We start from the raw sequence: 144,179 nt of genomic DNA, 5'->3' as shown, positions 1-144,179 counted from the left end.
TTGCATTTTACAAGGTTGCTTCAAATTAAAGAGGTACTCAATTATAGATAATGGACTCAGGTAATGCCCTCAGTCAGGTAAAACGCTTGTTACAGATTGTCGTGAAGGAAAATTAACTGCTCAATATGGCCAGAAAGTAAACGCTCTCTATGCACTGTCACATTTCTACCGGTAGAAAAGACTCTTTCACTAGGAACTGAAGTGGCAGGGATCGCCAAGTACTTCCGGGCGAGTGCACTTAAAAGCGGGTACCTGAAGCGGCCAATGGACTGCCACCACTCACAAGGATTCATGCCCCTTTCCAGAAGAGGCTTTTGCGCGTAGTCTGTAAGTTCCCTCTCAGGGGCAGATGCCAAATGTGTCTTCTCTTTGTTTATCACTAGATCGTCAAAAGCATTCCATACACTCGATGCCACCAGTGGACACGAAGTCGACGCTGGCACGGCGGTGTCCCCACGGTGTTCCACGACGGCTTCCTGGAGCTCCCTTGTCACAAGGTTTTTCAGCCAGATCATCTGACCAGATGCCTGATGAACTGTGGCCATAAAGCACGGATCAAGAAACATGCCTAGGCTGGCCACTTCATCAAATTTCCACTCCGCACAAAGAGCCTTGATACATTTTGAATCAATGTTAGCAAACCCTGAGTTGCCTTTGCAACCTTCAAGGCAATGGGGCATTCCAAAATAATTGGAATTATAAAGCTTGGTGATAAAGAAACCGAAACTGATCATGTCTCAAATGCCTGAAGCAGATAGACTGAAACAGAGCATACAGATAATGAGCGGATCATGCGAAGTTCTCAGTTAATAAACATGTACTTGGGAGAATGCGGAGCAAGCATACAATTGGTTAATTGCTCAATTATTCGCAGTCTATCCGAATATTCACCGTTTCCACCGTTATTCGGCCGTCCTCGGATATTCGTGAATTTCCGAACATGCATTTCTCGAATCGAATACGCTTCGAATATGGAAAATATTCGATTCGTATTCGAAATTCCGAATATTCGCACACCCCTTAGTTCCTTTCCTTCGAGCGCTTCCTAACCTTACGTGAAGCCTCCTTACAGCGAAGGACCGATGGAGGAAGCAAGCGTACTCTGAAAGCTCCCTTCACCCGTCCTCACCTAAGGAGCGGTTGCCGCGTGCCTGGGTTCGAGATTATCTCTTCAAATCTTTCCGCGAACACCATTATTCTATTAAAAAATGTTGTATCGTCGCACAATCTTTAAATTGAATAGCGAATATAGAGAAGCGTGGACGCTTTCTTCTAGTTTCGTTTACTAAAGTTTAAAAAAAGTTGCGCATTACAGTGCAAAACTTGATGTGCTCCAGCAACGGTGGCACGCCGGCGTCTTGCAACGCCTAGCAACGCCTAGCAATGCTTGCATGCCGCACGCGTGACTGAAACGAACATGCCTGGCAAGACGTACCGTGCTCGCGCTTCTCCGCAGGTGGGCGACAGTGCGCATGCGCAAGCGAATGCCACGTGGTTAAGCAGTCAGGTGAAGCGCTCGTTCAGGGCCAGGAGCGGCGTAAGGACGCATGAAGGTAGCTTTGGAGCTACCTTATGCTGAGGAAGCACCAAGGAAGCCTTCACCGAGGGCCCCTCAGTAAGGAAGCCTTCACCGAGGGCCCCTCAGTAAGGAATCTTTCAGAGTGACATAAGGTAGCCTCACCCCAATGAAGGCTTCCTTAGTGAGGTAAGGAAGATTTCATTGTTTGGCTTCTTATGCTGAGGAAGTACCAAGGAAGCACCAAGGAAGCCTTCACCGAGGGCGCCTCAGTAAGGTACCTTTCAGAGTGACATAAGGTAGCCTCACTGCAATGAAGGCTTCCTTACTGAGGTAAGGAAGATTTCATTGTCTGGCCCTAAAACACTAATGTTTCTACTGCCAACGTATATTTATGAGCATATTATGGTGTCTGGTAATTGTTGCTCGATTAGTGAACTAAAGGCGAGTAAGGCTACATTTGCTCTCAGCTGAAAGTGGGTTGCGAAGGGAATGTCTAGGGTGATTATGGTCAAGATTACAGAAAAGCAAAATACCACAAATCAGGCCATCAGGCCAGGGAAAAGGCTGAACAGTTAACACGTGGAAAAGTGGATACGCGCCATGCTATTCAGAGCAGGTCGCTATCGTATTTGCTTTTCTTGTGCTCTATCGTACCCACGTCGCTATCGCAAAGTGCAGACAAGCAAGCATAGTATCAGTGCACGCTGCGCGCCGGGTGAGTGAAACATATAAATAGACAGTAGGTACGTACCTAAGCCTTTGTCCTTGCTTATTCATTCCGAGATAGTTCCCTGCATCCTTTTCATAGAGATAGCCATGATTTACCAGTTACTTATCGTGAGCTCATTTAGGCGAATGTAGTGGAAATTGCTTCGCTCAGTGTACTGGAAATCGTCCAGCAGTCCTTCATTCTTCTTTTTTTCAGCACTGCGTAGTAATTAACAGAACATCGTACAAGGAAGCTTTTGGAGCACTCATGTTTTTTGTATGTTTTTAGGGCATACCAAGTTTTAATCTCTTCTGCCATTTATTCCTTTCATTTTGCTTCCTCTTAACATACTGGAAGGAAAGCTTTAGTTACTGGAGAAGATAGGCTACATCGCAGAGTGGTCACGTTACTAGGAGGAAGCCCTCCATAAGCTTCGCTCTTCGCAGACACTTAAGGTAAACGGAGCTTACAGCTGCACGGAACCTAATGGTGAGAAAGACACGCTGACGTACACCTGAAAGTGTGCGGGGGTTTAGCGCAACACAGTAAAAGAAAAACCGCTGAAACTGTGTCTTTGGATGTTCGTTATCGCGTGCCTCCTTCCCACGTGAGACTTCTAATCTGATACTCAGTTGACATGGCATATCATGCGCATGTACTTCTCGATCAAAATCACATTTTCCCTTGCCTTGAAAATAGGCTGGACAGTCTACCTCGCGTCTGCAGGCTTCCCACTTTTCCTTCCCCTTAAAGGCAGAATGATTACAGATACGCACAAGTATTTGAAAGATTCAAATGGGGGCTGGAAAGTTATCCAGGATTAATCATGATGCGGTAAGCTGTCACCACCGGACATCGATGCCGTAGCTCCTACGGTCTTCACTGTCTACTGAGCAATATTTTTCAAGCTGCTTTCGTAATTTTTTTCATGCTATGGTACTAAGGCGGACTCTGACGTCTGAACACCTTGCGAAATTTAGGTTAGCTTCAGGTATCAATGCGTTAGGTTCTGAAAATATCAGAAAAGTACGGCAGCAGATGAGCCTCACTCCAAACAACCTGTGTAAGTCTCTGGCCGTCGTCTGATCATTTTCTTTATATTTAAAGACTTGTCATTAAAGCAGTTTATACGAACAGCTAATAAATGAAATAGAGCACAACTCAACAAAGCCAACTTTCATCTGGGGAACTCAAAATTTTTTTGTGAGTCTGGGCTTTTCAGCAATTTTCACCCTGGAACTTTCCAAGAATTGTCTGAAGCACACCAAACACTTTCAGTTTGTTCATAATATACTTGTAGAAATATGACATGTGGAGTTGAATATACAGGAAGAGGTCCTTTAGTGAGAACACTCCAATGGGACCTGTTGTTATAATCTGCATAATAGAAATATAAAGCAGAGCCGATTGCAAAACATGAAAGTGCTTCTGTCACTTTGTGGTATTTGAACGCAACATGCAAGAATTAGAATTGAAAAAAAACAGAAAAAATGCACAAAACAGTATTATTTGTCATTCGACAGTTAAGAACAAGAGCCGAGGTATTTTTATACGAAACCAAGCGTGTACAATTGTCAAACTCTGTCGCAAGGAGAGGCCTTCGTCCTGCAGTGGACATCAAAGATGATGATGATGATGATGATGGTGGTGATGATGATGATAGTGGTGGTGGTGGTGACTTGTTTATGAAATCTATTAGAGGTACACTTGACAGATCACTAAAAAATACATGACTTAATGGTCCTACGCAGAGAGGATGGGGGAGGGGGAGAGAGGATAACATGATTTGTCAGATGTATAACGAGAAAAGAACATAATTTTAAAAATGGAACACATTATTCGCATGAAAAAGATAATAAACAATCAAATAAAGGATAACTCGAAGTCTACTATATGACACGGGATCATCTGTGTCTACGCATGTTATAATGGCAATAACACATCAATTTCTTTCAATGTAGGATACATTGAGTTACAAGGAGATACAGTGATCATATCGAGAAGCAAAAAAAGAAGTTAGCATGAAGGGAACTGATGGAAATTAACTTTTCAATATTCAACGAACTACGTCTTTAAAAGATAATAATGAGGGCGAGTTCTTAGCCGCCAAGGGCAGAGGGCTCCATATCTTAATGGCAGCGAAAATAAGATTTCTGTCCGTAATTAGTGCGTGGTTTTGGCTGTAAAATGCCATTTTGTAAGGAGAAACGTGTAAGATTTATTCCCGATACGATTTATTTATAATAAAGCGAAGGCTGACGTGATACCGTGCAGTGAGAAATAATACTTAGGTTGTAAGAAATTAATTATGCAAGAGGTAGGATGTTTAGTAGATGAAAGAGTGGATCCGTGTTAGCATTATAAAGGCTTTATGTTATTATACAGAGGGCCTGTTCTTGAACGTGCTTCAGTGGACTCAATTTGCGTACCCTACACACATCGGTGGATATATATATATATATATATATATATATATATATATATCTGTGTGCGCGCGCGTGTGCGTGCGCGCGCGCGCTTTTTCTTCTTTTTCTCGTTTGCTACGTGTGTAGTTTTGAACATAGGCACAGTATACATAAGGTGCATGTGCAATTACTGAAAGCCTATTCTGTTTGACTCTGAAATACGTCTACTTGCTCTATGCCTTGTGCATACATTCCAAATATCTACCCATTTTATTCGGGCCTTCCTCCTTTCTTACTGGAATAACCTTTATTGAATACCAGCAGCACATATTTATTGTTGCGACACAGGGATATCGTAAGTAGTTGCTTAAAACCGCTGTCGTTGTTACAAGATGCGGGCGTTACGACTGTCATACGCTGTACTCAAATATCGCACTTCTCGCGTTCTTTCTTTTCTTGCTCTTGCCATCTGTCGGCGATTGAAGAGACTCAGCGAGGCCATGGCCAGCGAATGGTCCGACCATGGGCGCGCGCAATCATACACGATTGATGTCTGAAATGACAAGAATATGCACCAGTGTAATATCCGCCGCACACGTTGCTAAATTGTTTATTGCGCTAATATCAAAGCACCAAACTTACGTCCCCGCGATCTAATACCATTCAACTTCTTCGCTTAACATCAAGCTGCCACTTTGCTGGCACATCGGCAGTGATCGTACAATTTCTTCTTAGCATACGAAGGAAAAGTTAAATGTTTAGAGAGACATTACTTGTTAACTAAAAAATGTATAGCGTCAGATTACTATTACCGACTAAACGGACGTTGAATATTCGAGATATTAAATGTCAATTCAACACTTACTTTTCTCGATTCGTTGATTTGAGAAATTGATATTATATTTCATCGAATTATTCGGCTATGGATGGCCGAGGATGTCCAATCATACGAAATTATATGCTGTTATTGGAATTTGCCTGTCCGGAGAAGCGGTAATGAATGCGGTGACTCTTGAGAAATGCTGCGTCATCGCGTATTATTCGTCACTTATGTGCCTGGACACGGTAGAAACGGTAGAGTAAACAGCCACGGTAGAGTAAAGCAGTACTGCGTTAATAATTATGCTAGGGCTGTTCTTTCTTCCACCGTATTTTTATGTATTAAAACCGGTTCTACCGCAAGTTAACAGCCATAAAACTAGTTAGCGCACGCGAGAAGGGGGGGGGGGGGCAGTTTGTTTTTATCTACACACTGACAGCTCATGCATGCGACGCTCTCAGAGTCCTTTCAAGTCGCAGAATTATTCCTGAGATCAGGCCCATTTGGGCTCTTTGCACTGTAATTCGGAGATCTTGACAAATCGCACCGAAATGGAACAATGGTATACCTTTCAATTATGACGTGATCACCTGGCTAGCAATGAAACTCACTGACAGCGAAATAACGACCTTTTATGACTCTGCATGATGAAGCACGCATCGCCTATTAGTGACCGCTCCATGCTGTCATCAGCCATTCAAGGTAACACAGTGATTCCTTGAGATATAATCCCTACCTCATCCATAGGTATATGCATGAAATTGATATATCGACGTCGAATTCCGTGTACCTTCCAAAGTCAGGCGCACTCAAGCAAGTTTTTCAGACGGGATGCGCGGCGCGCCCTCATCGCCCGAGTCAACGTCATCGACTGGCCGGGCGTCAGGGCATGAAGGCGGGTGCTCCGGTACATCTAAAACTCTAATGGGCATACTTGGCGTTTGCTTAGCATATGTGCAAAAACGGCAGACAGTGACAGACTTTTTCAAAAAGCACCAGCGGACCACAATTTTTCAATGGTTCCATCGGTGTTATTTGTTAACAGGAACGCTGCAAGCAAACAGAGCCGCGCTGTCATGTAAAATTCGCTAGTATTTCATTGCGTGTAGCCACTTTATTTGATTTGTTCTGGTGGTGTTACAAGAAACCCAGTGGCACACGCTGCAAGACTTTAACAGCAGCGTCCGAAAAGTCGGGAGAAGAGGCACAGAAAGCTTCGCTTTAAAGTAAAATTTGGTGGCGCGTGCTCGAGGCGCAAGCTCGGTATGCGCAGTGTTGCTCTGGAAGCCTGCTACGCTAGTCGCCGCAGCCGCCGCTCCGCTCGCCACCTTCGCCCTTCTGCCGAAATAAACGTAGGGACTATACGGCCCTGCTCGTGGGCCGCCGTCACGACTTCTTACAATCATAATTCGACCACGGGGTGGCATCAACTTCGGAGAAATTTGGAGGACGCTTAAGCTTTGCCTTCGAGAGGGGAACGCGATAGGATTCGAAGATCCCTGACTGGCTTCTCATGCTTCCCGGCAACTGCAGCTTATGTAACCGTAATGTTTTCTGGGAATCACTGGCGGCGAACGCTATGCACGAAGGTGAGCTTTCTGGTAGAAACGCGGCCTTTGCGCGCCACCGCGCGGAAATCTCGGAGGTCATAGCCACTCTATGAATGGTAGAAACACTGGAAAAGGGGTTTGTGTTTCGAGTTTCCGCGTAACCGATTTATGTTTTTACGTATAATCAAATTACAGCCCGACGCTATCATGTTTGTAGGTTGTGTGTAAGTCGTACTTTACGATTTTTCTTACGTATTTTACATTGAGAAATTCAATTGTTTCAGTAACTTCCTTGCGCTACATAGAGGGTCTGCGCGATTGGGTATGCGTGGTTGAGTTTCGTTTCTTACATGTTATCGTCCCGGTGGAATTGTGCCGTGATTATCACTCAGTGTTCGTATCGTCTCTTGTCGAAATAAACTTTTTCTAAACACATCTCAAAACGCATGCACCATGTGCATGCTGTACGAAAAACATATCTGTTATTGATAAAGAGACAAACCCCTTTCTAAATCCTATATATGTGCACGTGTGCAATAAATCAGTGTTCTTTCCCCCAGTGCCCCGGCCCAGCATGTTTGGCTTCCTAGACGCTACGATACATGGTGTAATAAGTGGGATACGTATTGAAGCACAGCTTCAATCGTCGACGCGCAGCACTGCAGGGACTACGTAATGGATTCATCGAGAGCGCCTGGTCCGTTAAACATGACGGAATTGCGAGCGAGCAAGAATTGGCAGACATTCAAGCAGAGATTCGAACTCTTCCTCGCGGCATCAGAACCGGATGACAAGAAGCTATCAGTGTCGTCGAAGACAGCGCTGTTTCTCAGTGTCACAGGTGAGGACGCCATCGAGATATATAATACGTTGAGCTTCGCAGAAGGCGAAGACAAGGCCGACTACGCGATAGTCATCAAGAAATTTGACGATTACTTCAAGCTGCAGACCAACGAAGTACATGAACGCTACATATTTCGGAAGACAGTTCAGAGCCAAGGTGAGCCTTTTAAACACTTCCTGCGGGACCTGAAGCAACCGGCATGGGCGTGCAATTTCGGCACGCTTCAGAATTCTCTGGTCCGAGACCGGATTGTGTACGGAACCAAAGACGACAAGGTGAGAGAAAAGCTCCTCAGGCACTGTGAGTTGACATTGCATGCAGAAGGCTGAGCACGTCTGCAAGGCAGCCGAAACATCGGCTCTCCGCCAAGAAACTTGGGAACGAGGTCAAAAGCAAGTAGACACCATTCGCAATGCATGCTCAAATCCAAAAATGGCGCAAGCCAAGATGTACAAATGCTTCAAGTGCGGACGCACGCATCAGCCTAGAGACTGTCCCGCGTTCGTACGAACGTGTAAAAAATGCCAAAGGAGAAACCGCTTTGCGATTTGCTGCAGAGCCCCCGCGCTGGTCGGCGAAATTCAAGATCACGAAGACTTCAGCGTTTTAGAGGTGTCTGCAAGAGGCGTCATAAGCGAACATGACTGGATGGTTCGAGTGAACGTCAATAACGTTTCGGTCGAACTAAAAGTCGATACAGGGTCTCAGGTCAATTTGATGCCCGTTGGAATATATAATAGGATGCGCCCAAGCCCTGAAATGAAGCAAAGTAGCGTGGTGCTACATTCGTACGGTGGAGACACGATCAAACATCTTGGAGTCGTCCGAACGGAAGTAACGCTGGGTGACCGAACTGTTCCTCTCAAATTTTTTGTGGTGCGCAAAGGTCGCGCAATCCTAGGCCTACAAGCAACCGAACGTCTTGGATTGCTCTCGTGCGTCCACAGCGTATCACAGGACGACTGTGATTTTCACTGGGACAGGCTGCGTGAAAAAGTGTATCACATGGTTCTTCGAGACAACGCCGAGCCAGTCATTCAACCAGTTCGACCCGTACCGTTCGCCCTGACAGAACCATTACGGGGTAAACTCGAGAGGATAGAGCGCTCCGGAATTATCACAAATGCCACCGAGCCTACTGACTGGGTGAGTCCCCTGGTGATTGCTAGAGAAAATAACGGGAAAATTCGTCTCTGCATTGACCCTAGGAAAATCAGTGAGTGCATAAAGAGGGAGCACTACATGATGCCGCGACGAGAGCATATAGAAGCTGAGTTAGCAGGTGCAACTGTATTCTCCCGCTTAGACACTAACTCTGGATTCCACCAAATCTCCTTAGATGACTCGACATCGCGGATTTGTGCGTTTTCTACCCTATGTGGTCGTTACCGCTTTTTACGATTACCCTTCGGCATATCCTACGCCCCTGAGGTGTTCCAAAAAACCCTGAATGAAATTTTCGAAGGCCTTCCCGGCGTGAAAATGTACGTGGACGACATTCTGGTATGGGGCTCGTCGGTAGAAGAACACAATGAACGTCTCAAATCTGTGCTGCTAGCAGCAACACGCGCCGGCTTAACCTTTAATCCTGATAAATGCAGTATCGGCGTCCATGAAATCTAGTTTCTTGAAGATGTAATCAATAAAGCAGGCATCAGGCCGAGCCAGACGCTAATTAATTGTATGCTGCACATGCCGACCCCAAAAGACAAACTCGCGGTGCAAAGGATGCTAGGTGTAGCCAATTATTTGGGAAAGTTTCTTCCATCTTTAGCTCAAATAACAGCTCTTCTGAGGAGCTTGATCAGACAAGATGTTGTCTTTGAACGGACCAATAACCACGAAAAGGAAGGGAGATAGCTATGTAACTACCTCAGCACACAGCTCATGTTGTCGGTATTCGATCCGGCCAAAGCAACAAAAGTGTCATGCGATGCATCCCGAGACGGAATCGGAGGCTTTATTGCAGTGTCACAACGAGACATGGAAGCCCGTGGCATATGCATCGCGGGCGCTTACAGAAACACAACAGCGTTATTCTCGAATTGAAAAAGAAGCTATGGCCGTGGCCTTTCGCTGCGAAAGATTTAATCATTTCATCTATGGTCGCCAATTTACTGCTGAAACAGACCACTGCCCTTTGAGCGCTATCTCCCAGAAGGCGACTGGTGACATGCCTCCGAGGTTGCAACGATTTTTTCTGAGTGCTGCGTTATGACATTCTCAATTAAAATTTGTTCCAGGTAAGCAGCTCCTCCTGGCTGACATGCTGTCCCGTGCCACAACCATGCAAGACAACGGCCTGCGACCTCGACAGCAACGATGTAGAGGTGCATGCCGTGAGTACGGTTTCCTCACTTGTTACTGAGAACACACGGAGGCGGCTGACTGCGGAAACGGCGCGTGACGAACAGCTAAGAAACGTGTTGCGAGATTTAGAAGCTGGAAAATGCTTGGAGGGGCTGTGGAAACGATTTGAAATTGAGTTATCACATGTGAAAGGAGTCTTGCTCAGAGACTGCAAAGTAATTATTCCGGCTAGCATGAAAAGAGACACTGGAAAGAATTCACCAAGGGCACTTGCGAATCAACAAGAGCAAAGTCAAGGCAAGACAGTTAGTTTTTTGGCCGCGAATGAACTCGGACATAGAATCGTTCGTTCAGACATGTTCTATCTGCAAAAAGTAAGCATATAGCCAACTTCGAGAGCCTCTACTGAGGCGCCCTGTGCTGGACCAACCATGGTACCGTGTCGGCATTGACATTTTTTAATACGTTGCGAGGTCGTACCTGTGCGTTTACGACGCCCTGTCAAACTTTCCCGAAGTGGAACTACTCGAAGACACCACGACCGAAACAGCGGTTGACGCAATAAGTTCGATCTTTGCTAGACACGGCATTCCCATAGAAGTTTGTTCTGACAATGGCCCTCAATTTTCATGTCGAGAATTCGCGTTGTTCTCTCAGTTGTACGATTTTAGGCATGTCACGTCTAGCCCGGGATAACCACGTTCTAATGGGTTGGCAGAAAAGTGTTCAGATAACTAAGCGTATCCTCAAGAAAACGACTGAAGCAAAACAAATTTTCTGGTTGGGACTGCTCGCTTTCAGGACCACTCCACTCGAGTGCGGCGCATCGCCCGCTGAGCTGCTGATGGGACGAAGGCTCCGCACAATTCCCGACGTTCAAGGCAACGCCAGTCACGAGGCGTTCCGGCGCCATCAGACAGACCACTCTAGGGGATCAGCCTGAGTCCTAGAGATACGGTCCGAATCAAGAAAGGTGCATGGGACACGAAAGCGAAGGTTCTCAAGCCTGCTGGTTACCTGAGCTCGTATACAGTTGTCACAGAAGACGGCACGGTGTTGAGGCGCAACCGGCAGCACCTGCTACTGACCCGGGAGCCCTTCCGACGCAACGTACAGGAAGACGACGACGATGACTTCGAGGGAAACTCGGGCCAAAGAAATGGGTAGGCACCTAGCTACACAGAATGTACAGCCCCGTTTATTCCCTCTGAGCCCGGTACCCCAATAAGTGTCTCGTGCACACAAGCCCCACGGAGGTCGCTCAGACAACGTCGACCGCCTCAACGTCTGGCCTACGACCAGAATTTCGCGCAAGTGCCTTGAACTAAAGTGCCTAACAATTTTCAATAATGTTCTTTTCCCATTTATTGTTTCGTTTTTCGAACAACGGTATCGTATCTAGGGCGCCGAGCGCCACACGTGTTCCGCGCAAGTGCATCGTATGTCAAAACGCATGCACCATGTGCATGCTGTGCAAACAACTTACCTGTTATTGATAAAAAGACACACCCCTTTCTAAATCCTATATATGTACACGTGTGCAATAAATCAGTGTTCTTTTACCCACTGCCCCGGCCCAGCATGTTTGGCTCCCTAGAGGCTACGATACAGTGTTCTCTGCGGCACGGGGCCCTAAACTCACCCTGAACCTCATCACAACTAACTGCCAGGCCATGGGAGCCCACGCTCGTACCCCTACAGTACGCATTGATGCAAACCAGGACATCGCCACAGCCAGTACTCCTCACGAATAATTTGCCCCGAGAATCCCGCATCTGAAGAACCTCCACTTGGCGGACAACACAAGGTAAATACAGCTGGTAGCGAAGCTTCCATAGGAACCCATACGTTCAAAACATGGCGGTTCATCGGTGGTTCATGGGGCTAAGCACCATCTGTATTTGGAGGGAACACTTCCGGCGGGGAAAAAAATGCGACGCCGTAGCCGTTAAAAACAGAAATGACGCCCTTTTGTTTTCGATGGTGCGAAATTTGTTTTGTTGGCCTACCTTTAGAGCTGTATATTCAAATGCCCCACCATTCGACTTGATGGGCGTTTCGAGCTTTCAGTGCTGAAAGCGATGCAGGAAAAGGCCAGCCGTACGGTTGTCAAAATCACACCCTTGCACAGAACCCTCTCTTTGGAGGATGACGAAAGCTTTAGGTGCACAGTGCTGATCCTATCATGGGATGCCAAGCCCGTCAGCCAGCGCAGTCGAACGAAAACAACTACACAATTATCTGGTTGTCGTAACTCACTACTTTTGAGTAAACAGGTTAAGAAGCATTTCCTGCACAGCAATCATTGTGGCAGGGCTTACGTTCAATAACTTTCTCCTGCATTCTGCCTCTCGAGACATTTCAGGCTCCGGCATTTGCCTGACGTCTTCCTTAGCTGGTGCACTTTCCGCATTATCCTCTATAGGGTTGTCCTGTTTGGTGCTGGTTGACGAATCCTCCGTCAAACCTGTTTCCTCCACCACTGGACATTCGTACACTGCCTTGGCCGCGAACTCCCTTGCCTTGGAATGAGTTAAGGCTTGTACTATCCCTTCACTAAACCCTATTCCCCTCGGTCGTAGCAAATCCTCAGATTTGTTAGAAAACAAATATGGATACTGCAGCGGGAGATGTGCCGAGACGGCGGCTTCAGTGTCCAGTACTCCAAAAGGGCCTTCGATACGAATATTGGCCACAGGGAGACAAACACTGAAGGTTTCCACGGCTTGCCTTATCCAAGCACATTCTCCCGTGCACTGACCTTCCATTACGTACAATGGATGCACCACGTCTATTGCGGCTGCCGAGTCGCAATGCACCCTACATGGTTTGCCTTTACCACGAGGTCTCGAATGTATGGTTCTAGATTTTAGATTTTCCTCGTTACTAGTTAGTGACATCAACACTAGTTTGGGATTTTTGCATCCCACGGAGATATGCCCCGTTTGCTGGCAGTTGTAGCAAACTGTTGGATTCTTGGCCTCGAAAGCTTTTTTTCTTTTGCCTTTCTGCCCTCTGTTCGGGTGACTCCTCCCTTCGCTTGCTGTTCACGTCACTAGCTTTTACTGAATCTGACCTTTCCTTTGATTTATACTGATTCGGCTTCGACCATCACTCTGGCTTGTCGGGTCTGTATTTAGTCACCTCCTTCTTAAGAGCTTCGTAGCCTTCGAACGCATGGCGCAGGTTACGTACTCCTCAGCGAGATTGGCCGCTCTCGTGGTAATGTCTACGCCTGGCCTATCCTGAACCCAATACTTGATGTTTACTGGCAGCCGGTGGTAAAACTGTTCTAAAGCAACGCACTGCATTGGCTTTTCGGCGTCGCCGAGTGCACCATCTTTTCTGAGCCATTCCTTCAGGTTTACCTCCAAGATGTATGCAAAATCTGAATATGACTCACTTTTGGTCTTCTCGACTTCCCTGAATTTTCGCCTGAATGCTTCTGCTGATAATCTATACATTTTAAGCTGATTTGTTTTGACTTCATCGAAGTCATCTGCTTCTTCTTTCCCCACGCGGGCGATGATATCAGCTACCTCACGTGGCAGTAACGTAAGCAAGCGTTGCGGCCATGTTTCTCGCGAATTTCGCCTTCTCACACGTGCGCTCAAACAGTACCAGAAAAATACCTATGTCCCCTCCTACTGCGTAGGGTGCCATCAAGTCTGTTATTCTGCGCTTGCTTTCAGGTCCCTCTGTGCTAGGTCTTTTAGTATTTTGGGCTTTCAGAAGCTCAATCTCTAGGTGCTTCATTTCGACGTCGCGCTCTTCTTTGGCCTCACGTGCTGCGCGCTCGCGCTCCTCAATCTCTAGGCGCTTCATTTCGAGTGCGTCGCGTGCAACACAGTCGCGCTCTTCTTTGGCCTCACGTACTGCCCACTCGTGCTCTTCTTTTTCTTCTAAGCGCTTACGCTCTTCCTCCTTCTCCGCAATGTTCTCTAGGCAATCCTTCAGTTCATCGTCGCCTGCCCCGATCGCTTCGATCGTCTCAATGATCTCCGGCTTTCTCTTTGATTCGGTAATTTGGAGGCCCAACTCTTTGGCCAAGCTCAACAATTCCGGCTTCTTTAGTGCCTTCGAGTTCATGGCTGCCCTTAGTACTGCTAACTCTTCACTCCATAACAACCTCGACGTACTCAAAACTTCCGTCAATGGTTAAAGAAAAATCACTGCACTGTATTTTCCAAAAAAATACGTAAAGCCTAGTGATATATTAGTGAAGAAAAGCTCACCATATGCAGTCATAAATCCAGACACCTTCCTTCCGAACGTTGTCACCAGGACGAAGAGGCTACGATATCGTAGTCCTCGTCCAAGTTGGGGTCTCCAGGCTTGCGTATCCCAATCGCTGCCAGCCAATTTGTTGCGTACTCCAGGGTAGCGTTTCGTACTGCTGCCGAGTTCTAGCGACGCCTAGCTGCCTATCGAAGCTCGACCGACGTTACTATTGGGTAGCGTGGCGTTGTCGGCAAGCTGCAGGCATCCGGTAGACCATGGCGACCAAGCAAGGACGAGACGATTTCTAGTGTGAAACTTGCAAGGTTTATTCAAAGGTTGGTGAAAGATGAAGAGAAGAGAATGAAGTGTAAAAAGGGTACGTTACGGAGCCCCTTAATTAGGCTCTCTACAATCGTGGGAGGGATCTTGCTTCCGGCGGCGTCATGGGATAGGCACAGAGTCTGATTCGCGGAAAGAGGGCACCGCCTCCGGGAATTGTGGGCGCTTGTCCTTCTCTTTTGCGCGTTGCTGGTTCGTGGAACTTCTCCTGTAGAGTTTGACAGTTCGAGGAAAGGGTCCCTCTAAAGTCGCACACACACACAAAAGAGGCCTGTACACAGGGCGGGGCTTCCGCCAGACCGGCAGACACTTGAGATGACCATGGCGAATTAGGAAGTCAGGCTTCGTTTCGACGAGGCATGGTGGGCGAAAATCCTTTTTGCACGGCGTGCTAGATGCCAACCGTAACACCACGCGCACCGCCGTGCTCACATGGCAAGCGGGATCGACGTCGACTTCCATGGAGTGGTGTCGGCCTCCTTCACCTGCACAAGCATCACAGTCATCACAGACATCTCAAGCTTCCTGACGCAACTTTGCGAAAGGACAGATCTCCGCTGGAGCCCACCGTATCAGCCCACCCGCTCGGGGCAGTTTGTATGGATCCCTGGCCGCGAACGTCTTCGCGTACACCAGCAAGCTCACGCTTTCGCCCGGGCATACGCCACCCGAGCACCGCAACATGAAGATCATGATTTACAGGTGGACTGTGTACCTCCTCAGCACAACATCAACCTCCAACACTATCGCCCCTCCCGCCACATCTATCCCACTCCACACAAATCCCTCACCCGCGAAGACGCATTAGCAAAGCGTCAACTTCAGACTAACACTTTCGCATACCTCAGTTTATATCACGCTATGCCACCCACCCTGTATCCCTATAAATGCCTCCGCTGCGAGGTGCACGCGTCACAGTACCATACTACCTGGACACGCCCCAACATACTGACACTGCACCCCATCATCAACCCCACACCCGAAAAGTGGGAGGCCGTGCTGTCCAGTTCGGACCCGCATGGCCAGCAAAAGCTGGTGCCGTGGGCACGGCAGGCAGCCAAAGCCACCGGAGTCCTGGAATGAGCCACCCCCCACTGGGACGCAGGCTACAAGATAGAAGAAACAAGCAAGCCTGTTTTTTTTTTCATTTTTCTTGGATACATATTTATACCTCCGCCTCTTCAATGAACCTCTTTCAGGCCAACTTAGGTCCCTGTCTATGTGTCACTGGTTATGTGCCGCTCTGCAACGCCAAAAAAAAAATATCCTTTAACATTTTTCAGATGCTGGGCGGTATCAAACCCGCGTCATATATTCAGAGAATATTGTCTCTATATATATATATATATATATATATATATATATATATATATATATATATATATATATATATACCGTTACAAGCACGGGGGAAAGGGGTTTATTTAGGCGTGCGAGAGCAGGAACGGCAGGCTACGAACAACAGGAATGGCCGCTGCACAGTCTTCGTTATCCTCTTCCCCTCTCTTCTTGATCCCCGCGTCCCTTTTACGCGCTTGGACGTAACGATATATATATATATATATATATATATATATATATATATATATAGTTAGCTAAATGGGGGTTTAATGGCGCAAAAGTGGCTAAGGCTATGCTGCGCCAAACACGAGGTGTTTTAGAATCCAGTTTATGAAGGAAAAGGCGGTGTTAATAATCTATATTTTCGGTAAAAATCTAGTGTCGTCTAGAAATTTGCGGACGTCACATAATGGGACTAGCAGATCATCAATTAGAGCAGGGTGTAAAGGTATGTGTAGTTGATATAATTTGTTCAAAAGTGTTCGTCTGTGTGTTTCAATCTGCGTACATGTGAGTAATATGTGCATAACTGTTAGTGGCTGTTGACATTTCTCGCATGTTGGTGTGTCTTCTTTCGTAAGTAAGTAATTTTGTGTGAGGTGTGTGTGCCCAATGCGTAGTCGGCATAAAACTACTTCGATGAACCGCTCCTGATGATAGCGTGACTTCCACTCGCCAACTATTGGTTTCGTGAGATGTAGCTTGTTGTCGGCAGAGCGGTCCCACTCGCGTTCCCATTTTACCGTTAAGGATTTTCTAATTGCACGGATGCTATCTTTATATGGGTGTGTTGTGTTTGTAATGTCTTTGTGCGCTGCCATCAATGCATATATATCAGCTGCTTCGTTACCCAGTATCCCAACATGGCTTGGGACCCAGCAGAAACGAATTGACCTCCCGTATTTGTCAAAAGCCACCATGTTTAAGATGTCTCCAATCAGGGATTCACACTCAGATTTCAGATGTAGAGCCTTCAGTGTGCTTAAAGAATCTGTGTATATGACTGCATTTTTGTGTTTATCAGCGATAATCTTTTTAACAACAACCCATAAAGCGAAAACTTCGGACGTGAAAACAGAGGCGTGTTGTGGCAATTCCCGATTTTCCGTTACGACCCCAACACCTACGTGTTCTTTCGTTTTAGAGCCATCAGTGTAGAATTCCATGTGATTTTGATATTTGTCCTGAAGAGCACGAAATTCTTGTGTAATGTGTTGGCGTGGGGTGTCTTTCTTCTTTAAATGTGTCAATGTCCAGTCACATAACGGTTCAAAATCCTACCACGGGGGCAAAAGCTGTGGCTGTCTGGCAACCTGGAGGACTTCGCAAGGAATGTCATAATCCCGAACATATTCCTCATATCGCAGGACAAGCGGTTTAATCATGTTCGGTTTATTTGTATAGTGTAGGCGTGAGTTGCATTGCGTGAGGATGTTGTAGCATATGTGTTGCGGTGATGACTGCATTCTGAGTACGTATAGAAAAGGTGAGTAATGCTCTGCGCTGCTGTAAGGAGGGTTCATTACACTCGACGTATAAGCTTTTAATAGGTGAGGTTCTATAGGCACCACTTGCCAATCGCAGTCCAAGGTTATGTACTGGATCAAGTCGTTGGATGTAGGACTGTCTGGCTGAGCCGTAAACAATGGAGCCGTAGTTTAAAAGGCTACAAACAAGAGCCCGATATATACGTAGACACGTTCGGTCGGAACCCCAGTGCTTATGAGATAAAACTTTCAGGATATTCAATGCTTTATTTGCCTTAATCTTTAGTGTTTTAATGTGGGCTAGAAAGTTTAGTTTTTTTGTCAATTACTTCCAAGAATTATATTCTTGTTTTACCGGCAGCACGACATCATTCAATTTTGCATCCGAGTCTAAGTACAACCCTCGTTTTTGCGAAAAAAATCACTGTAACAGTTTTCTGAGTAGAGAAGCGGAAGCCATTTTTGTCAGCCCACTCCATTAGTCTATTTATTGTTATCTGGCGCTGTCTTTCCCATGTTCGTAAGTTGGAGGCGCGGCACGCTATTTGAAGATCATCGACGTATATGGAGTGCATAACAGAGGTGGGAATGACTTTGTTGACGGAGTTCATTTTTACTATAAAGAGTGTTGCGCTAAGTACGCAACCTTGTGGCACGCCGTTTTCTTGGATAAATGTGCGCGAGAGCACAGTGCCGAGACGGATTTGGAATGTTCTGTTGGACATAAAATCAGAGAGACAGTTTAGCATTTTGCCACGAATTCCTAACGCGGCGAGGTCACGTAAGATTCCAAATCTCCACGTGGTGTCGTACGCTTTTTCTAGGTCGAAGAACAGTGCCAGGCAGTGCTGTTTGTGCAAAAATGCTTCACGTATTTCGTGTTCAAGTCGGACGAGGTGATCTGTCGTTGAACACCCTTTTTTATATCCGCACTGCTGAAAATCAATAAAGTATCGTGTATCAAGCGTGAAAGTTAATCTCGCATTTACGACAATTTCGTATGATTTCGCCAAACAGCTTGTCAGGGCAATGGGTCGAAAGCTGCCTGGGGATGGGGGGGATTTACCTGTTTTTAAAAAAGGCACAACTATGGCCTTTTTCCAACTCTTTGGCATGCTTCCAGATTCAAATACCTTGTTAAAAATTTAAGGAGAGCATCTACGGAAGCTTGGGACAGGTGTGCAAGCATGGAATAATGGATCCGGTCAGGACCTACTGCCGTTTTTTTGCTAGCACAGAGGACCCTGTTAAGTTCTTGTACCGTGAATGGAGCGTTGTATTCATCCCTTGACATACAAGCAGTTGGTAGCTTCTCCTTTTCTGCTGACAGTTTGTATTTTAAAAACGTGTTTGAATAATTAGCCGAGCTAGAGATGTTATAAAAATGTTCCCCAAGTATATTCGCTTGTTCTTGTAGTATTGTCTGAGTGCCTGAAGGTGTAATTATGGGTATCGTGTATGATGAGTAGTCCCCCTTAAACTTCCTGACCAGTTCCCACATCTTTTTGGATGAGACGGTGCTATTAATTGAAGATATATATTTCTGCCAAGACAATTTTTCCACCTGTCTTCGAATGTATCGAGCTTCCGCTTTGGCTTGTTTGAAATTTAGAAAGTTGTTATGTGTTGGGTATCCGCGTAAGATTCCCCAGGACTTATTTTGCTGCTTTTTCTCTACGGTGCATTCATGTGTCCACCAAGGATTCAGCTTTTTCCGAACAATACCAGAAGATTGTGGAATGGCCTTTTCAGCTGCAGAAATAATACAGTTAGTAAATTTTTCATTAATTTCATCAATGCCTAAGTCTGTTAAAGTAAGCTCCTCCAGCCTGGCACTTTCTGTGAAAACAGACCAACCTGCCATTTGTAGTTTCCAATGGCGCGGTTTCTGAGATATAATGGGTAGCGTTGAGGTGAGGTTGATTATAGCAGGTAGATGATCACTGCCATATGAAGTTTCCAGTGCATCCCATTTAAAATCGGTAAAAATTTCGGGAGAGCAAAATGCTAAATCAATGCAGCTAAAAGTACGTGAACTCGGTGAAAAATGAGTTGGCGCACCTGAATTTAAAAGACAGATGTTATTTGTCAAAATAAAATCTTCGAGAAGTTGTCCTCTTTGTTCATTCTTATCGCTGCCCCAAAGAGTGCAGTGAGCATAAAGTCTCCGACTAAAACAAAAGGCTCCGGCAGCTGGCCAATTAAATTTTCCATGTCTCGAATTGTGAAATGGGTATGGGGAGGGATGTACAACGAACATATGGTGGCAGTCCTTAAAGATAAAACGGTGACAGCTACTGCCTCAAACGCAGTATATAATAAAATTTTCCGTGTAGGGATGCCGCCTTGGACGACAATAGCGACACCTCCTGATAGACGGCTGGAGTGCTCGCGGTTCTTTCTTAGGACAGTAAAACCTTTAAGAAAATGTGCATGTTTGAGTCCCAGGTTCGTTTCTTGAAGGCAGAATGCAACTGGTGAGAACTTATTTATGATGTCTTTGACGTCACCTAGATTGTGAATTAGTCCTCTGCAATTCCAATGAATGATGAAAGCCATCTTATTGGAATTGAAAAAAAAATACTTATGTGTGGGAGTTTACAAATTATAGGTGGCATGTATTTAATAGCTGATTACTCTTATGAAGGGTGGTAACCGTTCAGGCTACCTTTCCCTTTCTCAGCGAAGGTATAATATGCTTCTCCTTCTGTGAGCGCTCCAAGGAGCGCGGTTCTTTTGGCGTCAATGACGCCGGGCTTTTAGGATCGACCTCCATCGCCTTTTCCGAGGCACGGGATGATCGAGAACCAGGCGCCGAGACGCGCGTCTCAGGCCGTGGGGTACGCTTCAACTTCGGGCCCTGCGGCACTGTTGTCTGCGGGGCCGTCTTCGTTGCTGATGGAGCAGCGCTGGCTGCAGCCACCAAGGGGGCGGTAGGGATTTCTATAGGAGTACCGGACGTGGACCCTGTAGATTCCTGAGACCGGTGTGGCGCTGCCCCCTGCCGGGTCACACTGGCATAGCTTACTTGAGGTAAGTGCGCTAGCCTTTTCCTCGCTTCATAAAATGAAATCTTTTCCTTTACACTTATTGCAATTATTTCTTTTTCTCTTTTCCAGCAAGGGCAGCTCCGCGAGTAAGCTGGATGATCGCCCTTGCAATTGACACATTGTGCGGGAGCATTGCAGTTGTCAGATGGATGGTCGTTGGCGCTACACTTCCGCATGTTTCATTTCCTCTGCATGATTGTGATACATGTCCGAACCTCTGGCACTTGAAGCACCGCCTCGGGTTCGGTGTGTATGGTCGGACATTGATTTTTAGGTAGCCTGCGTCGAGTGAGCTTGGCACAGTACTGGAACCAAATGTGAGTACTACGTATTTTGTGGGGATCTGTTGGTCTTTTCGTCGAAGTGGTATCCTTTCTACCTTGATTACATTTTGTTCCTGGAATCCCTCAAGGAGCTCTTCGTCACTGAGGTTCAAGAAATCTTCTGATATTACTCCTCTGCTGGTGTTGAGCGAGGGATGTGGGGAAATTGTGACATTAATGTCACCGATACTTGTCAGTTCACTGGTTTTTTTCGATTTGTTCGTTCTTTGTTAGTTCGAGGAGGAGGTCTCCGCTTGCCATCTTTGATGCTTTGTAGCCTGATCCAATCGTGTTTGATAGGCATTTGGATACTAAGAAAGGCGATAGTTTTCTAATGGTTGTGCTGCCTTCACTATGAAGGACATGGAACTTTGGGAAGGTGTCATGGTTTGGTTTCAATTCGAACTGAAATGTTGCTTCGGTGCGCCCTCGTTTTTGAGGGCGATCTTGGAGAGGGGGGGGGGGGGGAGCGTTTGCCATTAAACATTGGAAAATTCGGCGGCGATGGTAGCCACCAACCCCTGAGCCCAATTAGTGGACGCTACTAGGTTGGGAATGATACCTGCAGACGCCAGCCATGCATCGCCGCTATAACCTTATATATATATATATATATATATATATATATATATATATATATATATATTGTGAGCATTATTCATACGCTTCATATTCTCACCTGTACATACTCATCATCACCGTTTTGGGGCCTGGTGGTGGGGCTCTGTCTCGGGAGAATAAAGAAGAGACTGGCTGCCTAAACCTCGTCTCACAAGTGGTGGAGACGAGGTTGGTCTTTCTCTCTTCGACTACCCGATTTTACGCCAATATTTCAAGCAGAGTTATTGGCAATCATCCTCGCTCTACGCAAACTTCCGACATCTATTTCTTCAGCCGTAATCTTAACCGACTCCTTGTCTGTTTGCTCCGCTTTATCTGTGCCCAATTCAAGTATCATTCTCCAAGAATTTCATTCACTGGTTCCCCAACATTTACGCCTCATCCACCTGGTATGGGTGCCAGGGCACGTGGGGCTCACTTTAAACGAGTCAGCAGACGCACTAGCAGCGGCATCTCTTAAAGGCCCGGTTCTGAGGATCTTAAAACCCTCAGCATACGTCACTTCTGCAAGATTTTAAAAAATTTTCCATCCAAGAAGAACATGCCAAATCATGTGTATTAGATAACGTCGATTTTCAGCACCTTAGATTTCCTTGGCACAGCGGGTGGTGTGCAACAAGAAAATTTGAAGTTTCATTTACGCGTCTGCGTTGCCGAATACCACGGCTTAATTTCTATTCTCACAGGTCTGGTTTGGCACCTTCTCCTAAATGTTTTTACTGCAATGAACCCGAAACTATGGATCATTTTTTTATTGAGTGTCGTAGATTCAACGTGCATAGAAAACGACTTCTAGAAGGTCCCTTCCGCCAACTTGGATTAGCCATCACGCTACCTATCATTCTGTCTCTGGGGGCGTCGGCACTAGGACACTGTAATAGGAACGTATGTGATGCCATATATAATTTTATAATGGAAACAAGGAGACTTCCATGCTAAATTTACGGTTTTATTTTCCAAAACAAGAAACCAAAAATATGAACTTCTAAGTTTAAGAAACTATATCATGAAAATTATCATTAACGATTAGAATTAATTTAATATCACATTTTCAGTAAAAAAAAAATATCCTATTTAGGTATTCATTCTTTTTCAACCCACTGCCGCCCGATTCATGGCCAATCCCCCGTAGTGGGTTGTGCTACATCTACAGGCTCCAAACCAAACCAAACAAGTGGTGGAGTGTGCTGTCCGGTCCCTTCGCCCTCTCGCTCCTGGTCTCTCTCCAGCTTCACCTACGCTACATCCCTGGAGCTCCGCTCGGGTCGCCGCCTCTACCAACTGCACTCGACCATGTCGCAAGACCAGCAGACCAGTACCACGACATCCACCTTGCCGACTCCTGCGGGAACCCCTTCTTGGACAGTCACCACCCCTCAGAAGGATCCACCGGTATTTGCTGGGCTTCCAGGTGACGACGTTGAAGACTGGTTGGAGCTATACGAGCGCGTGAGTGACTTTAACCACTGGAACGAATCAGCAAAACTTGCTCACGTCGCCTTCTACCTAACCGGAGTTGCGAAAACATGGTTTTACAATCATGAGCTCGATTTGGTCAACTGGAGCATCTTTAAAAACCAGCTACGCCAGATTTTCGCAAACTCATCTGTCCGCTCCGATATCGCTAAGAAGAAGCTTGCTGAGCGTGTACAGCACTCAGGCGAGTCCTACACTTCGTACATAGAGGACGTCCTCGCCCTCTGCCGCCGCGTGAACACCTCGATGGCAGAGAGTGACCGTGTACGCCACCTGCTCAAGGGTATTGGGACTGCGGCATTCAATGCCCTTGTAGTGCTGAATCCCACTACCGTCGCCGACATCATCAGTACGTGTCAGCGTCTCGATGACCTTCATATGCTCCGCTTACACCCTGACACATCTGATTTCAAGGCGTCCAACGACAGCGAGCTACGTGCTTTGATCCGCTCCATCATCCGTGAGGAACTGCACGCCCAAGCTTCGTCAAACCCTCCTGAGGTCCATCTGACGCCTCCTGGTGGCGGCCTACGCCATATCGTGAGGGAAGAGCTAGCTGCCGTGACCTGCCCGCAAATCACGAGCCCGCACCCTATCCATACGCCAACGTACGCTCAGGTTGCCTCTATAGCGCCACTCCCCCAGCAGCCACCACAACAGGCACCTGCACCGCACATGTCCCTGAATCCTATCACTGCAAGACCATCGCCTGTTCCGTCTTATAACGCATGGAGCCCACCTCGACCGGTTTGTTACTACTGCGGCATCCGTGGCCACATTTCCAGGTTTTGCCGACGCCGTCAGCAAGATGAAAGACGTGGCTATGACGGCTTTGAAAGGGATCAGTTTTCTGGCCCTGTACCACGACGTCGGCGTTCTGACTACGTTTATTATCCACCACGTTCCCCATCTCCACAGGACTTCAACACTGCCAGTTCATCGCGTTTCCCGCGTCGTCGCTCTCCATCACCGATGCGGCGCTCTTCTTCCCCTCTACGACCGACTACTTCGTCCTCCGATCACCGCCCGGAAAACTAAATGGTGCAGCTTCAGGAGGGAAAGCTGCATCTTTTGGACAACGTGAAACGCCTCCGGAGCGCCCGTCAAATGTACTTTTGGTGTTTGTTGAAGGTGTCCGAATCGAAGCCTTGGTTGACACAGGTGCATCGCTTTCCGTTATTAGTGCTGACTTGTGTTCTCGATTGCGAAAAGTGAAGACACCGTATAATGGCCCTCCCCTTCGTTGTGCTAATGCAGTTCTTGTTCAGCCCTCCAGTGTTTGCACTGCGCGCGTTTTCATTGATGGCATCCTCCACCACATTCAGTTCGTCGTGCTGTCTTCGTGCACTTACGCGATGATTTTGGGATGGGACTTCCTGTCCTCCGCCTCAGCTTTAATCTCTTGCCGTCAGCGAACTATTCATATGACAGACACTGAATCTTCGTCCTCTGTCAATGATCACAGCCTGCGTTTTGTCACGTCTACCGACTGTTTCATTCCCGCGGGCACTGAGCATATTCTGACGCTGGCTTCCGACACTATTATTAATGGTGATGTGTTCCTTGCACCGAGTGGTTACTGCATTTCTGGTGGGCTTAGCCTTGCTCCTAGCCTAGTACGGTTTCAGGACGGTAGAGCCTCAGTCGCTGTTCATAACCCTACTTCTTCCCCAGTTGTGCTCTCCCAGGGCTCTACTGTGACATGCTTCACTGACACCGAACCTCTTTCGCTGGTACCGCTTCACACCGAATCACCACCTTTGTCTACCACAACTGATTATCACACTGCTGCCGCTGCTTTAACGGCCGCGATAAATCCCGATTTGACCACTACGCAGAAAGAAGACCTTCTGGCACTCCTGCACAAACACAGAGCCTTATTTGACGTCCACTCCAAGCTTCTGGGGCGCACTTCCGTCGCAGTACATCGCATCGAAACCGAAGGCAGTTCGGTTGTACGCCGCCGCCCGTATCGCGTGTCTTCCGCAGAACGGAAAATCATTGCGGATAACGTTGATGACATGCTCAAAAGAGACATCATTCGGCCATCCTCCAGTTCTTGGTCGTCTCCTGTCGTGGTGGTTCGCAAGAAAGACGGCTCCGTACGATTCTGCGTCGATTATCGAGCCCTTAATAAGATCACGCGCAAAGACGTATATCCGATGCCAAGAATTGACGATGCCATTGACTCCCTCCAGGGTGCGGAATATTTCTCTAGTCTAGACCTCCGATCCGGATACTGGCAAATCCCCATGCACGAAGCGGACAAGGACAAGACAGCCTTTGCAACGCCAGACGGACTTTACGAGTTCAACGTCATGCCGTTCGGTTTATGTAATGCCCCTGCAACATTTGAACGCATGATCGACACAGTTTTACGTGGCCTTAAGTGGAAGACCTGTCTGTGCTATTTAGATGACATCGTTATTTTTTCTACAACTTTTAGTCAGCACCTTGAGCGCTTGGACGAAGTTTTCACTTGCATTTCCAACGCTGGCCTCCAACTCAACACAAAGAAATGCCATTTTGCCAGAAAGAACATCAAAGTATTGGGCCATCTTATCAGCAAAGATGGCATTCGACCAGATCCCGAAAAGGTTGCTGCCGTGCATCGCTTCCCTCGCCCTGAAAATCAAAAGCAATTAAGAAGTTTCTTAGGCCTGGCATCCTACTTCCGCCGCTTCATCAGTCATTTTGCAGCCATGGCGTCGCCGCTACACAAGTTGCTCACGTCGGGCACTGCTTTCCCTTGGACAGATGAATGCGAACTTTCTTTCCAAGCCCTCAAGCAGGCATTAACCAGCGACCCTGTCCTCTGTCACTTCGATGACAACGCACCAACTTGCTTGCACACCGACGCTAGTGCCATGGGATCGGTGCTGTACTTTTACAGCGGGATACCACCTCACGAGAGAGAGTTGTTGCCTATGCCAGTCGCGCACTAACACCTGCCGAAATGAATTACTCGATCACAGAACAGGAATGTCTCGCAGTAGTTTGGGCGATCCAAAAATTTCGACCATATCTTTACGGACGCCATTTCACGGTCATAACCGACCACCACGCCTTATGCTGGTTGCCGTCAATCAAAAATTTGTCCGGACGACTTGGTCGCTGGGTGGTACGCTTACAAGAGTACGACTTTGACGTTGTCTACAAGTCTGGGAAAAAGCATCAAGATGCCGACGCTCTCTCTCGCTGCCCGCTGCCATTATTAGCTTCGAGTACACCTCTCCATTGCTCGCCACTTGATGATGAGACTAAGTCGTCACTCCCGTTATTACCGTTATTACCTCTCACGGTTACTGACACGTTATCTTCCAATCGCCTCTCTCACCTCGCCTCGTGTCAACGTTCTGACCCCTACTGCGACAGCATCATCCAACGCCTGTGCGGAACTACATCTGCACCAAATGCCAGATTACGTCGACAACTGCGACTATTTAAGCTTGACAACGATGTGCTGTACCGCTACATATACAACTCCGACGGACACAGCTGGGTACCTATTCTTCCACGCTCGATGCGCACACAAGTCCTTGAAGCCTTGCACGACGACCCATCTGCTGGCCATTTGGGATTCCACAAAACATGCCACCGCGTTAGGAGCCGTTTCTTTTGGCCAGGCATGTCTACCTTTGTGGCCAAGTACGTCGCTTCTTGCGTTCAGTGTCAACGGCGGAAACGACCGACTTCGCCTCCTGCTGGGCTTTTACAGCCCATCCCATGTCCCGAGACACCGTTTGCCATCGTTGGGATAGACCTAGTCGGCCCTTTGCCCATAACGCCAGCGAGTCATCGATGGGTCGTGACAGCTGTTGACCAGCTCACACGTTACGCAGAGACCACTCCTCTACGCTCTAGTTCAGCCTCCGACGTCGCCACCTTCTTTCTAGATGCCATTGTGCTGCGCCATGGTGCCCCTCGTGTACTGTTAAGCGACCGCGGCAAGACTTTCATGTCAACAATGCTCGCAGAAGTACTCGGAGCTTGTGGCACAGTTCATAAGACGACATCCGCATATCACCCACAAACAAATGGCTTAACCGAGCGATTTCATCGCACACTAATAGATATGATATCGATGTATATCGGGCCAAACCACGACAATTGGGACAAACTTTTACCTTTCGTGACTTTTGCTCACAACACCGCTATCCAACGAACTACGGGATACTCACCTTTCTACCTAGTTTTCGGCCGTTCACCGACATTCACCATCGACGCCGCTTTCTTCAATGCTCCAACTAACACCTCAGACAGTACACCCGAACAGTTCGTTTCGAGACTTGAGGAATGCCGTCAACGTGCTCGTTTCAACACAGAAGTCAGTCAGCTAGATCGCAAGCAACGTTACGACATCTCTCGTCGCGACGTCTCCTTTCGTCCCGGAGAGGAAGTGCTTCTTTGGACGCCTATTCGTGCACCCGGTTTGTGCGAGAAGTTTGAATCCCGCTTTCTTGGACCCTATATGATTAACGAACAAACATCCCCCGTGAACTATCGCGTTACTCCCGTAGACGTTTCTTCCGACCATCGTTGTCGTGGTTCGGAGATCGTTCACGTTTCGCGCCTAAAACGATTCGTTCGGCGTTCCCCTCCTGGCTAAGTCGCGGCCTGGCTGGCCGCTTGCGCGTGCGGGGAAATTAGTGTGAGCATTATTCATACGCTTCATATTCTCACCTGTACATACTCATCATCACCGTTTTGGGGCCTGGTGGTGGGGCTCTGTCTCGGGAGAATAAAGAAGAGACTGGCTGCCTAAACGTATATATATGGTTATATATATGGCTGCCTAAACGTATATATATATATATATATATATATATATATATATATATATATATATATATATATATATATATAAGGGTTAACCGTGTGTAATATATCCAATCTTGGGTATATATATATATATACCCAAGATTGGATATATTACACACGGTTAACCCTTGCCGCCAGGAAATACGGAAGTAATAAGAAGTGAAGACAGGAAATATGGAAAAGTGGGAGAGGAAGACGAAGATTGGAGAGGAGGACAGGAAAAGGCGACTGCCGATTTGCTCCAGGTGGGTCAGTCTGGAGGTGTCGTCTATGTGAAGCCGAGGCCGAAGAAGTGCGTTGCCTCCGCCGGGGGGCCTTAAAGGTCCAAACACCCAGCATCGGCTCAGCCCCCAGGAACGCCTTTCCCCAGACACGGCTAAGCCACGCACGGCTAGACTTCACCGCGGCCCCGCGAGATGGAGGTCTGAAAAAAAAAACATTCCGGAGTAGAGAGGATGTCGTAAAGGTGAAGTCGACTGGCGGCACGTTACTGAGGTACCGGTTAATGTTAGCATGTGGCGGAGAACAAGGAGCGCCCTCGCTTCCAGCGGCCTTTACACGGCTAATTTGTCATAAAGATGTTTGTCAATCTTTCTGTTTGTCACCGATTTCCTTATGAAACTCCTACGTCTTAGCAACTTGAGCGAGAGATTATGAGATCGTTACTCAACCAACGACAATATTTTATATAGCCCGAAGCAGCAAGTTTTAGTGCGTTAGCATTCTTAGGGTACCTAATGCACTTCCCGGAGGCCAACTATATATCTATGTTTGTATCTTTATATGTTTGTATCTAACCGTTTTCCCACCTACCTGGGTCACTGGGTGGTGCATGGTCGAACGGGTAGCGCATCGGGCTGCTGTGCTGAACGAATAGGGTTCGAAACCAACCAACGGACCTAGTGACTTGGGTCACTGAGTGTGTGGCAATGTGTACGTACGTGCCACTCTTCAACGAACCTCTTTCACGCCGACATGAGTCGCTGTAGATGCCGAGCAGAGTCGGTATATACTGCTTTTGGAAGACACTCTTTGACGCCGACTTGGAGCACTGGGTATGTGGCACTCGGTCTGGTCTTCAATTAACCTCTTTAATGCCAACTTGAGTCACTGGATATGTGCCAGTAGGCGTGTGCCGTTCTTCAATGAACATCTTTGACGTCAGCTTGGCTAACCAGTTATTTGCCATTGGGAATGTGGCGCCCTACGATGACGAAAGGACCCCTTAAACGTATCCAATGCTGAGCGGAACTGAACCCGCGTCACAAGGGTTCCTCAAGGACAGCAACCCGACGCATTGGGAGTCTGCACCCCAGTTGCATTGCGTATGTGCCGCTTTTCAACGAACCCTCTTCACGCCCGCGCTTCATCGAACTGCTCCATGAATACGCTGGGTATGTGCCGGTCTTCAATGAACTTCTCTCCAACTTGGGTCGCTGAGTGTGTGCCACTGAACGTGTCGCAAGCAAAGGAACAATTACCAGTTTTTGCACGCCCCGGCGCGCCACCCTTCTTGTCTCCGAGGCCGCGCGTGGTTTTCTCGAAAGTGTCACTAGATGATGCAGCGTGTCCAGATAGAACAGGGTGCCTCGATGTCAGCGCCGCCTCCCGCCGCACAGGGTGGTGACACCCTTTGGCCAGGCCCGCGCCGTACCTCCGCCATATTGTGTCGCAGATGTTTACGTGGCCGTACATGTGCGGGCGTTAGTCAGTGCGGCGCAGTCGTGTTGCCTGGTGTTTGTAACTTCCACGGTGCTGCGCACTTGTTCGATAAGTTGACTTTTCGGGCTCGCAACGTGAGATGAAAGGTACATGACGAGGTTCATAGCTAAATATACTCTGTCATGCCCGTTTGCTGTGCTCCTTTGTGTACCAGCTCAACGGAAAACTCAATGCCCGTCCACTCTGTGAAGAAGGATGACCAGCGAAGCTTTGTATGTGGGCTCCTTAATTTGCAAACTGCACCTCTACCGAGGGTCGGCCCTGCATTGCACTATCTTCGGGATCGGCCCACGTATGGGGAATGCTTAACGCCTGCTTCACCTCCACCGCAGGTCGGCCCGGCATTGCACAATTTCCGGGATCGGCCCACGTATGGGGAGTGCTTAACACCTGCTTAACACCTTAACACCTGGCCGCGGTGTACGCACATTATCAGTCGCGGTGTGTGTACGTGTTGTGAACTATTTTGCTTATATCGGTTTTAATTCACCAAAGAAAACCGGTGTCTCTGTATTACCAGCATTAAATGATAAATCAGCTCACTGTCTGATCACTTGGCGTAGGGAGTAAAACAAAGCATAAGAGTGCATGCTCGTGCACGGCCAACCTAAGGCAACCACGAAACATCTAAGCGGCAGGCGCTATCAAATATTTGTGATGCACCGGCATTGTTTTCGCGCATTTCAAGTCTAGTAGGCTTGAAATTACTATATGTCTACGCTAGCCTTCCTGCATGAGGCCGATGGCGCTGCTCAACACAGCGATCACTGCGGTTGGTGAACCAGCACGATACAATTGATGTAAGCTGTGCGCTTCGGCATTGCCTTTTTGGCATGTATACAGCCATAATATATGAGAGGGATCGCATAAAAAGAATTGGATGGCTATTTTTGAGGACAAAATTTCCGTAATACGTGTGAGTGCATCGTAGTGAACGGAACGAACACAATCGAAAAAGAATTCGGTTATCATCCTCTTTCTCAAAAAAACAAGAGAAAACGGGCTAACGCCGCAATACGACCTCGCATAGTCACGCCGCTCAACGTTTATAGATATATAACCGCTGATGCCGTATGCTTGGACCATGCGGTATGTAGAACAAAGATAATGTAATCCAGCACCTACCACTGCTTAGGACGCTCGCGCAGTTCGTGAACAGTCCCTTTGCTGGACAAGCTTAACTGAGACTGTAAGGTATGCTGCTATTACATGCCAAAACTATTTTATTCAGGGACGGAAACCTCATCCATAGAACCAAGTAGTCACGCAATGTAACGTGCAGTGAACAGTTTGACGCTTGTCAAAGTATAACATCACAGCTCCTATCGTAGCAGAACGGTACCCACGCTGTTACGATCATCGCGTATGTTTCATGGCTCCTAAACCGCAGCTTAGAAATAGATGATAATACTGCAATAAGGTCACATTTGTGAATAGAACATTCAGAAAAACACAGTTGATCTCCGAGGCTGATTGTAGGCTCAAATATGCGCACACACCTCGTACTGCGTGTTCCGTCCACCTCAATGCTAGCAGAAACTCCGGCCATGACGCCTTAAACCACTCAATCGCGTCTCACAGAACCGTTTACCCCGTACAAGACGCACGTCATACTATACAGGCCGCACGACCGCGAAAACAAACGCCAGAACCTACCGCCGAGCGTATACCTGCCATGCAAAACACCGCTTTCACCCAAGCCAGTATGGCGCTGCTCATAGGCGGCGCCACTGCGTTCACAATATGGCGGCGCCTACGAAAAAAAGGTGTATACAGCTTCGCTGTAAAAACGACACCTATGCCTTAAAGGGCCCCTCACCACGTCTGGCCATTTTGAGCTGACAAGCGCAAAGCATAAAATGCGCGCTAACGATCGTGTTTGCAAAGAATTGCATCGCTCGCCGCGGAAAGGTCTGAAATTTCAATCCGAACGCCGTTTTCCCTTTTCGTCGCGGCGACCGCGCTCCAAGCCGGACGGTAACGTCCTCGTGTCCACAGTGTGACGTCGCTCGTATTGATACGTGACTTCGATAATTATTCTAAGTAACATCTGTTATTTGTGTGATCTGTTGCTTGAATTGACAAATTCAAGTTTAGCGAAATAATGAAACACTCAAACGGAATGTCTGCATATTTTTTGTTTTACTTCGCACCGATGCAAGAGAGATGTACTTCCACTTCATCTGCTTCCTCTGCAGTCACGAGCGCAAGTACCGAAACTATGCCATTTTCTACCGTGTTCCAGCGGGTCATCATGCTCTGCGATCCGCTTGTTCGGCCTCAGTATTCGTGTAGCACTGAATTATACCGCTAGTCGTGTGCCCTTGTGCACAGCGCGCAAAACCATACGCTGCGCGAACGAGACAACAGCTCGCGTGCGACGCCGTCAGCAGTAGTGCGCAGCCCCGAAAAAAAAAAGCGAGGAGAACAAAAATGAAGGCGGGGCCTGTGACGTATGCGTCACGCGATCCTCAAGATCCGGTATGGGAGAACGCAGGGAAGGAATCTCGCTTGCAGAGGCTAGACGGGTCGAGTGGAGAGAGCGTCCAGCTTGGCAGTGGAGCCCGCGTGCTGAAATCATGTGCTTGCGGCACCGAAATATTTCTATCTCGGCTATTAATGAGCCTATTTGAAAAAATTTTGCGGCAGACCACTCCTTAGAGGACGTGTAACAACTTTCAGCGTATAACCAAAATTTGCTATGGGGCCTGGTGAGGGGCCCTTTAAATTTTCCCGTGACCCAGAACATAGCAAAAGTCGACGAGGTGTCAATGTAACGTGAGTATCATCATGTAAAGAACTCACCTTAGTATTCCACTTCATTGCGTAAGTATTTTTCATTCCTGAAACATTTATGTTCATTATTAAAGCACAGGAAATCAAGAATGAGAGCAGGCTGTATCTTTTTGTTACTTGAGGGGGAGTGTGAGAAAAGGTACTATGCAGTCAGGGCGAGGGAAGCAAGGAAAAATTTTTGGTAAGGCAGTGCAACCATGGCCTCAAGATCTGGCGGCGCGCTCAAAGACGCGCGCCGCCCAATTTCGGTGCCCATGGTGCAACATACGCCACCTCTACACATCTCTATATATAGAGAGAGAGATTGTGAATAGGAATATGCGCTATTCACAATCATTCTCTCTCGCTCTCTAGAGAGAGAGAGACTTGTCTAGGTGACGTTGGGTAGACTCGGGATTGCGGATGAGGGAGAAACACAAGAATGACGGCATTTGCCTACCTCTTGTTCTCACGAGAATGGCTAAATGTTTAAACAGCGCTGCGTCTCATAGGTGGTGTCCTAAACCTGACTTCTAGGACCTGTTTTGGGCTCCCAAAATCACTTCCGCCGCATTCGACCAGCAAGAGCATACCCCTTAATACCAGTGTCATACGTACACTTCTGATCGCGATAGGGACCGATCCGGATCGGATTTCTAGATCGCGATCAACAATAATCGCTGCTACATGGTCCAACGATCCGGATCAAGTTATCGTCTGCTAATCGTTAGCAACTCTCTAAACTGCATAATCTATTATAGCTACAAATTCAGATTTGCAAAATATAATTGAATTTGGACATTAGTTCAATTTTACAGCTTATTATTGTTGGTAAAAGATTTTTAAACGTTTTTTATTGAGCTGGCTTCACGTCATGTTTGTGGCGTTTTCAGAATACTGCGCTAGAGGGCGCAGACGTCAGCCTGTGATCGCGGGGCTGATCGCGATTCTCGGATCGCGATCATCGCGGTCGCCCACATTCGGATCCCGCAAGGTCGCGATCGCAGATGACCATGTAGCAACACCCGATTCGGATCAAGCTCGATCCGAATCAAGCTCAAGCTCCGGACCGGCCCCGATCGTGATCAGAAGTGTACGTGTGACGCCGGTATAAGATCCGCATTTTACGTTCAGAGGGTGCCAACCTGATCTGGATATCACTAAACGGCCCCCTCCAGATAGGCTCGTGCAAGAGTAGCACAAAAAAAAGTCGCAATTTCACCGAAAGGCGAAGCATTGAATGCGATAGCAAATTAGTAGACAGCTATACGAAGAAGGAATAGTAAATTTATTGGCCCTATAAACTTGTAAGCATTCGCCTACTAACTAAATTAGCAACACTCTAAGAACAGTTTACACCCTTTGGAGTGCCCCTTCTGCCACACAATGATAATCGTCATTTGCCTTGATGCGTTTCCTTTCTTTAACGGCGCGATCCCGGTACTTTCCAGTAACGAACGGCACGCGCGTTATCAGCATGATAGCATTGCCGACAGGAAATGCTATCATGCTGATAACGCGCATGCCGTTCGTTACTGGAAAGTACCGGGCTCGCAGCGTTAATGAAAGGAAACGCATCAAGGCAGATGACGATTATTTCTGTGTGGCAGAAGGGGCACTCCAAAGGAAACTGTTCTTAGAGTTAAGCATGTTGTCACGCGCGCACAAGTAAACGTGAACACATCTAACTAGATGACCGCAAAAACTCGCTGTCTAAACGCTGGGGTGAGGAAGCGCGGCAGCAGCAGTGAGCGAACTGACTTTCGTGCAACCTCTTGCTTCAACGCGAACTAAGCGGCAAAAATAGCGCGCCCAAAACTATGAGCCCTCGGCGTTCGTAGACTGCTCATCGCAGTTCGCTTTGAAAATAGGGCCCGCGCGGCCGCGCCATGCACAGCGGCATGCCAGAATAGAAACAACACCCCCTAGATCGCCCCCTCCCCTCCCTCCCCTCCGGCTGGTGCCTTGCGCCCGACGGAATTGGCCTCGAGCTCCACCACTGGAAAAGCTGGCGCCACCGTCGGCGTGACGTGCTAGGAGGGATCACGTGGACATAGCGGCCGCGTCGGCTGCTTCGGGCGCGCCGAAGCGAGCTGAAAACGAGTTTAAATTCCCTCGTACGTTGCGGTTTTCATTTAGTGGCGAAATTTTCCCGCTTCGAGTGTCTCCTTTACAACGCTTGAAAGCACTACAATAGGTAGTGGCTGCCTTTGAAGGCGCGCAACATGGTAGGCTACTGCTCGGTGCCGCAGGGCCGGACGCACGTAACGGAGGCCGGTGTCGGCCTTATTCACATGTAGCCGCAGGACAAGAAGCTGTGTGAAGCTTGGCTCGCGAAACATAAAACCGGCAGTCATCGGCTACAACTCGGGTATGCAGCAAGCACAGACGCGAGGAAGATTTCTGCTACGGCGCCCGGTCTGCGATGTTCTGAAAACGCGCACTGAGGCGCTCGCCTGAGTCCGCTGCCCGTCTAATGTCATGACGGTTTGGTCTATGAACTTGTCGATACTATAGATACTGCCAAGTTCAGTGGAGTGGAAAGGCAGCGGTAAGAAGCACATTTAAAGAAAGCATGGCATATGGTCATGTTTGTGTTATGAATTATAGCACTGGATTACAAAAAAGGAGCAGCGGGAAATTGCACGCTGAGAACGCCGATAAACATACAGTGCGACGCAACTCGAGAAATAGTATTGAAAAGTCAAAGAATTTAGAAGAAAAAAAGATTGCATCGTCGCGACGGCACATCACAGTCCCCGTAGGCGTCGAAGTCTCTACAATGAAATTATTTTTGAACAGCTCTGATAGCGCCCACGCAACAATGGTTGCCTGTATACTGTCAAATGCTCATATTCTGCGGCCTAAAGCTCATGGCACGGTGTGAAAACGCGCGCGCGGAGAAAGCGAAACAGTGCGCGGACAAGCATGCAGACGCGCAGTCGGTCGCTGCGAATCTGCGCGATCGCTGCATTGAGGCTTCATTCTATTACGCTCCATTTAGTTATACAAACACTATAAGAACATATTTCACATAGTTTGCTCTCAGCGTTTACCTACCTTTCACGCAAGAAGCCGGTTCGGGAGACTCTATCGCGGCGACCGCGCGCAGAGGCGTTCACTGTACGTATTCGGTAAAGAGATAGCGGCTGTAAACGATTGTGTGCTTTCAGCTTGCCCAAGATTATTATTTAGACAGTAAGAAACTTCTCTCGTTTCGAAAGTACTTACAGAAATGTCCGGGAGAGCTCGCGCGTGGTGTTTTCAGTGAGCGCTGACAGCAAAACCTATGAGGAGCGCGCCACGTGATCCCTCATACTACGGCAGCGAGGCGCTTCCGATAGAGGGCGACTCCGTAACTCCTCGCCGCCAATACTGCGCGCTTCCTACCGCTTTCCTCCCTTGCGCCCGCGAGATTGAGCCACGCAACACCTGAGCCGCCATCGTCGGCTCACCTTCGCACGCTTTCACTCGCACATACAGCAGCATATGGTTCTTTATTCTATGCATACAGCACACGGCGCGCGTCGACGATGTTATCGCCTTTGGGCTTTACACGGAACACCACGACGACGGCAGAAATGCGCCTGGAGTGTCCATATAATTTCTATCACAACAAAATGTTGCTGTATATGGCTCTGTAAAGGGAGCCGAGAATTCAGCCATATACAGTAAACCGCATAACCAGAAGAGGCGTACTGCCCCACGTGCGGCAGCCCGATGTGTGACCGTGTGATCCACGTATCGTTGCATGTTCAAGAACTCAACATAGTGTGAAATGAATGGTGACATGGCAAGCAGAGCTGTTGTAGTCCAGAGTTGTTCGTACTGCAAACCCTTGAGATGACTCTCATCCCAGCATATAGGCAACGTGGCGGCCCTGGCGTATTTTGGGATGCGCAATCATTTTTCGGCGCATGAAGTTAGCCCCGAGAACGAACTACAGGGGCGCTGCGAGCGCCGCTCGCGTGACGTCAAGGCAAGGACTCGCGCCTGTCGTCTGCTACGGTTCGGGCGTTGTCCGGGCGCTTCCTGCGGTGTTTTCGTTTGTTCGCCCTCGTTCTCTCTGCTTGTATACTTGTGGTGGTCGTCTCAAATATATTTTGACGACGTCTTCCTTTGCGAACATTTATTCAAAGAGCTAATTTCTTAGACAACAATACAGCTCTCAAAGGCAACGCTACAGTTCCAGCCGAAGGAGCGCAGACCAGCCCATTGCGGGTTTTTCATGCGCGGATGGACAATCGCAAAAACATAGCACATAGGAATCCAGTTATTATGCCATACCTGCCGCGGTGCAACAAGTATGTCACAAACGCTTCCTATATATGACTTATACAAAAGTTACGTTGATTTTAATCCGCTAAAACAGGTTTGCTCACGACGAGTAGTTCATTGTATAATATCGAATTTTTGCATTTCTTCACAGAAACGCTCGGCAGTAACACGAGGACTTAACTAATACTGGAGTTTAGATTCTACAAGCACCACTTGCTTCTTTAACTGCTTGTCAACATAAGGTTGTTCTTCACGCGTTTACTTTAAGCGGCGGAAATTTGAAGTAAAGTTAATGAAAGCTTACAGTTGTTTACAGAATACAAATAGGAATGTACCAATATATATTCCGTTTCCCGCGCTACACGTTCAACTCGCTTGAGAAATTTACTGGTGCTTGTTGCTTGAGGAATATACATGACGAATCTGTTTAGCGAACTGACACAGGCTGCAGCTCGGCCCAATTTTTTTAGTGAAGTATGCCTGTTGGACCGCATGGCTGCAACCAGAAAGAAGTCGAAGCGTCAATCACTAGTATTATGGGACATATTGAAGATATAGAAATCTCCCCCCCCCCCCGGTGGAGGGTCAGAAATCAAGTGAAAGTATATACAAGGCTTGTGGTGCTTTTTTGATGAATGCTTGCGATTGGATTGGAGCAAACTTTATTACGCCTGCAGTTGGGCAAGGTTCTCTTTTATGTACCGACGAAGCGAATAGTTATCCGTTTGTATAATTAAAGAACGCGGGATCGAGACATGGTGAGACAGAAGGTGCTTGAATTTTCCTTTTCTAGGCAATCTAGGCTGCGCTGCAGTAGCTCGGGAATACTTTAGCCATTCCAGTTGGCGCTGTAAAAAAAAAAAGAATTTTGGTTTCAGTTCGAAGTTGTAGTGAACTGATGGGTTTCGCGAACATAGCGTGCCTCGCCATACGGACAGTCGATTGCTACCGTTACGTGATCAGGGGTGTGCCATATTGTCGATAAAGGCTGCTAAGGGCCACTATGAAACATTTCATCACTTTCAATTGATTGGCTCTCGATCTTAACAACGAAACTTTTCTGTCAGGTGATTTCTACTATGGTGTTTGTGAATTAGCTATGTAAATACTCTACACGACGCGCCGTCGTGTTAGCAGCCATGAGCAATTCGTTTTTTGGAGGCCTGTTTCAAAGGGGGATGAAAGTAGCAGCAAACTTTTTCATAAGAAATGCGCGCCTAACTATTCTTTACGCACTAATGAATGGCCATATTTGAATAGAACAACACACCAGATTAATAAGAATCATGATGACAGCTTCGCTGGGCAGTGTCTTTCTAACATCGGATAACATGCTGACGCCAATTACCAAGATTTTTCTTCCATGTAAAATGCAATGTCTCTCATAGCTAAATACTAAGGGAATGTTAAGTGTTTAGCGAGGCATCATACACAACTTCGCGTGTTGAATTTGCAGACATTCTTTTTACGCAAAATTTAGCGATAGACAGGGCGCATATATGCATTGCAAAGCCAGTAGACCACTTTAACGCTACATAGCTTGCGATATCCAAACCGCAAAGTTTCTCGACTCACGCGCTCTTGACGAAAAAAATGTGTTTAAGGCATGGCAGCTGAAAGAAGCCGACGTATCCTTCAATACGTACGGCTCGAGCCACCCATACCCGAAGCATAAACGAAGGGAACGACCGCGCGCGGCAGCCGAGCGAGCCGGAGCGAGCCGCGTCCTGGCCGTGACGTCACACGCGAGAGGGCTCCACTCCTAGTTCTCGCCGCTAGTAGCCTTCGAGATGTGTTATTGTTATCAGCAGCGCCCATCGCTGAGGCGTGAATTTGGGACATCACCTATTCATTAAAGTGAGTCCAAATTAAGAAATTAGTCTTGAAGTGCAGGAAGTAAACGAACTAAACAGACAAAAAGGATACAAGTGAGTGTGGTTGGAGGAACGGATTAAGAAGCCGCGAATGCATCTGCAGTTGGGAAACAATGGGTTCAATATGGCAGCGTCCATACTGTGTGGACTGGTGTTGACGTTGCAGACCATGGATTGCAGACGGCGTTTTGAGCTGCGATTGCTTTCTGTGGTATGTTTCTGGTGTGCAGCTGCGCTACTATTGGCACTCCGGACTAATGAAATACGTTTTTAGTAACCTCTTCTTCATCGTGTTCTTGCAACATCAGCGGGTTATTTTTCTGCGGCCTCAGCTACAACGCTTCTCTGGTGCGGCCACGTAACGAACATTGGACGACGACGGGTTTGCCCAGTTCTCTGTGTTCTCAGCTTGCTTTACTGGGTCGGTAACGTATTTAAATTGCCATTAAAAATGGCAGAGAAGAACCTTATGGCAAAAGCCACAAAAGCAGCGTCGTACAACATCATTCTGCAGTTGACTCTGCGTGTTTTAACGTTCGTGCTGAATGCATACATCTTGCGACACATCACCAAAGACCTGTTGGGGGTTATCAATGTGCGGTTGATGCTTCTGTACACAACTGTGCAATTCCTGAGCAGGGAGCCTTTCCGTCGATCCTGTTTGAGTGATACGGACAACCAAAACTGGCCTGCCATCATCAATGTAACCTGGCTGTGCCTTCCCGTTTGTATCTTTATTGGTGGCATTATGAGCTTTGTATGGTTGTTCGTTCTGGAGCGGCCTGAACCCTTGGTGGCGAGTGGCTACACGATGGGCGTACACTGTGTGGTCATCTCTGTTGTTATCGAAGTGCTTGCTGAACCTCTGTACGTTATAAGTCAAGCGTTCCACTACATAAAGTTCAAAATATTTTTCGTGGGGAGTGGCATTACCTTACGGTGTGTCATAATGGCAGTACTCGTTGCCTTCGACCCACGGAATGCGATTTGGGCTTACAGCGTGGCACAACTAATATCATCTGCCTATTATACTGTTGTTCTTTATGCTTACTTCACGTTTGAATCAAGGCGATTGCGCCACGGCGGTGAAGATAAATCAGAAGACTCCAGCCGCAAATGTAATGAACACGCACTACCTTTCACCAGTGCATTTGATATCATTCCTTTCATTGGCAGTAATGGTACACAGCTTGACCGAAACATCACAAAACTTACTTGGAGTTTTATGAAGCAAACAGTGTTCAAGCAGCTCTTGACTGAAGGTGAACGTTATATCATGACTGTTTTCAGCATTCTGTCTTTTGCTGAACAGGGTGTGTATGACATTGTCAACAACCTTGGATCCCTAACAGCCCGTCTTGTCTTTCAGCCAATTGAAGAAAGCAGCTATGTGTTCTTTGCTCAGGTAGTACAGCGTGATGTGCCACCCAGCCAGCAAAATGTGGACAGTGTCATGTTAAGTGTATTAACATTGAAACAGCTTCTGAAGTTACTGGCTCACATTGGACTCATTATTTTCACTTTCGGTCAAGCCTACTCTAGTCTTCTCCTACATTTGTATGGTGGCAGTGCACTGAGTGACAGTCTAGCACCTCTGCTACTTAGGTGGCACTGTGCATACATTGTATTAATTGCTATCAATGGAATCACTGAGTGCTTTGTGTTTGCTGCTATGAGTAAGGAACAGCTGGACCAGCATAACCGCAGGCTTGCCCTTTTTTCAGTGCTATTCCTATTTATTGCGTACCTTCTGACCACCTTGTTTGGTGCTATTGGATTCATTCTGGCAAACTGTTTTAACATGATTGCACGTGTTGGTTACAGTACATTCTATATAAGCGCATACTATGCCAAAACTCAATACCGTCCATTGCACGGTATTCTTCCTAGTGCACGTGTGCTTGGTACTGCTGTGTTTAGTTATCTTGTGACCACAATTTCAGAAGCAATGTTCTGCTGTCATGCTGGATTCGTTTACCTTTTGTTGCATGCTGCTGTTGGTGCACTGTGCTTGCTTGTGTTCTTGGCTGTCATCTATATAGAGGAGAAAGAACTAATAGCATTCCTCAAAACATGTTGGCATGACAGAAGCTTTGGAAAAAAATCTGAAAAGGTACAGTAGCAACAGTGTTGTTTTCCTATTGATAGTTATCATGTTTTCTTGGTAAACCATGTGCTTAAAAGTGGAAGCATGCAGTGCTTATGTTTAATTAAAGGAATGCTGCTTTTAGGAGGCGTTTTACTCAATTTGTTAGCTTTACGAGGGCTGCAATTTGTAGAGATTCCTTCTGCTCGATTCTAGGCCACTCTTATCATCCACTACTTACAAACAGCTCATCCCATTGATAATGCAGGCGGTGCGTCACTCTGACTACTGACGAAGCACGAGAAGGAATAGCATTGGAAAAGGCATCACTACATATCGTAGCCCACCATACTAATCAATTTTGTGCTGTGCACGCAGTAAGATTTCTAATTTTTTCATCTGATCGTATTTCTTTGTGTCACTGTTTTATGTGTTATCACTACAATGTTGGAATGTTGCTTCTACAGTCATTTTGTACTACCAGAAAATTGGCTGCTTCAAACAAGCAATCAACTACCCCTTCATCCCAGGAGCAGTTCTGGAGTACAGACTGCAAAAATGTGGAATTCAAGAAGTCCATAACCTCCTTAAACTGCAGCCACATATTGCATGCGAACATTTGTGCTTTTTTAAATAAGAGCATGAAAAAAGTCATAGTTTCGCCAGTGCTGCCAATTTAGTAGATGAAATTATGGTGTATGTAAATGCAATGTGTACTAGTAAGTGTGAAATGGTGTGATCAATATCTGGGCACTAAAACATCCCATTTGCTAGCATTACAAACTGGCTATAGCTTTGCACTCAAATATTGTTTTCGAAACAGCTTGTGCTCCACTTTATTGAGTCATTCAGGCCTGGACAATATTGCTTGTCTGGTTGTAGTCATCATCATTGTCTTCCTTAATACTAGTACTGAATTCAGGGCCAATGTAGTGCAACATTTAATTTTACTTGATCATATTCCTTTCTTATCATCCACTGTTATCAACCAGCCTATGCTGGTGGTAATGTAGGTGGAGCGCCACTTGGACCATTTGCAAAGCGTGAAAAGAAAAAAAATTCGAATATAATCATCATATCTCAGCCCTGGTTTCTATCGCCTGACCTCCTACCCTATCTATTTTTTCGTTGCCATAGGGGTATGCTTTAGCCACATCAAAGACCCGCATGTCTGAGTCCGGCCTTTCATTCATTTACACTTTGTAGTAGTTATTTAATCACTCTGCTTTTTTGTTACGTGGAGTTCCTCTACATTTTTGCAAAAGATGGTTTTAGCACACATATGCGACACATATTTTTGAGTGGTTAGTGGCATTATTCACAACATCCACACATTTTATGCACTTACTAACATGCTCTGCCTCACCATAATTGCTGAGAGCACTTGCTGGCATCAGGTGACTGAAGTACCTCAGTGAACAGGGCACTGGTTTCAGAAGGAAGAGATCACTGGTTTAACTCTGCCAAAGTGTTTCTTATACTATATATTTTATACTCCGCGACGATTTGTTTCTTAGTAAAACTTCTAGAGCATGCTGCAAAAACTCTACTGAAACCTGGTTCATGGCACTTATGTTAACCCTTTCACTGCCCCTCCCAGGATAACTCAGGCACCCACCCTCGAACAACCCCTGCCACTCCCAAGTATACTCGTTTGTATTTTTACTGCACTCCCTCTCTCTCCAAAAGCAACCCATGCAAAGAGAACATTGCGTACATATTGTGCTATTTATAGAAAGTTTATATAAACACACAAAAAACTTTTAAGTGAAATTTCTGACTGCAGGAACGTGATCGGGCATCGTTGTTCAGAGCACACGTTCGGTTGCGCTGCATGGAATTGGCCTAGGCCACACACGCTTCGTCAGCTGCTTGAAGTCGGCACGGTCTAGGCCAATCTCATTCAGAGCAACCAAACGCATGCTCCAAACGATTCCCGATCGTGCCGTGCCCCTGGTGGACCAAATGTCTCAGGGCTATGTCACTGTCTCGACAGAACAGCCATGGCAAGCCAATGTGGCAGATCTGTCCACACTTTCACATTTCTTTCACTGTAAAATATAGTCTATACATTTGCCTTTGTGTTGACATGAAATTTGGTTTTGATCACATATTTCATGCCTATTTAAATGCACACCAAAGGAAAACATTAAATCAGTTTAGACTGATAAAGTATTTTTCAAAACTCATTTTGTTTATTTCATGGTAAGAAGTTGGTTATTACAAGAAAATATGAATGTCAAAGTTTCATTTTTCTACATTGCACTGTTTTGTAGTGCACAAATGGCTTTAGAGAAAAACAATACAGAGATAGAGCGCTTTGTCCTCTTTACTATTTTTTCCTTAAGCAATCCACGCAATGCACAAAACACTGCCATAAACTGTTAACTTGCCCAAGCTTCCACCCTTGCATGTTTCATTTTTTTAAATTTTACACTGGAATGCCAATGCCAGTACATCAGTGTGATGTTATGGATTTGAAACAATTTTTTCGTATTTGGGCCACTGTGGCTTAGCAAAAGTTCTTCAAACTTGCTAACTCGAGTCTTTGGCTTCTTTAGCATTCAGTGTAGTCCACCTTTACCAATAACAAGTTAACTGGGCCTGAACAGAAACCGTCAAAATCCATGGTGTCATGGCAAGCTGGTGCAAGAACTTCAAGACTACACTACCACCCATCTTTTGTTTTTACACCTTCTCCAGCTTACCAAGCCTTTTGTCATGGTAAAAGTGGCTTTGTTGGTGTTCAATAAGATGAGTTACTAATGCAGCTCAATTAACCTTTGTCTTTAGTGTACCCTTCAACTTGTTACATGATGGAATTTTGCATTTATACTCTTCAGTGTCATTGTCGTCATCAGCCTGTTTTATGCCCACTGCAGGACGAAGGCCTCTCCCTGTTATCTCCAATTACCCCTGTCCTACGCCAACCGATTCCAACTAGCGCCTGTGAATTTCCTAATTTCATCGCTCCACCTAGTCTTCTGCCATCCTCAACTGCGTTTCCCTTCTCTTGGCACCCATTCTGTAACCGTAATGGTCCAACGGTTACCTAGCTGGCGCATTACATGTCCTGCCCAGCTCCATTTTTTTCTCCTGATGTCTATTAGAATATCGTCTATACCCGTTTGCTCTCTGATCCAATTCACTCTTTTTCTTTCTCTTAATGTTATGCCGAGCAATTTTCGTTCCATCGCTCTTTGTGCAGTCCTTAACTTGTTCTCAAGTTTCTTTGTCAGTCTCCAAGTCTCGGCCCCATATGTCAGCACTGGTAAAATGTACTGATTATACACCTTCCTTTTCAATGATAATGGTAAGCTTCTAGTCAGGAGCTGAAAATGTTTGCTGTATGTGATTCAATCCATTTTAATTCATCGATGAATTTCCATCTCATGATCAGGGTTCCCTGTGATTAGTTGACCTAGGGCAACATACTCCTTCACAGACTCTAGAGGCTGACTGGTGATCCCAAATTCTTGTTCCCTTGCCAGGTTATTCATCATTATCTTTGTCTTTTGCATAATAATCTTCAGTCCCACTCTTACACCCTCTCTGTTAAGGTCCCCAATCATTTGTTGTAACTCGTCTGCAGTGTTGCTGAATAGAACAGTGTCATCGGCAAACTGAAGGTTGCTGAGATATTCGCCATTGATCCTTACTCCTAAGACTTCCCAGTTTAATAGCTTGAATACTTCTTCCAAGCACGCAGTGAATAGCATTGTAGAGATTGTGTCTCCCTGTCTGACCCCTTTCTTTATAGGTATCTTCCTACTTTTCTTGTGTAGAATATAAGGGGCTGTGGAATCTCTATAGATATTTCCCAAGGTATTTACGTAAGTGGTCTGTACTCCTTGATTATGCAATGCCTCTATGACTGCTGGTATCTGTGCTGAATCAAATGCCTTTTCGTAATCTATGAAAGCCATATAGAGAGGCTTATTGTAGTCTGCGGATTTCTCGATAATCGGATTAATGACACGGATGTGATCCATTGTAGAGTATCCCTTCCTGAAGCCGACCTGTTCCCTTGGTTGACTAAATCCAGTGTTACCCTTATTCTATTGGACATTATTTTGGTAAATATTTCATATAATACTGGGAGTAAGCTAATGGGCCTATAATTTTTTTATTCCTTAACGCCTCCCTTTTTGTGGATTGGTATAACGTTTGCATTCTTACAGTTTTATGGAACCCTTGCAGTCAATAGACACTTCCTATAAAGTGCTGCCAGTTTTCCAAGCATTATGTCTTTATATCTTTGATTAAATCGACTATTATTCCATCTTCTCCTGACCCTCTTCCTTGTTTCATGTCCTTGCAAGGCCCTTCTGACCTCATCGCTACTTATAGGAGGAGTTTGTATATCCTGTGCATTACTGTTTCCAATGGAGGTATCCTGACTCCTCTGGGTATTGTACAGGTCAGTATAGAATTCTTCTGTTTCTTTTATTATATCTTCTAGATTGCTGATGATATTACCCTGCTTATCTTTCAGTGCATACATCTTGGTTTGTCCTATGCCAAGTTTCTTTCCCACTGACTTCAGGCTGCGTCCATTTCTTACGGCTTCTTCAGTCTTTCTCATGTTATAGTTTCGAATATCACTTATTTTCACCTTGTTGATCAGTTTTTACAGTTCTGCGAATCCTATCTTATCTCTTGAGTTGGACATTATCATTTTTTGTCGTTTCTTTATTGGGTCGTTTGTTACTTGGGAGAGCTTGCCTACTGGTTGCCTTGGTGCCTTGCCTCCCTCTTCAATTGCTGCCTCTGAGGCCAGCCTAGTTGCAGTTTCATTCATTAGCTCTATTTCGTCATCATCTTTCTGTTCTAAGGCTGCATATTTGTTTGCAAGTACCAGCCTAAATTTGTCTGATTTTACCCTTACTGCCTCTAGGTTGACCTGTTTCTTCTTGACTAATTTTATTCTTTCTCTCTTGAAATTGAGGTGAATCCTAGCCCTCACTAACCTATGGTCACTGCACTTTACCCTACCTTACCCTTCTATATCATGCGCTATGCTAGGATTGGCAGAAAGTATGAAGTCAATTTCATTTCTTGTTTAGCCATTAGAGATTTTCCAGGTCTACTTTCTGTTGCTACGCTTCCTGAAAAAGCTGTTCATTATTCTCAGCTTATTGCTTTCGGCGAATTCTACCAGCATCTCTCCTCTATCGTTTCTAGAATCGATGCCGTAGTTACCAATTGCTTGTTCACCAGCCTGCTTTATCCCCACTTTTGCATTGAAGTCAGCCATTACGACAGTATACTGAGTTTGCGCTTTTCTCATCGCAAATTTAATAAATTCATAAAACTGATCTAGTTTGTCATCGTCGTGGCTGGATGTTAGAGCATGGGTTTGTACTACCTTGAATCTATACCTCTCATTAAGCTTGATTACGACTGCAGCTACCCTCTCGTTGATGCTGTAGAATTCATCAATGTTGCCCGCTATATCCTTATGAATTAGGAATCCTACCCCGTATTGCTTCTTATCTAGGAGACCTCTATAGCAGAGGACATGTCTGTTATTCAGCATTGTATTAGCCTCACCACTTCTTCTAATCTCACTAAGGCCAATGATATCCCAAATAATGTCTGATAGTTCCTCAAAGAATCCTGCTAAGCTAGCCTCACTTGAGAGGGTTTGGGTGTTAAACGTTGCTAGGGTCAGTTTCCATTGGCGGCCTGTCCGGACCCAGAGATTCTTAGCACCCTCTGCTGCGTTACAGGGATGACCACTGCCTTGGTCAGGTGCTCCGCAGCTGCTGGGGACTGAGGGCCATTGGGTAATTGAGTGAGTAATTTGGGGAGGGAGTGGCTGAATACTGCACCAGGGAGGCCAATTCCTGTTTTGGTGAGGGAGTTTCTTGTTGAAGCAGCGCTAAAGGAAGAGAAAAAGTGATGAGAAGGTTTGTAGTAGCACGCAAACAATAAGAAATAAATAACGTAACGTAAAAAAAAAGTTGTTTGCTTTTAGTTATTTCTTCTACATTTGCACTTATATTCGTTTTCACGGGGTTTTGTTTGTACTCCTGTAGACCACAAGCATGTATTCGGAACTGTGAATGGTCGTCGGTACTCCTGTAGGGTTTGCCTAGCCGAGTTCATGGCTGTGTGTGCACGTGCGATTCCAGAACTACGAGGCCAGAACCTCTTGGAAATCGTTCTATATTGAGTTACGCATCGCAATCAGGAAAACACATCTATCGCTGATAAATGAAAGATGTTTTTAGGCATGTAGGGCCCTCTGGGCTGTACTTGTGGGCGATAAGATAGCCTTGCTGCCTGTGGGATTATCTGACTGAGCAATGTAGAATGCTCGGTTGCCATAGTTGAAAGTTTGAATCCCTCGATAGGTTTTTTTTTTTTTTTTTTGGCGATGCTGAGCTTGAAATTCACCTCCTGCAGTGCACAACGTCTGCAGGCTTGGAGGGACGCCTGTCACCGGCAAAAGATGCCGAGAGCAAGTGGGGCTATACTCTTCAGTGTATGCAGACTGCAAATATGAATGGGTGTCTAGAATATTTATCAGCATAGCAAAGAATGAACTTATCTTGCAGAAGGAGTCTGAAACACTACTGTTCTACAATATCTACAGTAAACTCCCATTAAGGTGAACTTGAAGAAACTGTGAAATCTGTTCACCTTACCAGAAGCTTGTCCTAATATAATTGGTCCACAAAACAAACTGTACCATCCCTTCACGGTGGGATCGTAGATGGCACTGGAGTGGGCATGGAAGTGGCCAGTCTTCCAGCATGTCTCGAGTTTTTAAGTTCTATGTTCTTCAGCTTTTTCTATCCCTGGTCACCTTCATGTGCCTGCTTGCCAACTATGCAGGCACACACCGTGCGTGATCCTGGTATCATCAACATATTGTCTAAGGCTGATGTCAACACTTGGACCATTGCTGACCTGCCTGTCATTAGCTACAGCCGCGGCCTCCACACCTGCCTGGCCTTTAAATTGCCAATGCTTCGTCTGTCCTTTCAGTGGGGATGGGGGCGGCCATTCAGCCAAGATGTCTCAAGTTTTGAAATTCTACGCTCCGCAGAATCTTTATCCCTGATCACCTTCACATGCCTGCTGCTGGCCCGCATCCACTGCTTGCCAACTGTGCAAGCACATGCCATGATGGTTCCTGGTATACCCAACCTATTGTCTAAGGCTGATGTCAACATTGGACCATTGCTGACCTGCCCGTCATCTTGACGTCATCAGCTACAGCAGCACCCCTCTGCACCTGCCTGACCTTTAAATTGCCAGGGCTTCGTCCGTCCTTTCAGTGGGCATGGAGCGGCCATCCTGCCAAAACGTCTCAAGTTTTGAAATTCTATGCTCCACAGGTGCGTAACCAGCCTACTCTTTAAGCTAAGCGATCTGACAATTGTTTTTTATTGCTGCTTCCATGCCCAAGTGTGCCTTTTTGACTCTGTCGAAATGTGTTGGTGTCACATTCTTGTTGCTTCACTCATGTGACATCGAAACAAACCCTGGCCCTTGATCTAATCCTACAAAGCCAATTGATAATGCAGGTACACCTGAGCAAGTGGCAGAATTATTTCGGATGTTAAAAGACATTAAAAAGCAGAACACTGAGCTTTCCCAAGGTCAGACAGACCTGAAATCTGATGTTAGTGTTATTAAGTCTAGCCACAAAGCCATTCAATCCAAACTAACAAAGAGTTTCAAATGCCTTGATTTGCTAGAAAACCAGGCGAAGCTGCTCGAAGAAGTTATGAGTGACTTGACCTATGTCTGTGGTTCTACTGATTACCTGAAACTGCGGCTCATTTGAACGATTATGAAGACCACTCAAGACGTAACAATTTGATTTTCCACAGCCTTCCTGACAGCCACAAATACTGGCAACAAACCAAGCAAAACACTATTGCGGAAATTTCTTTCGTCCTGGGAATGGCTTGCCTTCCAGTGCCGTTGAATGTACCCATTGTCTGGGAGTTCCACAAATTCAAAATTTCGCCCAATTATCATGAAAATCAAAGATTTTAAAAAAAGAGAGAGGGGGCTCACAATTTAAACTGAAACCACTAAACATTTCTGTGTCAGGATTTTTGCAATGCGATTCAGCAACTAAGAAAAAAGTTTCTTGATTTTGCCAAAGCACCACCAGAGCCATGCTTATTTCAGCTAAAGTACAAGAAGCTCCTTATGAGCAGCAAATGCTTCATGTTTTACTCAGCATCAGATCGTTTCAAAGAAGTCGAGCAGCCTTCCAGCTCAGTACGTGCACTTAGCAAATGTAGCTACACATGAAAAAATATGCAATCGCTCAATGCACCTGTATAGGATTGCACGAGAGGACCTTGTGCCTCTCCGTCATTCACATACGTGAATGTATTTCTTGGTAATGCATGCACTGTACTGAACAAACGCGATGTTTTCGACTCTTTAATCGATTCTTGTGAAGCAGATGTTATTGCCCTAACTGAAACTTGGTTACACCCTAATATAGACCATCACAAAAGTTTTAATGATGCTTAACGTTTCACAATTCATCATTGTGATCGAGCTACACGCGTTAGGGCATTGTGCTCTTAGCCTCTAAAAAGTCTTTAACGTCTCGCTTTAGTCATATCGATTCCCAGCTTGAATCTGTCTGGGCATGTATCGAATCAAGCCATCGTAGGTTCATTTTTGGTGCATGCTACTACTCACCTTCCTATTCTTCTGAGTTTATTAATGAGCTACATGATGTCCTTAGCCTTATTAGTAACCAATTTCCAAATGCTCCTAATTTTCTTATGGGTGATATTAATTTTTCCAACATATCGTAATCTTCTGTGCCTCCCACTTCTAATTCACCCTCAGCTGAAACCAGTAATTTCTTTCACCTTTGTTCATAGTTCTAGCTAGCACTGTTTGTCTCACATTTGACCTGAATTTCGGGAGAGACCACTAATCTTTTAGCTTTAGTACTGACATCATGCTCTTAACTGGTGTCTGATATTTTGTGCATGCCAGGTCTAAGTGATCATTTATCATTAGAATTCAGCATTAATATTTCTATTTCAAAGCCTCGTGCACTCACAAAAATAATCTTAAACTCCAATAAGGCTAATTTCGCTGCCATCAACCGTGAGTTGCCCCATTTTCTTGATCTACTCCTCGACAACTTCGGTGGATGCTCTGTTAATGACAACTGGCAATTATTTAAAGGCGACGTGCATGAACTAACAAGCAAATATGTCCCCCTGTGCAACATCTCTTATAATATAAAAGCCCCCTGTACAATGCAAATTTAAAACAACTTGCTGATAGAAAGGAACATGCATTTAGCACCGCCAAGTATTCCACATCAGAAGCCCATTGGAGTGTCTACCACAGTGCCAATCGCACTTATGTAGAAGCTTCAAAAGCAGCGAAAAATAACATTTTAAAAGTGACACTACCCTCCACGTTGACCAGTGATCCATAAAAGTTTTGGCGCATAATTCTTCTGCTTATGACACTATCAGCCTTGTTCATTCTACTGGGAACCTTATACTGGACGATGGCTGTCCATCCATTTTTCACAACACAATTTCTAATAACTTTATTACTATACTTCTAATCCCCCCATTCAAATGTTCCCATCACCCGTGTGCCTTGCTATGGACCCAATAATCATTGAACCAGGCAATACTAAAGTAATAAACTGTGTTAGGATATCTGCTAGCCCTGGTGCGGACCGCATTAGTGCTAAGTTTTAAAGAAGTGCCGCTGTGTACTCGTCCCTGATTCTTTCAAAAAATTTTCAGCAGTCACTCGACAGTCATTGTGTTCTTACAGGTTGCAAGATCAGGAAGGCGATTCCACTCCACAAGTCGAGTAACAAGCATTCACCTATCAATTACCACGCCATCCTGCTAATTAGCATCCCCTGTAAAATGTTCTAACATATACTGTCATCACAATTAACTAAGTTTTTTTACTCCATCTTGATCTTTTCACCAGCACATCACAGTTTTTGTAAATCATTTTCTCAGGAAACTCCCAACTTCTTTCCTTCACTCACAAATTTCACCAAATTTTACACCATTTTTCGATTGCCGACTGCATTTTTCTCGATTACTCGAAAGACTTTGATCAAGTGTGTCATAATCTACTACTTTGCAAGCTAAGCAAATTAAATATAGGTGCTCATCTCATTACTTGGTTTGAGTGCTACGTTACTAATCGCATTCAGTTTGTTGCATGCAATGGCACAAGGTCTTCCAGCAAGCTTGTTCATTCTGGAGTACCACAGGGGTCCGATAAAGGTCCTTTGCTGTTCTTAATATATATTAATGACCTCCCAAATTGTGCTTCTTCTAATATTCGCCTATTTGCTGAAGATTGTATTATATTTAGGGAAATTAACAACAATAACGACAATACTGCTTTACAAAGCACTCTAGATGCTGTGATCTAGATGCTGTATGTAATTGGTGTAACACATGGCTCATGGGGCTTAAACCTAATAAGTGCGTAGCGCTCCTCTTAATTTGATCTGCCGCTACCTCTCCCTGCTATTTTCTCAATAACCTGTTTCTTCTTACCGTTATCTTGGTGTTCACATTACCTCAGAGCTTACTGGACATTACACATCACCAGTGTTGTTAACGATGCTAACCACATGTTAGGTTACCTTTGCCGTAACTTCTCTTCTGCCCCTTCTCTCAAATTGTTCCTCTACAAAACTGTTGGCAGAAGTAAACTTGAATATGTGGCCTCCATATGGGATCCATTTACTAGTAAACTTTTAACGTAATTGAACTTGTTCAGAATAATGCTGCCAGATTTATCGCTAACTATAACCACACAGCAAGTGTCACGTTTATAAAAAATGCCCTTGAACTGGCCTCACTTGCATCCAACCGCACAATCTCCAGGCTTTCCTTATTTCACAAAATCTATTACCATATCCCACAGCTTCGATTTGAGCCACTGTGGCCACATTTTGATGGAGGCGAAATGCAAAAACGCCCATGTCCCATACTTTGGGGGCACATTAAAGATCCCCAGGTGGTCGAAATTTCTGGAGTCCTCTACTACGGCATGCCTCACAATCATATCAAGGTTTTGGCATGTAACACCCCAGAATTTAATATTTTAGAATTTAATATTTTTTTTTTTTATCTCCGATTTGATCTACTTTCACCAACCACTTTTATTTCTTCACACCTTGACCATAGTAATAAAATCAGTATCAACATGTCGCACGAAAACTTTCTGTTCATTTATCCCACGGACTTCGGAGAACTGGAACCACCTTCCCAGATCGGTCGCCTGCATACAAGGCATTGTTCGTTTTCATGAATCATTAGCTAACGTTGTATAACCAGGAATTTTCATGTACAACCAAGAACTTCCTGCAAGAAATCATTAGTTGTGACTATTAGCTAATATTGTATAACCATGAATTTCAATTCTTTTACTCAATCCTAGCACTCCCCTCTGTAATTCCCTTGTGCCTTGAAGGTATCAATAAATGAAATGAAAAAGCAATAAACGAAACTATAGGTGATTAAAACCAAAAGGCAGGTAAAACGAGGCATTTATTGTGGAGGTGCGGACAAAAGTAATTACTATAACACAGGAGCTGTGGCCGAGCTGCATCCAAGTGCCCTCTAACAGCCTCAAGGGGAAACAAGAAATTGGATTACGCACGCATGCATGCAGGCTGGTGATCATAGAAGTTTAATCGCAATGCCCTGTAGCATCCTTGAGGCTGCTAGAAGGCAGTGGGAGGCCCTTTTGACCACAGCTCCCGTGTTCCGATTACATTTTTCGGCACCTGTGCCTGCATGATACAAAATATTGCTTTACGCACTCTTGTTTAAGCTATTAAGTAATTGTCGCTTGTCGGTGCTCTGCAAACCTGCGCACTGTCACAAATACTGACATTTCACCTAGCTTGCTCAAAATTTTTTTCTTACCTCTATGTTAAAGATGCACCGAACTATTCAGCTGCATCATGTCCGAATACCGCCAGTTCTTGTGGCTCCTGGGCAGTGCCCTCACTATCATTATCAGCCTGCAAGGGCACCTGGAAGATTTCCTCAAATGTTCTTTCTGTGGTGTCGGCCCTGCAAGTTTCTATGTCATCACTGATGCTGGTGTAATTGTTCATGTTCACAAAAAGACCATTTGCTTCTTGTGTAGCTAGGAGAGCTGTCTCCTACAAGTCTACGGATACAAACCTCTTGCTGAGCTAAGTAGCAGGTATCAGTAGCAGCTGCAGTGGTTTGACTTAATCAAATCTGTGGGTCTTATTAAAAAGCTTTTTTTTTTCTTTTCTTTTTTTTCTCCATTTCATCTGTGGAAAACAAACCAGAGTTCATGCAATGTTCTTCATATCTGAAAATTCGCCTTGAGCAGGTTTGTCTTAACAATATGCTATCTAGCATCTTAATAATGTTGTGCAGTAATTAAGGAGAAAAGCAAGTTTATGCATGATAATTATTCTTAGAGACATCATGAAAAGTGTGGACAAAATAATTTCTGCCATTGTGTATTCATAAAGGATAGAAGCTACATTAAAAGGCCCTCACCAGGCTGCATAGAACGTTTCAGTTATGCACTGGAAGTTACGACATGCCCTCTAGGGAGCATTCTACCGTGGAAATTTTTCAAACTGGTTGATTAATAGCCAAGATAGAAATATTTCAGTGCCACAAACCCATGATTTCAGAAGGCGAGCTTCACTGCCAACTTAGACGTGCTCTCCACTTGCCCCGTCTAGCCTCTGCAGGCGAAATTCCTTCCCTGCGTTCTCCCTGGAAGAGCTGGAAGATCGCGTGACAGATACGTCACAGACCCCACCTTCTTCTGTTTTCTTTCCCCCTCACTTTTCTGCTGCACGGCACACTTCCATGGATGGTCTCGCGCACCAGCTGTTGCATTTGTCTTGTTTCGCACAACGCACAATTTGGTGTGCTTTACACGAGAACGCCTGACTACCAATATAAGTAAGTACTACACCAACAATGAGGCAGACACAAGCAGATAATGGAGCATGATCGCACGCTGGAACACAATACAAAATGGCACATTTTCATTGTCTGCGTGCGTGACTGAACGACTAGGAAACAAGCAGACGAAACGGAAGTACATCTCTCTTGCTACGGTACGAAGTAAACCAAAAAGACGTAGACATTCAGTTTGTGTGTTTTGTTATTTCTCTAGACTTTAATTGGTCTATTGAAACAACAGATAACACAAATGAGAGATGTAGCCTTGAATAATTTTCGGAAGTTATGTGTCACCATGAGCAACGTCACAGCACAGACACGTAAGTAGGCCCACTTGTGCATATACATCGCCTAGTCAGCTGAGAGCACGGCCTCCGTGAGAAGGGCAGACGGCATTTGGTTTGAAATATAAGCTCTTTCCACGGTGCGTAGTGATGTAATACTTAGCAGACACAATCGTTAGCATGCATTGTGTGCACTGTGCTTGTCGGCTCAAAATGACCAGACCTGGTAAGGGTCCCTTTAAAGCGAATGGCAGTTTTTAAGTGAACAAGTAAAACTATTATCATTGAACTGACCTTATTAATTCTATATATTTTATTAAAGTATGAGATTCCAATGTGCATTTTGTCTTATCTGACTGTGGTTGTAAGCAGTAGCCAGTTCATGTATACTTGTTGAAGAAAATCTGGCTGTTGCATGCTATATTTAACACAGAACTGCATATTTGCGAGCTATTAACTTAAACACAGCTTGCAATGGTATTCAAAAGCACTACTATTTAATCTATGGCTTCAAGTGGTTAAAGAAACACTAGAGATGGTTTTACACTTATTTTCATCATCGTCATCATCGGCCTATTTATGTCCACTCCATGAAGAAGGCCTCTCCCTGCGTTCTCCAATTTACCCTGCCCTGTGTCAACCGTTCCCTACTAGCACACGCGAATTTCCTAATGTCATCGCCCCACCTACTGTTCTGCCATCCTCTACTGCGCTCCCCTTCTCTTGGTACCCATTCTGTAACCATAATGGTCCAACTGTTATATTACCTGTGCATTACATCACCCGTCCAGTGGCATTTTTTTCTCTTAATGTGAGTTAGAATATCGGCTATACCTGTTTGCTCTCTGGTCCAAACCGCTCTCTTTCTTTCTCGTAACGTTATGCCTAGTATTCGTCGTTCCATCGCACTTTGCGTGGTCCTGAACGTGTTCTCAAGCTTCTTTGTCAGTCTCCAAGTCAGCCCCATATGTCAGCACCGGTAAAATGCACTGATTGTACACCTTCCTTTTCAATGATGATGGGAAGCTTCCAGTCAGCAGCTGACAATATCTGCTATATGCGATCCTACCCATTTTTATTCTTCTATGAATTTCCTTCTCATGATCAGGGTTCGCGGTGATTAATTGACATAGGTAAACGTACTCCTTCACAGACTCTAGAGGCTAACTGCCGATCCTGAACTCATGTTCCCTTGCCCGGTTATTCACAATTATTTTTGTTTTCTGCATATTAATCTTGAACCCCACTCTTAAACTCTCTCTGTTAAGGTCTCCAATCATTTGTTGTAACTCGTCTGCATTGTTGTTGAATAGAACAATGTCATCGGCAAACCAAAGGCTGCTCAGGTATTCGCCATCGATCCTTACTCCTAAGCCTTCCCAGTTTAATAGCTTGTATACTTCTTCCAAGCACGCAGTGAATAGCAGTGGAGAGATAGTGTCTTCTTGTCTTACCCCTTTCTTTATACGTATCTTCTTACTTATCTTGTGTAGAATTAAGGTAGCTGTGGAATCTCTGTGGATATTTTCCAAGATATTTACGTAAGCGGTCTGTACTCTTCGATTCTGGGAATTGTATTGCGAGCATGGCGGTAGCAGGGCCATCAGTTGCTTCCACGCGCGAAATGTTCAAACCATGTCTGACTGATTGAAGACAGCACTACTGTAGGTTAAATGTGGCATAGTATTCCTGACTTTCTAGCGTATAGGCCCGCAGCGTTCCCGAAAAACTATGGGGCCTGTTCCCCCCCATTTTTTCCTTCTCATTAGCTCTAATATAAGCGCTGTCCAAAGCTGTAGAAAGGCTGAAGACACCTGTGGTAACTGTCAAGGTCGTCTGCTATGCACGAGGCTCAGAGCCATATTGTTCCAGCAGCCCGTCTCGCCACTCTTTAGTATTTACTCGAGAGCGTAAGTTTCAGACGGCAAGAGGCAGGCAGACACAACAACAAGCATATGATACGTGGCTCGGGGCTTCTCGGTAAGCGCTGAAAACGTTTTCCTTTTCTTACTTTTTTCACACAAGTTTTAAGTGCTGTTCAAATTCAACAAAATATATTGTGTACCTAGGCGCGTTCAAGGTCGCATGCATGCGCGAGATTTGGGAAACACACTTATTTTATTTGTTTCCAAAAGTTTCATTCCAGATCCCCTACAGGACACAAGTTGAAAAAGTGTTTGTAATTCCTGCAGTTGTAATGACATAATAGTGCGAAGTCAATTATGAAGACAAAGCTGTTGATATTTATTACAGTAGCTGCTTCCGGAGTGATTAGAGAGATGCCTGCAGATGCCGGAGATGCCTGAGAGATTAGGAGATGCCTGCAGCTTGGCTTTGCTTCATTACATTGGCGTAGCTAGAATATTATCCAAAATGGCTGCCAATGCCAAGCGCTTAAAGATCTCCTCTTTTGGTTGAAATGTATCCTAAGTCGCACCTTGCACATCACGCAGATTACATAATCACCTCAGCTTTGGGCGCATCTACGGGAACACCTACGCATTCAATTGGTCAGCGCTTGCTCGTGCCATTCGGTTATGAACGCTCCTCCTGATTTCATTGTCTCTGAAACAAATCCTGATAAATTCCGCCAGCTTATGAGTTCATGGTCCACTGCCTAACTTCAACAAAAAGCATGGTCTTTTTTTTTTTCAAGTTATATGTGTTCTGTGTGCTCTCTTGTTTATGAGCTCATTATGATTTCCCTTATTTGTCTTGTGTTTTTATCATATGACATTGGAGTAGATACTTTTGTATATTGTTTGCTGAAAGAACTGCATCTTTTGCCCTTTCTCTAATATGTATGTTGCCATCTCCTATTATTTTTGTGCAATTCTCTAATTTTCAAATAAAAAGTTGTGTATACATTTCTGTACGGTCTAGTATTCATGTATGTACATTGTGTTTTGTTATATACCCCTTATATGTACTCTTCTAGTCCTTCTGTGACGCCCCCCCCTTACCCAATGCCTCATAGGAGGCCCGTAAGGAAATCTTAAATAAATAAATAAGAGGCCAGCATCAGAGGTGGAGTGTTGTTTCTGCGTGCTAAGGAAGATGCGAGTTCAAAAACTAGTTCATTCTGGCATGTATGAATGCAGCCTCCCATGAAGCATCCCTCTGCCCTAACGCCCGTTGCATGGCTTTGAATGCACTTCCCAGCACAAAGTCACATCACCAGTCTGGGTCCGGATAATACTTGAGAGGACTGTTGTGGCACTTTGTTCTTGCATTTGCTTTAAATCCTCATGGATGCCAATATGACATAAGTGTGTATTTTATAAAAATGTATGAAATATAAATGCATTAACTTTGAGTACAGTCAATAGAAATATGAAGCTATAAACCAACCAACCAACCAACCAGATCTTGTGTTATTGACTTTTGATTCACAGAATTTCATGCCAGCACTGATGGAGTGGCTGGCCATTTTTATCTTTCAGTGTTTTTTAAATAAATTGGAGCTTTGAACCATGTATTAATGGGTGCCACCTCAAGCATTCATGCCAGGCTGCAACTATGATGTGTACATTTATTGAGGCCGTGAATTTTGTGTTCTAGTATACATGCATAGTTCCCTTGTCAGAGTGCGTAATCCTGTTAGGGAAGTGCGAAAGAGGATACGTTCAGTGTCAAATCCTTGTGTTTGCAACAAACAAGAATGTTCACTTCAATCACATAATTGCATAGAATAACATGAGTGGCATAGGTCACCGGTGGATCATGGCAGTTCTTCCTCCTATACGACAGTGAAAAGCTTCTGCCTGTGGTGTGCAAATAATGTTATTCCTAGGCATTAATGCTGGTAAAAAATTGCTATTGTGGGCAGTTGCAGGTGTGTTGCAGAATTTCCATAGCCCAACCACAACCCATCCTGCATTGTGTTAAAATGTGTAAATTGTGTTTGGGTTAGTTTATAGGTTAGCCATCTCAAAAACATGACTGTTCAATCAAGTTTTTGAGACTACTGCTGGCACTGTTTTGAGCGAACAAATTTTGAAGACTCACACTGACGTCTTCTCGAGCGTGGCTACAAACGGTAGCCACGCACGGTCACACGGTATTTTTCATATTTCGTGTGTTTCTTTTTCAGCCAGAAAATATAAGCATGCAATCAGCATCTTGCTGAAAACACCCGAGTTCGATGTTTCTTATAGTTGTCTACAACTCCTTAACTGACGCCTTGACAATTAGAGCTGAAATTCATTATTTACATGATTAACCGTAATCAGGCAATTATTGTAATCAACAACAAAATTACTGGTGTATGCTCAACTCAGCTGTGAGTAATGTGTGCTTGGTTCCGGTCATGTAAATTTATCCCTGTTTTTTAAAGCTCAATGCATGGTAGTTGGGACACCCCATATACAGTATTGAAGCAACAGGTACAATAGTAGAATCAGTGTCATAAAGGATGGTGCTACATGAGATGCTTCATTGCAACACTTCGCTATTTGATAGTCCTCACCTGTCTCGGCCACCTGGCTTTGCCCCTTGTTTTGCACTGCTGTTACAATGTTGATTTTCTGTGCAGGCATGGTGTCCTATCTGAAAGCAGCACTTTTGAGTTTTTCTTTCCTTGCTCTTGGTGACAGTCAAGGCAGTATTTGCAGCAGAGAGTTGCCTAGTAAGCAAATTTAGCCAAGTGAACATTTCTTGCAACAATTTTGCTTTTGCCTTCATGTACGAACAACATAAACAGTCAAGATGCTACAACATGTCTGTAACACAAAAGTGCCTTCATTGCATGAGATGCACAGGCAGCGATGAGACACTTTAGTTGAGAATTGAGAGTGTTGTGTTTTGCACGTTGTATTTTTTGTTAACATGAACTATGCACATCGTTTTATTTCTCATCCTATTCATCTGAAGTAGCATGTTAGGCTTGCTGCCAGGCAAACCTTTCCAGAATCCATTAAATAGCCTCTATCTCTCTGCCTCTCATGTTTATAAAAGAACATGTTTGCAAGAATTTTTTTTATGCTATTAGCTCGACTATGTGCTCCGTACCTGCTGAAGTAGGCAGGTATGAAGTCGTTATGTGCTTGAGAAAGGTAGAAGAAGGGGATTTATGAGAGGTTTCATATATAAGGGGTTTCATGGAAGTAACTACCACACAAGAAAATAGTCAACAGAATAAAGGAATGTCTTCCGCACAAGTAGCCCTTCAAGAAGTGATGGCACAGCAGCTCAATTTTTTTTTATAAGAATCTTACAAAGTGTAATTTGGTTAAGGTAGATTCAGATTAAGGTAGATAATAGGGAATTTCATCCATTCCACCACAACCTTGTTGCTTTCATCATCATCATCAGCCTGGTTACGCCCACTGCAGGGCAAAGGCCTCTCCCATACTTCTCCAACAACCCCGGTCATGTACTAATTGTGGCCATGCCGTGCCTGCAAACTTCTTAATCTCCTCCGCCCACCTAACTTTCTGCTGCCCCCTGCTACGCTTCCCTTCCCTTGGGATCCAGTCCGTAACCCTTAATGACCATCGGTTATCTTCCCTCCTCATTACATGTCCTGCCCATGCCCATTTCTTTTTCTTGATTTCAACTAAGATGTCGTTAACTCGCGTTTGTTCTCTCACCCAATCTGCTCTTTTCTTATCCCTAACGTTACACCTATCATTCTTCTTTCCATAGCTCGTTGCGTCATCCTCAATTTGAGTAGAACCCTTTTCGTAAGCCTCCAGGTTTCTGCCCCGTAGGTGAGTACTGGTAAGACACAGCTATTATATACTTTTCTCTTGAGGGATAATGGCAACGTGCTGCTCATGATCTGAGAATGCCTGCCAAATGCACCCCAGCCCATTCTTATTCTTCTGATTATTTCCGTCTCATGATCCGGATCCGCCGTCACTACCTGCCCTAAGTAGATGTATTCCCTTACGACTTCAAGTGCCTCGCTGCCTATTGTAAATTGCTGTTCTCTTCCGAGACTGTTAAGCATTACTTTAGTTTTCTGCAGATTAATTTTAAACCCACTCTTCTGCTTTGCCTCTCCAGGTCAGTGAGCATGCATTGCATTGGTCCCCTGAGTTACTAAGCAAGGCAATATCATCAGCGAATCGCAAGTTACTAAGGTATTCTCCATTAACTTTTATCCCCAATTCTTCCCAATCCAGGTCTCTGAATACCTCCTGCAAACACGCTGTGAATAGCATTGGAGATATCGTATCTCCCTGCCTGACGCCTTTCTTTATTGGGATTTTGTTGCTTGCTTTATGGAGGACTACGGTGGCTGTGGAGCCGCTATAGATATCTTTCAGTATTTTTACATACGGCTCATCTACACCCTGATTCCGTAATGCCTCCATGACTGCTGAGGTTTCGACAGAATAAAACGCTTTCTCGTAATCAATGAAAGCTATATATAAGGGTTGGTTATATTCCGCACATTTCTCTATCACCTGATTGATAGTGTGAATATGATCTATTGTTGAGTAGCCTTTATGGAATCCTGCCTGGTCCTTTGCTTGACAGAAGTCTGAGGTGCTCCTTATTCTATTTGCGATTACCTTAGTAAATAGTTTGTTGGCAACAGACAGTAAGCTGATCGGTCTATAATTTTTCGTCTTTGGCGTCCCCTTTCTTATGGATTAGGATTATGTTAGCGTTCTTCCAAGATTCCGGTACGCTCGAGGTCATGAGGCATTGCGTTTACAGGGTGGCCAGTTTCTCTAGAACAATCTGTCCACCATCCTTCAACAAATCTGCTGTTACCTGATCCTCCCCAGCTGCCTTCCCCCTTTGCATATCTCCCAAGGCTTTCTTTACTTCTTCCGGCGTTACCTTTGGGATTTCGAATTCGTCTAGACTATTTTCTCTTCCATTATCGTCGTGGGTGCCACTGGTACTGTATAAATCTCTATAGAACTCCTCAGCCACTTGAACTATCTCATCCATATTAGTAATGATATTGCCGGCTTTGTCTCTTAACGCATACATCTGATTCTTGCCAATTCCTAGTTTCTTCTTCACTGTTTTTAGGCTTCCTCCGTTTCTGAGAGCATGTTCAATTCTATCCATATTATACTTCCTTATGTCAGCTGTCTTACGCTTGTTGATTAATTTCGAAAGTTCTGCCAGTTCTATTCTAGCTGTAGGGTTAGATGCTTTCATACATTGGCGTTTCTTGATCAGATCTTTTGTCTCCTGCGATAGTTCGCTGGTATCCTGCCTAACAGAGTTACCACCGACTTCCATTGCACACTCCTTAATGATGCCCACAAGATTGTCGTTCATTGCTTCAACACCAAGGCAATGAACGACATCTTTCATCATGCTTTCATCATTATGTGCTATAACACCAGATTCTTGTGCACTGGATCTCAGCCACCTGGCTGAGATCCAGTGCATCGTAGACCAGTAAACATCGTGCATCTGGCCTTCCCTCCACAAATATCCACCAATTTTTGGAGACCATTCAATTGTCTGTAAAAGGATGATATGATCCACATATATCAGTCCTGGTAAGCAATGCAACCCTAGTTTGCACAGTTGTCTGACACAAAAAAATTATTCCCAATCATTTTTCTATTCTCCTTAGATAAATGATAATAGCATTGCTGACCGTGGGCATCATTGCCAAAGTCCCCTTTTTTGCCTTGCCTACTCCTCATCCCTTCCAAATTCACTGCGTGGTGTTCTCCCTGTAAAGTTTTTGTGATAAGCACACAGTTACACTGCTTATGCCTTTCTGCTCCAGAATATGCCGTAACAAGGAGGGGTGCACATTTCCGTGTGGACCCTTAATATCTAGCACGCTTTCTAGATGTCATCGTCGACAGAGATATTTCATGGAGTCCCCGCTGTGGTCACTTAAAGAAGACACTAAGGTCCATTGTGCACCTATTCAGATTTCTTGGCAGCAAGACGTGGGGCATATCAGTGACACCCATGCTTCAACTATACCGAGCACTTTTTCTGGGATTTTTAAGATAAAGCCTGTCTTTCAGGTCCAATACAGTCAACTCTCGTTACAACAGACCCTGATAATCCGATAAAAAACGTCAGTTTTATCCGAAGTCCGTAATATCCAAAATGCCTCACTTCTGAAACTTGTGTCGCGATGTCTAACAACTTTATTGCAAAGAGTGAGTGATGAATGTCTAAGGTAAAAAACAAAAAACAAAAAAGTCACAGTTTCGCCAGAAAGGCGAAGCATAGATTGCGATAGCAAATTAAACAAGATAAGCGCGGCAGCAGCAGTGAGCGAATTGACCTTCATGCTGTCTCTCGCTTCAACACGAACTAAACATCAAAAGCACAACACATACGAAGCTACTGGCACTGGTTGCCCTTTGTCCACATCACAGATCGTTTCAAAGATACGGCGCCCGCATGGCCACGCCGTTAACAGCAGCCACCGAAGTAGAATCCCCCTCTTTCCCACGCCTCCCCCCCCCACCCCCCTGTGCCTCGCCCGCAAAAGATGGCGCACTTCCGCCCCCCTTTCCTCCCTGCCTCGCGCACAAGATATTGAGCCGAGATCGTCAACTAACCCTGGCAAGTCAGTTGCCAGCCCGTGTCGACACGGCAAAAGTCTGTTTTATATGTCCGATTTTGACGAAAACTGCTGCTAGTTTTGTCCACTGTAGCCGATAGTCTGTTGTAGCGCAGTCGGTTAAAAGCAAACTGCATTGCATTAATAAATGGAACAAACTAAGGCTGAAATATGGTCCATTATATCCGAAAGTCTGTTGTACACGGGTTCATTGTAACGAGCGTAGACTGTATTGGAAAAACCAACATTTGTGCTCTTCAGAGCATACAAGGACAAGCTCTTCACACATATTTAGGTCTACCTCGGTGCCCTTCAACTACTGCAGTGATTGCCATTGCCAGAGAACACTCAGTCTCAAATTACATAGCTAGTGAGATGCTTAAGTGCATATTTGGCAATTTTCCTAGACCCCCAATGACCACCTCAATTGCTTGCCAGTCGAGAGACCTCAGGCTACATGTTCAAGAACAATTTTTACTCACCAGCCAACACTTCAAAAGTGCTTCGCACCAGTTGCAAGATTTCCATTGCCTTTGTGGTGTATGCAGAAGCCTCAAATATGCCTACAAAACCAGAGATTACAAAGAGGGCCTAGATGTCATGAACAGTCAGCTTACTTATAGCTGTTGCATGAAGTGTATGCGGACCACATTCACATCTACATGGACAGTTCAGCCATGTCTACGTATTTAACTGCCACTGTCTTTGTTCTGGCCCATCTGGTCACAGCTAATTTTAGAATGTTGCATGTGACCAGGTCCACAGGATCAGAAATTGCCACTCTTCTAGCTGCTGTTGCATATATTGAACGAAAATCACCTTGTAAATTGGCAGTGCTCTACGATTCTAAAGCAGCCCTCCAAAGCCTGCAGGCAGCACTACGTCATCGTAACTATGAACAGATTTGTTTATTTATTTATTTATTTATTTATTTATTTATTTATTTATTTATTTATTTACTTAAAGATACCTTACAGGCCCACAGAGGCATTGTGTAAGGGGGGAGAGAACACTCAAAGATTATAATATATACAGTAAACATGATTTCAAAGAGGATAGAAATTTATAATCGTGCTGTTGGAAAAGGACATGGTGTTATTTTCCAGTGACTACCTGGTCATTGCAGCATTTTTGGCAATCCCCTTGCTGATGAAGCTGCTAGATCAGCCCGCAATAACACCCAGACTGTGATCATACCACTATCAAGAATGTACACTTGCAAGCGAACTTCAACAAATTGCTCAAGGCATCACGCTTGCTCTTCAAGATGCTTGATCCACCACTGCAACTGTGATTCCCGTCTAACCTCTACCAGTGGGACACTACACTACTGTGCAGGCTACGATTGGGTGTAGCTTTCACAAACACACACTCCTTCCTCATTGGAATGTCTGACTCTCCTCTACGTAACCACTGTAACAGCAAGGAGACATTGAGCACCTCCATTGCCACTGCACCCGCTTTGATGCCCAACGTCAGCCTCTTCGAAGCGCATTCACTCAACTGGGCAGTACACACTTTACAGAGACAGAGATTCTTAGTGCTTGGACTTGTTCATCACCAACCCAGAAATCTGTGCATGCTCTCATCATTTTTTTAAAGTCAGCAGATCTCAAAGGTCACCTGTAGACATCCTACACCTGCTACGGTACGAGCGAATTATCTCTTTCTCTCTGCCTTCTTCTTTCCACCTTTAATCCCTCATCCCCTCTCCCCTGTGCAGGGTAGCAAACCAGATGTCTGTCTGGTTAACTTTCCTGCTTTTCCTTGTTTCTCTCTCTCTCGCTCTAGCAACGCTATACACAGAGTACTTTTTTTTTATGAACATGTGTACGAGATATAAAACCTGATACATTTAGTCTTCTTTTCAGATTACGCTTCTTGTTTCTTATATGATTAAGGTTTTGGTATTCAACTTGTTTGTCCAGTCCTACCAATTGGTAGATGCTATTCGTCAAGAGCACAAGACGTGGTCAGAGTTTATTGTGGGTATCCCGAGTCTTCCTTGATATCTTGTTTGGTGCACATGTTGTGACATATTTTATTATCTGTTTAATATTTATATATTTAATTTTAGCTTTAATTTTTATTTTCCAGTGCACACATGTTTCCAACAGCCACATACACAAACTTGAATTGCTGATGAGGGAAATTAGCACAACACAAGAAAACAAACAATGAAACGGAAGACAAAGACAAGCGCTTGCTTCATCTTCCCTTTCCGTGTTTTTTTTTTTTTCCGCTGATTTCGCTCATCAGCAATGCAAGAAAGCTATCCCAACAATTATTCCTTCTAGAGCAAACTTGAGTATTTGGGAGAAAGGGTGGCTAGGATAAACCAGTGTCAGCAGATCCTTTCCCACTGTACTAGCCTTGTTTATTCACAGTGTGCTCATTTGGCAAGATTCCCAGTGAACATTCATGCAAGGATACCATCTGTGCTTTGAAGTTGCTTGAAACAGCAATCTCACTTTCATGGAGCAGGCCATGGCATTGTTCAGCTTGCTCTAAAACAGATTTTTGTGGCATTTAATGCTCTCTTAATCAGCACTGGGTAAAAAGGGGGACCTTTATGTCTTTTCCAGAGTAATAGCACTTTTCGTTGGCAGGGTTTAAACTGCTCTGTCGTCCCAAGGGCCAGAAGCATGCCACAAACCGTATCTCAGCAAAGCAGGACAGCCTATGAATGTTTGATTAAATGGACACTGTACGGGTGCAGCCAGAAAACTTCCCAAAGAAGTTGCCGAATATTTTAATCTGCCAGGTCACATCGAACAACTTAAACTTTACATTCTGCAATCACACTTTCATTTTCCCTGTGACAGAAAATGTAGTCGCACATCCCATTCACAAGTTCAAGACATTGCAACCAACAGGCATTAATGTTTCAAATGGAGGCCTCAAATCAATTCCTTATACTAACGACACGGATGTGAACAACAGTGCTCTATTTAAGCAGTACTATTACATCTGATAGGGATAGAGGTAACCATACCCATTTTTACAAGTCATGTTTATTTTTGCTAATTCTATTGTGCAAACATTTCGTTTTTCTTTTATTTCAGCAAGCAATTTGTTTGTGCCCCCTTGCTTGCTTTTCTTGTTTGCACTTTTCTCTCTTTGCTCAGCACCTATTGCTAGTCCTCCAAGCTTTTTTCTTCTCTTATTTTTTTAAACTGTCAAAATGCGGTATTTTTGCTTGCAGTCTATTTTGGCAACACTAAGCACATCAGATGAACTCCACTTACACGCAACGTTTTTCCTTGTTTCTTTCTACCGTTCAAGTTACCTTTTGTTTTGTCCTCTCCTTGGGGCTGCTTTATCTCTCTCGTTTCAGAACAGCTCAAGGTTTGAGAGCTACCTGCTTCCATCAGCAGACCCACACTTTTCAGCACCCTTTTACCCAGCCCTCACCTTACCCTTTGTTGCCAGTTATTGCTTCTTGCCTGTGAAGGAAGAGGTCTGTATAAACCCTGCTAAGGGGCGGGGAAGCAGCTTTTGCACTGACGAAGACAAGTCCTCTTGTCGAAATGTTGGCTATGGGCTGAGGCTTCTCATGGTTGCCTGCTGCTAGTTGATACACAAGTCTACATCTGTCTGTGACACCTTTGTCATGCTTTAATGCTCTTTGGGCATGTAAATGTCATGGAGGCGTACATTCCTCCCTTTAATGGACAGCAGAGAGACATGTAAACTGATCCAACAAAACAACTTTATTTCTCAAAAAAAAGGCATAAAAAAACAATACATCACTCTTTGGTCTCTGACCCAACGCACGAAAGCGAACCATAATATCATACATTGGGCGTAGTGTGTGCTTAAGCAAGGAATGTTGTGTGCTACAAGTAAACAATATACTTGCAATCACTTTAGTCAGAAATATACAATGATCACTGTGTGACAATGAGACAGCCCACAAATATACTTTCTTCATTTTGTAATGTCTTTTGAATGCCCTGTAATACTTCAGCAGGTTTGATCATGGGCACAAGTACACCCCACCTTTCATATTCAGGAGATGCTTAAAGTGAAAAAAATAGCTACACAAAGCTTTGTTACAAGTTCCCTGTTTTCATGCTATTTAGCATGAAAACAAACAGTAGCAAATCTGTGATGGCTACTCAAACACAGTGGGTGTTTTGAAAAAAAAGCTTTTGGTTTTAACATTCTATAAAATTCAGTCTTGTCGCACATGTTGAGAGGCTAAAGTGGTCACAACCACATTAATGCAATATGGAACATGAACATTAAACTGCAATTTGGAGGTTGTCTTGTTGTCTTTTGGCATTCACACCCCACAACATTCGTCTTGTAAAGCCAACCAATCCAGATACAAAAATCATCTTGCCTTGTGTTAAAAAACTGCCCTTGACGTCAATTTCAACTACAATGTACACATCATTAGAGACCAATTATAGTGCACGCTTCCTGCGTTATGCAGTGTTCAGAAATGGAGATCTCGCTACTAAATTGATCATGCTCACTCACTACCTGTTATTTACTTATCGGCATAGATCTCTTTATCTACTCACACAGAATACTGATGCCAATGCATAAAGGAATGTTGAAGTAGAGACAACTGGTATGCTTTTATCCACCAGCAGGAGTTCTTTTCCACAAATTTAGTGAAACTATGTTACAATATAACACAGGTCATGATTCCGTGCTTATTTGTATTTGTTGTCAGAATATTATAGGTAAATTCTCAAAACACTACATTTGCAACTTTGGTAACCATATATTTGGCCTTAGAAAAAGCAGAGGAAAATGGAAGAGCCTCACACAGATTTTAGAAAGGAAGCCATAATGTCCTGAAGGCTGGATGAAAAATCTACATCAAAACAAAAACTGCTGTGAAGCGCTTTAATTTAAACGTTCACTTCTCATTAAGTTTTGAGTGTGTATGCTTAACAAAACAAATAAGGTGGGAAAAAGGTATCAGCTCTATGACTGGCCCAGTCTCATGTGCCTCTCTCTGCATTCTTTCTTTGAGAGTTGTTTAGTGTGTCTTCATGCAAATATGACATTTCAAGCACAAATAGCTCAAGTGCACATATAAAAACCTTTAAAAGCTTACACATGCAAAAACACTGGTACGATACAATTTACATGGTAAATATATATGTTTGTGCTCTGAAAATAATGGTTTAAAAACTTGCGGTTGCTGCCTTAGTCATGGCAGCTTTAGAATACACTGGTGTCTACTCACATTTGCATCTAAGCAGACGTATTTAAGCAACTTTTAAACACAGCTCAGATAAACTTTGCGATCACATAGTGTCCTTCAGTCCTAAAAACATACATTTTGCTGCTCTGGCAGACCAGCCCATGCGTCGTTGTAAACATATGCTTGGATTTTGTTCTCTAATGCTTATGCTCTCCTTTACTGGACCAAAACGGTGCATAGACACTGCAGTAGTGCTTACATTGACATTGGCACTTGACACCAAGATTATTTGTAATAATGCGGGTAATACTGTGCAGAAAGGATTTTTTGGTAAGCGAACTTTCTGAACCAGAAAATGCAGACTTTCCGATAGCTCATATATATACAATCTTGCAAAGCAGCCATGCGCTCATCCCCGATGGCGCCGCGCTCACTTCTTGGGCGGCGGCACATTCTGGGCAAAGGATCCGATGAGGTTGCCTGCGGGGTTGTAGTTGGCCACAACGATCAGCTTGCCAGTAGCTGTGCGGGCGCGGGCCGTGCCCAGCTCTGTGCTGGCCTTCCAGACAACTTGCGTGAAATGACCAGAGCCAAGGCTACGCGGCTCGCAGCCAAACTGGTGCTGCTTGATCTCGCTGTACCATGAATCGACTGCTTCTTGTCCTGCAAACACAGCAGCAAGTGTGGTGGTTAAGCGTACGTGGACTGCTGATGCAGTCAAGCAAGCAGTCGCGCAACTTTAGGCTTTAGCTTTGGGTCAATTCCGATTTCCCTATTCAAGTAATGTAAAATGCAGAAATGTACTCTGATTGGACAACCACTTGAGCGATTTGAATGAAATTTGTTGCCTGTGAAAGAATTTTAAATTCTAGCATTTCAAGAAAGCTGGATGTCGAATCATTATGATGAAGTTGACAAAAGTTCCAATAATCGGCAAGTTACAGAAAAAAAACAGAAGCACGAAGTTTACAAATCTCCAACTCTGCGATACAGCATTTCTGCAAACTGAATCTGTTCGAGCATCTCAAGTGGAACAGCTTTGTATATAAATTTACAGTTTATGTGAAATTCTTACGCAATTTTTACGAAGGTTGTGCAAAAGTCCTACTCGCAGATTAGTGGTATACTTCAGAGCGATGTATAATACATCAATTTTGTCCACTTTAGGCGTATTATTAGGTGTACGGTAGTTTACCGATTTGTGGTATCGTTCTTATTTTTTATTGCTGCATTACAGAGTTGTAAACTTGATACGTAAACCTAACAATTGTTTTTTTAATAATTTTTTTTATAAATGCATTAATATCATTAAGTGCAAATTCACTTCTATAGTTACTAGATATTAACCTTTCCTGTTAAATGCAACAAACATCAAATTCGATGCAGTAGCTACTGAAAAAAAAAACGGATTTCTGCGTTCCCATAGGAGCTCCCATAGGATGGCTAGCTCCGATCAGTCCGAAACGAAATAAGCTAATGGTTTTTGGGCAGAGCCAGACCTTGCATTATGATGGGCATTCAGTGTTATAACGAATTGTTACACACAGCGCATCATACATACATTTGCTCACTTTTCACGCGGTGCTTCTACCGCGGATATCGTTAGCCTTTATCTCCTACTTCCACGAAATGTCGTCATGAGCTCGCCGGCTAACTCCGCGACACGAACTGATACAGCATGCACATATGTATGTTGCTTGTAAAATGTAGGCAAGTGTATAAACTCCATATTCCTTATTTCTTGAAGCGCTGTAATTTCCTGGTGGTACAATGTGACGAATCATATTGTGACATCGATTTGGAATAATTTCATAAGGTATCCTGTACGCTTGAGCTGCAGAGCGGGCAGCGTGCGGCTATAAGTATGTCACAAAACATATTGCCTTCGTGCGAAAACTGAAATTTCGAGCTATAATTGCGTATCGCTATGACCTCATCGCATCCTGTACTGTTCTAGTGCATTCTGGGCTGCTGTAATTACACCTGAACCCCCCACAAAACATGTACTGCAGAAGCTGCAGCGCGTGCCTTGGTGCTCATGCGAAACAGTCCAGAGAAGACTCCAACTTCGCATTCTAGCCTGTCTGTTAGGACAGCGCTCTTGGATCACGCGGTTGTCCACCAAACATGGCCCACCCAACACATGGCTGGCCGAGAGAATCGACAGCCAACTGTTTCTCAAAGTTTTGCCAATCGTCGGCCATCGGTCAGAATTGCGCTTGAGGCTCTCGTTTGTGTCCCGGCCAAGACGGGCATGAAAGAAAGTGTAGCGTATACATATTGCAAGGACTGGCGTGTAACAAAGCCGCACTTCACATGGACAGTGGTGCTAGGATTATGCATATGTGGTACGAAAAAGGGTTTCATTGCGTTTCACCGCATTTAGCGCAAGAAGCATCAATGGGAAAACAAAGTTACAGAAACATTAATTGCGCCGCTCCAAAATTACTGCCGTGGCACTTCGAATTTCAAGCCCTAACCCCACTTACGTTACTTCCTTTGCGTTCTTTCATTCGCCTGACCGAAGTGTCCGCTAACTTGAAATCGCCTATTTCTAAAACTTCTCCATTTGTGATGTAGTGGGCACAGCACGCTGACTATAGCTGCGCAAGAAGGCTATATAATGACGGAAGATGTGCAATAAAGAAACTGAGCAAAATTATCTTTTTCCCCATCGTGGTCACTGACGCCTTTGCATTTAGCAGCGTTGCACAGGTACTTTGGGTGCACTACATCATGCTATTCGTGTGCGCGTATGTTTCTTTCGTCATAGTACCGTACAGTGTGCGCAGATGCACCGTGCGACTGCACTGTTAATCCATTATGCGTTTTCAGTTTTCGAAACGAAAAAAAAAGTTCAACCGATGATTACGGTACTCCCTAATGCGAAATTCGCGCCCAGCTTTATATGTGTTTTCATTTCGCAATATATTGACTGTCACGGACAATCTGTCTCGTGTGGCACGTTGCAAATGGAGCGAAGTGTGGCGCGACTGCCTCACTAATCTGGAGACCGTGAGAGGCAGCACTTTTCTTCTCACGCCTTCGCCATACCCTCCTCCTCCACTTTCCTCCTCGCATTTCTGATCCCCCGCTACGCGTTCATTCTTTCATCCTTTGCTATTCTAGTTCGCTCAGTTACGCCCACGCCAACACTCGCCGCAGGAACGGGCGCCTAAGAGCTGCACTCTAAAACGCTTCAGGTATTTGTTGCACATGGAACATTGCACATCATCTGTTTGACTCTTTCAGGGAAATTTCGCCGTGAGAAACGTGTTTAGCAACTTCAAGTTCAGCAGACGCTTGGCATGGCAATTAGAGCGAAATATTTTCGCTGAGGTTCTGCTCCAAGCAGTCTTTCATTTTTACTTTTTTTTTTCCGCGGCAGTATAAATAAACGAGGGGTATTGGAAAGCTAAATGCTGCGCAAGGGAAAATATTTTGTGCCCAACGAAAGTGACTGCATACGCACCTGTCACCTCCTTGGTGGGGTCCGATGACCAAGCCATGTAAATGTTCTCGCCGTACTTGTTGTTCGGACGATGACAAAATGTGTCCTTCTTGGCCAGCGTATCAGCCCATTCTTGCGCGTACCGGCAGAGCTGCAAAAGACAAGCACGGGGGTCAAATTACTCTGGGTGGGTTCTGGACATGGCATCGAAATGCAGGTATCATTTACTATTCGACGATTCAATACATGTTGCCATCGTCATGAATATGCTTTATCCTTGGGCTTCCTTGCATGGTGCGAGAAATGCTTCCCACCATCATTTACTTTGCAGAAGTATGTCTCCAACGCTATCACCTTTCCATGACACCACCAAATGACATGGATGACAGGATATTTTGACATTTCGTTTGAATGTTAACATTACATGATGCTTCCATAATAATCTTTGTATACCGTAATCATTTAACGTACGGTTTGTTTAACCCCGATTTGATCCGATTTAACCCTGAGGGATGCACTATAATAAGTGCGATACATTTCATTGAATACATTCCGGATGAAATTTTTGAAAAGGGGCTTTCAAAAGTGGACATACAAGAGAGCAATGTTTACTTTGTTCATTCCCCTTCAACACAACGTTTCCTCTCAGGTGGTGCAACGTCGATAGCAATGTCCTGCGTATTACACCTTTCATCATATGGACACTTCATTGACAATCCAGGCATGTTTTCGTCGTCGTCGTGATGTTCCGTATAAAGTCCAAGTGCGATAAAATCTCATCGTGCACCACATGCCGTATGCAGTGGGTGCAAGCGGAAGCGTGCGAGGGTGAGCCGCAAAATATCGTGGCTTGACGTGCGCCCAATGTTGGGGGTCATGTGATAAAGCACGCGGTGATCAATCGAGCACCAAAGGGGCACGTGAGCGCGCGTCTCTTTCCCTAGTCCGGCCGTGCGCCGTCCACACCCTCCCTTGAAGGTAACCCAAAGTAAGTTGAGCCCAATCGCCTGACGATTGCATATGCGCAGTCTTGGTGCGCGCCTATAGTGCCGGAGGTAACGAGTTTCGGAGATGCGTTGAATGGAGAGGCAGCAGAAGCGTGCGCCCCCACTCAGTTTGCGCGCGCTTCATCACGCCAGCGTTGCGACAGCGTGTTCGCGGTCATCGATTGAGATCTGTTCATGCTGGTCAGTGCGCGCGTGACACCATGCTTCGTGAGCAAATGTTTGCTGCCAATATACGGCCGATAAAACTACGAACCTTAATTCGTGCGGTTGTACAGTATACTTTGCTATTGCTATCAGTGCTTGGCCTTTCGGGCGAAACTGCGGCTTTTTTTCTCCACGCAGCTGTGATGGTATCCCTGCAAGGTTGGCATCGGTCAAAGGTGCCGGATATCGACAAAGAGGTGAGACGGCACGCATGCGCGAGGCTTCGCTCGGGAGTTCATGGTCATGAACAATCACCCAATGGCTGGTGTCTATGGACTGTCGCGCTGGCTATGACGTCATCGGCTTAAAAGCACTTCTTCTTGGGCTAGTTGGTAGCTGTTCATTATAAAATATAAAGACGCGGAATAAACGGACACACACGAGAGAAGAGAACAGGACAGGGCGCCACTCGCAACTGCTTTATTCACAGTACGCAGGCACATATATACCCGTCAGTCAACGCATACGCACGTAGCAAACTTACAATCGCACTCTAATCAAACATTCAATGATACACAACGCTCAAGAAACTTCTCGGCCTTATATAATATGATAACGAAGTTTCGCCAACGCTGCCTTTCTCGCCTATGTGATAGGCTTCAACCAGTTCCCAGTGCTTCGGGCAAGAATCCGCACATCTGAAAAATGTGGTTCACAAGAGCGTGACGGACAGGTCCCGATGTGCGTAGACAAAATTGGCCCCTCTTTCATTTGCTCAACATTTCTTTCATGTTCCTTGACACACTCATAACACAGCGCCCCGCGGACATGATCCTTACCGAATTCACTCAATGTTAAGATCTAAACACTGTAAAACATTTCCATGCGGCAGTTCATGCGTAAAATCCAAGCCTTTTCCATGTTGTCTAAAAACAGATAAAACATTAGCCAGAACTTCTGCGGAGTTTTGACTCCCGCCCTTAGTTAAAATAATTTAAAAAATCATCTACTTAGCTTTAATTTTTTAATCTTTAATCTTTAATTTTTTAATCTCAGCATTGAGTTCGGTAAGAATCATGTCTGTCCATGCTATGCTCCACGTGCAAAGAAAGGACTTCTGCCATATGACTCAACGCATCCAAAATTAGTGAAGAGAGGAATCGCGTTACTCTGCCTTGAGTCCGCGCTCAGGAAGTTGAGTGGTCACAAGATGGCATTGAGTTTTGACAATCAATTGACTAGGCTGGCTTCAGCTGGGTTCCCTGGCTCGCTCGTAACAGGAGTAGCCGAAAGCCTCTTACAAAAAATGAAGAGAAAGGCGGTGAGAGCAGAGGCCCCTCGGCAAGAGGTGAGACCGGTGGCCGTGCCATATGTGCACAAGGTGGCCCACGATCCAAAGAAGGTAGCGAGCAGACATGGCGTCCCGCTTGTGTTTTCAGCCCCAAGGAAGCTCGGAAGCCTTTTCTCTCAAATCGCAAGAAGCAAAGAAAAAGATCACAAATAGGCTGTGGGACCAAACATGGGCGACCTTTCATGAAGTGTACCCAAGGGGTTGTGCACGAGATTCCCCTCTCGTGCGGTCGTTCCTATGTAGAACAAACCGGGCGCTGTGTTAATGAGCGTGTCAGGGAACATAAAAGAAATTGTGAGCAAATGAAAGAGGGGCCAATTTTGTCTAAACACATCGGGACCTGTCCCTCACGCTCTTGTGAACCACGTTTTTCAGATGTGCGGATTCTTGCCCGAAGCACTGATACTAGAGCAAGGGAACTGGTTGAAGCCTATCACACAGGCAAGAAAGGCAACGTTGGCGAAACTTCGTTATCATATCATATAAGGCCGAGAAGAAGTTTCTTGATCAGCGTTGTGTATCATTGAATGTTTGATTAGATGCGTGATTGTAAGTTTCCTCTGCGTGTATGCGTTGACTGACGGTATATATGTGCCTGCGTTCTGTGAATAAAGCAGTTGCGAGTGGCGCCATGTCCCGTTCTCTACTCTCGTGTGTGTCCATTTTTTCGGCATCTTTACATATTATAATGGACGTCATCGACAGCGGCAGAAAAGAAAGGGCCTCAAAATTTGCATTAGCTATTACGAGAGCTTGTCGGCTCCCTGCTACATACAGCGAAATAATATTTGGCTGGGATGTTCGTAGCAGCATTGTCTACAGATTGCTAACGTTTTCTTGCCATGTTCATAGTATTCCAGTGCCCCTTTAAGTTGGAGCTGAAAGGGGCGGCGTAAAGTGGATTTCCTGAGCTTTCGATATCAAGAGCTCATAAAGCAAGAATAAATAAATGGAAATTATGTTGCTGTAATATAACTGCATGAGACCTCTAAGAAAAAGCAATATTCACTGGCATAGCAGATGTTTTGGCTGTAAATCAACAATACAGGGTGGTTTTTTTTTTTGTTGCACCAAATTTATTAGATTAGAAAAATATAAATCACGGTAACGTTACGTTTACCACTCGAGTGTACGGATTGACAGCTTCTAGATGCAGAACAGTTTCCGCAATTACGTGGATAATTAGCGAAGTTAGGGTAATGAACTTTCTAATTATCAACAATAGGTGGCTGCAGCAAATGTGCACTTTGGGGCCGTCCTCGACACTACCTATCCCAACGATCAAATTTTGAATAAAGGAGTTCATGTGGGAACTACGCGAATTAATTCCCCTTGTAAGGCTTCTTGAAACGGAAACTGGCTGGAAAAAGAGCGTCTGTGTCGTCGATGTCGCCGCGTCCCGGCCTTTCGTCACGTCTCCGAGTTCACCACCGGTCCGGCCTCGCGAGCAGCTTGCGTTATCTCCTTGCTGTGTGCGGCGTTGGCCTAGCGCTTCAATAGCGGCAGTCCCCCAAATTTACTTCGTCATTCCGTTGGGCGCCACGTGCCCACTTCCACCGACGAAATGCCGTTTCAGGGGCCCAAGGGAATGACGAAGCAAATTTGGCGGCCCACCGGCATGGAAGCGCTACGCCAACGCCGCAGACAGCAAGGAGATAACGCAAGCTGCTCGCGAGGCCGGACCGGTGGTGAACTCGGAGACGTGATGAAAGGCCGGGACGCGGCGACATCGACGACGCAGACGCTCTTTTTCCAGCCAGTTTCCGTTTCAAGAAGCCTTACAAGGGGAATTAATTGCTCGCGTAGTTCCCACATGAACTCCTCTATTCAATATCTGATCGTTGGGATAGGTAGTGTCGAGGACGGCCCCAAAGTGCACATTTGCTGCAGCCACCTATTGTTGATAATTAGAATGTTAATTACCGTAACTCCGCTAATTACCCACGTAATTGCGGAAATTGCTGTGTATCTAAAGGCTGCCAATCCGTACACTCGAAGGGTGAGCGTAACGTTACCGGGATTTATATTTTTCTAATTTAAGAAATTCGGTGCAGCTAAAGAAAACACCCTGTATACGGTGAACCTAGAGCCATTGTGCACATATGTAACCTGCGCGTAAACTCATGTAATGTCGATTTGGAACCCTTGAGGTATAAATAAAGATAACCGTTAGTGTTTGCCCACATGTGACAATTCAGCTGTATCGCTTTGAAGTTAGTTATGGAGATGCGCCCTCCCTCTCCTCCCTACTACCTCTTTGCCATTATTCAGCGCTCTACTATCAGCATGCTGTTTGTGAAATCATTCTATATCTTCTGCGTCGACAAACAACCATTTTAAAATTAGAGTCATCAATGGAGTGGCAGGGAGTGTATTCAGACATTCTGACTAGACAGTGTATATATAGTGGCAGCAGTGATCGATGCCCTCTACCTAAAAGTGACTTCCGACGCCATTGCTAAAGAACGATACACTATAGGTAACAATTTTGCACAGGTCTACATATTTTAGCTACACTCATACTAGAGTCACCTTAATACACTGCATGGAGCAACCTTAGTCGAACGATATATTGGAGAAAGATAGCTGATGTGTCCTGCCACTACGTGAAATGTATAGAAAGCTTTATCGGTAGCTTGATCACAATGCAACTCCTCGAGCCGTGCACGACTCAAATGACTTGCTTGTCAATGACAACACAAAGTCGTGGGCACATGTGTCACGCATTGAGAATTTTACGGTCATGCGACACCTTTTCGTGCAAGCTCTGTTCGCCGCGGGTATAACCTTACCTCATCACTGTGCTTGAGCGCAGGGACACCGTGGATGGCCCTGTAGTGGTTGTGCCACTTGAGGCTGTCTTGCCGGAACTCCTTGTCACTGAGGGGCTTGGCCGGGGCCTTCCGTTCGCCTATGGGTTTGACCAGTGCCTGTCGGTCGTTGGGCAGCTCCTCGACGGTTGTCTTGTTCTTGTCTTTCTTGCCGCTCAGGAAGCCGAAGAAACCTTTTTTGGACTTTTCGTGAACTTGGGGGCCACCGTCGTCGGTGACAACGTCCTCGATCACCTCCTCGGTACCGTCCGCGTGCTGCTTGATTGTGCGCTTCACCACGGTCCTTTTCACCTGGCAGCCTGTCTCGAAGATGTCGTTCGGAAATCCCGACGATGTCTCAGAGACCTGCACGACGCGCTGAGTCCTGGTGGTGGTGGTGACCACGCCCTGTTGACACAAAGCAGACACCACAACGCCGATAATACATATCGTGATGCACGATAGACAAGTTTGGAAGCATCGACTTGAAGGATAACACTTAGCGTTTGATTCGCAAGATGTAGAACACGGAAGCGTGTGTTTTGGGGCGTGCTAAAACCACACAAGAACAGCGAATAGTTTTTGTCCAGTGAACTGTGGCCGAATTTCGGTTGTGCCGAGAAGTCAACTAAACGCTACTGTGAAGGATGATTTGAGCCTGCAGCTACGCGCCATATAAAAGTTAATGGGAGAGAGAGTGCACAGTGTTCCGTGGTTTTCGCTTATTTCTCCCACGTAACTTGACACTACAGTTGCTGTAGTTTGCGCAGATCGCGTACACTGCACTTTCTTCGGACTGAGGTTATACAAAAATGTTTTAATCAAAACGAAGATAACATTCGCTGCATTAACGGTTTAGGCCCGGGCGTTTACTGGCCACAAGCCAGAAAGTTATTTTGCCACATGGTATCCGTACACTACATATACAGCTCCTTCCGTGCTTCAGAACGTTAAGTAAAATTGTGAATATTTATCACTGTATTGCATTTAATGAAATCACAACGCGAGTACATTTTTAAAAGGTAAGTGTGAAATCAGGCTGGCACTTTTGTGCGTGCGTCTGAAAATACAGCACGTAAAAAACGCAATTACAAGCCATTACATTACCATTACGTTCGGTTATTGCTGGACAGCAAATGAGTTGCGACCGCGCCATCTCGATGCATACCCTCGTCGGTACTCACGCCCTCATTGTAATCGTACGTGCAAATAGGTGACTAGGTCGTGTGTGCAGATTCAGCCTGCACTTGAGCATCAATGCAACGTCCAGGGAAAAAATATCTATAGATAAAAAAAGCGCACAGTAAAGTCATGACAGAAATTGTGCAGCTTCCACATGCTGCAAGAACTTGAGCTTGTGAATATAAATTTCGACGGGTTCCCAGACACAATGTCCTGTTCGTAAATTGAAGAGCGGGCGAATCGGCGAAACGTGCCCCCGAGCACGAATAAAAATATACGATTCCACTACTCCCCGCGACATAAGGAAAATATTACGAAAACTTTCCGCGAGATGCAGAAACCTTGTTTCGCCGCTTCAGCCTTGGCGCAGTCCATAGGCTAATCGCTTTCTTTTTAAAATTTATCACGCAAGTTTCTCATCGTGTTGGTGTGGTGCGGCGGACAAAGGCGTTGACCACGTGTTGCTGTGTTGTCCCATTTACGCCTACCAAAGGTGGCCGCTACTTACAAAATTGGGGGCGTTGTGCAACAATTGGTCAATTTGGACAATACTCGGACCATGAGCCGTTACAGGCCTTGACTGCCGTGAAATGTACTTCTTTACGAGTACGCATGTAAAGCCCAAGGAAATGTCTATAGACCGCCAATCGCCCTTATGGCTGTTTAGATTTTTTTCTTCTATTATTAGTTTAAGCCGTTTCGCTTTCCTTTACAATCGATAGTTTGTTGGCATGCATGTGGCAACATGCAAGTTTGTGGGTTACACACGCACACATTGCAAAAGAAAAGAAGCGGACAGACGCCTGTCACTTGTCTGCTTTTTTTTTTACAGCGAAGCTGCTTATGGCTAAGGTTGCGTGTGCAACCCATTCATGTGCACGAGCAAAAATTATCATCATCAGCAATGACTCGCGTCACTGCTCGCGCGTTCGTCGTCGTCTTCTTCCAGAATGCCCGTCCCATACTCCCATACCCGTCCCATATACTGCCCGTCCTTGTGCGAAGGCGCTGACGGCACTGGCCCACTAAAGAGTCCCTGTATAATGGCTCCTGCAGGGAGGCTTCCTGCGGGAGCTATTTACAGAAACTTTATGGCCCACTGCCAGTCGGTGCGATGATTTCGGTCACAAATGCTTTGCCTCAATATATCACGATATGAAAACACAAATGTATATAACGAATGTATAAACGAATGAACGCGAATGTATAAAAATAAATGTGTGTGCGTACTTTTTGTCACGATGTCCACCGATCAAGACAATAAATGTGTTCGTACCTTTGTTCAAAACTGTGTCACCTCTTTGTCGTGCGCTACACAGCTTCGCTGGTCATACACCTTCACAGAGTGGAATAGCTCATGATTTTTTTTTTAATTGAGTGTTTGTGCTTGCCAAGTATGCACCTGTAAGTCCCTAAAGTTATTGTTGGTATATACTAAGTACTAAAATCTCTTAAAATTGTGTTCCGTGCACAAAACACGATCTGATTATGGGGCACGCCGTAGTGAGGCACTCCGGATTAATTTTGACCTCTTGGGGCTCTTCAACGTGCACCCAATGCACGGGACTAGGGCGTTTCTGCATTTCGCCCCCATCAAAAGTCGGTCGCCGTGGCCGGGATTTGATCCCGCTATCTCGTGCCTATAGCAGCGCAACGCCATAGCCACCAGGCCACCACGGCGGATCTTCGGTTGACATAGTATGAATATGTATGTGCGTTGACATAGTATGAATATGTGTATGTACGTATGAGAGTAAGAAATAGAAGTGAGAACAGCAACGACTGTCGGAAGCACATGAACTAAATTAAATGAAACAAGACTCACCCCATCTACGCGAGTCACTGTCTGCTGGAATGAGTGGTTGCCAGAAGACATCTCTGTGTAGGGAAAGAACAAAAGGCACATTTCAATATAAAATCGAAAGGCGCGTTACGCCAACGATTTTCGTCCAAAAAAAAAAATGCACATTACGTCACCGTCCACAAAACTTGACGACCACTCGTACAGAAATGTCACCGCTCGCCTAAAGTCGCCTGGCAAGTGATCATTTTCAAAAGTTGGCTTTTCCGAGCTAGATGCTCGAAATTCTGCCTGCAGCGCTCATTGTTGAGACGACCATTATGCGTTAGAGACGTTTATTACAGAATTACGAGCATTTTAAGCGCAGCGAGGAGATATTGCATGTATAAATACGCATTAGTGGCACAAGTATTCGCCATTATTACAACTTGATCATTTCGGCACGTGGAGTCACAGGAAAGCGACGTCGCTGTTTATGGAAATAAATCTAATATAGGAACGATGGATCAGCCTCATACTCACTTGGTGTCTGCTCTTCTCTACAGAGGCTCAGCCTCGACTAAGCTGGTTGTTGCTTTTCCGGTACCGTGCCGTCTAATGGCCCGTGAGCTTATGTGTCCGAGGTGCGACTCGGAATGTTTTATGTGGCTCTCTTATCGCGACTGGGGCTGTCTTTGTAGTGCGGCATTGCCGCCTCGCGTCTGCCGTTACCACCATCAGCAGAAATATGGGCGGCATATGCTAACGTGATACGGACACAAATCAGAGTTGGAAACCTATTGTCGTTTTATCTCGTCGCGTTTTGCCGCTGTTTTAAATGTGTTGTGGTAATACCCTTGGCCCTCGCTTTCGGTTATCACTGCGTTTACTGCGGTGTACTTCTGCAAAACGGAGGTACAGGTCAAAATATCTCGTATCTCTAAAAATTTGCCGTTTCTGGATTCGTCTTGAGCACTATATTAGGAAGAAGGTACATTAGGAACCAAACCGCACGTGATTTAATGGAAGCGTGCTACACACGAAAGAAAAAAAACTCTAGCTATATCAGTGGTATAAGTGATATATCACTGATACAGCTAAAGCGATGATATCAGTGACGAGGTTTGACAATCAGATTGAGCGGCTTTTAAAAGGCGGCTACTGTCGCTCAATGTTGACGGCAATGGGGGAAGCTTTACTCCAGAAGTTGAAAGGCAAGAAAAAGCCCAACGTGGGCGATTAAGTCAAGCGTAACGCTCGAGAAAAGGCACATGGTGGTGCCGTGCCTTCATAAGGTTAGCCGCAACCTCGAGAACGTGGCGGACAGGTATGGAGTGCCTGTGGTTTTCTCCACCCTGAACAAGCTGGTACGTCTCTGGCCCCGACTGACGGGTGCACAGTAAAGCCCGTTAAGCGGTACGTGCAGTGCTCCACTGGAGTGGTATACCTGATTCCGCTCAGCTGTGGAAAACGCTACATTGAGCAAACTGGTCGCTGTGTCAACGACCGAATGGGAGAGCGCGCGAACATTTCAAGCAAGGATGCGAGAGCGCACTCGTCTGCGCATTGCAGGTCTTGTCGCTGTGAACCGCTGTTTTCTAATGTCAGCATCTTAGGCAGCAGCAAGAACAAAACCACAGGTAGATTGTTAGGAGCCTATCACATTCAAATCACTGGTCCAGCTTGCGTGAGTCAAACTACTTTACGCTTTATGATTCCCAATTGAGATTGCTAAGCATTTGAAAGTGTTAGCACTGTTTTCGGCTGACTGGAGCCCTCTGTGTGTTTTTATGCATGTGCGCATGTGTATCAATATATATCAATATATATATATATATATATATATATATATATATATATATATATATATATATATATATATATATATATATATATATATGATGCCCTATTTCGGAATAAAAAGTTGTGAGTGTATCGCTCGTCCTTCCTCTCCTCTCGTTACTCTCACTGTTATCTTTCATTTTCGAGCTGTTGTGCTACAAAGATCATGTTAAGCAAACACCAACTCCCCCAAGAAGTTATGCTGAAACCAGTCGGAAGTGGGGCCCGTGTCGTTGTCTATGTGTCTATCTTTTCTGTGCGCTTCTTATTCACGGCTATTATATCTTGCTTCAAACACCACCTATGCCAGGAAACAGTTCTCTTGAAACTATATTGAAAATATATATATATATATATATACGCTTGCGAGTGGTGGCACTGGCTAACACTCCCAGGGTTAGTCCTAGTAGACAAATATAAATACCCCAGAAAGTGGATGCGAAAACGACGCAATAAAGGGGAAATGAGACATCCACCCAATTGTAGCATTTGCCACAAAGGAAACATACGGGTTCCTTAAAGAAAAAGCCTCGCAGTTGAAAAAAAATTCGTCCTGGTCCGGGACTCCAACCTGGGACCACCCGGGACCCGGGACCATTGGGTGGATGTCTCATTTTGCCTTTATTAATTACTTCTCTCCACCTTGCGGGTTTCCGCAAAACTATTACGCCATACTTTCATTTCCATTAATTTATCGTTTCTTTAGTTCAATTAATGAGTGCAAGTAATTTACCCTATGCTGTCCTTAGTGTCTTTGTTCGCTTCTTATATACATAAGGTATGGAAAGATAATTAATACCTGATATGTTAGCATCTGATAAAGCAGCATGCGTAAGAAAAACGCTTTTCTTTCTTTCTTGCTGTGCTGCCACTGCTCTTGAAGCAAAAAATAATAATATATGAGCGGTATAGAAACCATATTCGAGTGACTCACGCTCGTTATGATTGCTCGTTAGGTGACGAAAGCAGGGGCAAACAGGCGAACGAATAAGAACCTGCTATCCCAGCATATTTAGTATTAGCCACGTAACTGAGTATTGGGGAGAAACCAGGAAACAAAAGAACAAATTACAAAACAAGCACGCAGAACCCCATTTGAGGAGATACTTTGGCCTCCTACGTGCTATGTCACCAGTGGTCTCACCTGCAAAAATGGTCATACTTCAGTGCGGGTTACAAGCCTTACAAAACCAAATGAAGAGAGACTGGAAGGATTTTAGGGGTAATAATGTACGTTACTATTTTGCATACTTCTTTGCCTCCCTGTACAGTTTTCCATCCGTACGGGCCCTTTCGGCTCTCTATATGTCGGTGCTAGAGAAATCCACGTTCAACGTACATGTACACTTGCTCAATGTGCGTAAATGCGTACTCGCTTAGTCCGACACCACTCGAGTCGGTGACAGCCTAAGTGTGCAGCGGCAAATACACCGCTGTCCAACTCAAAGAGCGTGCGCCAACCAAATGCACTCATTTCCGTGTCGTCACGGCGCAGTCAAACGTGTTTCAATATTTCGAATTTCAAATTTTGGGGTTTTACGCGCAAAAACCACAATCTGATTATGAAAAGTGATCCTTTTTTTGTTTCGCTCTTGTTCGGCCCGTCCTCTACGACGCACTGACCCATTTTTTTCCGCACAAATAGCCTTCCCATTCTCTTTATTAGATCCCCGTTGGACGTTACTGTTTTGCAGGGCAAAGAGGCAATGCCGATGCGCAAAGCTTATGTATCACGTTGGTTTGCCAACCCCAGTGATCGCTGTGTTGAGCCAAGCCATCGGCCTTACACAGGAGGCTAACGTAGGCTCAGCATAATGCACACGAAATGCGTGAGAATGATGTGGCTGGCGCAAATATATATAACGCTTAGCGATTAGATATTGCAGCGTTGCATTGGTTTGGGTGCACACGAGCACTCTAGCGTTTCAGTTCCCACGTCAAGCGGTCCGATAGCGCGAATATTTTTTTCCAATTCACGCAGGCAATCCGCAAACGCCGCAGCTCTTCGTCGAGTGGAAGCACAATGCTGTCAAAATAGTTCACAACACGTACACACAGCGCGGCTGATGATGCATTTCGTACGTTTGCGCAGCCAGGAGAAATTTCTGCATACTGCAGTTATACTGTAGCGCCGAAAGGCTACACAGTGGTTCCCGGACGACCTTGTGTGAACCGACATCGTAATAAATTATTCGCAAAACGAGCTAAAGCAGTTCCAAATCGTTCCACAGCACGCGAGTGCAACACATTCAAGCAGCACCGTGCCGGCTCGCACAAAGGGGAGGAAAAGCTCGCGGACCTTTTCTCTTCGCCAGATGAAATAGCGCATGGACTGAAAGTGAGCTGAGTGTTTTCGCGTAGTTTTATTGGAACGTCGGCCTGTGATTCAATTTTTTTTTTCTTGAAAGATTGCGACCAAATCGGCCGATTGACCACTTAAGACAAGTATGATTCACACTATAGAAAGGCAGAAAATTAGACATTGTCGAGGCTCTCTTGCCCGAATTATGCGAAAAAGAGAACGCTTGCTACACATTTCTTACTTTTGCTTTTCCGAGGTACAACCACGGGGGTACTTGTGCCGCACAATTCCGTCGTTTGTAAGTTCGAATATTGACAAAGAAGTGTGGAGGGCCACCAAAGCTTTAAGTGGCCCCGAAAGCTGCGTTATAGCTGGCCGCGGCACGTGTGGCTGAAAATGAACACGGCGAACAAGCCAGAGAAGGCGCACGTTCCAACGGTCATCAGATTTCCATTAAGTGGCAGCCTGCATTTTTTTTTGTCTTTTGCCCATATGCGTAACGTACACGCTAGACGCCCTGAGTGTATCAAAACAAAAATTGCTGTGACCGTTCTGACGTATAGGGCCTGAAATGGACGTGTAACAGTGAATTTGATCTCTGCCACTTTTTCCCCCATGTCAATAGCGGGTACTGCGACGTTAATTTATTTTTATTGCTTCGAAGTTACACCTAATGTTAACCCTTCTTTTCGAATTTGCTAGCTCTAGAGAAAAGGCGGGGGAGAGAATTGGTAGCCGAACAGAGGCATCGTATGACTGAGATAACACATTTGCGGCATGATTTCTTTAAGTTGCTGGCACGTTATCAAGATTATTGTGTAATGTATTTATTCATTTCTTTATTTTTTCGGCATTGTTTCATGTAAAATGGCGTTTGTATACGTCGAACTGTATATAACCCGCCGCGGTTGCTCAGTGGCTATGGTGTTAGGTTAGGCTGCTGAGCGCGAGGTCGCGGGATCGAATCCCGGCAACGGCGGCCGCATTTCGATGGGGGCGAAATGCGAAAACACTCCTGTACTCAGATTTAGGTGCACGTTAAAGAACCCCAGGTGGTCGAAATTTCCGGAGTCCTCCACTACGGCGTGCCTCATAATCAGAAAGTGGTTTTGGCGCGTAAAACCCCATAATTTTTTTTTTTACTGTATATAGGAGACCGGGCTTTGTCAAGCCGTTTATAGCTGTTTTTAAGCGGACTCCCCCTTTCTCCCTTGTAGAGGAAATAAAAATTAATTTGAATAGTGACTATACGTTCGATTTCATCTCAAGTGTACCTAAACCTGAATTAGGAAATTTGTCAGTGTCAAGTTAAACGCAAAGAACCGTATTATTGAAGTGTTTTGTCAGCATATTGTATGCTGCTCAATTTACTATGTATAATTAAAAATGAACCATCGCTTCAAGTGCAACAACCTATCGGTCCGATACCATGTAACGTCAGCATTCCTCTCTTACCACGTTAACTGTTATATTTTCAGCTCTGACGTCCTCTCACTTCCTCTCATGAGAGCCGTGACGTCCTCTCAGATGAGCGATGTTTTTATCTGTTGCCCTATCAGCCATCCGCATGTAGAGAGTAACACCCGTACATTACGCGATACTTATCGTCGCCTGCAATAGTGCTGATAGCAGGACAGCAACGACGTCATACGTCATTTCTTACAGCTGCGCCAGCGTGAGTTCGTGTGAGTTCGTTGCGAAAGGGGTGTTACCCGTTCGTGCAACTATGTAGTACCAGATAAAGAAAACGTGTCACGCGTTCTAGAGAATGCACAAAGCTAGCGCTTCGGCTCTGAACAAGCAACGCCAAGCTACAAGAGGAGTGACACGGTGAGGTCATCGTGCAATACTAACAGCATGTCAGCCAGCACCGAATTCAGACAGCCTGAACGTTTATAAGCAGACGCAGTTTCGAAACATTGATTAGCAAATTAGCAGACAGCCATACGAAGTAAGGATAGTACTGTTATCGGCCGTATCAACTTGCAAACATTCGCTTGCTAACTAAATTAATAAGCATGGTGTCAGCGCGCACAGCAAACATGAACACGTCACACTCGATGGCTGCGTACACTCGCTGTCAAAGCGCTGGCATGAGGAAATGCGGTAGCAGCAGCGAGCGAAGCGAGCGTGCTGCCTACCGATTCAACGCAAAGCGAGCGCCGAGGTCACATAGCACGCTCAAAGCTACGAGCTCTGCCCCCAACGCAGATCGTTCGTAAGATACGGCCTTCGAGACTTCGCGCAGCCGCCACATGCGCAGTTTCAGCCGGAGAGAATGCCGCCCCCCTCCCCTCCCCTCGGCGCCTCGCAACGTTGGGTGCCTCGCGCGCGAGAGAAGACAGAGCGCTTGCTCGTCGCATTCGTGCCTTTCGCGCAGGCGAGATTGAGCCTCGATCGTCGCATGCCCTCACACGCGCTTTCATTCGAGCATACCGCGTAGGGCACGAGGCAATGGTGTTATCGCCCTTGGACTTTATGCGGAACCTCACGGCGACGCCGACGGCAGATATGCGCTTGAAGTGTCGCTATAATTGCTACTGCAATAAAAAAAAAGAACATTGTCGTCCTCCCGAAAATAGCGCCAAGTTGCAAAACTTTATCGATTAGTGATTCACTCTCACCATATTTTAACTTGCTAAACTTCCGGGCCCGTATTGACAAAAAGTTATTACGCTAGAATTGTTCGTAAGAGCAAGTCCCATCCAATCCTTATGCTGGACATAATATTGGTGAAGGCGGCCGGCCAATGGCAAGGAGCACTTACGAACGAAAAGCTTTGTATCCACAAAACGTTTTGTTCATTAGTGATGTTTCCAATCGGCCGGTCGCATTCGCTGTATGTCCAGCATCAGGGTTGGCCGGCATTTGCTCTTACGAACAATTCTAGCGTAATAACTTTATTGTGAATACGAATTTAGCAAGTTTGCAAGTTTAGCAAGTAATTCTAAGCGTCACCAATTGTTTCATGCAGCACACATTCTCATTGGGTACGGGTTGAACTTTGTGGAGCGGTAGCATTCTACCGCTTGGTAGCGTTAGGTCTGCTTGCGCTGAGATTAACTCGTTGGCATGTTTATCCCCGAAATTTAGAAGGGGACGCTATGGCGGAGCAATTGGCAGCAAACAAGGATACGCGCATTTGTTTTATGCCCGTCGTTAATTTTAGTGCGTATGTATTGTGGCAAGTCCCCGAATCCTTTAAAAAAAGAGAGAGAAGGAAAAGAAAAATATTGCCTGCAAGGCGTCTGCAAGGCTAGATCCGCTCGTAGCTAACACTAACCGCCTCTTCCTCCTACTTCTGAGAAGGAAACTTAGAGAAGAATAAGAATGGGTTGGGATGCAGACGGCAGGTATTACCAAGTCATGACCGGCAGCTCACCGCCACCCTTGAAAAGTGTATAATCACTGCATACTACTGGTGCTAACACATGGGGCGGAAACTTGGAGGTTAACATAGAAGCTTGAGAAGAAGCAAAGGAACGCACAAATAGCGATGAAACGAAAAAAGAAAGATAAGCGTAACGTTACGAGACAGGAAGACAGCGGTGTCGATAAAGGAAGAAACGGGGGTAGCTGATATTCTCTATTTGACATCAAGTGGAATAAATAAAAGACGAGCCGACAAAACCCTGGCCGTGCTGTGTGCCCGCGATCGGGCCGTCAAGCTCGGCTTGGCGGTCCCTGCGTGGGACTAGCCGGGTGGCGCGGGGTCTTCCCTGCGTCTTCTCTGGACCGAAATAAAGTTATTTGACTCACTCACTCACGAGCCGTATGTAAAAGTACTGAAAGATATCTATTGCGGCTCCACCGCCACCGTAGTCCTCTATAAAGAAAGCAGCAAAATCCCAATAAAGAAAGGCGTCAGGCAGGGAGATACAATCTCTCCAATGCTATTCACAGCGTGTTTACAGAAGGTATTCAGAGACCTGGATTGGGAAGAATTGGTGATAAAAGTTAATGGAGAATACCTTAGTAACTTGCGATTCGCTGATGATATTGCCTTGCTTAGTAACTCAGGGGACCAATTGCAATACATGCTCACTGACCTGGAGAGGCAAAGTAGAAGAGTGGGTCTAAAAATTAATCTGCAGAAAACTAAAGTAATGTTTAACAGTCTAGGAAGAGAACAGCAAATTACAATAGGCAGTGAGGCACTGATAGTCGTAAGGGAATACGTCTACTTAGGGCAAGTAGTGACGGCGCATCCGGATCATGAGACGGAAATAATCAGAAGAGTAAGAATGGGCTGGGGTGCGTTTGGCAGGCTTTCTCAGATCATGAACAGCAGGTTGCCATTATCCCTCAAGAGAAAAGTATATAATAGCTGTGTCTTACCAGTACTCACCTACGGGGCAGAAACCTGGAGGCTTAAGAAAAGGGTTCTACTCAAATTGAGGGCGACGCAACGGGCTATGGAAAGAAGAATGATAGGTGTAACGTTAAGGGACAAGAAAAGAGCAGATTGGGTGAGGGAACAAACGCGAGTTAATGACATCTTAGTTGAAATCAAGAAAAAGAAATGGGCATGGGTAGGACATGTAATGAGGAGGGAAGATAACCGATGGTCATTAAGGGTTACGGACTGGATCACAAGGGAAGGGAAGCGTAGCAGGGGGCGGCAGAAAGTTAGGTGGGCGGATGAGATTAAGAAGTTTGCAGGGACGGCATGGCCACAATTAGTACATGACCGGGGTTGTTGGAGAAGTATGGGAGAGGCCTTTGCCCTGCAGTGGGCGTAACCAGGCTGATGATGATGAATAAATGGAGCTTGGCAGGCCATCTATATATATGCATAGGGCAGATAACCGGTGGCCTATTAGAGTTGCAGAATGGGTGTCAAGGGAAGGGAAGCACAGTCGAGGACTACAGAGAACTAGGTGCGATGAAATTGGGATATTTGCAAGCATAAGATAACGTCACCTCGTGCAAGACAGATGTAATCGGAGGCCGCTGAAAGAGGCTTTTGTCCTGCAGTGGACATATTTATGATAATGAGTATATATTCGTAGCTAGCGGAAAATTTTACCTTTTTCTCTTTACGCAGAATTCTTGCAAAGGGAATTCCGAGATGCCAGTATACTGCTCCGAAACAAATTCTGAGGCCAATAACATTATGCCAGTATACTGCTGAGGACAGTAGACCAGTCCTCGGTGCAAATACGCAAAAATGTACTCTTTCTGGCCGTTGTCTCATAATTAAGCGAGTGTTGCCACACAAAGAGACAAATTACATAAATAAAGGCGAAGCTGAAAACGCAGCAGTGTTCGCTTCAGGGCAACAATTGATGCTGACAAATCTGAGAGGCCACGCACAGGAACATAATTGCACTTAATTTTTGCGTTTAGCTTCACGTCCACGCTGTATGTTACTCTACCACAGCGAGCTTCTGCTCTTTTGTTGCAAAGAAGAAACCCCAATATTGTCCTAACGTTGACTATCATAAATATATACGTTGCTGTAAGATGAGTCTACGCTCTAGTTCTAACGACAGGCATCAGTTATGAGCGCAAGGTGATAGGTAGTGTTTGCCGGCTTTCGGTTACAGTTAACGCTCGATTTGGAAAGTGGAACTTAGCAATGCACTGCTTTTATGAACCCGGATGCATGTCCAGCTGATGAAAGCGTTTTTTAAAGAGACACTGCTTCTGGGATATGCTTCAATGAATATTCATGTTAAGATCACGGCGACAAGACAGGCCTGCATTATCGGCCCCGGTATTACGCTGACAGTCTTTATAATTGAGCTTTCAACACGATACTGGCACCGATAGGTTGCCGAACAATATCATCAACTGAGTTGCGCCGCTGATAACAAGAAATGTGTAGTTAGCAACAATGGCTATAACAACAAACCTTTACTGATACTTTCAGAGAAAATTTGTATATTGATCATAACACTGATCGAATTTAGCCAAAACGCCTCTCAGCAGTCCTGGTGGCCAGCCTTTGAGAAGTAAGGCTCCATTAACGTCTGGCACGTTAATGGCGCTAAAATTAACGTCGAGCGTCATTAACGCCGGTCAAGCCTGCTCAAACGACCAGCCACTTTTTGCAATGTGTCTGTGCTGCAGCGACACTGCTTCCATGGGTGCTGCCTCAGCCTCCGCCACAGTCTATGCTTAGCCTCGCCCACCGATTACTGGTTGCCAATCGCTCCAAGGTTCCAAGAAGAAGCTATCCCCTTCCGCCCTGCAGTCAAAGCCTGAGCCTGCACCGGTTGGAAAAAATTTCACGCACGAATCCTGGCTCTCTGAGAGGAATATAAATAAATGGAGCTCCACCTAGCCGCCACGGTGCGCGCTCAAGGCCACCTAAAGATGATCCCTGAGATAATCTGCCCATTTCCTGAAGAAGTGGCTCGCGTTGATTTCCTTGCGTCACACTTGCCCAGAGCAGTTGAAGTATTTCGCAACAATATCTGGATGGCTTCCAAGCGTGGCGATTGTTTCCTAACTAAACGTCCGCATTAGCGTACGAATGGCGAGTTGCACACACCCGGAACACAATGCAGGGAATTGCCTTCGAAATGCCTCAAGCCCTGGCGACGCGCTGCCGCCCCCCGTGTCACGCACACTCAGGCGAGCTCCTCCCTTTCCCCTCCTTCCCGTCATCGTATACACGCGTTTGTCTTCGCTCAAGGTCACTGGACAGGCAGAGTTGTTTCTCCACTTTCCGAACGGTCACGCTTTTTTTTTTCTTTCTTTTCCACCATGGTGAACTAGACACAGGGAACTACAAGCGTGGCGGCAGAGCTATAGAAAGAAACGCAACGGAGTCGAAAACATCCGAGATGTACATTTTTCTGTCCCCGGCTGGGGTATGATTATTTCGTGACAGACAAACAGGTTGTACGCGCAGTGCGACGACACACGTGAGCCGAGAGAAATGGAACTGCTGAAGACAGCCAAAATTTCGCAATATAATCGCATTCACGAAACTTTCACTGCGTTCAATGTTCTCCCAACTGGCGCGCCTAGATGTACCACAATCTCGTGCATCCGGGCCCGGCTAATCATGTCAATACGGACACATCACAAGCACATAGGCACCCAAATGTTCATTGACTTGCCTGTTTACTCGTTTCAAGCAACGCTATCGAATGTGTAAAATGGTTTGGTTTCAGTATATCAAACTATATATGAACGCAAAAGCTATGCGTTTGATGAGCATTCTCAATGGCTAGAGGTAATTTGACTGTACAGATCTGAAGAGCGCTATGATTTAAGTATGTCGCAGCAGAGGACGTGAATTCCGCCACAGGCTTTAACAGAAATGTCATATACGTCCCTACCTTTCCATCTTTGTTTTCTCTCTCCCTCTCTTGTAGTGAGAACATGCGGAGAGATCAGATAAATGATTTCGCGGAAGTATACGTAAACATAGTGGCGGGCATCATAATAATCGTGACAGCCGTCATCGCACTGATTAGTTGCCAAATCATGTTTTATACCATATTAACTAGCGTGTAAAGGGTGTCTATATTGGGAACAATTACGCGTAGCCCTGGCGAAAACATTTGACAGCCATTCTTATCCGCCGTGATGACTCAGTGGTTGTGGCGTTCCGCTGCTATAAGCACGAGGTAGCGGGATCAAATCCCGGCCGCGGCGACGCCATTTCGATGCGAAGAAATGCAAAAGTGCCCGTGTACTGTACATTGGACCCGCCGTGGTTGCTCAGTGGCTATTGTCTTAGGCTGCTGAGCACGAGGTCACGGGATCGAATCCCGGCCACGGCGGCCGCATTTCGATGGGGGCGAAATGCGAGAACACCCGTGGTACTTAGATTTAGGTGCACGTTAAAGAACCCCAGGTGGTCGAAATTTCCGGAGTCTTCCACTACGGCGTGCCTCATAATCAGAAAGTGGTTTTGGCACGTAAAGCCCCATATTTTTTTTTTTTGTACCTTACATTAGGCGCCCGTAGTTAAAGAACCCTAGGTGGTCAAAATTAATCCGGAGTCGCCGGACGCTACGGCGTACCTCATAAAATCAGATCGTGCTTTTGGCGCGTAAACACACCCCATTTTGTTTTCCTTGTGCTTTTAAAACGCTTTGCTGCAAGGGAGGTGTGGCCCGATGACGTTTTCCTAAGTCGACGCGCGAAAAACGGGCCTGCGCGGTCGAGGGGCGTAATTTCCGCGCCAAGGGGCGCCCGTCGCTGACTCTCCGTTTCTGCGCTCATAAAACCGCCGATATCTGAGGGAGATCCCGGCCTTAGGACATTTTTCGAGGCATTGTCGCTAGGCTCCGAAACAGTATTACCCCAATCACTAGTGGATAAGAATTACTTCGTTACGCCTTTCGAACGCAAGAGCGTGGCGGGCCATTGAACGTTTGTATAACTGAAAATAGCGAGCGTCACACTGGTGCAACAGACTAGCAATGCCCTCCTCCGCCGGGCATCAAGTTTCGTTCTTCGCCCGCACATTTTCGACTTAGTGCGTCCAATCAGCCTAAATTAATGAAGCTGCAGCACCTATAGTAAGATTCCGTTGTCGAAATTCTAAAAGCGTTTGGGTAGCCCATTTACAAGGTAGAATTGAGATAAAATACTTAAATAGGTGTTAAAGGGTGTAAATAAGCGGATTCAGGTGTTTTGATGACTGGTTAGATTATCGATGCACTGTTGCTATTCTCGTCGCTGTTGTTACAGCGACTAAGGTTAAACTACATATATATCTTGCACATCTCAATTATGAGCATCTCCTGACACCTGAGATAAAACACTCTGTATTGTGGCAGCTAAGCCAAAGAAGTCAATAGGCCCGGGATGCATGTAGTAAACAAACAAAACTAAGGACAAATAGTAGCCGAAGGCTCAGAAAATTTTGTTTAAATTAACTGCACGGCGGCAGCTGCGAAGGAAATGGCACGCGGCTTCGTAAAAAGTCTTTAGCAGAGCCGCATTTCCCCCTTTCTCTGCCTCTTTCTTTCTTAAAATTTATTTTAAGTGAATTGTCTTTCTAATGTTTCAAGTCCGTGTCAGCGATGACATAAGTTCCCTCGTAGAGTATGACACCAAGTAACTGAGAGACGTAGCCACAAAACGCTTCTGCGTAAAAAGACGGAGCTCGATATGTCACGGAATTACCTTCAAGCAGGCAGGGATGCCATTGCGAAAGCCAAGGCAAGGCGGTATACAATGCACGCACATGCACGAGTGACATTTATATCCGTGGAAATATATTACCACAATTCTATGCAGTCAGAAAGCATACGCCGCTTACTACTCACTCGTATACGTAAGGGAAAATGAACAGCACCTGAATGCTCTCCTCTCTCGATCGTCCGACTGAGTCGTCTAACGAAAACGTGTCTCGCGAGACATGAGGCTTTTGATTGCCCAACAGAAGGCTGCATGCATTGTGCGTTGTTTCAAGGACTGAGAACAGCCACAAAGTATACGTGCCTGGGCAGACAAATGGGGAGGAGAAGGCGATCTGCGGACAGCCTGGCTTGCGTGTCCCCGCAGCGTCGTCGGTCAGGGGAGAGGAAACGCGATCCCGCGCTGATGCTAGGGCGCCGCGCTTGGGTCTCGGCAGTGGACCGAGGCGGCAGATGTTTTTCAAGTGCACACGTCGTCACGTGGCTCGCCTGGACGATCGCGATACAAAGCTTTTGTGCCCGAGGGACCCGTCAAATTGACGGCGCGTATAGTGGCAATTCCGCTGTATGACGGGCGTCGAGCCATGTACTCAGATTCGTCGGTGGGCTTTTGTGCGACGTTAGTCGGGCAAACTTTAGTTGTTTACCTGCACCTCAAAACAGTTTTGTTTCTAGCTTTGTTCACATTTTTCTGAGACCATCACGGCGCATGATCAGCGTATCTGCTTACGATCGGGCGTCCACTTTATTCAAATCATGTGCCGTGTTTTGCTATAGTTGTCAAAGAGGCAACAAGAAGGCCCACTTGGCGCCGCATGTTCCCGGAGTGCTCAAGGCAAATACACAGTAGGCAGACGACTTGGCGCAGCATAGACAGAATAGGAGTTATAACGCTTGTCTGTGGAAAGCTTTCGTCATAAATTATCGCTGTCGATTATGTGTGCGGAGAAAATAGTTCAAGCATCGAGGCATATTCGTGTAAAAGAAAATGTCTCGACGCGTTCTAGTTTTGCACGTGCAGGCCAAAAATGGACGTGCGTCGTTAAACAAAGAGACCCTGCACCCTGAGTCGGTTGTGCATGCGCGTATTGACACCAGTCAAACGTACGCGTGCATTCCTCCATACAGAGTGGTCATAGCGGGCCGCACCGGTTGCGAAATGTGGGCAATCGTTCAAGGGCAGCAGTCAACGGAAATCGCTGCTGAAAGAGAGTGTCACGAAAAGCTTGCGCTGTTTATATTTTCTTTCTCTTCTTTTATTTCCTTCTTTCACTTTTCGTCCTTCTTTGCTCCTCTCTTGCCTCATTTCTTGGTCGAAATTAGCGAAAGTGCGCGTTGTTTTTCTCCTCCATGCAGAAACCCGCAATGAAAAAAAAAAAAAAAAGCTGAGCGCAGAAAAGTCACTACGACAGCAGCTTGAATCGCCTTCTGAAAGGAAAGTTCTCAGAAAATAACCCCTCATCGGCGGCGTCGTTCCGAGGAGTACATGGTTAGCTCCGCACAAGTTGAGACAAGAGTTTCAGTCGACCATGGGGGAGTCTATTATGCAAATCGTTCGGGAAAATATCGAAATTTGAGCCCAGTTTTTCCGCGTTTTATATACAAAATGCTTGTCGTGGTCTTTTCGGGTATTTCCTGTTGCTTGCTTGCGGGTTTTAGCGGAGAAGCGTTTCCTTCCAACTTCCTATCAAAACCTGTAACAGGAATTATGCCATCAGTGGCACACGCTGCATAAATGAGGAAGATTGTGAGAGAAAGTTGTACCGAAAGCTGGCTTACCTAACCGAATAGCTATTTCTCTATCACTGCCGCGAATGAGCTAAGCAAAATTTTGGAAACACTAGCTCCTTCAATGGCTTTTTGTTTTCTTGTTCTCCTCCTTCAACGTACACGTACCTCACCCGCCCTTTCCTAGTATATCTTCCACTGCTGTGTATTTATGTCCGGTCTGCCCCTGGGCTGTCTCTTTAAACTAGAAGCGCTTTTTGGACGCCTTCTGCCAGACATCTGCCAAACAGCTGTAAGTGTACTTTTGTCACTGCAGCTGCCGACCTTTCAATCATCACGCTGTTTCAGCTTGCGTGATGCGCCCGAATTATTTCAAGATATGTTCTCAAAGTGCCGAGGCAATATTATCTCAAGATACCAGCGAGGACACAGGTGTGTTCGTTCCTAACTCAGTGGGCGAAATTCACCCGGCAAATCGGTGTGTCCTGTCTGAACATGAGTGTACAGAAACGCTGCCGCAGTTGAGTCTGCTTGACATATGTAATCTGCAAAAATGCAAAATCACTCGTGTACCCAGGTGGTCGAAATTCAACTGGGTCCCTCCACTACGGCTTCTCTCGCAGCCGCAGGGTTGCTTTGTGACGCTAAGGCTCACGAATCGATTAATCAAGATTTATGTTTAGTCTTAACCCACTTTTTAACTCTTAGCCTTATACTATATAGGACGTGCGAATAGGCCAAGTTTCGAATACGAATCGATCGAATGGTCTCCAATCCACGCTGTGAAGGTGGTTGGACGGCGAAGCTGTAAATGACAACTATGGCAACTGCCCATTGCGACGTAGGTTGAAATTATTCACGTGGAGACATCCACATGCACTTTACCTAATTATTAGCCTAAGACGTTTCGACGGCCTTGGATTTGGCTTGCGCCGCTACTTCGTGCACCTACAAAGAGTGGACCAGAGAGAAGAGAGATTCGTTCCGCCTCGTATGTACGCTGCTCTTCAGGAGTCCTCGCTATACTTGGCCTTCCCATAGAACTGTCACAGCACAAATAAGTTGCTAGGTGGGTTTTTCTTTTACGTACGAAAGTATAGTTACGTCACTCCGTGCTTCGTATGTGCACGGCAGTCAAGCTGCCGTTGCCGCGGCAGCTATATAGCACAACAGTAATCCTTAGCGGGAACGTATGCGGGGAGCGCTACGTGCTTCGCATTGCATGTAGGCGCAGGAGCGCCTTATCAATTATGTGGTTCGGGTGCTTGGTTTGAGCTTGTTCTTTTTATTGAAACATATGCTGTTCTGTATGTTATAGGCGTTATTGAGTAGTTGCGCTAAAGCACAACTGCTCAAGCTAAGGGTTGGCTGTGTGAACGTGCGCGAACGTTTATACAGGCAAGGACGTGTGGCCAGTCCATCGTGTACGTCTTGCGGCTGCTGCGAGACACTTCAGCACCTTATGTTTGAGTGTCCCGCTTTCAGTGCGCTCCGCATGTCGCTAGTGAAGGACTGTCACCTCCTTGGCCTGCCGTGTGCGACACTCGACGCCTGTTTGTAGCCGAGTGGTTGTGCGTCTTGATGGCATCAGGCTTATCGCACTCTCCTTACTTTTCTAGAATTAACTGACTCAAGTTCACGTTTCTAGATCAGGCACTATTTTCTTGTATTCAACGTTCTGTAGTAGCGTGACCTTCAGTGACCGGCGCTATACTGTGTGTTCTACTTTATTCTTTTAGATTTGTCATCTTGCTCTATTTTTCCTCTTTCCTCTCCTCCTTCCTATCTTACATTTCTACGTTTCTGCTTTCCTCTTTGAAGAGTAAGCAGGCGTTGTGTCCTTTCCGGCGGCAATTGCCAGTCTACTCCTCGCTTTCACTTTCCTGTCAAATGCATATATGTTTTCAAAACAAAAATAATAATAATGCACTTTTTGCTTCACTTTGCTGAGTGCTTGTATAACATAACCTCTGCATTACGGGGGTATGAGCCATAGATGATGACAGTTTTCTGTCGACGTTGCGTCACGACGAAATCCCGGGATCCTAGCCATAGACAGCTTCGCTGTAATAGTCCTTCTTATTCAGTTCGAAGTCGGTTCGAGAATTAACTATATCCGAAGTCGTCCAATACTCGTTTCTTTCGAATATGCAAGGGATAAAAGCACTTGTTGGAGCCTCGAGGAAGGCAGCATGATGAACGTTAGGATCAACTTCGAATCGCGCAGTGATTCTGCTGCAGGATAGCTCCGGCTGTTGTGCAGGGCAACTAGTTCTTGACCGAATTAACGCACGGGACAGACAACATCTGCTCAGTAATCTCCAGTCATTCAATAAGAATGACTCACTGCGGCAGCCTATATATACAAATTTGCTCCGATTTATTATTTGGCCAGTCTCGTGCTATGCTTGTCTCAATTTAACACAATGTCCGGTGCTGCTGTGTTTTGCATCACACTTCTCTCTTGCAGTAAACCCAACAACATACGCGCATCTGGTAACATGCTGCCCCCGTGTTGCAATTTCCGCCATTGTAATGGTGCCCCAGATAATTGAAAGCAGTTGTTGAAAGCAGCTGTTGAAAGCAGCTGTTTGTCAGTTACAAGCTCCTCAGTTTTCCGGTCGTCTAATTGTGGACGGTGTTACATGCATTTGTCAATGGATATAAGCGCGATTTCTTTTTCTTTCCTATTTTTTTACCCCACACAGGCTCCGCGCAAACATAATATTTCACGTTGATTTAGATATGAGAAAAAAATACAGTATTTGATTCGATAACGAACGATCGTTTTTCTCGAATATTCAATTCGATTCGCAATTTTCACTGTTCGAACAACCCTACCTCATACATTTTACCCTATATCAATTCCCGGCAATCGCTCGGCCAATCCTTGCGCCTGCCTGCCGCATGCCATAGGTGACAGCCGAGGCCCGCGCTATACTCCGTGCCACGAAACGACAGCGGAATCTGTCAGACGCGTGGCCGGGCAACACGCCTCGACCAAAGTCAGGCGCGCACGGGATGACGCAGCACGCCACCCGAGAGGGCAGCGCGCCGATAAACGTTGTTGTCGCACGCTTCACGCAGACAAGTGGAAAGATCGTAAACAAAGAGAGAATTTTCCCTTCGCAGGATATGTGAGCTCACTTCCAGCGGGACAAATACGCGGTACGAGAAGCAGCGTCACGATGCGGATAACAACTACTATAGCAGGAACAATAGGACGCACCGAGGACCAGGTTCACGACTTGTTTTCCTGGTCTTCTTTCCGTTTAAAGCAGTACTTTCTTGTCACGCGGTGGGTTGCACTTACACGCCGCACTTTTCGTCGGTCTCCTTTAACGTATAAAAGCCTGGGCCCGTATTCACGAAAAGATCTTACGCTAGAATTGTTCGTAAGAGTAAATTTCAGCCACTGCAGATGCCAATGGCTCAATGCACTTACGAATGAAAAGCTTTGTGAATTCGGCCCCTGCATTTTCTTCATTTCTGGTTTTTCTTTCGTTTAATTTTTTTTATAAGAGGCAATGATGTTAATGAAGCGCTCCTAAAACACCTCGCCTCCCGCGGAAACAACACGGAACGCATTTACGACGTATCTTGGACGCCGCAAGAACGGGCGTGCAAAAAAAAAAAAAAACAGAGAAAAAAAGAAAAAAAAACACCAAGGAAGTTGGTACTTCCGGCAAAGTAATGTAAACAAGCCTCGATGTAAATACCTCCACATCTACGCCTGTGCACTGAAATAGTACGAGTGGCCACGGTTTTATCAAGTTTTTCGCTGGCACGCAAAACCTTACGAGTTATTTATTACATGGCTGGGAAATATACAATCAGCGCGAGGAAAAGGTGGTCAGAGGGGCAGAGAAACAGACAAGATCAAACGCTGCCGTTTCTCTGCCCCTCTGTCCGCAGTTCTTCGCGCTGATTGTATATTTCCCAACCATGAATGCAGACGAACTCGCCCCGCTTTCAGTACTTATCTGTTATATTAAACTGTAATACCATGCACTATTCAGTCATCTTGGCTTGAATAACTTGAAGCTGAGAAGTGGGATCACTCCTTAATTTAAAGCGTTTGTGCCAAGTTCGTCTGGCAGTGCATCGTTTCTGCGCCACGAAATTGCCGTTTAACACCCGCATAGGTAATTCGACATTAACGTGGTACTCCTAATTCGTTGCACAACGGTCCGCATCTTGCGCGTGAAGCGTTGTCCATCTGCGAGATCCTTGCGTGAGACAATCTAACCTGTTACGATGGAGAGCACTTTGAAAAGCAAAGTGCTTGGATAATATTACGAATGCACAGTTCGCAAGTGTCTTCAATTATATAATCTGTCCTGACCGTCCGCCATTGCTAAGCAACTCGCTTGTATCGCGGTGTGTAAGCTTTTCGCACGCGTGTGTGCGCGTGTGTGAGAGAATTGAAGGTTTAACTTGTAAGGGGAGAGTTAAGCTGCTGTTCAGTGTTAAACTGGTCACACTTCAACCAAGTGCTACAAAATTAATCGCTCAATTGCTGAGCCATGGGAATGGTCTAAATTAATTCTATTCTGGGGTTTTACGTGCCAAAACCACGATTTCATCATGAGGCGCGCCGTAGTGGGGGACTCCTGATTAATTTGGACCACCAGGGGATCTTTATAACGTTCCCTATACTGCACGGAACAGGGGCGTTTTTTGCATTTCGCCCCCGCGGCCGCGATTTGACCCTGCGACCTCGTGCTTAGCAGCGCAACACCATAGCCGCTAAGCCACCGCGGCGGGTATAGTTCTAGCAGTTATTTTACGACTCGCATGGAGCATATAACGCAATTCGTCTTGTTCATGTGGATTACATGAAGAGGCGGACTTGAAGAAGGACATTACTTGAAGGCGGAAATTATACTCGGCATTACCTGAAGAGGTGGACATTACATTGTAAATCACAATGCACAGGTATATAATCAAAAAGACACACTAATTAACTTCATCGCTCTAAGGCGAATGTTGAAACTATGAAATTCAAGCCGAGCAGTAGTGAACTCATGTCTGCATCGCAGAAATCCTAAATCTAGCACCACTTGGAGATATACATCTTTAAAATGTGCTACGAAAAACATTGGCGCTCCAATTAGTAGCTAGTAATTAGGAGTTAGCAACTGGGACTTCAATGCAATTTTTAGCAGACTTCGGGGAGGAATATCCCAAATGTGGTGCTTGTCTTAGGATTTCTGCTAAATAAACATGACTAAATTTGTGCTCGGCTTCAATTTAGCAATTTGAACATGTGCCATAAAGCAAATAATTAGGATAGTTATATAGTGAGTATTTTTGTGCAAACCTTATCCACATTCTTATGTAATGCAACTGAACAGACCGATTTGCGCTAGATGCTCTATGCGATTAAAAAAAATCTGTTATTGCTTTGAAAAATTGAAAAGTACGTTTATGGGACGGCTGGACACGTTTCTTGACGATGCTTTGTGCCTTTGTTTTGCTCCGGAGTAGCTACGCTGCAGATAACGTGCCCAGTCTGACGTTAGTGATCGTACTTGTGCCTTTAATAATTATTCAGTTCTTGTCCTCGATTTTGCCATGATTTACGTGCATATTGTTGGTCATGATAGTTACTGGCGCTCTCTATAACCATGCTTCATCGTAAGCTGTTCGGAACTGATGTTTCACACTGGGTTGAAATATGTGTCAGGCTGCGCACGAAAGCAGAATATAAAGTGGGGCGCACGTTTAGGAAATTTCGCTAACCTGCAAATATACCTTTTTGCCTGTATTATGTGCATATGAGCAAGAGAAGCAGCTTTCGAATTTCCAAAAATGCGACTTCCTCGTTCACCTCCTTAGTAGTGAAAACATAATCTGATATTATCTTAACTGAAAGGGTTGTGGAATATCCAAACAAGCCTGCAGAACTTTATCTGCTAATTAAGCTAAAAACGAGGCCTGAGTAGGTCAGCGGTAACAGCAAACTTGTGCTTCAGTGCCTAAGACCGAGGTGACAAAGACGCCGCGTTAAGGACGTTGTAAAATTCTGTTATACGCAAACATGTGAATAGACCCGAACCTTACATTCTTAATAGTTATTTAAAAAATTTTAGGGCAAGTAATCAATTTGTTATCAGGACGCCAACGCCTTAATTATTTAATTTTTGGTGCCGCCAAGTTATCAGTCCGTGGCTTCAAATAGATTCACAGATGAAGCGCTTATACTGTGTGCTTCTCCTTCTTTCTTTCTTCCTTTCTTTTTTTCTTACTTTCTTTCCTTCTTTAAGCTATACGGACTTTTCAAAGGTCGCTTGCGGCAGATATATAGCCACTTAAGCTTCAGAAGCAAATGATTCCTGGGGTGCTATAACGTAAAGCTATTTCAAACTTTTGCGATTCTGCAATCAGCCCTCCATGATAGGGGAAAAAATTTTCGGGCCACCCCCCTTCACCTGTCTCTCACGCGACATCACGAAAACCTCGCAAACGCCCCATCTAATTGAGCACACTGATTAGGCATCATAAGACCGAACGAAAGAAAAAATAATTATTTCTCATTCGATGTCTTTTTGGCCATGATACTCTGCCATCGATCAAACGTTTTCGGGCTGTGCCCACTGCGCTTGTCTGTCACGCGACATCATAAAACCGCAAAACTCGTAGCGTCTAAGTTACGTGTGCGCGTTAAAGACTCATCAATATGCCGAACAAAAGTGAATTTTTTTATGAATAGCCGGAGGCTGCCCCGTTCCGAAAGAAATAGAAAATGGTGCTGCCCACCGATTGCTCTGGCACTACACTCTTAAGCAAATCTACGCCCTTTGGGGTGTATATTTGCCACACAACGATAATCGTCATCTGTCTTGCTTGCGTTTCCTTCCTTGTAAACGCTGCGCTCGCTACTTACCTGTCGAGAATGCTCTGTCATGCTGATAACGGGCATGCCGTTCGTGACTTAGAAGTACCGGGCTCGCCGCGTTAAAGAAAGGGAATGCGGAGAAGACAGATGACGATTATCGTTGTGTGCACTCTTAAAACGGTTGCACCCTTAGGGGTGTATATTTGTCCCACAACAATAATCGTCATCTGCCTTGCTTGCGTTTCCTTTCCTGAAAACTCGGCGCTCGCTACTTTCCTGTCGAGAATGCTGTGTCACACCGATAACCCGCATGCCGTTCGTGACTGGGATGTACCGGACTCGCCGCGTTAAAGAAAGGAAATGCGTGCACGACAGATGACGATTATTGTTGTGGGACAAGATAAGCCCCAAATGGTGTAAAATTTTCTAAGAGTGTTAAGCAAAATTACACCCTTTGGGTAGTATCTTGCCACAGAACAATAATCGTCATCTGTCTTGTCGGCATTTCCTTTCTTTAACGCTGCGAGCCCGGTATTTCCAAGTCACAAAAGGCATGCGCGTTATCAGCATGACAGAGCATTCTCGACAGGGAAATAGCGAGCGCAGCGTTTTCAAGAAAGGGAACGCAAGCAAGACAGATGACGATTACCGTTGTGGGACAAATATACACCCCAAAGGGTGCAACCGTTCTGAGAGTGCACTGGGAGCGGCCGCGGAGCATGGATTTCTGATAAACATTTTTCCGTGGAACTTTCACGTAATCGAGCCCTTTCGGCAGGCATGCGGCATCGCTTTTCCAGCTATCCTTTGCTGAGGATCGTTCACGGTGGCGTGCAACGCTGCGCTGCACGTCACCGCGATTTTCGACCATCCACAGCAAACTAAGTAAGGGAAAGCGGGCCAATCACAGACGCCGGCACCACGCTCTTCAGCCGGTTATCTACTTTCACTGTTCTGGCTCGGCCCTATCGAATCCCTCTCCACTTGAGCGTGCTCCTTGCCTCTTGTCAGCCAATTCGATAAGGAAATCTGCTCAATGTAGGCAATGCTATTCGCTTTGAAAGTAAAAAGTGACCTCCTGTAAACGAGGAGAGCGTTTCATTGGGCTTTGCAAACAACGCTGCGGGTTACCGCCCGATGCTTGCGTCGGTGGTTACGTAAATTTGGCGTCAGGAGATAGGAATAAAAACAGATTGGAATAGTTTTACGTTATTTGGCCCTGTACAACTATTCACAATGTAAAATTTATTAGCGAAGTTTACCCGTAACCTTACAAGGTTTCGGTACTATAAATAAAGCCAGTCAGTGCTCACAGCATGTACATTTGATAACAGTCCTGTGTCAATAGCCGTGTCTAGACACTCACCTACTCCCCATAGTGCGCACTGATTACATTGCCATTGTGTATATTCTATTCACCAAAGACGAAGGGCCCATCTACTCAGTTGCCTCGCAATTTTCATATCAGCTTCTACAGGGCGTTGCCGTAGAGAACATGAGCCTCAAAAGCCGTATTTTTTAGCATTACTGATCTATACATACATTTTTTTAAGTGCAGTGACATGGCTGCACCTCTCAGGATTGGAACCATGATATGGTTATGAGGCACGCCATGGTAGGAGATTCCAGATTAATTCTAACCACCTGGCCGAGGCTCGTTAACGTGCCCCCTGTGCATGGTACACAGGCATTTTCGCATATCGCTCCAACCGGGGCGAAGTTATATGACATCATTCTCACAATACACTTCATTTGCAAATCTGAACCCTCAAATTATCCGCTCTCATTTACGGGCCACAACGGTGCTAGCATACCCGTGACGTGTGTGACGACAGAGGCAACGCTATATAATGCTGGAATAACGAAGACAACAGGAAAAGCTGCACAATGAAGTGATCCCACCCGTTGTTCTGTTCTACATTAGCATTGGCTTCGCATGTTCTAACGCGGAAAACATCTTTATCCGTTTTTTTTTCCTTTGCGCGACATGCATACTTACTCTGCGCTTATTGGTTGAACGCAAAAAATACGGCCTAATACCTTTGATATATTTAATTAAGCTCAGGTGTATTATACCAGACGCTATTGCGTCGTGATGGGTCATGAGTAGACTGGAAGCTTAAACAAAATGAATATTCTTGCCTTACGTCCTTATTGTGCCTATGTAAAATATAAGCACTAACTATCGGTTTAGAAACATTTTAGTAGCACTTTTATCGTGCCTATAAAAGCCTATTTCGATATTAGTGCCTTTATTAGATCTTCAGAACCTAAAAATGCCTTTTTTCTTGTTTTGTCCTAGTTTTATTTGGTTTTAACGTTATCACCCGCTGGGGAGCTGTGCTGAAGACAACCGATTATTACCACGAACACTTTGCTGGAGTAAATGCTGTTATTAACAGTTCACATCAAACGAGAGAATCGCTTTGAGAAGGGTTCATACTGCTCTGCGCGACGATATACTTGAAGCTGATTTAGCGTACTTGAAAGCTCACTTCACGTTTTTAAGCCAACATCAATGAGAAACTTGAATGCTCGGCGCAACTCCGACCCGGAATGTGGGGTTAATTTTGGGCTTTCAGAATATGTTAGCCACCATCCCGAATGGACCTATTGCTCGTGGAGTTAGTTCGAAACTTCAATCTGTCTCGGACAAAGATCCCGGGTTTTCAGTACTGAAAGAACTGTCAAAATTTCAGACCAGCGAATATTCTGGATTTTTAGAGGGCGCTGAATCATCCAGCGTTCCGATGTACAAATATGTGCCTCTAACTTCGGCAAATATTGAGCGTTAATTTTCTGCATACAAAGCAATATTCAGCGAAAAAAAGTGCCACATAAAAGCCGAAAATCTCGACATGGTGTGTGTTTGTCACTGATTTCACAACTTTTCTCGTTTTCTCAAATGACACTAAATTTGAGATAAAGCTTGTAACCTACGGAACTTGGCTCATTCCGTTTTTACTAACTAGGGGTTTAGCGGGCTGTTTTTCATAGAAAGTCTTTATTCTCGAACGCCTGTGGCAAATGGCATAGTTCTTCTCATTGAGCTGGATTACTGGAAGAGGCGGACATTACTGGCACGGCAACTCAAAGCACTTATATAATTAATTTACCAAAATTGACTAATTACTTTAGAATTAATTACGTTACGTCCCATCTTGCAATTTGCGAATGGTAGCGCGTGAGTTTGCAAGGCGCGTTCACTAGAAATTATTTCCCGGAATGAAACCAGTTTTGACACATTAGTGGACTAAAATTGTGCTATCTCCAACAGCGATTTCTAAATTTCCGGAAAACCGAAAAATGATCACCCCATATAGTGACACATTTATTGCCCGTTATAGCTCCGGACAGGCCGCCATTGGAATATGAACCTGGCAACGTTTAACGCTAGAACGTTATCTAGTGAGGCGAGTCTAGCAGTGCTATTGGATGAATTAGAGGGCAGTAAATGGGATATAATAGGGCTCAGTGAAGTTAGGAGGCCAAAAGAAGCATATACAGTGCTAAAAAGCGGGCACGTCCTATGCTACCGGGGCTTAGCAGAGAGAAGGGAACTAGGCGTCGGATTCCTGATTAATAAGAATATAGCTGGTAACATACAGGAATTCTATAGCATTAACGAGAGGGTGGCAGGTCTTGTTGTGAAACTTAATAAGAGGTACAAAATGAAAATTGTACAGGTCTACGCCCCTACATCCAGTCATGATGACCAGGAAGTCGAAAGCTTCTATGAAGACGTGGAATCGGCGATGGGTAGAGTGAAAACTAAATACACTATACTAATGGGTGACTTTAATGCCAAGGTAGGCAAAAAGCAGGCTGGAGACAAGGCAGTGGGGGAATATGGCATAGGCACTAGGAATATCAGGGGGGAGTTATTAGTAGAGTTTGCGGAACAGAATAATATGAGGATAATGAATACCTTCTTCCGCAAGCGGGTTAGCCGAAAGTGGACGTGGAGGGGCCCGAACGGCGAGACTAGAAATGAAATAGACTTCATACTCTGCGCTAACCCTGGCATCATACAAGATGTGGACGTGCTCGGCAAGGTGCGCTGCAGTGACCACAGGATGGTAAGAACTCGAATTAGCCTAGACCTGAGAAGGGAACGGAAGAAACTGGTACATAAGAAGCCGATCAATGAGTTAGCGGTAAGAGGGAAAATAGAGGAATTCCAGATCAAGCTTCAGAACAGGTATTCGGCTTTAACTCAGGAAGAGGACCTTAGTGTTGAAGCAATGAACGACAATCTTGTGGACATCATTAAGGAGTGTGCAATGAAAGTCGGTGGTAACTCCGTTAGGCAGGATACCAGTAAACTATCGCAGGAGACGAAAGATCTCATAAAGAAACGCCAATGTATGAAAGCCTCTAACCCTACAGCTAGAATAGAACTGGCAGAACTTTCGAAGTTAATCAACAAGCGTAAGACAGCTGACATAAGGAAGTATAATATGGATAGAATTGAACATGCTCTCAGGAACGGAGGAAGCCTAAAAACAGTGAAGAAGAAACTAGGAATTGGCAAGAATCAGATGTATGCGTTAAGAGACAAAGCCGGCAATATCATTACTAATATGGATGAGATAGTACAAGTGGCTGAGGAGTTCTATAGAGATTTGTACAGTACCAGTGCCACCCACGACAATAATGAAAGAGAAAATACTCTAGAGGAATTCGAAATCCCACAGGTAACGCCGGAAGAAGTAAAGAAAGCCTTGGGAGATATGCAAAGGGGGAAGGCAGCTGGGGAGGATCAGGTAACAGCAGATTTACTGAAGGATGGTGGACAGATTGTTCTAGAGAAACTGGCCACCCTGTATACGCAATGCCTCATAACGTCGAGCGTACCGGAATCTTGGAAAAACGCTAACATAATCCTAATCCATAAGAAAGGGGACGCCAAAGACTTGAAAAATTATAGACCGATCAGCTTACTGTCCGTTGCCTACAAACTATTTACTAAGGTAATCGCAAATAGAATCAGGAACACCTTAGACTTCTGTCAAGCAAAGGACCAGGCAGGATTCCGTAAAGGCTACTCAACAATAGATCATATTCACACTATCAATCAGGTGATAGAGAAATGTGCGGAATACAACCAACCCTTATATATAGCTTTCATTGATTACGAGAAAGCATTTGATTCTGTCGAAACCTCAGCAGTCATGGAGGCATTACGGAATCAGGGTGTAGACGAGCCATATGTAAAAATACTGAAAAATATCTATAGCGGCTCCACAGCCACCGTTGTCCTCCATAAGGAAAGCAACAAAATCCCAATAAAGAAAGGCGTCAGGCAGGGAGATACGATCTCTCCAATGCTGTTCACAGCGTGTTTACAGGAGGTATTCAGAGACCTGGATTGGGAAGAAATGGGGATAAAAGTTAATGGAGAATACCTTAGTAACTTGCGATTCGCTGATGATATTGCCTTGCTTAGTAACTCAGGGGACCAACTGCAATGCATGCTCACTGACCTTGAGAGGCAAAGCAGAAGAGTGGGTCTAAAAATTAATCTGCAGAAAACTAAAGTAATGTTTAACAGTCTCGGAAGAGAACAGCAGTTTACAATAGGCAGCGAGGCACTGGAAGTCGTAAGGGAATACATCTACTTAGGGCAGGTAGTGACTGCGGATCCGGATCATGAGACAGAAATAATCAGAAGAATAAGAATGGGCTGGGGTGCGTTTGGCAGGCATTCTCAGATCATGAACAGCAGGTTGCCATTATCCCTCAAACGAAAAGTGTTTAATAGCTGTGTCTTACCAGTACTCACCTACGGGGCAGAAACCTGGAGGCTTAAGAAAAGGGTTCTACTCAAATTGAGGACGACGCAACGAGCTATGGAAAGAAGAATGATAGGTGTAACGTTAAGGGATAAGAAAAGAGCAGATTGGGTGAGGGAACAAACGCGAGTTAATGACATCTTAGTTGAAATCAAGAAAAAGAAATGGGCATGGGCAGGACATGTAATGAGGAGGGAAGATAACCGATGGTCATTAAGGGTTACGGACTGGATTCCAAGGGAAGGGAAGCGTAGCAGGGGACGGCAGAAAGTTAGGTGGGCGGATGAGATTAAGAAATTTGCAGGGACGGCATGGCCACAATTAGTACATGACCGCGGTTGTTGGAGAAATATGGGAGAGGCCTTTGCCCTGCAGTGGGCGTAACCAGGCTGATGATGATGATGATAGGCACCAGGGGACGTATTCTGAAACGTTCGCCGCGGCGAAGTTTCGCACTGGCCACGCCTCCGCCGTTGCGGCGCGCGCTGAATGGCTGCTTTGACAAAACCGGAAATTCACTTGCGCCACCTGAATTTCCGGTTTTGTCAAAGCAGCCATTCAGAGCGCGCCGCAACGGCGGAGGCGTGGCCAGTGCGAAACTTCGCCGCGGCGAACGTTTCAGAATACGTCCCCAGAACAGCATTTTTTGCGCCTTAGTACCCGATCTCTAGTCATGAGACAGGAAAATATATTTCAGTCAATATTTGTGCAAAATCTAATTGTAGCTATTTGTCTATATTCATTGAGCACGCCCTGCGCACCAGAAGCTAAAACCAAGTACAAACTAAATTATTATGAAAAAAAAATAGAACGTGATTATTGCAACAATAAATTTTAAAAAACGGTGGCATCAGTTGTCTTGACGGCATAAGAATGCCTGTAACGGCAGCTAGATTAAAGATGCTCCGCACACTCAACTCCAGTTGATATCTATACGTAATGCGAAGCATGCTTGGTTTAGTAGAGAATAGTTGTTAGGAATTATATAAATGTTCAGGAGCGAACAGTTAATGCTTTTGATATGTGTATAACCTATAGGTCTGTCTGTTTATGCATATAAGTCGAATGCCTCTAAACCGAAGGCCACTACAATGAATTTACCGGTACAACGAAAGAACTGACGAGCGTGCAGATTTACCTTGAGTCGCCCCCGCGTTCCGCCGCGGAAGATGCCCTGAACCTCGGCACATTAATGTCGGCTGCAGTCGCACATTCTGTCAGAAGTGTGCGCAAGAACTTCGTGAATTATTGCATTAGTCTGTCTAATTCAGCTTAAATAAAAATTTCCTCTTGCCTAACGTACTTAGCTTGCTCTATTGTGAGCAGTACGGTGTGCGATCTTTACAACGAAGTGACCTTTATAAGGAAGGATTTTGGAGGTCCCAAGGCGTTCGTTATAAAAGTGTTTGACTGTATACCAGGTAATGCTTTTACTGTGTGTGTATCCTATTGGTCCTCAAATTTCTCAGATTTCGGTTACACGATACTCGAAAACGAGATACGATATCTAGGTTCTGCTCCCCATGTAATCTTCACCGACGTATTTGTTTATGTCAACGTATGATCTGTGTTGGCTTTTCATGTCTGCATTTTGACTTTTTTTAATTGAGCTTTATTTAATGTCGCGAAAAGGGGGAGGGGGGTCAGGAAACTATCCGCTCAAGAAGGGGCATGTCTACTTTTGAAGTCTGGTAAAGGTTAGTGAAGATAGCAGGCTCAAGCTTGAACATAATATCCAGGCTATCTATTATGCTGTTCATCTGCTCGAACACTGTGGACTTGTCCGGAAACCCCATTTTGCTGAATTAATCCTTCATGCCAGCGCTTAGTTTGTGCTGTCTTTGGGACACGTTCCGCTTAAAGGGAATAAACTGAACCTTGATAAGTGAAACTTATTAAGGTTAGATCATGCTGGTGAGCGCCGTAGTCGGGGCTGTGCCGGGTCGTTCGGACTGAACCAGGTTCTTGCGAAAACAATAAATGCGCAATGACACCTTAAATAATTTCATTAAAAAATACCCTCATAAATTTTGGCACTATCTCAAATCTAAGGTTCCGAAGAAGAGCAACTTATTGCCAACAGAAGCCTTAACCAAGGCTACCCAATTTAATCAATTTTTCCAATCAGTTTTCACAGTTGACAATAACACAGACAAGGTCGCACAGACAAGTGACATAGGTGAAGTACCATGTGAGCTAAAGCGGGAATTCTTTCTTTATTACTTTATCTTGATATAAAAACATCCAGCGGCCCAGATAACATTCCAAATGCTTTTCTCAGAAGGTACGCTGAATGGGTTTCTAAATACTTATTGCTAATTTTTACAAAATCGTTGCAAACTTCTGAAGTTCCTCAAGAATGGAAAATTGCTAAAATTATGCCGATAAATAAATCAGGTGATGCTACAAATCCTTCAAACTTCCGTCCTATTTTACTCACTTGTACAGCGTGGAAAATTTTTGAGCATTTAATATTAAAACACATCGTAACTTTTGTTGAAAGTCATTCTCTAAATAACCCTAACCAACATGGATTTAGGAGTGGTTTGTCTACAACTCAATTAATAGAGACTATTCATGACCTAGCAATAACAATCGATAAGCGAGGACAGGTAGACATAATTTTTCTAGACCTATCAAAAGCTTTTGATCGGGTATCGCATCCAAAACTAATCCATAAGCTGCAAGGAATTCTGGGGCACGGTATTCTTACAAAATGGTTAAAAGCATACTTGTCACGAAGTCAACAATTCGTTCATTTCGAAGGGTAATCCTCAGACTACGTTGAAGTTTTATGCGGTGTGCCTCAGGGCACAGTTTTAGCTCCCATTCTCTTCCTTCTTTTTATCAACGACATAGCAAATGGCATTGACGCAATGGTACGCATGTTCGCAGATGACTGCATTATTTATAAAGTAATACAGACCAAGGATTATCAGGTTGTTTTGAATGACGCACTTAGAAAGATAGCGAAATGGTGTCAGGACTGGCAGATGACGCTAAATGCAGAAAAAAATGTCTGCATGATAGACATGAGAAAGAAAGCACCACTAACCTTTCCATACCAAATTCAGCAAAGAGAACTACAAGAAGTTGAAGAATACAAGCATTTAGGTATCATTATTTATTCCGATCTACAATGGAACAAACACGTGTCATACGTGGCAACAAAATCACTCTCAGCGCTTTTTTCCCTCGAACGGTCCCTCAGATACGCTTCACCCAATACCAAACTACTCGCGCACACGTCACTCATTCGCTCAATTATAGAATACAGCGCCATATGCTGGTTCCCGTACACTAAATGTGCCATTGCGAAGTTAGAGAGCGTACAAAGAAAAGCAGCCAGGTTCATTTATAATAAATAACGTCGTCATGATACCTCAACTGAACTTCTACGCTTAGCCGGACTCCCAACAATTAGCGATCGTGCTAGATATCTCAGACTAAAATTCTTGCTCATTCTCCAGAGCAGTGCTCTAAATATAGACAAAAACAAGTTTTTAGTATGCTCTAACGCTAGAATTTCAAGAACGAAGCACAATAAACAGTTATCTGAGTATAGGTTTCACAATGACACCTTCAGGTATCCATACTTCCGACAAGCTATCAGAGAATGGAATCTGTTACCACAAGAGGTTGTTGATTGTACAACGCTCGACTCTTTTTTGTCTAAGCTGTCCGACCATATCTTTGTTGCTACGTGACGAAATATGGTTTTTACATTGTGTTCTATTGTCACCAAGAATGTGCACTGTCTATATCGCTGTGCGTGTGTACGAATAAGCTTGTTTTTAAACCAAAGCCGAGGCCTCTTGTAAACGATTATCGTTGAACCCTGTGTGAATGATGTATTTTCCCTTTTATGAATATACCCTTTCCTGCCAAAGCCTTCGTTAAGGCTAGCAGTATGTACCAAATAAATAAATATTAAGACTTCGAATCAGAACCTGTACTCTTGCAGTAATCCTAGTAAAGTGTATCTCGCAACATGTGTTGGATGTGTCGCAGAAAAATAGAAATAGCATGAAAACTGACTGACGATTGAATGGGGCGGCTTACGTCCAAAAGTCTAAGCCTGAGCTCCGGTAGGTGCTGTGGTGCGCGGCTAGGAATTGATTTGGACCACCTGGGATTCCTTTACACACATCGAAATGTCGGCAAACGAACAATTTATTTATTTATTTATTTATTTATTTATTTTTATTTATTTGCTATTGACGCCACTGGGCCCTGCGCTCAGCAACAAAGCTCCATAGACACTCAGCCACCGCGGCAGGTGTTCACGCAAAGAAAGAAGCTTCGTTCAAGCTGCACGATGGATCGGAATATCACTCTGCAACAGGCTCGGATCGCGCCTGTAGAGAGCGGAGAGCTAGCAATATACCTCGGCGTATACATAAACGAAGGAAAGATTTACTCAAGCACCCACCATGATAATCTGAAAATAAAGGGGAAGCGGCATGTAGCAATAATGAAACAGAGCACTTTGGGGCCACAATAAATATGAGGGGGTGCGTGAAATCCGGAAAGGAGTAATGGTGTCAGCGTTAACGTTCACAAATGCCAGTCCGTGCTTAAATTTGGATATCTTGTCGGGGCCGGAAGTTAACCAAAGATCGGCAGGCCGGTTGGCTTTGGGAGCCCACGGCAAGACCACAAATGAGGGAGTGCAGAGTGACATGGGTTGGCCCTCATTTGAAGTCAGAGAAGCGAAGAGCAAAATAAGTTTTGAAGAAAAACTCAGGAACATGAATCAAAATAAACGGGCGGCTAAACTGCACAGGTATCTGTACCTTAAAAGCGTGGCACAGAATGGAGGAAAATGTCAAGAAAGCTGGCAACCAAGCTCAGGGTAGTTGAAAGTGCAAATAGAAAACCAGGATTCACGAGAAAGAATGTGAGAGAAACAAGAACGTGAATTGGATGCAAAGAATGAAAATAAAAAAAAGACCATGGAAGAATATGAAGAAAGACATTGGAAGGGGAAGTCTGTGTGATAACACGAAGTGCCTTGCTATTTGAAGCTCGAGCTGGTTGCCTAAGGACTGTTAGGGTTGGCGTCTGGCACCACGTGCAGAAAGGAATTTCAACCGACCATCTCTCACCCTGCCTCGTCGAAATGAGGCGTGACTTCGCCTGCTATGGTTGGCGTCCCGCACCTCGTGCAGAAAGAACTTTCTCTCACCCGACCTTCTTCCACCAGGCCTCGTCGAAATGAAGCGTGGCTTCCTAATTCGCCTTGACCATTTCGAGTATCGGCCGGTCTGGCGGAAATCCCGCATGTACAGGCTTCTTTTGTGTGTGTGTGTGTGGGGGGGGGGGGGGTGCGTGCGTGCGACTTTGGAGGGACCCGTTCCTCGAACGGCCAAAAAGGAGAATGGAATGGAAAAACTTTAATTTATATCTCAGAGAGATTGGCGGTGGGCCGGTTTGGGGGTGCCGACCGCTTCACAAGGTCGGCACCCCTATTCCAGGGCACCGCTGAGTCTTGCTGCCTCGCAGGTGTGCTGCACAATTGCCCGTTGGGCTGCGAGCTCGCTGCTGGTGAGCAGACCCTCCCATTGTTCCGCACTTGGGTTATTTACTTTATGGAATGCGAAATTACGCTTGCATTCCCACGTGATGTGATATAACGTGGGGGTTCTTCCGCACCACGGACATGTATCCCTGTACTGGGTAGGGAACATTTTGTGTAATGTGTGCAGGTTGAAGAACGTACCTGCTTGCAGTCTTCGCCAGCTTACTGCCTCATGTTGTGTGAGCGATGTGTGGGGTGGGGGGTATTTAAGTCTCTTTCCTCTGTAATGGTTAAGTATTTCTGCATACGTCGGCTCCACCGTTAAGGGGGCCTCTAGGGTTTCCGACTGCCCTGCTCGGTGCGTGAGTTCGCGAACTAGGCGGTCCACCCTTGAGTTGCCCTCTATACCGGTGTGTGCCGGTATCCAGAAGATCCTATGTTTTATCTTTTTGTTAGGAGGCTCTGTTTTGAACTTCCACGAACCAGCAACGCGCAAGGGAGACGGACAAGCGTCTACCATTCCAGGAGGCTAGACGGCCTCCTCCTTGCAGCAGACTTTCAGTGCCGGTCACGTGACGTCGACGGAAGCAAGATCCCTCCCACGATTGTAGAGAGCCTATTTAAGGGGCCCCGAAACGTACTTTTGATCACTTCATTCTGTTCTCTTCCTTTTTCACCAACCTTTGAATAAACCGTACAAGTTTCGCACTAGAAATCGTCTCGCCCTTGCTTGGTCGCCCTGGTCTACCGGATGCCTGCAGCCCGTCGACAACGCCACGCTACCCAATAAGCAACGTCGGTCGAGCTTCGATAGGCAGGCGCCGCTACAACTCGGCAGCAGTACGATACGCTACCCTGGAGTACGCAACAGGGCAAATACATACCGGAGCAATTATTCGTCACTAGATGAGGTATATGTATGCTGCAGCAAAAATTACGAGACCACTCAGCACATCCTAATGGAATGCGAAGGGATTCACCCAGTGCGACCCGTAGGTAACGTACACCTTCCAGAAGCGCTTGGATTTAAAGTGGACGGAAGCATCAACCGGTCAGCAGTCGAGATAAGCAGAGACCTTTAGAGTATTGGTGGGAAAAAGTCAGGTAAGTTATTGATACGACCGGTTCCGTTACAGGCATAGGTAGCGGTACAAGGTAGATAGAGAAGTTATGAGAAGTTTCAAGAAGAGAAAAAAACAAAAAAATACGAAAATGAAAAGCATGTATAGCGTACCTGAGTAACTGAAGCACATTAGGTGACTATTTGTCACCGCCTCGTTTCAAAGGGGATGCCAATAAATCATCATCAAATGGAGCCTCGCTATTCATTCCAAATACTAATGATCTCTCTCTGTGTAATGGTGACATAGAACGCCTAGCAATAGAAACGAATTTATTCTACAAGCGGTGTTAATAAAGCCATTTTAACGACCATTACGCTGTTTTAATGCCATCAGAAAACCATATTCCACCATGCGTGATGTAAGCATTAGTATGCTGGGGGAAGATTTATAAACGCTCGATTTGAAGACTCTTATTGCATCTTATAGATGCTAAAATGTTATTTTAGGACCTACCCGTGTTACAACAGCTCGACATTAATAGATGTCTGTATAAGACGCCTAAACAGCTGCGACTGCAATGCTGAAGTATTGTCCTCTGACCTGAGTGACCACTTGCCCATTTATATCTGTAGATAAAACTTATTTTCTAATAATAATGACCAGAATTTTCCTGGCTATAGAAACATATACGTATTATTAACCAATCATTGGTTAAGTTTAGAGCTTTAATTGAACAGTCTCAATGGTAGTGTGTATACGTACAACAAAATCCAGATAATGCATGTCAGATTTTTCTAGAGGTCTTTCTTGAATGCTACAACTCTGCATTTCCGATACAAAGGTTCAGAAAGAGAAGTGGTAAGAATAGGAAGCCATGGATAGATAGCGACATTGTGAAAAGAATTAGGCGAATAAAAAACGCGCTTATTAAAATTCCTTGCTAGCAGATATATTACAATACTGCGAAAGTTCAAGCAACATTGTAACGGGTTAGATTGGGATACTAGAAAAGCTAAAGTAGCCTATTCTGAAGTTATGTTTCCGTGAATCAAGTCAGATCCTGTGTAAATATGGAAGCAAGGTAATTCTTTAACTGCGAGAAGTTTGCCACCTAATGAACCGAAACAAATAACAGTGAATGTTTATATTTTATATGGAACTTGCGAATACAGTATATTACTAGCATTGCACGTAGCTTTATCATGTGAAATCGACAGATACGTCAAAGAATCAAGGACGAACGCTGCGAGTAGATAAGGTAAAGTAGGCTTCTGTTAAAGCAGCCGCATTTACACTTAGCCATATATAGTAGCATTTCTCATCAATATCTCATTTCTGGCTAGAACCTTTCCGACAACTTTTACAGTGGCAAAAATTACTCCTGTACATAAAGGTAGCAATACTAATGACCTAACTAAGGATCGACATATATCAGTGCTACCTGTACGTGTTTTCTGAAATATATGAAATAAGTATAAATTCGCATCACACATCATATTTAGAGAGACGTAATCTATGGCCATCATACCAGTACGGCTTTCGCAAAAATAAATCTACAGAGGAGGTACTAACACGCGTTAAGAACAGCATAATAGAAAATATTGATAATAGAATATTCACGTTAAGTATTTTTCTTGACTTGTGTAAAGCATTGATGCTGTTGACCATCATATGTTATTACTAAAGATGAGCTGCTATGGAATCCATGGAGTTGCCTTGGACTTATTTAAAAGCTACTTGTCATCAAGGTATCACGATATTCGTTGGCATAGATAATGCAGTGTCCCACTACTAGTTAGACATAATAAAAGGATTTCCACAAGTGTTTTTTTCCTTTTATTACACACATATTACAAAAGCGCAGCATACACCTGAAATGAAAATTTTCGCTGACGACACAAGTTTGTTTTTAACAGGGCCCACCATACGTCAAGTACAAGCTGCAACAAATCTATAGCTCTTGAAACTTTCAGGCAGGCTAACTAAAAACAAATTAAATCAGAACACGCAAAAAAAGAACATTTCATTTAGACCTATTAAAATGCATACCAGTGCATATAAATTTATTATGACGATTAGCAACTCAAACAAGTAAACGCGCAGAAGTTCTTGGGCGTGTGCTTCCATGAACAACTCTCGTGGACACCGGATTCGAATCGCTTCATGACTGATCTAGCTGGTTCTGCAGAAAGCTTGAGTAAGACTGCTTTTTACGTCCTTAATGGTTAACTAAATGAATTATACGTTATATTATTCCAAAATGTTATATGGAATGCTGGTATGGGTAACGACAACTGAAGCCAATTAGGACAGGATATCGATCTTCCAAAAGTGCGTCCTTCGTGAAGTATGAGGGTCCTGTCAAGAACCTGGCCACTGAACCACCTTTTATTCAGCATAAATTCTATCTATTAGAAAAATGTATAATTTCAAACTGATGCAGCATACTCGTAAGCATCGATTATAGAATGCTTTCCTGCACACCATCTCCCCAAGATATGGCTGGATAAATTCGACTCGGAAAGCCAAAAAAAGAAAAAGACAGAAAACCCGTACGAACTATGGCAAGCAAGCTATCGAATATAAAGTTGTGCAATTGTTAAACCTTCATGAATGGAACGTTGACCTTACACTACAAACTAAACAATTTAAACGCCGTTATCAGTCGTTCCTTCTTTCAACTAATCTCATAGTAGATCCGCACACGCTTACCATTTAATTAATTACAATTTAGTATATTTCAAGTTGTTTTATTGTTGTCCAACAGTTTAACCTTCACGCGCCAAAACTATTTCTAAACAGATTTGTAGATGATGTATTCGAGAGTGAATGTACTGCTGTTCGCAGTTTTAAAACATATTTGTTCCAGCCTATGCGGGCGTTTTGAACGCGTGTTTAATAATACATGTGACAACACGTGAAGATGACGATATATGCCGTGCACTTCCATGAAATGTGGATTTTATTTCCTCGCTGTTGTCCACTGCTGCAAGCTGAATCATTTGTCAAGGTGCTAACACCTGCTCAGGCGTTTCGCCTTTAGTCATTGTCTCCCGCAGGAATATGGATTGTGTTCTTCTTGCAAATAAACATGTTTGACTTGAACTGTTGCCTTCCCTTGTACCCAACAACCGCATTGAAGGAGACCGGGCTTCAGCAGCCGCAACCTTGCGCTTCGGGATGCAGCGTGCCCAACACGATTTACGGGTATACTATTTATTTGGTGTCGTCTTCTTCATTGCCTTCGTCTTTTTTTTTTATTTCCTTCCTTCCTTTCTTGCTTTTTTTTGCTCACATGTTGGCCCCCGGCTCTCGCAGCACTTGCACCTAATTTCCCTCTAGCAATGTAATTCCGAAACTTAATATGCAGCCATTTTTTTTCGCGTTCATCACGTAAAGCCGCGCATACTAATTATGCAACAAATTACGACGTTATGTGTCCGTTAAACGAATTATACTGACAATATGTTCTTCGCCTTAGTTTCTCTTTCGGTTCTTGTTTTTTTTTACTTTCGAAAGCGCGAATAAAGACGTCGCCGACAACGTCCACTGCAGCTGCAGGTTTTACTCCGCGTTGCTTTCTTCGAGCGCAACGTGCAAGTAACGTCATTACCGACTCTTCTTTCGCCGCGGGTCTTTATTTTTGATGTTTCTTTCTTGTGTATGCTTTCAGTGAACGCGTACGTGTTGCGGTCCTTGCCCCTACCGTCGATTCATCAAAAAACAACAACACTCCCCCCCCCCCTCCCTAAAATAAAAAAAAATGCATAACGCGTAACAATGGTTCGTGACGCCGAGTGGCTCGCACGAAGCGGAGGCCACTGACCGACCGACGCGGTACGGGACGCTCGCGACGAGGTCGATAGCGGGGTCGCCAGCACTTCCCTCGTTCCTATATACGGGGAGCTTCCCCGATGCGACTCAGCACGACATCGTCAGAGGGGCGCCGTTCTACTTCTCTCTGGGAGCACTTCTGCGCAGTATGTACAGCGGCCGCCGCTCTCGCGGTAGGACACAAGCGAGCGGAAAATGTGCGGCCCTTTCTTGCATTCGCACGAAAACAGTTACGTGTGAAAAAAGAAAGAAAAAATAGTTGGGATCGATCTTAACAACCGCCTATTCCGCGCGACGCTCACGTGTAGGAATTTTTTCGCGAGGACTAAATGCAGCTCAACGACAAAGGCAAAAACACTGCTGCGCTGAGAGCAGTGTACCGCAACACTCAGCTACTTGACTGCGCGTGCCGGCTCGTGTATCAAGTACTCTTGAAGCCACTTGATGAGTTAATGTCAATCTCTATCGTGCTGGCCATCACTGGCCAAAGGTTGTATGGTTTCTTGTTGCGCCCCGTCCGCGTTTCTTCCGCACACCGCGTGAGTGGCGCCTTCGTGGCGCAGAATGCTGGAAGCAGAGTCACGACTCGCGCTCGTCTCGCAGTGACGGACGGCGTGGCCGGGTGAGCGCGCGCTGTGGCGGCTGCAGCCGCCGAGGCGCAGCGCACGCGCCGATGTTTGTTTGCACGCGCGGCAGGAAATCCGCCGGCATTACTACGGAAGGGACCGCAAACTGTGCACGTCCGCTCAAAAGAGCCGCCGACTCCACTATCTTCAATCGCCTTATCTTTCTCGTGTTACAGTCCCGAATGACGTTCGTCTCGTTTTGTCTCTGTATATTACTTCTCGGCATACTGTACGGCATTCTCGCTGGGCACGAATGGCACGAAGACAGCACGAATGGCTTGTGGCGGCGTGCAGATGCTGGGTGCCGTGGAGTTATTACGTGAATGGCCACGCACTGAAGGATCGCGTTGAGCGCGTCTTGAATGTCGTCCGCTTGGCACGGACTTGCAAACTCGCTCACTCGTGAGCGCCTTAGCAATGTCACGAGAGACGTATACCTCCTCATGCGCTGTCGGCGCTGCTCTATCGCGATTCCACTTTGAATCTATAGTACTTAATTAAGTATACCGCACACTTAGAAGGCTTTTGCTGCACATTTCGAGAACCAGCTGTGCTCTACCATATACGCAGCCGTGGACATGAGCGCGTGCACATGAAAGAAATACACGCAAAAAGAAAGAGAGAGAAATAAAGTGCACTGCCTATTAATGAAACGTGCTTGACAGAACCAAGAGGCGCGGCAAATTTAACGATATGCTGCCAGACCCTGTTGCCCCAACAGGTTTTCTCTGAATATTATTAATTCCCATTGAGAAATGAAGTCCTCCATTGTGTGAAGTAACTTTGAAGAATCTTCCAAGTTTCTTTGGTAGTACGATATAGATTCCACGCAATATCGTCAGGCAACTGTAGAACACTCCCCCCCCCTCTCTCTCCCCTCTCTCTCTCTTGTTTTATGAGGCGCTCAAACAACAATGCCTTTGTCGGTTGGGGGACGTCCAAGATCAGTTTCCGTTATCTTTAAAATATGCCCTAGCCACAGTCCAGTCCACAGTCCAGTCCACAGCACAGTTTCCTAAGGGCAGAACGCGCCCGCCACACGAGTGTGCGCCAGCTTACGCGATACGAGTGCAACCGACCAAGGCTCTACGTCACGGCCAGCTTGCACCGCGGTTGCACGCACGACCACTGCAGATAAAACTCACGAAAACAGCGGCGACTGTGCAGAGCGCTAATACGTGCTCGAGATATCTCAACTCCGCGTCAGCTTTCCCGTAATCGGCCAAATGTCATGCCGGGACGCTGATAGAATGCAGTTTCTTTTGCTTATGTTGAAAAACAGTGTTCCGAGCATTACAGACTGAAACGATTCTAATCGCACCGATGCCGTGGTGCATTACTACTATCCAACGTAACTGCACAAAACTATATACCAAGCTAAAATTGAGGTTTATTATTTTGGGGGCCATACGCATTCTTCGTCCTCGAGTAACCACTCGTCAATTCTTTATTGAAAGGCTGCAACGGGCGGTCGCGACACGTCGCAGCTCCAACGCCCTTATCTTAGCATTGCCAAGCAGATCCTGCGCGCTCCATTCTACGAATAATCTGCTCATCCGGCCACGCGTCGGGCCGCGCATAGAAAGCGCCGGCTCGGTCGAAAACATGTGGATCAGACACCGGCTGGCGTTGCCGCCGTTCGTGGTACTTACGACCGCCGCGTGGCGCTTCTTTTCCATAGCACTGGCCCATTGTGATTGGTCAGACTGGAGGCGTGTCCCCTTTCGACAGCGGTGTCAACTGCTGTCCCACGTGCACGGGTCGGATGGGCACGAGTCGATGGCCGCGGCTGATGATGCACAGACGAACTGGCCGGAGCTTATTCGCTTTGCGCGACGGGGAGCAAGCCCTCGGGCAAGGCTGAAAGCTTCGCGTCGCAGCCGAGGTTCGGGGAGGATCGGCTTTTTCGCCGGCGGAAGGCGTGTTCCGGACGCGGCGCCCTCTCGAGGATGGGACAGAAATTGCAGGCCGCTGGGGTTCCTCTTCGTTTTGCGCTGCTCTTGAGGTCGCCTGTTTTGCTTCAGTAGTCGCGCGTCGACAAAAAAATAATAAACGCGTGGATGAATGCTCCGAACGGCGGTATGCGGCGAACGCGCTGAAACGGCCGCGCCGATCGGGTTCACGGTGGCGAAAGTGCGCTCCTTCTTGCGAACGCAGGCGGTCAGCCGACACCACCGACACTACACGCTTGGTAATCTGGCTACCACATCGTTCCGCCTAGTAATACGAAGTCTTTGCACAAAATAAAAAATAAAGGGGGGGGGGGGTATCTTATGTAAGAGTAACACGCGTTCTATAAAAAGTATGAAAAATATACCCTCCCCCCCACCCGGTGCAATGATTCAGACTAAATTCAAGGCAATATTTAGAGTAACATTCGATTTCTTTTTTTTTGTCCGGATTCACGTTTTCGTAATACCTAACATTAATTTTACCCGAATTTGCGTTCCACCGAGCCATGCTCACAGCATTTCACACGCACATCTACTCACAACAGTTCACGTAACAGCACGCTCTTTGCGAAAGCGTTTTGCGTTGATGAGAGAACAGAAATCGGTCCGAATTCATGATAAATCTGCAAACCTTATCTGTAATGCAAGAAAGAAATAAAATATAAAGAAAATCTATGAACAGAAGAAATAGCAAGAATAGGGATATTTGCAGCCTGACATTCTGGCTGACACATTTAATCGAAAGTAGTTCCTACAAAAATATGCGATTGAATAGTTTATTCCAGAAAGCAGTCAGGCGCATAATAGGCAACGAGTTTTCATTATATTCCAGACGGGGAAAGGAGGGGGGCGACCAGCTTTCCAACCACCTTCCCTCTCTCGATACATACATGCATATATATATATATATATATATATATATATATATATATATATATATATATATATATATATATATATATATATATATATATATATACAATCAGCCTCTCTATATGGGTTTCATAGATTACGTAAATACCTTGGAAAATATCTTCAGAGGTTCTTCAGCTACCTTAATTCTACACAAAAAAAGCAGGAAGATACCTATAAAGAAAGGGGTAAGACAGGGAGGCACAATCTCTCCAACGCTATTCACTGCGGGCTTGGAAGAAGTATTCAAGCTATTAAACTGGGAAGGCTTAGGAGTAAAGATCGACGGTGGATATCTCAGCAATATTCGGTTTGCCGATGACATTGTTCTATTCAGCAACAATGCAGACGAGTTACAACAAACGATTGAGGGCCCTAACAGAGAGAGTGTAAGATTGGGACTGAAGATTAATATGCAGAAGACAAAGATAATGATGAATAGATTGGCAAGGGAACAAGAGTTCAGGATCGACAGTCAGCCTCTAGAGTTTGTGAAGGAGTACGTTTACCTAGGTCAATTAAGCACAGGAAACCCTGATCCTGAGAAGGAAATTCACAGAAGAATAAAAATGCGTTGGATGGCACATGACAGACTGCCAGCTCCTGACTGGAAGCTTGCCATTAGCATTGAAAAGGAAGGTTTACAATCAGTGCATTTTACCAGTGCTGACATATGGGGCAGAGACTTGGAGAGTCACAAGGAAGCTTGAGAACAAGTTAAGGACCGTGCAAAGAGCGATGGAACGCAGATTGCTATTCATAACTTTAAGAGACAGAAAGAGAGCGGTTTGGATCAGAGATCAAACTGGTAAAGACGATATTCTAATAGACATTAGGAGAAAAAAATGGCGCTGGGCAGGTCATGTGATGCGCAGATTAGATAATCGTTGGACCATTAGGGTGACGGAATGGGTACTAAGAGAAGGGAAACGCAATCGAGGACGACAACAGACTAGGTTGAGCGATGAAATTAGAAAATTCGCGGGCCCTAGTTGGAATCGGCTGAGGCTATATATATATATATATATATATATATATATATATATATATATATATATATATATATATAGGGTGTATGAAAAGAAGTATTTTCGGACGTTTCAGCTGGGGTCAAGCATGCCTCGGGGAATTTCTGTGATGTCAGACGTGCGCGCTGTCTTCTATGTGTTCATCTAGAAATATTTTTATAGAGATGAGTTTTCTTTTATTGTGAACCTTAAATCGATTAACAGAATTCATAAAACAGTACTTCTTAAACTAGATAATTGTTTGAAATAGGCTATGGAATGAAGTGCAGGCTGCGGAGCAGATGGCGTTTACAAAACAACTACCTTTTTGCTTGTCACTGCCAGAACTTTTGATAAGTTGTAGCTGTATTAGCAGTTAACACTTTGCTGTACTGTCGAAACGTGCAGTCATGATAAGTGTTAAATAGAAGGCCAAATCAATAAACCACATTAGTTCAGGGCGTATTTCTCGAAATTGGTTCAAAGCACGAGATCGCTGGTGAATAGGCATGCTTTGCATGCTAGATGGCTTCAATTTCGCATTACAACATCTCCCCAAAATTGTTGCTTGCTAGCTTAATTAGTGAATTTTAGTTATTTACGCGCTTCATGAGCGGAATCGCTCGCGCCCGTTATGTCCAAGTAGCATAAAACATGCAGAACTCGCATAACTCACATATACTTCTGTATGTAAGTGGCGATGTTTTCATCGCTGATAATTGTAAATATTTAAAGAGTTCATTTGTCAGCCGTTAGCGTTGCCTGCTCGAAAACGAAATAACGCTGAGGCGTCACGTACTCGTGACACCTGCGGCAGAAAGGATGTTCCACATCCGCCGCCAAGGTTTGTGAGTGGCGGCGCTGGCCAACACTCCCAGGGCTTGCTTTAGTAGCAAACATTAATACCCAAGAAAGTGAATGGGAAAACGGCGCCGCGGTAGTTTAATTGGTAGAGCGTCGTACGCGTAATGCGAAGACATGGGATCGTTCCTCACCTGCGGCAAGTTGTTTTTCCATCCACTTTAATTTCCATTAATTTATCATTTGTTTAATTCATTTACTAAGTAGAAGTAATTTCCCCTATGTTGTCCATGGTGTCATTGTATGTTGGCTTCTTATGATATGATTTATAACGTTCGGAGCACTTGCATACGTAATTTACTCGAAAGGCCGCGATTTACACTCTGAACTTTGTCTACATATCCCCCTCCCTAGTTTCACCAAATACAAAACAGGTCCCTCGTTTAGTTCACCGAGGTCATCAGGTAAACATCACAAGCCTCGTGGAACGATTTGAAAATGGGCAAAAAACGATCGAGCATTGTGTAATTGGTTGCAATGATTGTAATTGCACAAGAAACGTTGAATATGTTTTTCAAATATCATGCCTAATATGGGCCTTATTTCCAGTGAATGTAAACTTGGTGTCATGCGTAGTTATAGCAAGACAAGGGGGAACAGGGAATAACGACTTACTCGTTCAAGCACTTGCTGACGCAATTTTTACAATGACTATAACTGAACAACTCGCATTTAACTTCACATGCTCACTGGCCATAGCGTTTCCCCCACCTTCACCATATTCGATCTTAATGACAATTACACTTTCTCCGTACGGTGGGCTAAATTCTGCGCCATTCGTAAAACACACCTATAGCTTTCCGTGAAGCTTGGATACGTACCTTAATGTAAAGGCTGTAATTAACCCACATACTTTGTACTTAGTCTGCGCGTTACACATGACATTCCCCTCATTTTCAGAAAATATAAACAAGGTATACCTTCACAGAAAGAACAGCGCTTCAAGACGGGACACAAACGAGGAACCACACAAACACACTGCGCTGACTGACTGTAAGTCAGCACAGTGTGTGTGTGTCTACCCATAGGGTTTCCGAGGTGTACTGTGTGTTCTAATTTATTCTTTGAGATTTGCCCTGTTGCTCTTCCTTTCCTCTTTCCTCCCCTCCTTCCTATCTTCCATTTCTGTGTGCTGTCACCTCCATTCTGAAGAGTAGGCAGGCGTTGTGCACCTTCCGGTGGCAGTTGCCAGCCTGCTCTTCGCTTTCCCTTTCTTGTTAAATGTATATATGTTTGCAAATAATATTCCTGTAAACATTACTAGAGGAAACTCTTATGCTGCAATCGATCAGCTACCATTTTGATGGTGGTTAGTACATGGACATGTCTAAACTTTGTGTTTGTGGGTTTCGACGTTCTTTAGTTTTCTTTATTACGCTTTATCTCCCTTGATTGGCCTAAATTTCAAAGCAATCTATACTCTTTCTAAATGCAGCTGGCAATAAGACTGTACAAAAACGCGAAATCACTACTAATTGCAGAGGTTCCGCTTCTCGGCTCTAAATCAAAACACACCCAGCGTTTCGTCGCACTGACTTACCAGAGATAAATTATTAACGGTGTTCATGCCGGTTGTGAACGCATGCATCCGTGGCGTAATTGTTTTGATATCAGCCTTCTGTGCTATGCTTTGAATCCTGCTGTCGGACACTTCTATTCCTGTTCATTTATATATTTCAAATGTGGTTCTTTGTCAAAGATTACCAGTTTGGAAATTCACGAAGCCATGTATAGTCACCATTATGAAGTTTAGGCAAATCCATGTACTATCATTCCCGTATCTACCCGTTCTGGCTGAACCCCCTTTCTTGCAGTTCTTGTAGACACTAGCACCAGAGCTCCCTCTATGTCAAATGTATGAAACTCTATGGGGCACACCTTTTTTGCTCAGGTAGTACGTTCTTTGATATAGGAGAAAAGTGAAAAAGTCAATAAAAATTCCACCATGGGGGGGGGACCCAATTATAGGTACAAACAGCGCTTGTGTGGTTGTCTTCGTCAAGTCCCTCTCGTTTTCAATCTGCGCGTTTGTATTCTTTTCATGTAGAACAAAAATGACTCAGAGAAGCGAAGGCGCTGTTGCAAATAAAGAAGACGAAGGCGTTCGATGCGCGGGCAACGGCCACGAGCGCTGGCACGTACAGTTGCTGCCATTGATTGCAACAGTCAGACGTCTAGTTCCGGGTCTGATCGCCGTAATTTCGCTCGATTCCTGTAGGTACCGAAGCCCTGGACCCTCACGTCCGCCGAGCAAGGCACAATGCAGCGTGCAGGCCAACGTTACAGGGATTTCGTCTTTGACAGCGTCCAACCTGGCACCGCTCGAGCTCCGCGGTGGATGAAGCTGATGAACCTGAGGCGACAGCCACGTTCCAAAGAAAGCGTCTCCGATGTCGGACCCTGGAGCAGCCGCAAGCACAAGTACGCCGCGTGCATCGTCGGCAACTGCCCCAGCCAGTGTCTGTCGGTCAACCAACTCTTTTCGAACCTGCGCTACCATTGGGTCATCCTGAGCCATCGCCGGGTGAACCACGATATGTCGTGCATGAGCAGCACGGCCAACGGCTACTTCCTCCTCGCGGAGCGTCCTATATGGAACGAATTTCCGTCGTTCATCAACTTCGAGCTACGCGAAGTCCGTCCTGGAGAGCTGGCCCTGGCGTGTCTGCGCAGTCGCCTGGTTTCCGACGCGTCCAACATGCAACACCGGTACTTGTTCGGGCTGGTCCACTGGTTGCTCATGAAGCACTGCTGCATCAAGTTCGTGGAACCGAGCGAGTCGCACGTCACCCACAATCACTTCCTCTTGCTGCGCGACTTCTGGCTGAGCCGCAACCTGGGCAACGTCAAGCTCAGCAGCTACCACTCGGACGACTACCTGCCCAGGGGCCTCGTCGACGTACTCCGCTCCACGGTCACCACTCTCGACACGCTGGAGCTCATGAGCATGCGCTTCTTCGGCTTGCAAATGCTGTGCGAGATGCTCGGCAGGCGCAGAAGCAGCGACCTTCTGCGCGAGTACGCCGCATACCTGCTCGGCAGATGTCCCATCCTATGCCTGCCGGCCAACCAACTCTCTTCGAACCTGCGCTACCACTGGAGCATACTGAGCCATCGCCGGGTGAACCACGATATGTCGTGCATGAGCAGCACGGCCAACGGCTACTTCCTCCTCGCGGAGCGTCCTATATGGAACGAATTTCCGTCGTTCATCAACTTCGAGCTACGCGAAGTCCGTCCTGGAGAGCTGGCCCTGGCGTGTCTGCGCAGTCGCCTGGTTTCCGACGCGTCCAACATGCAACACCGGTACTTGTTCGGGCTGGTCCACTGGTTGCTCATGAAGCACTGCTGCATCAAGTTCGTGGAACCGAGCGAGTCGCACGTCACCCACAATCACTTCCTCTTGCTGCGCGACTTCTGGCTGAGCCGCAACCTGGGCAACGTCAAGCTCAGCAGCTACCGCTCGGACGACTACCTGCCCAGGGGCCTCGTCGACGTACTCCGCTCCACGGTCACCACTTTCGACACGCTGGAGCTCATGAGCATGCGCTTCTTCGGCTTGCAAATGCTGTGCGAGATGCTCGGCAGGCGCAGAAGCAGCGACCCTCTGCGCGAGTACGCCGCATACCTGCTCGGCAGATGTCCCATCCTATGCCTGCCGGTCAACCAGCTCTTCTCGAACCTGCGTTACCTGCGAAGCAGCCTGAGCCATCGCCGGATGAACCACGACGACTGCCGCACGGCCAGTGAGGCCAACGTCTGCTTCCTTCTCGTGGAGCTCTCCCTGTGGAATGAATTCCGGAGGGTCGATCAACTTTGAGCTACACGCAGTTAGTGCAGCACGGCTGGTCTTAAACTGTTTGCACAGACGTGTGGTTCCTGTGTCGTCCAACATACAGCGCAGGTACTCGTTCGTGAGAGTCCAGCGGGTGCTCATGAAGCTGCGCCTCATCAAGTTCTTGGAGCTATGCGAGCCACGCATCTCGCAAAACCACTATGTTCCCAGACGGTCTCCGGTTGAGGCCCTACACGTCTTACGTCAAGGTGATCCACTACCAGCTGGAATACTATTATACGGTCCACTCCCCGGTGACTACGTTCGACACGATGGCTTCTCGAATTTCGGTGTGCAGCTCCATGCTGTGCGAGTTATTCGGCAATAGTAAAGCTCTGCTCGCGCTCATCTTCCTCGAGAACTGGATCGACGTGACTGAGGCCGAGGGACTGAGACGCTCTGATACACCCAACTCCGCGGGCAGCGCCAAATCCACGTTCACGGACAGCTCTCGATGGTCGACTCTTGCTACGTTCTCGCCAACTTGGTGTCGCAGAGCACAGTGATCGAAGAGCTCGTCGCGAGGAACTGGGCACCTGGCGCATATGGGCGACACCACGATTTCGCGGCGCTGTTCACTGCGTCGCCAACCAAGGCGCGTTGCTCGAGATGATTTGAGATCTATAACTTTGAAGTGAACTAAATGGATCTCTTCATGTGCCTCTATATAGTTTTGACTATGGCAAAATTAAAAGTGTGGCATTCAACAACAACTTTTTTCGCTGGTAATTCGTCTTTTTCGGAGAAATAATTCACCGAGGGAGTTAATGAAGAATCATCTGCCAGTCTGTAATGATATACCGTGTGCTTTTAGTGTCTTTTGTCAACATATGTCACAGCACCGTTGAATACTAGGCGTACTAATCATGCGGCATGGCATGCACCTTGTCCGGCATGTGTAGTTGTCCTTGTCCGGCGTGTGTACCATGCAGCTTGAGCTTCCGTATAATTTAGGTGCGTGTTTAAGGCATCCCATATCTCTTCAACCTAACTCTGCAGGCAGTTGTCTACAATTCTCGGCATATGACCATGTGCTGATATCCGGAGAGAAGGTTTCAGGCAGCCTGGACGTTAATTACCGCCTGATAGCAGCCGTTTCGACTCGAAGTGATCGATGTGTACAATGTGTGTGAGTACGATGTGCACAAACGTTGAAACATATTTATGCTTTCTGTATTCTTTCTTCTGCGTCTATCAAGACCTGGCTTGACCGTACTATGCGGGAGTGTATTCATAACTGTCTTCGTATACAGCCTTAATACTTCCTTACGTGAGCTTCTTCGAATAACAGCGCACTCTCTGATGCGGCAACCATCCGGCCGCACTTGGCTTGCTTCATAACACTTTGCCGAGCCTTATTTTGCATTCAATGCACAATTATCGATGATAATATGGTCATCCGCGGACGAAGTTCGGGACAGTTCATCGTGATCGTAATTACTTTTTGCATTATTGCCCACACTACGAGCCCTATTTTCAATAATTTTACCCTGTATATGTTTTATCCTTGGCCGGCCGGCTGTCGCTAATATGCACATTGCAGACTACCCGGCAATGTTCGCAGTGTTGCCACGTCATGCAGTCTACGGGGCGATCATTTTCGAGTTTCGTGGAATATTTTAAAAACCGCCTGTTGTAGATAACACAAGGATTATTCCGAGCGGCGAACTCCACTAGCATGTGAAATCGATACGCATATTCAAAGAATTAACGAATATTCACTTATGAATCTCTTTACTTATGACCTCACGGCACGTATTGCAATTTACGAATCGTAGCCAGCGCGTTTGGGAGGCATGTCTACATGCAATGAATTGCCAAAATGACAGCAGTTTGGAGATATGCGTCATCAAACGCCGTAAAAATTCACTGTTATTCCATTTACTTTTCCAACAAAACGCTCTTTCATGCTTTGAAGCACAAAAGTAACTGGAACGCCCACGTATTTCGTCCCACAGTTTGGCAAATGATATCGCGAAAGTGGTGTCATGCTGGAAATTCATTTCCAGTGCATATATCTAGCAACCTCACCTGTTACAATTCGTAAATTACAATATGTGCCGTAAAGTAATGGAGAAGTTAATCAGAAATTTTTTGTTAGGTAGTTCTTTTGTGTTAATAATGTCCGCCTCTTTGAGTAATCCAGTTCGATGACCAGCATTACACTACCTGCCACAGACGATTTCTTAAAAATTCCACGAAATAACTTACAGATCATCAACTTGTACAATCTAAACCTGATTTGGGAGCGAGAAGGCGCGATAGTTGTGACTCCAGACGTTTCCTGTATGAGTTCGTGACACCGCTTGCCCGACCTCTCTTGCCTGAGCGCAGCTATTTGCTAAAATGGACCTGCTTTCCCCAAGTAGCACTCGCTTCGTGATCAACTATTGACGGGCAGAACAAGATTTCATAGTACTCGCAAGCTGTGCCTCGCACATAGTTGCTGCCCTTTCGATGCTCTAATAATCGGTAACTGTAACACTGTGGAGTATGAGCACGTACGAGCACTTGTATCACCTCCGCTTTTCCTTCTTTTCCCTTCTCCCTTTTTGCTTCTTGCTTCCCCGCGTCTCATGAACAGTAGTACTTCCAGATACACAGCGGACTAAGGCGTGGTCTGCGCTCGGGTCAGCGTAATTAAACGCGTGAAGGGCGCACTCCCTCCGCTTAGACTTGTGGCAAGCACATGGACGATTGTGGATGCACACGGTTGACTTGGCGAGTGCGGTGTTGATCGTGTTGTTTGTCGCTTGCTAAATAATGGCGGTGTCTCAAAAGTATGCGCGAATTTTACTGAGCAGCATCGTAACACGGGAAATAACTCAGCACGAGTGTTGTGTTTCTGATCATCACCTGATACGCCGTGGTCGAAGACATTACCATGCACACGGGTGTCTGCCTCGTTATGCGCTCACTAAACATGCAGAAACAACGTGCCCTCTATAGGTGGGGTCAAATGCACATTGCAGCATTCAATACACTGAACCAGATGTATTTGAGGAAATGTTTAAATCACAATCTCCAAAACTACAAAAGCGGAAGGAAAGGAAGGAGTACAATCTGATGATGTATTTAACTAAATAAAAGATATGTGTTATCTCTACATTCTAAGACAAATAGCACTATAATATTTTTTTTCCTTTTTATCTTGAACAGAACTATTAAGATGCACCAGTGGCATATAGCACAATGCTACTTAATCTGGATTTCTCTCAGACGCCGACATTGCTTACAGTGAAAGTCAAAATCAATTTGTTAATAAAATAAAATATCCCTAATTAACTTTTCAACTTTTATTCACGACACGTATTCCATTAACGAATTTTAGGCGATGACTTCGACAGTCGTATCCACTTGAATTCTGAGGATAGAACGAGTTTCGAGGTACGTGCTCCCAAAGTTTGGGACGGAACGCATTGGTGTTCCAGTAACTTTCAAATTTCAATGCATAAAAAGGCGTCTTGTTAAATAGGTAAGTTCAATAACAGTGAAGTTCTACCTCAAGTTTGACTACGCTCTTCTCAAAACTGATACTAGTTTCAAAATTTGTTCTAAGTAGGTGCGCTCGTTTTCATTTGTGATATATTATGTTTTATGTATTGATGAGAAATTGCCCTTTAGGTTATGAGAAACTGATCGTGTCAAAGAACAGCAGATGGTCGAAATTATTACGAAGCCCCCTATATACTGCGACGTCTCTCATGGCACAGATAAGTTACCAATCACTCATGTCGCTTGAAAATCGGAGAGAGGTAGCGCTAACTCCACAGCATCATGACGCTCAGTTATAAACACATGCGACGCTAATTTGGCGACGCGGTACGCTCGATTGCGACTAAACAAGCGCGAAAGAGGCTTACATCAAGTGAGAAACAGGTTATGTTCCCGCCCATGGGATTGCGGTAACGTCAGTGCGAGCTTAGACAGGGCACGTGAACCTTGACAGGACGTTGTCTTGGGGCGAGCAATCCGGCCGTGACTTGAATATGACGCGGGTGACGAGATAGCTGCGTGCGATTCTCCACTCGAGAACGTCCCGACCCTGTGCCATATTTCACATGCACGCTCTTAGCAGCAGATATAGTGCCTTTTTTTCTGCTCACGGGATATAAAGACTGTTACGTGGCATATTCTACGACGTCTTAAATTTCTGATGCGTGTGATTATTGCGCCCATACATCTCAATGTTAACACAGGCAAACATTACTCTGAGAGGTATGATAAGTAGATGAGGAGGTAACGAAGGAAAGTTAAGGAAATTAAATTTTGTGATTTTACGCCGTAGCGGCGTAGCGGCGTATAAATTTTGACTGCCGAGGTCGGGGCTGTTTAACGTGCAATTTAATGCACGGTGCAAGGGCATTTTTGCATTTCGTCTCTACGGAAACAAAGTTAAATGACATCATTCTCACAATGCACTTCATTTGCAAGTCTGAAACCAGAAATTATCTGCTGTCGTTCACGGGCCACAACGGTGCTAGGATGCCCGTGACGTGTGTGACGACAGAGGCAACGCTATATAACTCTGGAATAATGAAGTCAACAGGAAGAGCTGCACAATGAAACGATCCCACCCATTGTTCTGTTCTACATTAGCATTGTCTTCTGATCTAACACAGATAACGTGCTTATCCAGCTTCTCCATTGCACAAAGTGCATACATACTCGGCACTGATTGGTTGAAGGCAAAAAATACGGCCTAATACCTTTGATATATTTAATTAAGCTCATGAATATTACACCAACTGCTACTGAGCCATGACGGGTCATGAGTAGAGACCGGAAGTTTAGGCAAAATGCCCATTTTGTCCTTACATCCTTATTGTGCCTATGTAACATATGAGCACGATGTGCGGGGTCTAGAAACATTGTAGTGGCACATTTACCATGCCTATAAATGCTTATTTCGATGTTAGTGCCTATCTTAGATTTTCAGAGCCTAAAAATGACGTTTTCGTGTTTTGTCGTAGTTTTGTTTTCTTTATAATGTTATCACCCACTGGGAAACTTGGCTGAGGGCACTCGATTGTTACACCAAGCACTTTGCTAGTTTAAATGACCTTATTGACCACTTTACATGAAACCAGAGGATCACTTTGGGAAGAGCTCAAAGTGCTCTAATCGACAGTACCCTTGAAGTACCCTTCAAGTATCCTTGAAGTACCCTTGAAGGTGATTTGGCGCACTTGAACGCTCGCTTCACGTTTTTAGAAACTTGAATGCTCAGGCACAACTCCAACCTGGGGCCGTATTCTGTAGCGGTTCGCTTTGGAACCGGTTCGGTCTGGCTGTTACGTCTGGAATACGTCACTCGGAGAAAGAGTGGAACGGGGTGGCGTGAGGGGAACCAATCAACGAGCGGCGGTCTGCCGGAAGATCACGTCATCATTTTTGGTTGTACTTGGGGGACGGTATAGCAATTGAAGGATGTTGCTGGTTTGATAAAGAAACATTGGTTTGTATAGAACACTTGCAAATATATTTTCAGTAATAAATGTGAGCTTGCGGCGCAGACGGCTACTGGGAGTTGTAATTTTATTTGTGTTGTTTTCTTATTTAGTCGCTAGGTGGTGTGCCATACGTTATGCAAACAACTTGCCTCGCTTTGTTTACGTTTTGGACTTCTTCGCGCGCCGAAACCGAAACGATGTCGTCGCACAAAAACAGGCGGCTGGGTCCTCATGTTTCAGCGAGGCAGCGCGAAATACTCGTTTCATTTGTCGAGGAGCACCCCTACCTAGCAAAGGCGTCGTGTCTGTTGGGCCAGCAGCTGAAGGCGGCTCTTTGTTGAGCCGTGGATGTGAATCTAACCCATCCTTTTTCTTTGCCCACAACCGTAATGGCCTTGGCGACGGCTGTAATGATCCGGCTGACCGAAGGCTGCGTCAGTGCAATCGCTTCTTCATTCCCGACGCACTGGAAAGCTCCCGGTGGCAAAAAACCACCGCGCGCACAGCACTTTCATCGTAGTGTCGACACCACGAAATCTTTGAGGTCCGAGATGTTCTTCCAGCTCATCGCAAAGACGTCGCACTATGTCTTTGGAAAGCCTAAAATGCCTGCGAAACTCTTCTTCGGCCATGCCGAATTAACGCATCGCGTCGTTGCCCCTCGTCGCGTCGTTGTCTTTCGGCGCTCGCCAGCAGCACAACCAAAGGAGCCGCCATTGCCGTCTCTGTCTCGTCTCGTCTAGGTGCCGGCTCGTCAGCTCGCGCGAGATTAGCCGGCAGCCACGGCTGCCCTAGCAACCCTCGACATCATGCTCGCCCACGCGCGACCCTCGAGCGAACCACTTCTCCGCGGTTCCTCTCGTAGCAGGGAAGCGGTTCCTTTCCAGATGATTGGCAACTTGTGTGACGTCAACAAAATTTGTCGTCCCGCCCACCAGGGATGACGACAACGAAGCACCGACCAATGGCAACAGCCAAAAGGAACCGGTTCCAAAGCGAACCGCTACAGAATACGGCCCCTGGAATGTGTGGTCCATTTTGGACTTTCAGGAAATGTTCTCCACTATCCCTAATAGACCAGTTGCTGATAGAGTTAGGTCGAAACTTCAGTTTATCTCGGACAAAAATCCCGGGTTTTCGGTATAGAAAGAACTGTCGAAATTCCAGACCGGTGAATATTGTGGAAACCCATAATCATCGAACCTTCCGAAGCACAAATATGTGCCCCTAACTTCGGTGAATGTCGCGCGTTCATTTTCTGCATACAAACCTATACTGAACGAAAAGAAGCGCAACATGATGACCCAAAATTTAGAGATGGCGAACGTTTGTCCCTGTTTCTCAACTTGTGGTGTCAAGTCACACTAAATTACAGAAATATCTTGTAACCTTGGCAGCTTGCCCCATTATGTATTATAGAAAAAATAAAGTAAATTTTACAAAACAGTTGTTTATTGGGCTGTATGCTATAATTTGCACTCAGATGCACAGGGGAGGCTCTTACTAATTGAGCCTAAAGATGCATAAAGGGCTGTATTTGGCACGTATATATGCCTTAAGTAACACCGTTAGTGCCTGTGATAGGCTTTATACCAGTATATTTAGTGCCTTAACACCTGGTCTCTAGTCATCGAACAAGCCAGTAAAATATAATTCAATCAATATTGTACAAAATGTAATTGTAGCTATCCGTCTATTTTCATTGAGCTCGGCCTGAAGCTGCAGGAGCTAAAACCAAAGAGAAACAAAATTGCGAAGTACACAAAACAGAACGTGATTATAGAGTCATGCCCATAGTGATAGAGGTATTACATAATCAAGGAGTACAGATCGCTTACGTAAATATCTTGGGAAATATCTACAGCGATTCCACAGCTACCTTAATTCTACACAAGAAAAGTAGCGAGATACCTATAAAGAAAGTTGTCAGACAGGGAGACACAATCTCTCCAATGCTATTGACTGGTTGCTTGGAAGTGGTATTCAAGCTATTAAACTGGGAAGGCTTAAGAGTAAAGATCGACGGAGAATATTTCAGCAACCTTCGGTTTGCAGACGACATTGTTCTATTCAGCAACACTGCAGACGCGTTACAACAAATGATTGAGGACTTTAACAGAGAGAGTGTAAGAGTGGTGTTGAGGATTAATATGCAGAAGATAAAGATAATGATCAATAGCCGACCAAGGGAACAAGAGTTCGGGATCGCCAGTTAGCCTATAGAGACTGTGAAGGAGTACGTGTACCTAGGTCAACTACAAACAGGGGACGCTGATCATGAGAAGGAAAGTCACAGAATGATAAGAACGTGTTGGAGCGCATACAGCAGACATGGCCAGATCCTTACTGAAGGCTTACCATTATCATTGAAAAGAAAGGTGTACAATCGATGCACTCTACTGGTGCTGATATATGGGGCAAATACTTGAAGACTGACAAAGAAGCTTGAGAACAAGAAGCTTGAGGACCGCGCAAAGAGTGATGGAACGAAGAATTCTAGGCATAACGTTAAGAGACAGCAAGATATCGGTGTGGATCAGAGAGCAAACAGGTATAGCCGATATTCTAATTGACATAAAAAGAAGGAAATGGAGCTGGGAAGGTCATGTAATGCGTAGGTTAGATAAGCGGTGGACCATAAGGGTTATGGAAAGGGTACCAAGAGAAGGAAAGTGCAGTCGAGGACCGCAGAAGACTAGGTGGGGCAACGAAATTAGGAAATTCGCAGTCCCTAGTTGGAATCCGTTGCCGCAAGACAGGGGTAATTGGAGATCGCAGGGAGAGGCCTTCGTACTGCAGCAGACACAAAATACGCTGATGATGACGCTGCTGCTGCTGATCATCATCATCATCATCATCATCATGATTCCTATGAATACTTCTTGTAAAACCCGGTGACATCAGTCGTCATCATGGTATAAGAATGCTTGCAACGGCAGCTAGATTAAAGACGTCATGCAGAACTCAACTCCAGTTCATACCGACATAACGCTTGGTTTAGTAAATAATGCTCGTTATGAATGCTGGCAATAATAAGTAAATAAATAAATAATGCTTTTGCGATGCATTGACCCTCTTCGCGGAGATCCCGTGGGCGCTGCCAGGTCTTATCTCGTGGTGACGCGTCCACTGCTTGCCTCAACTGCCTCCGTTGCCTTCGCGTTTACAATGGGTGTGTATGATGCCGGTGCGGCTTAGGAAACCTCTGTTTCCGGTGATATCGTAGACGGTGACTGGGTGGACGACACGAAGCGTTGGCCACACCTTCAGAGAAGACGCAAAAGTATTTTTGAAGGTGATTAGGCTAAGCCCAAATGGCGTGAGCAGCGCTTGTTCTAAAAGCGAGGCTAAACATGTATTCCAAACCATCCAAACTTTCCGCCCATGAAATGTTTGTTACCGAATGCGTACTGCTGCAAATCGTGACTTTTTTTGTGCCCTAACTGTGTTGTTCATGCTGTTTTTTGGTTGCACATCGTGTGCTTGTTTTTCTTAGCTTGTAGTGTATGAGTTTTTTGTCGATCTTGCCTAATAAATTCCTTGTTCCAATACCCCGTCCTCTTTTTTTCCTTTTCTCCTCATTCCTACGCTGTCCTGATTGCTTCGCTGGAGCGCAGATTGTACAGGGGTCAGGACCTCAGTCAGGCACATGCTAGCGCCTTTAGTCCGGACCCTTCTGGTTTTCTGTAAGCAAACTGGAAAACTTGTGAATAAAAAAAAATCAGGATTAATGTGTTTTCCTATTCGTTCTCTATTTGGCAAATATTTTGAAGCAGTGGCATGACACATTTCTGACTCCGTAAATTGCCTTGGTGCGGTCACTATCTGATTATTTCTGCGTAATCGCGGGCGGGTGTGCTCAGTTCCGAAAGATTTGTACTTGCTGCGCGCAAGGCTTGAAATGTAGCCGTACATTGAAACGTACATTGTAATACATTGTAACACAAGAAAAGATGCATTATCGCTACACTTGTATCGTAGTACTTGTATATCGACTTGTATCGCTAGTAGCAGTACCGTGCACTGTCACGAAACATTCACCTTCGATCATTCGTGCGCTATCGATGTAGTCGGTCATTTGTTCGTATATGGTTTGCATATATTCAAATGTGCGCCCACTCAGCAATCTCCACGTTGGCAAATTGAGGTGGATGCTTGTAGATACTGTACGCGAAACGTACTGCGACAGGAAGCGGCGCAGCTCCCTTTGTCATTGTTTAGCGAGCAGTAGTCACTCTTGCCGACGTTCGGGTGCTGAAGCACAAGAAGGGTAGCGGTACAACGCTGGCCGATGAGCAAGCTTCTGTATCCTCGAAGAAAGCAGCGCATCTCGAAGTGCCGGTAACATGTACAGACAGTTGCAGTGATGGTCCGCGAACTTGGCCACACAGATTCACTCCATTTTTAATACGCCAGCCACTATTGTAGCTGCCAACTACTGCACACGTCTTCAATCCGGCATGATTGCAGCACGGTGCGTTAGCGAAAGCTCAGTTACGTTTGCGACAGCTGATCGCATAGAAGCAAGGTTGATGGGGTAACGGTTTCGTATTCGTGCGCTGTCGCTAAGGCGACGTGCCGCGTGCATCCGAAAGCGTCATCTCGTTTCTCTAGAGCAAACTGCTCCGCGGAAATGCCCAATATATCGATAGCTTTGTCTATATCTATATTTAAATCGTACGCATCCACAGCGAACACCTCTACAACAAAATTCTCTATATAACAAAGGATTGGTTATGTCCGGGTTAAATTTATAATCTTTCCATGCATTGTGAACTTCTCTACAACGAAGACCACTACAACGAATATGCCTGTACAACGAAGGCATTGTGGCTTTCGTAGCTTTACAACAATGGTCACGTACACGTGACGATACTCCCTTCAGCAGACTTCCACTGAGCTGCGTTAGCACTTACGGAAACGGTAGCGGTGCAGTTGACGAACGTGACAATGTCGGCGAGTTTTACAGTCCTGCTGTAATATTCCAGGAATCTTTCAGTGCGTACGTGGCTTTTCACACAGCAGCAGGTACGAAGGCTGACAAATGCGCCACGGTTGGTGATGACGAGATGATGCAATCGCAACTGGCGAACGAGGACATCTTCAAATCCATCTAGGGCAGAAAGGACGCTATTGTCAACGGAAGCAACAGTGACTCAGAGCCTGTAAACGAATCAATCATTTTTACGGCAAGGGATGCGACAGCAGGACTTGGAGATGCGCCTATTTACCTTGCGTCCCTCCCGCGTTTCTCCGCGGAGCATGCCCTGAACCTCGTCAAATTAAGGTCCGCTGTAGTCACACATTCTATCGGAAGGAGTGTGCTTAAGAAACTTGCGAGATATTTCGCTAGCCTGTCTGATTCAGCTTAAATAAATATTTCATCTTGCTCAACGTACTTAGCTTGCTTTATGGCGAGCAGTACGGTGGGCGAACGTTACAACGAAGTGACCTTTATAAGGAAGGATTTTGGAGGTCCCAAACCTTCGTAATATAGGCATTTCACAGCAGACTATCTAACACCGCAACAGGTCGACACATTCTACAAACTCTTTCTATCACTCCGGCACCCATCATCAAGACTAAATACACCATTCCACATCACATACACGAGAACCTCTGCATCACCCCACTTCCTAAAAACATGCACCCTGTGCATCACAAACAGCGCAATAGGCAGCGAGAAAAGGCTCTCCGAAAACAATTCTCCACCTCTAAAGACGTGCTCTATGCTGATGCCGCCGAATATGGGAACAGAAATCATTACGCAATATCAGTCATTAACTCTCACGGCCAGGTCGCTGCGGCCGCCTCCATTCCTGGCTCTTCCTCGGAGGAGGCGGAGGAAGCGGCCATAGCCCTGGCCCTCACAATTCCAAATTCATCAGTTATCGTTAGCGACTCCAAAGCAGCCATACATAACTTCGGAGCGGGTAGGGTCTCCAAGCCAGCCCTTTCTCTCCTCTTGGCCCATCCTTTCCATCAAACTGTGGCATTAATCTGGACTCCCGCGCATGCGGGCCTTGCCGGAAACGAGGCGGCTCATGCCAGTGCCCGAGGATTTACTGCCCGGGCTCAGGCATCAGATGTGTCGGACCTCGCCACGGAGGAGGCGCCGTTTACAGCGCGGGATCGAATTATTACCTACCACGACATCTGCACACACTACCGATTAGACCGTTTAATCTTTCCGCCGCTCATGGGCAAATCCCCGCGTAGGTGTGAAGTTCTGTGGCGACAGCTGCAGACTCGCACCTTTCTGTCCCCTTACCTCCTCCACCGCATTCATCCCGCCATTTACCTTTCTCCCTCTTGCAAATTCTGTGTCTCTCCCAAAGCAGACTTAAACCACATCATGTGGGGGTGCCCTAAGCACCCCCTTCCCCCTTTCCTCAAACAATTAATATCTAGTGAGGAGCAGTGGGCGGCTGCCTTGCGCAACTCCAGGCCCGATCTTCAGGAGGCCATCCTGGAGTGGGCTGAGAGGATAAAGGAGGCCTACTTCAAGTAGTTCCTCCCCCACCCTCTATTCCATTGCCCCCTTCCCTTTAAAGAGGGATAAATAAAGTTTTTCATCATCATCATCATCACTGAATACCGCTTAACGCTTTTACGGCGTCGGTATCCAATCGGCCCTACCCACCCGCAGTGGTTGCTTAGTGGCTGTGGTGTTGGGCTGCTAAACACAAGGTGGCGGGATCAAATTCCGGCCACGGCTGCTGCATTTCGATGCAGGCGAAATGCCAACTCCCGTGTACTTAAATTTAGGTGCCCGCTAAAGAAATCCAGGAGGCCCATATTATTCCGGATACCCCCACTACGACGTGCCTCATAATCAGATCGTGGTTGTGGCACGTACAGCACCATAATCCTTATTTTTTATATGTCCTACCAGCTCTCAGGTCTCGATTACACAATACTGGAAAACTAGATACGATATCTTGGTTCAGCTCAACATATAATTTCCACCGACGTAGCTGTTTGTGTCAACGTGTGATCTGCTGTGGTTCGTTGGCTCTCCTAGTCTTGATTTTGGTGTGTCATCGTTTAAGTTAGTTTTGATTTCTGTCGTGGAAAAGGTAGTGAAGGGGGGATGTAGGTGTCAGGAGACTACTTGGCCAAGAACGTGTATGTCTACCCTTAAAGTCTGGTAAAAGTTAGTGAAGATTGCAGCCACAAGCTTGAACATATCGAGGCTATCTCTAATGCTGTTCATCTACTCGCACGCTGTATGCTTGTCCGGAAAAACCATTTTGCTGAATGAATCCCTCATGCAAGCGTTTCGTTTCTGCTGTCTTTGGGATACGTTCCGCTTAAAGAGAGTAAGCTCAACCTTGATAAGTGAAAATTATTAAGGCTAGATCAGGCTGCTGAGCGCCGTAGTCGGGGCTGTGCTGGGTAGTTCGGACTGAACCATGTTCTGGAGAAAATAATAAATGCACAATGAACACTTAAGCTAGCTATAATGGCACTTTTCCATTTGGGGTAATTCCTGTACCGTGTATTTCCCAACATGTGTGGGATGCGTCGCAGGAAAGTAGAAATAGCATGAAAGCTGACCGACGAATGAATGGGGACGCTTACGTTCAAAAGTCTCAGCATGGGCTGTGATAGACGCTGTTGTACGTGGCTAGGAATTCATTTAAACCAATTGGGGTTCCTTTACACACATCGAAATTTCGGCAAACAAACAAGTTTATTTATTTATTTATTTATTTATTTATTTATTTATTTGAATTTCACGCCACTGGGCCCTGTGCTCAGCAACAAAGCTCCATAGACCCTCAGCCACCGCGGCAGGTGTCCGCGCAATGAAGCAAGCATCGTTCAAGCTGCACAATCGCTCGGAATCACTCTGCAGTACGCTCGGTTTGGTTTCGTTTGGTCCCTACGGATATGGCTCAACCCTATACGAGGGATCGGCCATGAATCGGGCGGCAGAAGGTAAGAAGGGAAGAATACTTATATAGAATATATCTTACGCACCGCTATTCATTCCACTAAAGACAAACACTGAAGACAACGATTAAATTAGTTTGGAGTGTGTAGGTGTTCTTGAATACCTGTAGTATCATTATTTGGGCGGTATTACACACACACACACACACACACACACACACACACACACACATATATATATATAGGATGCACAAGGATGCACCGAGTACAGTGCTCGAGCCACTGCTGCGCGCTTGATGCTGCCGATGCTGCTGACTGCGCTCACGTTCGTTATCTTCCTTACAATATATATATATATATATATATATATATATATATATATATATATATATATATATATATATATATATATATATATATTGTAAGGAAGATAGTTGGTAGAGCATCGCACGCGACATGCGAAGGTTGTGGGTTCGGTTCCCACCTGCGGCAAGTTGTTTTTTCATCCACTTTAATTTCCATTAATTTATTATTACTTTTTTTCATTTATTAAGCACATGCAATTTACCCTATGTTGTACTTGGTGTCAGTGTTTGTTGGCTTCTCATTATATGACTAATAAATATCGGGTCCCTCGGTTAACCCCTTTCTTCTCGTTTATAACTAACGAGGGTCTCGAATCCGGCAACATTGATGCCTTCAGGTAGCATATGTGGGTTTATTGACCAGTTGCCTTCACCCTAAAAAGATCACGTTCTCGTGACGCCTGCGGCAAAAAAGACGTTCCACGTCCGCCGCCTAGGTCTGTGAGTGGGGGCGCTGGCTAACACTCCCAGGGTTCTACTAGTACACATAAATACCCAAGAAAGTGGATGGGGAAACGCCGCCGCGGTAGCTCAATTGGTAGAGCATCGCACGCGACATGCGAAGGTTGTGGGTTCGGTTCCCACCTGCGGCAACTTGTTTTTTCATCCACTTTAATTTCCATTGATTTATTATTACTTTATTTCATTTATTAAGCACATGCAATTTCCCCTATGTTGTACTTGGTGTCAGTGTTTGTTGGCTTCTCATTATATGACTATATATATATATATATATATATATATATATATATATATATATATATATATATATATATAGGTTGGTTACCAGAAGAGAAAATAGAAGGGCAAAATTTATTTATTTTTCATCTCGCGCCTGAATCCCATAAGGTCGATACATCATAGTAAGGTCACGCATTTTAAGATATAGCCACTTATTTGAGTTGAGCCGTTTTGGTGACGTGAAAATTCTCCAAACTTGCTATGTTCTGTTTTTCGCTTAATTAAGAGTGCAGCCCATGTTCCCCAACAAAAGCTTAACGAGGCCCAAGGAGACGCTGTGAAAATTCATGACGTCATAGGCCAGTTAGTGCGGGAACTTTAAGAGGAAGCTTTAGCTCGAGTGCTCCTATCTAAATACATGTAAAATGAGAATTCGTTTTTCTCGGCAACCACTGCACCAAATTTGACAATGTTTGTTGCATTTAAAAGACAAACTTAAAATCTAGTGACTGTTGGTTTCGAATTTTCGAGTTAGGTCGTCAATTTTTTATTAAAAATTGGCAAAAATCGAAAATTTTCGAAAAACGAAACTATCAAGTTTACAACTCTGTAACTCAACCACTAAAAATGATAATACAATTCTGTCAATAGCATCTAATAGTACATCTAAAGCGGACAAAATTGATATGTTGCACATGAATATAAAAAAAATTTAATCATAGGGAAATACAACTTTTGCGAAACCGTTGTAACCAACGTAACAAATTCACGTAAGATGTAAAATGACATATGGAATTTGTCCGCTTTGAATGATCTAATGGATGCCGTTTACAGAACCGCGATATCAGTTCTTGATGCAGAGCTATGACTTTGTAAACTTCGTGCTTCTATTTTTTTCAAGCGGTCAAATATTTGAAAATCGTTTTAAGAAAATTCAAGCCCTAAATAGAAATTCCGCTTCCAACAGTCACTAGAATTTAACTTTCTCTTTCAAATGCAACAAATTTCATCAAAATCGGTCGAGGAGTTATCTCACAAAAACGTTTTTGCGTTTTACATGTATTTGAATAGGCCGCGTCGGAGTTGGGCCCGAGCTAAAGCTTCCTCTTAAAGGGAAGCTGAAAGGTTTTCCAGAAAAAATGAGTGAACATCTGTACATAATGGTTTTCAACCCTCCGAATTCGAATATCGTATCCAAATTGAGCGAAAGAAAGCGCAAATATATTTTATTTTGACGAAAAGTGCAGCAGCGGACACGCCCAGCTCGTGCGTCTCGTTTCCGCCTGTGACGTCAACTCTGCGTCGTGACGTCAACTCTGCCGCTGCCGACCGCTGCCGCTACACATGAAGCGCGGTGCCAGGTAGTTTGGTGCTGTTTTCTGAGACGGTAATGGAAAATTTAGAGAGACTGCGTCTTTCTGAGGAGTTCGGCGTTACTCCCTACATGTACGAGCCGATTGCGAAGAGCCGGCCTCTCGAAGAAGCAAACGATGCTGGTGCGAGCAGTGCTTTAGACGCGAACGAAAGCAAAGCCTTGTGATCTCCTCGTGTTGGAAATGCTCTTTAGTGAGTGTGTTTTTTCCAAAGCGATCTAGTGATCTCGGCGATCTTTCGGTGATCTAGTGAGCTAGTTTCCGGTCAAACAACTGTAGTGTTGTGTTCCTGCATGCCTCCTCGTGGAACGTAAGCGGGGATGCGATCGTCGGCATTTGTGCGCTGTCCAAAGCTGTCGGCAATCTACAAAGACGGTTTAAACGCGCGAAAAGCTTCCCGGTTCATGCGGTACGTGTAGCGACCTTCATCTGTTGACTACCACTCACGTTGACTACCACTCACGTTGATTACCGCTCACGTTGACTACCACGCACGTTGACTACCACTCTACATACACGCAGACGCACCAACAAAGGAATGCAGGGTCGATCGAAGCAGATACACGATGGCACGCACGCAGAAACAAGCGCGGTCAGGCACGGTCGCGGACGCTGCGAAGGAACGAAGCAGAGTTGACGTCACAACACCGCGGTTTCCGGTCTCCGCTCCGCTCGCTCACTCAAAGGGGGGCGGAGCTACAGCGCAATTTCAACCGACGATTACGTCGCTCCTAATTGAAAAAAAAAAACCCAAATTTTACCGACATGGTTTATAAGGTTCCCGCATCCGTATATGAGCGTCTTATTGAATTCGACAGACTCTTCAGCTTCCCTTTAAGGCAGCGTCGTTACCTGTGTTTCGTTTTCGCGTCTTTTCTGGCTTTCCAAGCGTCGCCTGGCAGTAAGAGCAACCTTTTTAGCGTCTTAGAAGGGGACTTCATTAAAGCAACTCGAATAGATTTTCTCTTTAGCGCTCCTTTCTGCTCTCAATATAAACTCCGTGAATTACTTATTCCTCCCCGTACGCCGCTAATACATGCACTTGACCTTTTCGAGCACTTTCAGTCACGTTAACTGCTTCGCTGTATTAGCTTGCAGAGCAAATGTAGAAGCAAAGTGAACAGTTAGCAACATATTTACTCGCTATAGGTAGCAGTTGCCCATGCCGTTAGAAATGAAGCTTAATTTCCAATATTTCTCTTTACCGAGCTGTTCCTTCCACTATCAGTATTTGCAGAAAATTGATCGAAGATGTGAATTAGTAAAAAGCAGAGCACGCCAACACCAGCAATACTGCCACGTTATATTGACGGTGGAACACACAGTAGCAAGAAATGTGAACCACGAAACTCCTTATTGGGCGAACGTGTGCCTTGAAAAAAGGTTTACACTCAAAGCACAACGAAAGCGTCGAGCGCAGTCAGCGATCGTCGAAAATCTGATCTGCGGGTCAAACGCGTCGGCTTTTGCACATGACTGTTCGAACATGTCGACGTAACTGCTGGTGCCCGCATGCCTTCCAGAAAGTCGCACGGGTGCCTGAATGGGCATATTGGTAATGCTGCAGAATGTTCCAGAAAGTACTACACAAATAGTGTCGCGAATACAATCTGATTTCACAAAGTTAGGCAAGAACATGCACAACTGATATAACCAGAGATAACATGCGAATAAGTAACAAATCACGCATGTGCGTCTCGGGCTGAGCGATGACCTGAAGTTGTTAGCGGGTGAAAGGCAGTCCCCGGAAAAAGGTTAAATAAGTACATGTTTCATTGCCCCTCTCTTAAAAAGCATCATCCAAATGTAACAAACATGAGAGCAAAAGCTAAACACAAGTAGTAAAAAAAATTACAAACAAAAAAAGAAACCATTCCCCAGAGTTCGTTATCGCTGGTAGAAAGGCTTAAGGCGCACAACATGGACTACTTCAGGTCACGAGCGGCAGCGCTGTGGTTGCGTG

General features: G+C 45.3%; 2 protein-coding genes and 1 long non-coding RNA gene across 5 annotated transcripts; 2 read left to right on the top strand and 1 right to left on the bottom strand.

Moving 5' to 3' along the window:
* Positions 1-38,373: 38,373 nt before the first annotated feature.
* Positions 38,374-56,764, top strand: LOC135905740 (uncharacterized). 2 transcript variants are annotated; one of them, XR_010565464.1, is made up of 4 exons: positions 38,374-38,539; positions 42,172-42,223; positions 44,894-44,991; positions 47,415-56,764. It is a non-coding gene; the product is annotated as an uncharacterized lncRNA (long non-coding RNA). The 2 variants fall into 2 exon arrangements; XR_010565463.1 differs by lacking the exon at positions 44,894-44,991.
* Positions 38,597-40,715, top strand: LOC135905739 (man(5)GlcNAc(2)-PP-dolichol translocation protein RFT1). The gene has a single exon (XM_065436755.1). It carries the CDS (start codon positions 38,937-38,939, stop codon positions 40,605-40,607), a length of 1,671 nt encoding a protein of 556 aa, XP_065292827.1. The 5' UTR covers positions 38,597-38,936; the 3' UTR covers positions 40,608-40,715.
* Positions 56,765-66,013: 9,249 nt separating the features above from the next.
* On the bottom strand, positions 66,014-119,809 carry LOC135905738 (Golgi-associated plant pathogenesis-related protein 1-like). Of its 2 annotated transcripts, none has more exons than XM_065436751.1 (5): positions 119,531-119,809; positions 79,261-79,313; positions 76,236-76,661; positions 70,963-71,092; positions 66,014-68,153 (listed from the first exon to the last, which is right to left on the bottom strand). In XM_065436751.1, exons 1-5 carry the CDS (start codon positions 119,568-119,570, stop codon positions 67,921-67,923), a joined length of 882 nt encoding a protein of 293 aa, XP_065292823.1. In that variant the 5' UTR covers positions 119,571-119,809; the 3' UTR covers positions 66,014-67,920. The 2 variants fall into 2 exon arrangements, with proteins under 2 accessions (XP_065292823.1, XP_065292824.1); XM_065436752.1 differs by lacking the exon at positions 119,531-119,809 and adding an exon at positions 79,759-79,935.
* Between the last annotated feature and the right edge of the window lie 24,370 nt (positions 119,810-144,179).

Source organism: Dermacentor albipictus, chromosome 1 (genome assembly GCF_038994185.2).
Source record: "Dermacentor albipictus isolate Rhodes 1998 colony chromosome 1, USDA_Dalb.pri_finalv2, whole genome shotgun sequence".
Classification (NCBI taxonomy): Eukaryota; Metazoa; Arthropoda; class Arachnida; order Ixodida; family Ixodidae; genus Dermacentor; species Dermacentor albipictus.
Note: the sequence above shows the minus strand (reverse complement) of the source record. Positions and strands in the feature narration are given on the sequence as shown.

What these genes read in the sequence shown, in the direction of transcription:
- LOC135905739 (XM_065436755.1), top strand. Translation starts at nt 38,937, where the DNA reads ATGGCAGAGAAGAACCTTATGGCAAAAGCCACAAAAGCAGCGTCGTAC.
- LOC135905738 (XM_065436751.1), bottom strand. Translation starts at nt 119,570, where the DNA reads ATGGGCCAGTGCTATGGAAAAGAAGCGCCACGCGGCGGTC. An exon ending in CAGTGACTCGCGTAGATGGG is followed by an intron (nt 76,662 to 79,260) that starts GTGAGTCTTGTT and finishes TTGTGTCAACAG; the next exon opens with GGCGTGGTCACCACCACCAC. An exon ending in CGCTCAAGCACAGTGATGAG is followed by an intron (nt 71,093 to 76,235) that starts GTAAGGTTATAC and finishes TGTCTTTTGCAG; the next exon opens with CTCTGCCGGTACGCGCAAGA.